At 50.9% G+C, this 141,568-nt stretch overlaps 3 protein-coding genes and 1 long non-coding RNA gene across 8 annotated transcripts; 2 read left to right on the top strand and 2 right to left on the bottom strand.

The window, feature by feature from the left end:
- Positions 1-39,897: 39,897 nt before the first annotated feature.
- On the bottom strand, positions 39,898-43,281 carry LOC100581338. Its single transcript, XR_001113714.2, has 2 exons — positions 43,135-43,281; positions 39,898-40,556 (listed from the first exon to the last, which is right to left on the bottom strand). It is a non-coding gene; the product is annotated as an uncharacterized LOC100581338 (long non-coding RNA).
- A 3,270-nt stretch (positions 43,282-46,551) lies between these two features.
- Positions 46,552-57,524, top strand: FAM181A (family with sequence similarity 181 member A). 3 transcript variants are annotated; one of them, XM_030802980.1, is made up of 3 exons: positions 46,552-46,652; positions 52,956-53,279; positions 56,129-57,524. In XM_030802980.1, the coding sequence occupies exons 2-3, from the start codon at positions 53,217-53,219 to the stop codon at positions 57,092-57,094; spliced, it is 1,029 nt and encodes a 342-aa protein (XP_030658840.1). In that variant the 5' UTR covers positions 46,552-46,652; positions 52,956-53,216; the 3' UTR covers positions 57,095-57,524. The 3 variants fall into 3 exon arrangements, with proteins under 3 accessions (XP_030658840.1, XP_030658841.1, XP_004093219.2); XM_030802981.1 differs by lacking the exons at positions 46,552-46,652; positions 52,956-53,279 and adding an exon at positions 55,183-55,384; XM_004093171.2 differs by lacking the exons at positions 46,552-46,652; positions 52,956-53,279 and adding an exon at positions 55,275-55,329.
- A 4,550-nt stretch (positions 57,525-62,074) lies between these two features.
- On the bottom strand, positions 62,075-117,685 carry ASB2 (ankyrin repeat and SOCS box containing 2). Of its 3 annotated transcripts, none has more exons than XM_030803417.1 (10): positions 117,511-117,685; positions 92,470-92,748; positions 84,728-84,832; positions 82,280-82,446; positions 81,308-81,463; positions 78,957-79,202; positions 75,309-75,480; positions 67,059-67,623; positions 65,646-65,799; positions 62,075-62,700 (listed from the first exon to the last, which is right to left on the bottom strand). In XM_030803417.1, exons 2-10 carry the CDS (start codon positions 92,673-92,675, stop codon positions 62,564-62,566), a joined length of 1,908 nt encoding a protein of 635 aa, XP_030659277.1. In that variant the 5' UTR covers positions 92,676-92,748; positions 117,511-117,685; the 3' UTR covers positions 62,075-62,563. The 3 variants fall into 3 exon arrangements, with proteins under 3 accessions (XP_030659277.1, XP_003260963.2, XP_030659278.1); XM_003260915.4 differs by lacking the exon at positions 117,511-117,685 and adding an exon at positions 104,673-105,028; XM_030803418.1 differs by lacking the exons at positions 84,728-84,832; positions 92,470-92,748; positions 117,511-117,685 and adding an exon at positions 83,391-83,456.
- On the top strand, positions 99,340-129,178 carry CCDC197 (coiled-coil domain containing 197). The gene is given in 13 exon segments (XM_030802276.1): positions 99,340-99,413; positions 99,753-99,825; positions 104,343-104,459; positions 111,885-112,069; positions 112,512-112,629; positions 116,458-116,504; positions 117,083-117,226; positions 118,566-118,646; positions 120,151-120,331; positions 122,244-122,317; positions 122,319-122,367; positions 123,937-124,053; positions 128,975-129,178. Coding segments are annotated over 13 exon segments (1,464 nt in total).
- Positions 129,179-141,568: the final 12,390 nt, after the last annotated feature.

The following is a 141,568-nucleotide window of genomic DNA, read 5'->3' as shown; positions in this document are numbered from 1 at the left end:
TCAGAAATTAAAATAAGACTTTGTCATTTCCAGAGATGTGAGATGACACTGGGGAAAGCAGGGTACCCTCAAAGGAGACCTAGGGCCCAGTTTTTTTTTAAAAAGGCAAGGGGCCTGTGTTGAACCACCTCTGCTGGTTCTAGCTGGTCATGGCAAAGAGGGAGCTGATGGAATGAGACAGGACTGGCACAAAAGAATACCACCAGGAGGGAGGTTTTGGCCCAAGTAGAAAATAACTTACTAACAACTAGAATTTCTAAAGATAGGCAGGCTGCCTTGGCTGGTAGTGAGTTTCCTGTCATTGGAACATGCAAGGTAGCTGAGTGGCCACCTGCCAGTGATGTTGTGGAAGGAATTCTTGCTCTAGGAGGGAGAATGAACTAAAAGGAGCCATTCTTCCTATACTCTCCCCAGGTGACCTCATCCAGTCCTGCATTAAAAACCTCTTCTATGTTCAAAACTCACCAATTAAAAACTCCAGCCCAGATCACTCCCCTTGGTTCTGGGACCTTGTCAGTTTCCTCTACTGTCTGTCCTGTACCTAGGAAATGCCTGGCACATAGGTGTTCAGTCAATGTTTTTGAACAATTGGGTGAACCTCGGCCCTCTCACTTTTCTCCTCCCTTGGTTTTGCACAATTACCACTTTGGGCAAGCAACTTCCCTTCTGTGAAAAATGGCCCTATGAATCTTACACCAGCTGTGCCAACTTCACCCTTCCTCACTACTTACTTCTACCCCACCCCTAGAACTACTAAGGACCTATGGTGGATAATCTGTGTTGCTTACCCTTGTTTAGTGCCCTGCCATGTTGCAGGTCTGTCACCCTCTCCCCAACCCTGTGAGTTTCTGGAGATAGAGTGTTGGGTATGTATTACTGCATACCTGACACTCTGCCCAAGCACTGGCATAGAGCATGTGCTCAGAACCTTAGTGTTGCAGCAGACTGTGGATTTCTCAGCTCTTATCTTAGGTGGAGCTTCCCCTCCCCATGCCTTCCACGAGTAGGGTATGTATTAATGAACTAACTCTTTCAATGCTAGGAAATCTATTTCACTTTAATGAAATCCAATTAGTGCCTCCACTGTGGAGCCCTGGGCTCTTTCAGACTAGAAGATGCTGAATGAGAGGATGCCTTTTCCTGTAACCCAGATGTGTCTTTCCCGCCTCCATCTCCCTTCCAGGAACAACACTGCCATTTTTCAGCTTCTTTTATCTCCAAATGTACATCTGTTTCCAACATTTCCCTGTCTCAGGATTCTTTGAGTGTTACTCTGCAGAATAACTTGAGGAGGGTATTCTTTCATTTTTCATCCACTTACTCATTCTCCTGTCCACCCACATATCCATTCACTCACCCTTCCTTCTGAACACTCATTCATTTACCCACCTGCTCTCCCAGAGACACATTCCCAGCTGGGTGCGGTGGCTCACGCCTGTAATCCCAGCACTTTGGGAGGCTGAGGAGGGAGGATCATGAGGTCAAGAGATCAAGACCATCCTGGCCAACATGGTGAAACCCAATCTCTACTAAAAATACAAAAATTGGCTAAATGTGGTGGCCTGCACCTGTAATTTCAGCTACTCAGGAGGCTGACGCAGGAGAATCCCTTGAACCTGGGAGGCAGAGATTGCAGTGAGCCAAGATCGTGCCACTGCACTCCAGCCTGGCAACAGAGCGACACTCTGTCTCAAAAAAAGAAAAAAAAGACACATTCCCCCAATCATCTCTTCACCCGTCAAACCACCCACCATCCATCCATCTCTTTATCTACTCATCCATCCATCAATCCATCTGTCCATTCATCCACTTATGCATGCATCCATCCATGCATCTCTCCTCCCATCCTTCCACCCATCCACTCATTCACTCCTGAACCCTTCCATCCATCTATCCATCATCCATCCAGCCATGCATCCATCCATCCATTCAGGCAAACACACCCAATAAACATTTCTTTGAGAACCTACTTTATGTGGAGTCCTCTGCCTGGGACTAAGGAAACTAATGAACAAGATTCAATTACTCCCCTGGAGAAGCTTCCAGTCTAATAAGGGAAAACTGACACACAGTGTGTGGTTAAGAGTATGAGCTCTTGCATTAGAAAAACCTGAGATAAAATACCACTTAGCAGCTCAAGATCATGGACAAATTGCTTTACTTCTTTGTGCCTCAGTTTTCTTACGGCAAGTTGTACTCAACTCATGAGTAATTGTTGTGATAATTAAATGGAATAATTCATGTAAAGTGTTTAACCCAAATCCTGGCATATATTAGGTGCTCCACAAGTGTTCAATAACATTGTTACTTATAATATTATTCATTACTTATGGTATTATAGTATTATTAATTCCCTCATATGCTAATTATGGGATTTGATTGCTTATGAATTTAATAATTAATTTACACCCTCAACAAATATTTGTTGAGTATCTACTGCATATCCTGTCCTGTGCTAAGCTCTGTGCTCTTTTGGAGATTAGAATCTTACTGTGCAGATGAGACACATACACTTGAAATAGCTCAATAGTAATGATAACCACAAGAATAACTATAATAATAATGACAGCTAATGTTTATTGAGAGCTGATGATATGCCAGGTACTGTTACAAATATTTTACATAGATGGACCGATTTCACGTTCATAACAATTTTGAGACAGCACTTATTATTTACCCAATTTTACAGATGAGAAAATCAGGACAAGGACAGGTTGGGTGTCTTACCCAGTGTCACAGAGCTGGTATGTGGACGAGTTGGGATCTGAATGACATTACCTAAGTTCAGCAAAACAGGGCTCAGTCAGAATGTCATAGTAATGTGCAGAGGGAGGTTTCTGCAGGCAAACTGCACGGAGAAGGTGAACACATGGAGAAATAACTTCCTCGCGGACAGGAGCATTTGATATACTCCTTCCCAGATGTGGGCTGTGGACAGGCTGCAACAGATTAATTGTTCCCAAGCCCGAGCCAGACCCACCAAATCAAAGCAATGAGGGAAGGACCCAGGAATCTGAATTCTAAGCATAAGCTACCATTTGTTAAAGTTTGAAAACCACCGCTCTAATGTTGAAAGTAGAGTCTCATCCCCAACTTCACCCCCACCTACTCCCTCTATGAAGTCAGGCATATCATTTAGCTTATCTGGAACTCAGTTTCCCTTATAGAAATTAGGGATAGTAGTATTTGCCTCTTGGCACTGTTATAAAAAATGAGCTTTAAAGTACAATAATTAAAAAAAAATGAGCTAATATGTGTACCAAGCTTAGCCCATGGCTGGATAGTGGCAGGAGAGAGAATACAATGCTTGGGTCTTGGGTGCAGGAGGTAACCTGCCTTTCATCAGGTGGAAGGAAGTGTCCTCTGCAGTGGTAGAAGGGGGGGGGTCAAGGGCAAGAACAGGTGCTTTCAGAGTCTGAGGATCCATGGTGGGCTTTGTGTTGAATTCACTGCGCTTACTTTGGTTTCCAGCCTTCAAGTAACTGCTGAAACTTAAGCACTCACACTTGTTCATCTGGGAGACTTACACAATGGCTTGGTTCTTGGGAATGTTCTTCCAGAACCACTGCTTGTGGTAAGTGGCAACGTGCACTTAGGGTCTCATGGGAGCTCACTGCTCACACCACCCTGGAACTTACCTGTCTTCTGTGGCTGATTCCCAGAGGCACCAGCTTGCCATGCATCTTCCTAGTGAGAACGAAAAATCCTAAGCCCTGCAACCAACTGAACGGACACCCTCTTGACCAAAAGTGATGCAGCACTAGCAAGCCCCAAAACTGGGGCTTAGCTCAGAAGGGTTCTTGGCTTCACCCAGGAAGGAACTCAGGGGGAGCCAGTGGTGTTAGACAACAACTTTTATTGAAGAGGCAGTGCACAGAGGTATTGCTCCTTGCAGAGCAGGGCTACCCCCGGGCAGTGTACCCAGAATCACAGCTAAGAGACAGTTCCCCAGTTATATTTACATGTGCTTTTAATTATATACAAATTACGGGGCAGATTATGCAAACATTTCTAGAAATAGGATGATAACTTCTGGGTCATCAGGTTGTTGCCATGGAAAGGGGCAGTAACTTCTGGATGTTACCATGGCAATGGTAAACTGACATGGCACATGAGTGGGCGTGGCTTATGAAAAGCTGCTTCTGACCCATCCCTGTTTTAGCTAGTCCTCAATTTGGTCCAGTGTCCAAGCCCCGCCTCCATAGTCGAGTCCTGCCTCCTGAGTTGAGTCCCACATTCTACCTCAAAAGGACCTCAGAGAAACCCTAAAAACTGAGCTCCTAGTCTTGACATGCCTCATTCTCTCCCACCCCTTTTGTGGCTTAGACACAACAACTGACCAGCATGAATGTTAACATAGAGACCAAAAGACTGACAGAATGGACCGTTGTGGCAATAAGATAACAAGTTATAAACCAGACCTAAGCCCATGCCAGGTGAGGGTTAGGTCATGAACCCCTACGGTCACAGAATAAACTATATTCCAATTGTCACAAGATTTCCCCCTTTTTTTCTTCAGCAGCTAAACAAGCACTGGCTTGAAATAAGCAATATGGAAGGAACGGCAGCACACCAACCAGCAGACACTGACTGAGCCAGTTCCACTAGGCTGAATTGCAGCTTTGATTAGACAAGAGACTGATTTGTCCTGATAAGAGACCAATGGACCAACCATGGACTCGTTCTGGTCAGTTTACAGAGGCTGTGCACCAAGTGCCTTCATGTCTCTGCTTTATCTTTTACACACAGCACTAATTTCAATGCATTTAAATGTTGCCTTCACCCCAAAGTGAACATAAGATGCATGTAACATGCATGCTTATTTGGTACACATGCATCAGAAGCCCCTTTGTGAATAGTCATAGCTCCTCCTATAACCTATTGAATATGTATATTTGGACAACACATTCAGCATAAATCCCTGTCTTATCCTTTTCTCCCTCGAAATGCCTGCCTTTGGGGCTCTACTGGATGCTGCACTTCCCAGTCTTCGAGATGACCAGCCTGCAGGATATAACCCTTTATAAGAAATAAAGTCCCTGGCCAGGTGCGGTGGCTAATACCTGTTATCCCAGCAGTTTAGGAGGCTGAGGTGGGAGGATCACTTGAGCCAGGAGTTTGAGATCAGCCTGGGCAACAAAGTGAGACCCTGTCTCTACAGAAAATCAAAAAATGAGCCAGGCATGGTGGTGCATGCCTGTGGTCCCAGCTACAAGGAAGGCTGAGGCAGGAGGATCACTTAAGCCCAAAAAGTCAAGGCTGCAGTGAGCTATGTTTGTGCCATTGCACTCCAGCCTGTGTGACAGAATAAGACCCCTCTCAAAAAGAAAGAAAGATGAAAGACAGAAAGGAGGGGAAAAGAAAGAAAGAAAGAAAGAGAGAAAGAAAGAGAAAGGAAGGAAGGAAGGAAGGAAGGAAGGAAGGAAGGAAGGAAGGAAGGAAGGAAGGGAGGGAGGGAAGATTTCTTTCTAACTTTAAACTTTGTGATTTTTCAGTTGACACCAGAAAAGCCTTTTCACTCCCTTGTGGCTTTGTAAATAGCAGGCAGTGGTGTTTTAGGATGCACCACCTGCTTTTGATGGGTGAGTGATGAGGTCTTTCTAGCAAAAGGGCTCTCTCTCTCTCTCTCTCTTATGATCAAGGGTCACTGTAACAGCTGATAGATGAAAATTTATCCATCTGTCGCCGTGAATGTCTCTGTGAATGAAGAGCTCGCTGATCTGCCAGCAACTCCTGGTAGCCTGTCATTGCCTTTTGACTGAGACTGGACGAGGGCAGCTTTTGGCAGGTGTCTGGCCAAGCAAGAGCACTCCATGGTGGCATTTGAAGCTTGAGTCCGTCTGAATTTTGTCAGGGAAGCAGAGCTGCTGTAAGCGATAGTGGCATACGGGGTATAATAGAGGAGGTGAGGCTTACTGAATGAGAGAGGAGTTGGGGGCTGGGGTTGGGGGCAGAAACAGCCATCGACCCCTGAGCCTGAAGGCTGAGCCTCAATCCCCAGCTCAGTGCAGTAACCAACTGTGGAGTACCCAGAGCTCAGGCACTTCTGGGAGGTGATTAGGTCATGAGGGCTCTGTCCTCATGAATGAGATTAGATGCCCTTATAAAAGGACTTGAAGGAAGGAGTTTGCCCCTCTTGTCCTTCTGCCTTCTGCCATGTGAGGACACAGCACCCCTCCCCTCTGGAGGATGCAGCTTCAAGGGGCTAACCTGGAAGCAGAGAGCAGCCTTCACCAGACAACAGAACCTGCCTGTGCCTTGATCTTGGACTTCCCAGCCTCCAGAACTGTGAGAAATAAACTTCTGTTCTTCATAAATGGCCCAGTCTCAGGTGTTTCATTACAGCAGCACAAAATGGGCTAAGACATCATCTCACAGTTCTGGAGGCCAGAAGCCTGAGATCCAGGTGTGGGCAGGGTTGCTTCCTTCTGAGGCTGTGAGGGAGCATCTGTGCCAGGCCCCTCTCTCAGCTTCTGGCCATCTTTTGCGTTCCTTAGCTTGTGGAAGCATCACCCTGATCTCCGCCTTCATCTTCACATGGCCGTGTGTGTGTGTGTGTGTGTGTGTGTGTGTGTGTGTGTATGTGTCCAAATGTCCTCTTTTTAAAAGGACATCAGTTATACTGAATTAAAGGCCCACTCTATTCCAATAGGATCTCATTTTTTAAATTTTGCTTTTTTAATTGATATGTACTATTTTACATAGTATAGGGGTTATCATTATATTTTATTTTATTGTAATTAGACCTCATCTTAACTAATTACATCTACAAGAACTCTATTCCCAAACAAGGTTACATTCTGGTATTAGGGGGTGGGATTATGAATTTTGGAGGGGACACAATTTAACCCGTAAAAGAAGGGGATTTGGGGAAACATCGTTCTTAGCCTTAAATGGGTGTAGTGGTGACAAGACGATGACGGACAACCCCAGAGCTGGCAGGGATGTCTCCCCACTGAAGCCTTCATTCGCTCCTGCACTCATTCATGGGATGTGTACTGAGCACCTACTATTTGTCAGGCTCTCTGTTTCATATTTGAGATGCAAAGGTGAGTTCGGCCTTTTCCCTTCAAGTGTCCTGGGGGTGAGCTGCCAAGTCAACCAATAAATTATAATTGGTGGCAGAGCATTTGTGGGCACACAGAGGGACAGCTTGCTTGGAGACCAGCGATGGAGTCCCTGAGGAGGGGCCTGGCAAAAGGAGCTGGAGCAGAGGGCACAGAGAAGGGAGGAAGGGCACTCCAGGTAGAGCCACTGCCCTGTCCTTGGATGGTACATCCTGCAGGCCAACTCCTGTGGAGGGCACAGGAGGTGGGGGGAGCAGAGGGCTCCAGAGTAGAGGGCAGACCTGGGTATGATCCCTGATCCCCAGTGCCCTGCAGAAGACGAGGTGGGAAGAGGGGACATTTACACATACACCCACCACCCTGGGCTGCTCCCCGCATCTCCACATTTTAAAGATAGGAAAGCTGAGAGAGGTGGCCAGCAAGTGCAGATGGCCAAGACGAGTCATTCATGCCTCTCTGGCTCAGCAGGGGTGGGGGTCAGTTATGCCAAAGCCCTATCTCCTTTCATAGTGTGGATATGTTCAGAGCTGGCCACCCTCTACTCTGGATCTACAAGCTCTGCCTAGGTGGCTCTCTTCTGCCACCCTGGGAGTCTCACCTTGGTCCCCAGCACCTGGCTCAGCATCTGGCCTAGCAAACTGTGGATGCTCAGAATTGGTGAAAACCATCAACAAGAACGCAGTTGCCTTAACCACGGCCTCACATCTTGCTGCTGTCATCAGGGAGTTCACATGACCGTGCTTGTGTTCGGCGGGCCTTCTCAAATATTTTTGAATCTCCAGCCCTCATATTTGTACAACTTAGAACAAATTTATAACTCCCATCTTAGTGTCTGGACAACAGGTAAGGCAGGGAGGAGGGGGTTCTCTCAATGCTGCAGACAAGGACATGAGTCGAGAAAGGAAAGTCCCTTGTCTGAGAACAGGCCTGCGGGACTCTCGGGGAGGCAGCCAGGGTCCTCTGCCCTGAAGCCACAGTGAGTGCTAGGGCCCAGGCAGGTGAGGTCAGGGCCCCATTGAGTGGGGTAGGCGTAGGGAGAAAGCTGTGTCACTGGATGGGTGGCCAGTGCATTGGGTTTTTCCATAAATGGTTTATTTGTAACAAAACCTCAGCCAGGGGCAGGAGGGGAAATGCACAGGGCAGGAAGGCTGAGACAGGAGCTCAAGAGAAAAATGCAGGAAGCCCAGACTCTGGAGGAAGCAGTGTGGATGCCCTGGGGCATGCAAAACTGTTGGGGCATAAGAGGTTTGGGCACAGGAGGTTTGCAGAGCTGTGGAGGACACAGGAGGGGTATACAGAGCTGAGGGGGGCACAGGAGGGGAGTTCAGAGCTGAGGGGGGCACAGGAGGGGTGTGTAGTGCTCAGGGGGGCATAGGAGGGGTATGCAGAGCTGAGAGGGGCACAGGAGGAGTGTGTGGAGCTGAGGGGGGCACAGGAGGAGGGTACGGAGCTGTGGGGGGCACAGGAGGGGTGTGTAGAGCTGATGGGGGCACAGGAGGGGCATACAGAGCTGAGGGGTACAGAAGGGTGCAGAGCTATGGGGGGTACAGGGAGGTGCAGAGCTGAGAGGGTTTCAAGAGAGGTGCAGAGCCAGTGGGGCACAGGGGTAGATGAACAGGGCAGCGTTAAAATGCAGAGCAGACAAGCCTCCTGCAATTGGACTGTGGGGAGGAGGAGGCCAGGGAGGCAGCGGGGATGACCCTGAGGTCTGTGTAGGGTGTAGGGTTTTATTGACTGCCTGGGGGCCTGCTGGCGGCAAGATCTGGAGGGTGAGTAGAGGGTTTCATTCCGGACATGTCACATTTGAGAGCCTGACACTTCACTTTGGAATTCTTCTCTGCTAACCCTCCTTTACTATCTGCCACCCTCCTTCTGTCACCCATGGACAAAGTGCAGACTCCTGGGGGTACCTGAGAAGATTTCCACACAGAGCCGGGCTACACGCGCTGTAGGACAGCTCGGGGTTGAAATGTACTAAGCAAGGGCCAGGGAGCCTCCTTACGGAAAGGAAACAAAACTATGAATAGAGAGTTGGATATGATTAAACCTCAAAGGAAGGACTCGACATGAGTGAGAGGCTGAAGTTTGAGCAGTGCCAGCCCGCTCTGCCCCCTCCCGAGGCTGGCAGGGTCACCACCACTGTTCTTGAGCCTTTTGCTCACCCTCCAGGCCTTTGCTTGGCCATTCCCTTGGTCTAGAACACCCTCCTCGTCTCTTCTTCCCTGACTTTTGTTTGCTCAGCCTTTAAGATTCCAGCCTGGATGTTGTCTCCCAGGGTACCTTCTCCTACTCTCAGGATGGTGGAAGCTCCTGATACGGTTTGACTGTGTCCCCACCCAAATTTCATCTTGAATTTTAACTCCTACAATTCCTACGTATCCTGGGAGGAACCTGGTTGGAGGTGATTGGATTATAGGGGCAGGTCTTTCCTGTGCTGTTCTCGTGATACTGAATGAGTCTCATGAGATCTAACGGTTTTAAAAATGGGAGTTCCCTGCACAAGCTCTCTCTTTGCCTGCTGCCATCCATGTAAGATGTGACTTGCTCCTCCTTACCTTCTGCCATGATTGTGAGGCCTCCCCAGCCATGTGGAACTGTAAGTCCAATTAAACCTCTTTCTTTTGTAAATTGCCCAGTCTTGGGTATGTCTTTATCAGCAGTGTGAAAACTGCTGATACTGTGACTAATAGAGCTCCCCTCTGGCCCCAAGTCTCACTTCCCTCCCAGCTCCTCTCACTGTTTTCCTGTGTGTCCTCTCTTCTTAAAAAGGGGAGGAGGGGGCTGCATTTCAGTAGCTCCCAAGCCCAGGGGTGGGGCCCCAACACTAGCAGATGATGCTTAATTCAGGTTGGTTGAGTGAGTGAGTTGGTCCTGCCCCTCACTCTCAGGGGATTTGTAGCAGCCAGCAGGGCTGCCCTCCCTGGTCAGTGAGGTGCAGGGCCTGGGGTGGCCTGAGCCTCAGGGACCAGCCACAGCTGCCAGTCCCTTCCCCTTGAGAGTGAGAGTCCACTGAGACTTTTCTTCCCGAGGTCAGGCTTGGGGACTTGGCAAAGTTGAATTGCTGTTATGGTGAGGGTAGAGGGTAGGAGCCTTTAGTGATCTGAGGGAGTAGCTGGGACTCTACTCAGAGCTCAGCAGGGCACAGAGCTAACCCAACAACGTAGATAGGGAGACCTGGTTCAAGCCATCTTCTGCCGTGTGACCTTGGGGAGGTCACTTAGCCTTCTCATCTGTACTTGCAGGGTAATGTGAACCACTGTCCTGCTGGGACAGTCCATGGATATGACAATACAAAGGCTCTTGGTGACTCACAAAGGTTTCTACAAATTCGAAAGCTAATTCAAGAGTTCATGCTTCAAGGCCAAGCATGACGGCTCATGCCTGTAATCCCAGCACTTTGGGAGGCTGAAGTGGGAGAACTGCTTGAGACCAGGAGTTCAAGACCAGCCTGGGCAACATAGCGAGACCCTATCTCTATAAAAGTAATTTTTGTTTTTCAAAAAGTTCATTTTCTAAAGGGTTTGGAAAAAAGGAACTTTTGACAGGCAAAAAAAAAAAAAAATGAACAAAGGATTCTACTAATATTTTAAAACTCATTTTAAAAATACGTCCTATGTAAAGAGAGAGAATTAGAGAGCTGCTTAATTTTTTAAAAGGGCTCCTACATAAGCAGTCTCATCCATCACCTTCCAGAGCCCTGGAGGGCTTAGTTATCCTTATTTTATAGATGAGGAAACTGAGGCTCAGAACTGCAATGTGACTTCCTCCAGCTTTAGATCCAGAGGTGGAGTCCAAGCCTGTTGGCTTGGATTCAGGTCTCATGGCATCCTTGTGGGTAGTGATGGAGAAAGGGGGAGTAACAATGGGGTACCACTCTGTTCTATCATGTTCTAACCTACAAATGAGGCAGGAGAATAGGGTCTGGACGGAGGGAACCCAAGGTCATTTCACGCTGACTTCCTAGAACTACATTGAAAGGAAAACCCTAACTTTCCACTCCTAAGTAATAGAAGGACCAGAGGCTACTCCATTTGCAAGCCCCAACCTTTTCTGCATGGCAGATGGAAAATTGAAAGTACCTCTGATTGGTTGCTTTTTGCAACCAATCAGACCTTTGCATAGGAGTGCAACTTTGTAACTTCACTTCAGCCTCTAATTAGTTGCAGACAGACTGATTGCGAGCCAAGTCTTCATTTGCATAGAAGTGCAACTTTGTAACTTCACTTTAGCCTCTGACTGGTGGCTTTCTGCAACCAATCAGATGTTTGCATGGGAGTATGACCTGTGGAACTTCACTGATTGTGGGGTCACCATTTCATTTATGTGAGGTGATCACCAAGTGGCCAATGGGGGACCTCTAGCGGGTATTTGGACGCAAGAAGATTCTGTATCTGGGGCTCTTGAGCCTCTGCTTGGCCCACTCCCTCCTTGTGGAATGTACTTTCACTTTAAATAAATCTCTGCTTTTTTGCTTCATTCTTTCCTTGCTTTTCTGTGCCTTTTGTCCGATTCTTTGGTCAAAACGCCAAGAACCTGGACAACTTGCAGTCAAGACCCTCTACCGGTAATACAAATGCCTACCAGGCTGTTTTGCTCAGTGCTGGGACAAGTGCCAGGGCCTGGGCCTGCCTGGTGGACGAAACGTATCCTTGCCCTCAACAGGCTCAGTCACAGGCAGACAGAGTGTGAGGAGACAGAAAGGAGAAAAGAAACTAAGGCCCCCAGGGGAAAGGCAGGAACCTGGGTGTCCTCAGGCTCACAGAGCCAGGGCCTGGCCCTAAAGGGCATTGGTACTTTCTAAGAAAGGAGCAGGAATGTCTATAGGTGACAATGGCTGGCACAGCAGGTGCACACATTTGGGCCCAGTCTATCTCAGGACACTCAGGTGGAAGGCAGAAGGGCAGCCCAGAATTCTTCCTTTCCTCATTAGGAAGTGTCTCCACTAAAATCTTCCCCATCCCTCAAAGCCCGCCAATGGTTCCTCCTATAATGGCACCAGATCAATCTGGTTCAACTTTGTGTAATGAAACAGTGAGTTGTTTTTAAATTGCCGTTGATCCCCAGGTTGAAGGTCACATAACCTGAGAATGTCCAGATGAACCAAGGGTGGAAGCTAAGTACTCCGGCCGAGGAATAGGACTGAATTAAGCAGCGGACACCACATGGCAGGATCCAGAATCCAGTGAGATCAAGCCCTCGTGTCACCCCATGGCAGGATCCAGTCATATCATTTCTCCCAGCTTCACCTTATCGCAAGATCCAATCAGATCATTCCTCACTACACTCTCACTATAAAAGCTCCCCCAACCACCGCCTTGAGGAGACAGATTTAAGCTTGACTCCCGTCTCCTTGCTTGGTAGCTTTATGTATTGGTCTGTTTTCATGCGGCTGATAAAGACATACCCAAGACTGGATAATTTATGAAGAAAAAGAGGTTTAACGGACTCACAGTTCCCCATGGCTGAGGAGGCCTCACAATCATGGTGCAAGGCGAAAGGCACATCTTACGTGGTGGCAGACAAGAAAGAATGACAACCAAGTGAAAGGGGGTTCCCCTTATAAAACCATCAGATCTCATGAGACTTATTCACTACCACCAGAACAGTATGGGGGAAACTGCCCCCATGATCTAGTGATTTCCCACTGGGTCCCTCCCACAACACATGGGAACCATGGGAGCTGTAATTGAAGTTGAGATTTGGGTGGGGACACAGCTATATCATATCACCTTGCAATCAACTTTTTTCTTTCCAAAAATCCAGTGCTTCAGTGTCGGTCTTTCCCTTGCACAAGGCAAACCAGACCATTTGTTGCTTGTTGACACTCCCCCATGCAGCATTCCCCAGGTTCCCTGCTGGCAAGACCCGCCCTTCTTCCAGTTCCTAGGGCAGACCATTTGTGCCTCGTAAGGCTTGAACTCCAGCCTGCATGGCATTGCCTCCCTACAGGTCTCTAAGCCAGTTCTGGAGGGAGGTTATCCGTGTGATTCAGCTCCTCCAGCTGCACCTCCGATTCTTTATTGGAGTGGACCTTTCTTGAGCTTCTATGTGGCACTTGACCAGCTGCTCTCCAAAGATCATCTTTAATGCCCAGAGCTCTGTCCCTTTTGCAGATGTGGTGATATTGTGCACCATTCAGATCCCAGGCTTTGAAATCAGAGTCCTGGGATAAGCCTTATCTCCAGGTGGATGGGCAAGGGCAGGTGGCCTTGCACTGGTCACAGAGCCTGAGTCTCCTCATCTTTGGTGGGGCAACATAAGTGCCCACTTCCTAGGCACTGTGAGGGCTGACATGAGGTGCCTGGCATACAGACCACAGGCCATCAGCAGTAACTATGACTGTTGTTGGGAACTGGGGCTCCGAGTAGGTGGTGATAAAGGCATATTCAGCGGATGGACTCATGACTCTGCAGATGTGTCCTAGCCTTGAGCAAACTTCTTGCAGCTGGAAGGAGGTGGGTGTCAGGGGAAACTTTTTCCTCCCTGAGAAAACTTGATGATGCTAATTGGAATTCAGATGGTGCTAAGCTGCTAGGCTTGGGGGAGGCAAGCACGAAGTCATCCGCCTTCTTGTTTAAAGTGAGTTGTAATTCTCCAGGGGATGAGAAACAAGGCGCTTCACTCCAGCAGGGAAACAAGCACGTGGGTTGGTGGAGCTGGGCCAGCTGAACACCCGCCTGCCTAATTGGTGTCCCTCAGCTAATCAATACCTGTGAGGGAGGTGGATAGGACTCTGGGGGTCCAGGAGTTGCTGCTGGGAGCCTGGCACAGTGCTGGGTCCCTGGGGAAAAACAGGAACCTCTGCTCTTGGGGCTGTGAGGAGGACACATGAACCAGCCCCCTCCAGCTCCAGTTCTATCAGAAAATGATCAGAGATGAACAGAATTCTGTCCAGAGGTGCCCTTCTCTCCCCAACAGTAAAGAATGAGGATCCTAGTAGCTAGTGCAATTTTGAAAATGCGTTTGGGCATGAGGCGTGTTGGGAAAAGGTTAACCACTTTGCAGTACAATATGGATGTGGGGGTAGTGAGTGAGGGGAGGCATGATCCTTCCGAAGAATGGGAAACAGTCTTTCCTCTAAAGGATTCAACTAAACTCAAGATCTGTCTTGGAACAGGAGGGCTTCCCTGGTGGGACCAGCCTTGCCTGGAGGGCCTCATTTGTATTCATGCCTGGCCTGGGCCCTCCAGCCACCCTCAGGAGCCTGCATGACACTGCAGGGGCCCATAGGCCAGGACCCTTCTGCTCATGGGATGCTGAGAGCAAGCCCCTGGGCCACCTGGGTTAGCAGAAGGAGAGTCGAGCAGCACCTGGTCAGGGTGGGCGCTCGACTCCAGGTGAGTCCGCCCTGCTAGGGGCCCCCCAGGCCAGGACAAATGTGGGGGTTCTGCACTGAAGGAGGCCTCTGCGATCTCAAAGCACAGAGCTCCCTCTCATGGCCCTGAAACTTCTAGGTATCTGTGGGAGACTTAGAAACATCTATTCCCACAGTCTGCCCATACTTGAGGTCCAAAGTCTCAGGGAAAGCCCAGGACAGCCCCCAGGGCTTCTGTGGCCCCTGCCCAAGACATATCCCATCTAGTTGCTTGTCCCTATTTCTGTGGTGAGGAAGGTCCTCTATGGGCAGGCCACTTGGTTCAGTTTGTGGCAACAGGTTTTGAGCACCTGATATATGCTAGACCCTTGGAGTGGACAAGGCTTGAGGTGACAAGAACCTCAGGTGCTGTGGGTAGAGCCCAGAGGAGGGAGGGGCCCTAATGCTGCCTGGGGTGGGGGCTGGAAGTACCCTCAGGATAAGGGCGGGCTTCTTCTTGCCCTTCAAAGTCAGGGTCCAGATTCCCAAGCCTCAGGAATCACTGGTGCCCAGCACAGACAGTGGATCTTGCTGAGAGGTCCCGTTCTGTGAAATGATCCAGTTACCTGTTCACCCACTACTTGGCTGCATCTGGGAGCTTGCTCAATGCAAACAAATAAAGCTCTGATTGGGGGAAATTCCAGCAGGATAGAAAGTCTCCGGCTGCTCTGCCCTTTCCTCACACTGTGACCTTGAGTCGATCCCTGGGCCTCAGTTTCCCCAAGACTGGTTTGAGAAAGTGAAACTAGCTGTGCCCAACTCAAGCCTTTCAAAAAAGTGCTTCTGGGCCAGGGCATTTTTGTCTCTTCCAGGCCCCTCAGGGGCTCATTTGCATTCTTGGAATAAAAATGTTGACTGTACTTCATGCCCAGCCGCACATTTAAATGCTTATGCAAGGTTTATTTTGGAGAAGCAACTCTCTGGAATGCTGGCAGGACGCGCCTCCGCCTCCCCTGGGAGAGGCAATCAGCCCCCAACTGAAGCAGGAGCTGAGGAGAGGCAGAGCCTCCTGGCCCCGGGGGAGGCGCCGTCCAATGAGAGCCTCACCCCAGGGGCTGTCGCGAGGCTGTTGGGGAATGTCTCATTTTTATATGTAAATAAATCATTTCCAGAGATTGCTCTGATAGCAGCAGGCTGCTGCTAAAATGTTTTAAGTGGGTCCTTTGCCACTGTAAACTTTGTTAAGGATTATTATCGAGTTTGGTTCTTTTTTTTTTTTTTTTTTTTCCTGTTGATTTCACTGAATCACCAACTCCTGGGACTCTAGCATGTCCTGCCATTGTACCCTGTTTGCATACTTCTGTGGACGGAGAGCTCACCTCCTCCAGGCTGCTCGTTCTGTGGTTGGATGCACCAGGGACTGCCAGAAACGGCTTCTTTCTGAGTGAGCTGGAATTGGAACTCTTCTCCTGTAGCTTTCCTTGCTGGATCATGAACCACACCTTGCTCTGGCCCCTCAGAACACACTTGTTCTCTCTTCTCTCTGCCACACTGTGTATCGGACCAGGACTTCCATCTCCTTTGCCAAAGTTTGCAACATCTTCCATCACCCGGCCCTGGCCCTTCTGCGTCCTCAGCTGCTCACACGCTTACTTACCATGCTCCAACCCATTGGCTGTTGTGTCCCTCAGGTATACCTAGCAGGGTTTCCCCTGGGGCCTCTGGCCGGATGCTCCTTCTCCAGGTTTCCTTCTCGGGGATCCCAGCTCAAATGTCACTTCTTTAGAGAGGCCCTCCCTGGGATCCTAGGTAAAGGGCCCCCCAACCTCATCCCTCTTGATCATCGTGTCTTATGTTCCTTCAGAGCCTATGAAACTATTTGCTTCTAATACAGCACAATATATTTACTGACTTACATGTTGCTGCCTGGATAATTAGAATGTAAGTGCCTTGAAGATGGGTCTTTTTCTTTGGATTAGTCTGTTCTCGCATTGCTGTGAAGAAATACCTGAGACTGCGTAATTTATAAAGAAAAGACGTTTAATTGACTCATGGTTCTGCAGGCTGTACAGGAAGCATGACGTTGGCATCTGCTTGGCTTCTGAGGAGGCCTCAGGAAGCATGGCTGGGAGCCAGAGGAAGAGAGAGGGGAGGTGCCACACACTTTAAAGCAACCAGATCTCTCGAGAGCTCTATCATGAAAACAGAACCAAAGGGGGAAATCCGCCCCCATGATCCAGTCACCTCCCAACAGGCCCCCCCTCCAACATTAGGAATTACAATTTGACATGAGATTTGGGTGGGGACACAGACCCAAACGGTATCAGCCTTGCTTCTTGCTGTAATCCCAGGACCAATAGATTCACATTCTAGGAATAGGGTGCCTAACTTCTCAGAGTCTCCTTGCCATGATTCTCTGCAAAATTCAGGTTCTTGTCCCTCATTCATGGCTTTCTCTCTGGACACTTCCCCTTAGTCCACATGTGCAGACTCTCTTAGCAGCAGAAGCTGTTTCTTAAACAAATTCTTACCCAGAGGACCAATATATAAAACAGCTAAAGGTGATATGGCTGAATGAGGGGAAGGAAAGAAAGGTCTCCTGAGCCCTCAGCCCCCTGGCTCTCAGTGTAGTCCCTGAGGCACCTGCAGAGATGTCTGTTTCCTGCCTGCCTGTGCTCATGGCCCCTTTGTCTAGTGACAGTGCCCGATTTTCCTCTGGGGACTCGGCCTCACCCATTCGTAGATGGGGACTTCATCCACTAGGCCCAACCAGTCTGCCAGTGCCACATCCTGGCCATAATGATTGATTCAGGAAGGGCCTGGGACCCAGGATGGTCCAAAGAGTCTGGCCTTGGAAACTGTCCTGGATGCACTGAAGGAGAAGCTTGCTGGACTGATTGGGCTTAAACCAGTATCTTTGTTTTTTGTACCTTATAACAGAATACTTGAAACTGGGTAATTTATTTTAAAAAAGGAATGTATTAGTTCATTTTCACACTGCTGATAAAGACATACCTGAGAGTGGGTAATTTATAAGGAAAGAGGTTTAAAGGATTCACAGTTCTGCATGGCTGGGGAGGCCTTATAATAATGGTGGAAGATGAAGAAGAGCAAACATGGCAGCTGGCAAAGAGAGAGCTTGTGCAGGGAAACTCCCATTTATAAAACCATCAGATCTTGTGAGACTTATTCACTATCTTGAGAATAACATGAGAAAGACCCATCCCATGATTCAATTACCTTCCGCCAGGTCCCTCCTACGACACATGGGAATTGTGGGAGCTACAATTCAAGATGAGATTTGGGTAGGGACACAGCCAAACCATATCATGGAATTTATTTCTAACAATTATGGAAGCTGAGAAGTCCCAGGTGGAGGGGCCACATCTGGTGAGGGCTTTCTTGCTGGTGGGGGCATCTTTGCAGAGTCCAAAGATGGTGCAGGGCATCACATGATCAGGGGGCTGCGCATGCTAGCTCAGGCCTCTCCTCATTTCTTTACAGAGCCACCAGTTCCACTCCTTCAATAACCCATTAATCCATGAATAGGTTAATCCATTCATCAAGGCAGAGACCTCAGGACCCAATCACCTCTAAAAGGCCCCAGTTCTCAATATTGTCACATTGGAGATCAAACTTCAACATGAGTTTTGGAGGGGACAAACTTTCAAGCCATTGCAGCCAGGATCTACACCCTCCTGAGAGCAAAGCCAAAACCAAGCACGGCAGACTCAAGAGATGGAGAGAAGGCAGGCAGTCCTGGTGTCATCGTCAGGACCCCTGGATCTGGCTGTATCCCAAATCCTGAACTTTACAGTGACCTGAGCCAAAAGTTGTGCCTACTTTGCTTAAGCCTGTTTGAGCTGGGATTTCTCTCACTTCTAACTGAAAGAATCCTTACTGTGACACTAAGGTACATAGAACATAGTTTGAAAGCCACTGCTGTATATCCTCCAAAAGTTGGGCAGAATGCATTTGATGCTTTTGTTTCTGCTAGTTTGTTTTCATAGATAATAATAACGATAATAGTAATTAAAACTTTCATTTCTTTAGTAAAAGATTTGATGAAAAGCTTTCATCAAATTTTCAACATAATACCACGAAAAATAACTCTACTTCTGTCCTGTAGTTGAGTAAACTGAAGGAAAGTGAGGTTGAGGGATGTGCCCAAAGTCACCATATTAATAAATACAGCAAGACTTTTCTGGAATTTATGACAAATATGATAGAAATAGATTAATATCTTAATTGCACAAATAACTTACATAAATTGCTAGACGAAACAAAATTTTAAAAAAACAAATACAAAGCAATCTCTCTGTAGATTAATGAGTAAGGAATATGAACAGAAAATTCAGAAAAGAAGTCATTCAAGAAGTAAATAATAAATGGAAAAAATTACTCACCAATAAACAAGAAATTCAAATTGAAAAAAAGATACTATTTTTCTCACTTTAAAAATGTGCAAAGATTAAAACAAACACCAAATGCTGGCCTGGATGCAGAACAATTGATACCCTTTCATAATATTGATAGTAATGTAAATTAATCCAATTCTTTTTTTTTTTTTTTTTGTAGAGATGTGGCCTTGCTATGTTGCCCAGGGGGGTCTTGAACTCCTGGTTTCAAGTGATCCTCCTGCCTTGGCCTCCCAAAGTGCTGGGATTACAGGCATCAGCCATCACACCCTGGCCAATACAATGCTTTTGAAAAGCTATTTGGCAAAAATATATTTAAAACAGGGGCTGGCAAACGTTTTCTGAAAATGGCCAGGTAAGTAAATATGTTCAGCTTATTGAACCATATTGCCTATGTGCAATACGTACTCAATCTGCTGTTGTGCCAAGAAACAGCCATAGGCAATGTGTAAGTGAATGAGTGTAGCTATGTTCCAAGAAAGCTTTATTTATAAAGCTTTATTTATTGCCCCAAAAGCCATGATTTGCCAACTCCTGGTTTTAACCATTAAATTATTATGAAAATGATGAGTATATTAAAAAAAAGTACCTACATGAAAGCACACTTAAGACATAAAGTTAAGTGAATAGCAGGTACCCAATTATATAAAATCATAACCATGCAATGAAAATCCCTAGGCACAGACAAATGTGAAAGAAAGAAAATATCTCTCTTTTTTTTTTTTTTTTTTTTTTTTTTTTTTGAGACAGAGTTTTGCTCTTGTTGCCCAGCCTGGAGTGCAAAGGCGCGATCTTGGCTCACCACAACTTCCGCCTCCCGGGTTCAAGTGATTGTCCTGCAAATGTATCGCAAAGAACTCCAGTGCCGTTCCCTGAAGGAGATAAAGATCCTCCAGAGGCCAGTTCATTCCAGAGGCACGGATGGCTGGTTCTTCTCTCCACCTAATTTAAAAAAATATATGTTCTTTCTTATGAAAAAAAGAATCTGTTTCTAGAGAATTCTATGAATGGTGAGTCACACTCTGGAGTGCCACTTCCACGAATGCTGAGTGATCAGTGGAGGTGGCTCACAGGCCAGGGCTCGCTGGAGCCACCCTCACTCCTGACACATTCCCTCATTTCCTGCTTCTTCCATTCACATCTGTCTTTGTCTCACTTAATTTTTGCCCAAAATCTTATCATCTTACAGATCTGAAGCTCTTTGAAATTCAGCTTCTATGAAGACTCTGTGAGCACCAAAGTGTTTAACCAAGGCCTTTACCTGGGAAAGAAAATCCGGACTCAGCCCTCTGCAGGCTGTTGAAGCTCAAGCCACCACCATGCCAACTTCCACAGTGATTCCACCAACACAGGTCAAGCACCGCCACCACCACGAGAAACACAATCCAGCAACTGTAACAAAACCCACAACAGCCAACACATCCCCACAGCTGCAAATACAACCCTAACCCTACAACCACAGCAGTGATCACAACTCCAGTGATTATCACAACAAACCCAATAACCACACCAACTCCAACAACCACAGCTACAGCTCCCAAAATAACCACAGACCACAGCAACCTGATGCAATTTTAACAACAACCGCAATCATAACCACAACAGCTCCAATAACCACTGCAACACCCACAGTAGCAGGCGTTTGTCGATCACGTCTTATGAGCCAGGTCCTGCACCAAGTGCTTGTCATATATTATCTCATGTAGCCTTCCAGCAGCCCCCAGGAGGTAGACAGATATATGTGCATGCTTTATTTATTTTTATTTTTATATTTTAAAGACAGACTTCTATGTTTCAGAAAAGTTTTAGATTTACAGAAAATTGAGGAGACAGTAGATGGAGTTCCTATAGGCCCCCTCCCTCCCACTCTCAGTTTTCCCTATTATTAACATCTTGCATTATTGGAGTACATTTGCTAAGATTGATGAAACCATCTTGATGCATTATTATTAACTAAAGTCCACAGTTTATGTGAGGGTACAGAATCTGGGGGCTTTGATGAATGCTTAATGGCATGTATCTGCATCACAGTAGCATACAGAATAGTTTCATTGCCCTGAAAATCCTGTGTTCCACCTATTCGTCCTTCCTCCCTTCTGTCACCCCCAAACTCCTGGCAACCACTAGCCTTGACAATATCTTTATAGTTTTGTCATATAGTTGGAATCACACAGTATGTAGCCTTTTCAGACTGGCTTATTCACAATGTAATATGCATTTAAGATCCCTCCATGTCTTTTCTTGGCTTGATAGCTCATTTTTTTAATTGCTGAATAATATTTGATTGTACAGATGTACCACACTTTATTCATTCACCTTTTGAAGTCTATCTTGATTGCCTCTAGTTTTGGGAAATTATGAATAAAGCTGCTATAAACATTTATGTGCAGGGTTTTGCATGGACATATTTTTACCTTATTTGGGTAAATACCTAAGAATACAATTGCTGGATCATGTGTTTCAGCTAAACATAAACAAAGATGATGTTTAGTTTTGCAAGAGACAACAAACAAAACTGTCTTCCAACGTGACTGTACCATTTTGCATTTCCACCAGAAATGAATGAGAGTTCCTGTTGCTCTGTTTTCTTGTCAGCATTTGGTTATGTCAATGTTCCAGATTTTGGCCATTCTAATAGTAGTGTCATTTCCTTGTTGTTTTAATTTTCAGTTTCCTGATGACATATGCTTATTTGCAATCTGTGTATCTTCTTTGGTGAGGTGTCTGTTCAGATCTTTTGCCCATCTTTTAATTGAGTTGTTTTCTTATTGTTGACTTTCAAGAGGTATTTGTATATTTTGCATATAAGTCCTTTATCCAATACGTGTTTTACAAATGTTTTCTCCCAATATGTAGCTTGTAATTTCATTCTCTTAATACTGTTTTTTGCAAATTAGAAAATTTTAATGAAGTTCAACATCAATTTTTTCTTTTGATGGGTTATGCTTTTGGTATTGTATCTAAAAACTCATCATCAAACCCAGTGTCACCTACGTTATCATCTAGAAGTTTTAGTGTTTTGTGTTTTACATTACGTGCACACTCCATTTTGAGTTACGCTTTTTTTTTTTTTTTTTGAGATGGAGTCTTGCTTTGTTGCTCAGGCTGGAGTGCAGTGGTATGATCTAGGCTCACTGCAACCTCTGCCTCCTGGGTTCAAGCAGCTCTCCTGCCTCAGCTTCCTGAGTAGCTGGGACCACAGGTACGTGCCACCACACCCAGCTATTTTTTCTTTTTTTTAATTTTTAGTAGAGATCGGGTTTCACCATGTTGGCGAGGCTGGTCTTGAACTCCTGATGATCTGCCCGCCTTGGCCTCCCAAAGTGCTGGGGTTACAGGCATGAACCACTGCACCCGGCCCATTTTGAGTAATTTTTTATGAGAGGTGTAAAATCAGAGTTAATTTTTATGAAAGGTGTGAAGTCATATCTAGATTAAATTTTGTTTGCATGTGGACGTCCAGTTGTTTCAGCACCATTTGTTGAAAAGATAATTCTTTCTTCACTGAATTGCTTTTGCTCCTTTGTCAAAGATCAGTTGACTATATTTACATGGGTCTACTACTGGGCTCTGTATTCATTCCACTGATCTGTTTGTCTATTCTTTCAACCAACACTACACTGCCTTGATAATTGTAGCTTTATAGTAAGTCTTAAAACAAGGTAGTGTCAGTTCTCTGACTTTGTTCTTCTTCAATATTGTGTTGGCTATTCTGGGTCTTTCCCTAAAACTTTAGATCCAGTTTGTTGATATCCAGAAAATAACTTGCTGAGATTTCTACTGGGATTGCATTGAATCTATAGATCAAGAAATGTACCTTTTAACGAATGAAAACACTAAGGCTCAGAGACGCAAATTGACTTGCCTAAGGTCAGCATAATTAACACCCGTATTTCCTTGATTCTAACACACACATTTTATGGTCTCTATAATGGAGGTACATCATACGGTTGATGCTGACAGGTGACAGTCATAACAAAGTTGTCATTGCCATGCATGCATATTAAAATTTGCAGAATGTGGGCAGTGGCTTTGCAAAGAAAATCCCAGAGACAAAAGTGGGGCAGCCCTTTAAGAAATGGTGCACCACCCATGCCCTTGATGGCCCAGAGCCAGTTCCATGTGGGCAAATGTGGACACCGACACCGTGGAAGCTAAACAGCTCAGAAGAGAAGGACTCTGGAGTATGGAGTTCTGGGAGCAACTGAGCTGATTTATTAGTTGATATCTCCCTCTTTGTGTATGCACAAAAGTGACAGAGGATTTTTTAAAACCCTCAAAATCCTAAATTGAAACAAGTTTAAAAAACAGCTCTTTTGCTAAATATAAAATAAAAATATAAAGTGATAGGAAGCCCTGTGTCATGGTTTACAGGTCTAGTTTGTGTCATCACTTAAGGCAGTGGTTTATTCTCCCTCACTTCCTGCCTGCTTCCCTCCCTCCCTCTGTCCCTCCTTTTCTCCCTTCCTTTCTTCCTTCCTTCCTTTCTTTCCAGGTTCTTGCTGTGTCACCCAAGCTGGAGTGCAGTGGCGTTGTGAACACGGCTCATGGCAGCCTCAACCTCCTTGACTCCAGTGATCTTCTGATCCTCCTGCCTCAGCCTCTTGTGTAGCTGGGACCACAGGCTCATGCCACCATGTCTGGCTAATATTTTTTTTTTTTTTTGTAGAGATGGGGGTCTCACTTTGTTGCTCAGGCTGGTCTCAAACCCCTGGGCTCAAGTGATCCTCCTGCATAGGCTTCCCCAAGTGCTGGGATTACAGATGTGAGCCACTGCACCTGGCCTGTTTAGTTTTTCTTAGTGAGACTTAAAATAACAGTGCATCTTAAACTTGATGTACAGTAAATGGCTGCATCAGTCAGCCTCCTGGGAGAAATCTCATGGCATACATGAGCGAGGTCATGAGTTTAAAAGGGGAATGTTTACAGAGGTGTGAGTAGGTTAAGGGAAGCCAACAAGGGATGGCGCAGTGTCACAGCGCTGGTGACATCCTGAAGGGCAAGGAGAAAGAGGGGTTACAAAACCTGGAGAGAGGCTGCAGGAAAGGGCAGGCTGTTAGGAGCTGCAGTCTTTGGTAGGAAAAGGTCCAGGGGAATAAATAGCCAACCTCAGTCTCAAGGTACCCTCTGATCTTGTGCCTACGTCTACTGTTGTGGGAACTCACTGGGAACCAGGGGTCAAGGAGTCCTTCGGTGGCGTCGGCAGAGACCAGAGAACAGCGTGGAGGGTCGGGGTGGGTCTAGGGGGAAAATGGAAACTGCCTGGGAGCACGGAGCCAGGATCCTGGTGTGCTGCTTCTATGCACCTAACCGTAGTACTGTGCGCTCAGGCCCTCGGGGAAAGGCAGCTGACCAGGTAGACAGGGCATCCTGAGCTCCACGCCTATTTGAGAAAGCCACTAGTTCTCCACAATCAGTGGACTCATGTGCCCCAATCCCATTCACGTGGCCAGGTCCAGCCTTTGGCAGCTGTTCCCGTCTCTCCCCCTCTCTCCTTAGCATGTGATTTACAATGTGGAACCCTGTGTGGGGAGAAATGAAATGTCTGCTACAGCCAAAACTTGGCTCCAGGAAGGCAGACATCAACTCACACACCCGATGACGGACAGCAGGACCTCGCGGTGCAGCGTGTTTACAGCTTACGAGGGTGAGTTGTGCATATTTCGAACTTGGCCCGGACGCCTACTTGCCCAATCAGCTTGTTGGGCGGTGTGTCTTCTGATTTAGAGCTCTGGATCTGCCAGTTTGATTTCTGAAGCTCACTCTTAGGTCTGCCAAGTCTGCAGCAGGTCTGGGCTCACAGGATCTGTGCACTGCAGAGCTAGGTCACCATTCTAGCCCCCCCGACCAGAACCTACAGATGAGGAGCTGAGACTGAGAAAGGGAAGGTGCTGGTCCCAGGTCACAGCACATGAGGGAGAACGAAACCCCTGGGGGCTGTGGTCTGTTGCCTGTGTTCAAGGCTCAGCTTGGCCTTAGGTCCTTAGGCAAAGGACCTAAATCTTGTCCTCAGTTTCCTGGTCTGCAAAGTGTGGGTGATAATAATACCTACCTCATAGGGTGGTTGTGAGACTCAAATCAGCTATAAGCCAGAGGGGTGGCGAGCAACTTCGAGCAGTACCTGGAGCTGGTTCACGTCCATGACCACAGTGAGCTAGCCCAGAGTACGCCCTCAGTGTTTGTTGAGTGACTTCATTAGTGTGAAGGGCTTCATGGACTGTCACGTGTGGAGGACACGCTACTGGTTATGTTAATTAGTGCTCTGTAACACAGCTGGGTCCCTTCAAAGCAATGAATCCCACCAACTCTGTCCACGGGCTGGAGGGCCTCCTTGATGAAGAATGTCCTGTCAGCTTTCCTTAGTGGCAAATCCAGACTTCCTACTCATGTGATTTGAGGGAGATAATGACGGTTTGAGCAAGAACCACCCAGCTGTCAGGTGCCATGGTGTGCAGCCGACCCACCCTGGACACTTAATGCCGGTCTGGTGGCCGAGGCAGTCAGGAAGCCCTGGGTCTCCAGAATCAGCCCCTGTAGGAATGAGGCCCCTGGGGCTTTGGGGAGGATGGGGTTTGGAGGAGCCCAGCAGCATCTCTGCTCTGCAGCACAGAGGCACAAGGAAAATTCTCAGCTCCCGGGGATGATCTGGGTGGAGCCCAGAAAGGCCACGTGGCCCTCCCGGTGCTGCTGCAATTTCCAGAGACAAATGATTCTGGCAATAAGAACTCGGAATTTGGACAAGGCCTCAGAATGGCTCGTCCTGGCCACTTTATGGAGAAAGAGACAGAGGCCCAGTGAGTAGAGGGGCTGGCCATATAACACCACAGGCCAGCCTAGAACTCAGGTCCTCCTGTTCTCCCCAGTCACATTCTGGGGAGAGGGTCCAGATTCCAGGAAGTAGGCACTCCAGATGCTGTCGTGGAGCAGGGAGGATGTTCTCAGCACAGAGGCTGCTCTGCAAGACTCCATCTAGTCTAAAGGGATGGCTGTGCCTCAAACAACGCAGTATGTAGCCTGTGCAACTGTACGCAGCAGCCCTAGTTGGAATCCACATAAAAGAGATGCGCCGACAGTTACAAGGGCATGTCCAGAAGTGACCCATATGCAGTAGAGATGTCCCCAGGTCCTTGTTAGCTGGCGTTTCCCTTAAGGAATGGGGATACTCCCCAGTTAGTCAACTTCAGAAAGTCCGTAGTGGAAGGGCCTTTGGAGGCCTCCTCCTCTGGACTCTTTACGACATAAATAAGGAAACTAGAGCTGAAAGAAGAGCAGGGACTTATCCACAATCACACACTGAGTTGGTCTCACTTTCTCTTCGCCAGCTCTGCTGAGGACCCCGCTATGACTCTGCACGTTTCCATGAGCTGGCTGTGGTCTCACTCACACTGGGGCTACCTGTCACCCCACACTCCTGGCCGCCTGTCCACCTCCGCACCCTCCTCTTCCATCCATTCTGCATGCCCTTGCTGAGGAAACGTCCCCAACACCAACATCCTAACATTTCTCCGGCTCCTCTTGCCAGTCCCTTCTCCTTCCTGCTGCTCCGGATTCCTCTTCTAAGGGCCGTCTGGAAGCTCCTCAGCCCTGCACAAGCCGTCAGAGCCTCTCACACCCTGATGCCTTTGCTGTCCTGCAGGCTTCCCCTCCCCCATTCCTCCTGGCACCCCAGCCCTTCCATCCAGCTTGGTCGCCATACGACCCGTGGCCATCTGCTCCTGATGTGAACCTGTGTCCCACAGATCCTGAATCCTGAACACCATAGTCACCTGGCATTGCCTTCCACTTCTACTCCCTCTTCCTCTGCCCCGGCCCCTGGGTTTCACCCAGGGGATAGTAATGGTCACTGTCTGGCCCCTGTGTCCCCAGTCCCTGCCTTTGTGGAGTTGAAAAGTCTTCAAAGACCCTCGTGGGTTTCTGTGTGAAATCCAAACCTCTGCGTGGCTTAAGAGGCTTGTTCAGGTCCAGGACCAGGTCCTGCTGAACTCTCCCACCCGTCACCCGTTGCTGCTCCCTTCTCTCCAGCTGTGCCCAAACGTGTGTCATTCTCATCAAGCGTTTCCAGGCTCTGTCCCTTCCACACTCTGCTCACATTTCCCGGAGCCCCTTCTCCTCTCCTTCACCTGCTCTTTACCCCTAAACACCCAGTTCAAATGCCCCCTTCTCCAAAAGGCATTCCCAAAACGCCCTGGGCAATTTTAATACCTGAAGCTCCAAGAATCTCAACCTTTTCCACTGTCCCAAGGCAGTCACAAGAGGACACATGTCCATGGGCTGGGCCCGGTTTTTGGCCCGGTTGCTCTAACTCCTCACCTAGAACATTCTAGGAAGCCTGTCGTGTAAGTAAGACTGACGTATGTATAGGAATAACCTGACATCCACTTTGATTTGTAGAGTGAATCATGGACATCAGTCTTTGAGCAGTGCCCAGGCTCACCTGCTTTGCTGGGAACCTCACAGTGGATTGCAGCCCCCAGGGGGTGCCATACCCCACTGTTCCACCACCACTTTCCAGGCAGGGTTGTAACTGATTGCATGTCGGCCTCCTGCTGGGCTGTTAGCCCTGGTGTGTGATGCATCCTGGTGATGTTCTTTCTGCTCATTTTGTGGAGGCAGCTGTGGTGGGGTGGGGATCACACTGGGCTAGGGCCAAGGGCTCCCCATGGCTTCTCCCTTCGGGATGGCAGAGGGAGGGAGAGGCCCGCTCAGGGACACACTCACTCTAGACCTTCTGTCTCTGACTCTGCAGGGATGGGCCCAGGGCTGTGCTTGTTAACAAGCTCACAGGGGGCTGGGCACGGTGGCTTACCCCTGTTATCTCAGCACCTTGGGAGTCCAAGGCAGGAGGATTGCTTGAATCTAGGAGTTCAAGACAAGCCTGGGCAACATAGGGAGATCCCATCTCTACAAAAAATGTAAAAACTAGCCGGGTGTGGTGGCGTGTGCCTGTGGTCCTAGCTACTCGGGAGGCTGAGGTGGGAGGATCACTTGAATCCCAGAGGTCAAGGCTGCAGTCAGCCATGATTTGCATTGCACCACTGTACTTCAGCCTGGGCAACAGAGTAAGATACTCTCTCAAAAAAAAAAAAAAAAAAAAGCAGGGGAGTTGGGATCTGGCATTCTGGCATTTGGGAACTTTTGGGTCGTCATTCCCACAGGGCTTCACATCCATCATTGCATAACTCTGCGGCAGAGCAAGTGGCTATGGATACACTTGTTCACAGGTAAGGGAGGCTCAGAGATGGGGGTCTTGCTAGAGGCAGCACAGTTAGGATATGTGGCATCTGAAAAGACACATCCGAGCCTCTTTCCCCAGTACCCCTGCGTTTCTGCTCCTGCACCCCTGAAATTTGCAGACCTGAATGTTCACTATTGCACGGACTAAATTTACAATGGGGAGCAGGCGGGGGAGGTGGGGAGCGGACTCTTGAGTTCTCTCCATTATGTTGCAGCCCCTGGAAGTTGAGCCGGACTGTTTGGTTTATGAAGCCAGAGTCGGCAAGGCCTGGGCCACCTGGTGGCTGCTCTGGGAACTGCAGGCAGGTACCCAGGAAGCCACAACAGGCCTGTTGTGGACCCCCAATCTGCACGGGAGGCAAAGACCACTCTGCTTGTTATGATGACTGAACAGCTGCACAGACTTTAGAAATCTAAAGTCTCTGAGTCCGGCCCCGCTGGGCTCCAGGCAAGTTGGGGCTCTTCTGGACCTGTTTCCCGTCTGCTGGTGAAGAGGCTGGATTAAGTCTCTGGGGAGCCTGCTTGGCTCTGAAAGTCTTCTATGGCATGAGTAGGGACAGCTGATGACAATTCAACAGAGCAAATTCTTGTCCAAGTCTGAGTTTCAGGATTCGGGAAGGGGTCCTACACACCTTGAGCTTGGAAATGTACTACCCCATTTCCTGGGGAAAGAAAAAGGATGGGCTGAAATGAGCCCAGTTCTCCTCGGACTCTCGTGCTTGCCAGGCGTTCTTCAAAGATGTTCAAATGAAAGTATAATTGAAAAATGAGGCAGTAACTCTGGGAGAAGGGGTGGCAGGCCCAGGGCTGCTGACTTAATCAAGCCGCCTAATGTCATTACCTCTGTGTTAATACCGGGTGCGGCGGCGGCGGCAGGGAGGGAGCCCTTCGCTGTGGCTCGGACACTTTCCAGCTGACGGGGCTTTTCTTCTTCTGCTGTTTTTCACTGCAAACAATGCCTTTCTCCATTCCAGAGAATTCCCTGGAGTGAGGTAAACATACAGGTGCAAATGGACTTTTTCTTCTTCTTTCTGAAACTCTTGAGCAGGAAAAAGAGCTGGAGGGCTGTATCCTTTGGACAAGGGACGGCCTGTGCTCAGCAAAGTCCCAGAGACCAGCCCTTTCCCCTCCCAGGCTGGGAGACAGGAGACCCGGAGCTCACCTCCGGGAGGCGCCTCTTTCTCTTTCTCCTCTTTCTCTCCAAAGCTCTCTTGTCCCCTTCCTTCTCCTCAATCATCCCCTCCTCTCCCTTCCCCTCCTTTTTACCAAAAACCCACTGGACAGTGGTACCATCCAGACCAGAAAAGCAAAGGCTGCAGGGCTGCTCTGGGCTCTGCCCTCCCCCAAATGCTGGGGTCCTCTGGGCTCCAGCCCGGCCTTTGCCTCCTTTTCATTTTGGGAAATTTGACAAATACGGAAAAATCCTAAAAGGAAAATGATGACACCCCATGTCTCCACTGCTCTGAATTAACCACTGAATTAACCACTGTTAATATGAGACATTAATATGTACTCATATGTGGCATTTTCACTTCTAGACATTTTTTAAGGAAAAAGCACTCTCCTCTTTATTATTAAACAGGATATGTGCACATTTTAAGGAAGTCAAATGATCAGGAAAGTAAAGGGAACCAACCACTGTCACCGATTCCCACCACCCAGAATTTCCACTGCTGTTTTGGTGTCTTTGCTGGTAGTCATTTTGCTATGTGCAAATTAAAGAAATGAGACAAATAGCATATATGTCTATTCTCTTTAAAAAATTAGAATTTTACAACACAATTAGAATCCCCTTTGTCCACCCACTTTATTCTCGTGAGCCCAGGGAAACCGCTGCTCTCAGGCCGTGGCTGCCCTTGGAGCCCATTGTAAGCACCTTTATACACAATTATGAATCCAGAGAAAACACGAGGCGTCATTTTGTGCTTTGTTTCTATCATGCTGACCCTATCATTTTCAACTTGCTTTGTCCTCTTAATCTGTTCTGAGCTCTATTTTCACTGCTCCCTACATACTGAATTCTCCCACTCTCCTCCCTTCCCCCTCCCCTCCTCATCGGGGCTCCCTCCTCTCTTGTCCTTCCCTCATGGCCCTGGGTGGAGAACATGGCTGCTGCCAACCGAGGCCCACCTCTGAGCTGCTCCGCCTCCCAGCTGCTCCGCCTCCCAGCTGCTCCGCCTCAGGCCTGTGTTCTCCTTTGGTGCTTATCTGCTTCTGGTATCATATTATGAGCCAATTATCTGTTCTTCTCTTGGGGTTACAATCACTGCCTCTTTGTTCTTGGTACCTAGCCCAGTGGTGCTCATTAAATGTTTATTAATGAATGTGGATTAAGCCACTTTAATTGAGCTGCTGTCAAACCTGGTTTTGCCTGCATACCTCCAGGGACAAGTGGCTCACTACCTAGATTCAGGTAGCAGCAGTGGGCTATCCAGCTGTGGCAGGCGGGGATCTCTCGCAAGGGTCTGCTGCCAGCTTGGCACATGTACTGTGGGGTGGAGAGGGCAGGTACACTGGAGTGAGACTTGTGTAGGGGGTTGAATTGTGTCCCCTAGAAAGATAAGCTGAAGCCCTAACGCCAGTACTGTGAATGTGACTACTTGAAAATAAATGCAGTGAAGTTTAGGTGAGGTCATAGAAGATTAGGGTGGGCCTTACATTCTTTACAAGAGAAAGGAAAGAAATTTGGATACAAAGACACAGACTATGCCTGGATGCAGGCAGAGAGTGGAGTCACTGCAGCTCTAAGCCAAGGAAGGCAGAAAACTGCTGGCAACCATCAGAGCCTAGGAGAGAGGCAAGGAAAAATTTTCCTCTAGAGCCTCCAGAGAGAGCTTGGCCCTGCCCACACCTTGATTTTGGTCTTCTGGCTTTCAAAACTGAGAGAGAATAAATTTGTCATACCTGGTTATGGCGGGCCTAGGAAACAAATTCAGCTTGTTATGCCACAAAAACTAACTGATGCAGCCACTGATGGGTTACCTGCGACCTGACCGGGGCCAATGAGACTGTGCAGGACTGCCAGCTGCTCCCCAAAAGCCACTTCCTCTCCTTCCTGAGCAGATGGCCAAGCTCAGCATGGCCATGTGACTGGGGCCAACTTAATTGTGTAGGAGGTGGAGGGGCTGCAGCTGGAAAGAAGTGGGCAAGTCACCTGTCTGTTTTTCTTTTCCCTTCCACAGGCTGGATGCATGTGCCATGGCCTAGGGCAGGAGCAGCAAACCAGGGCCTGCAGGACAAGTGTGGCCTGTGGTCCTGTTTTTGCCCAACCCACAAGTTAAGAACGGTTATTTCGGGTTATTTCGTTTTGTTTGTTTTTTGAAATGTAGTTTCACTGTTTTGCACAGGCTGGAGTGAAGTGGCGAGATCTTGGCTCACTGCAACCTCCGCTCCCTGGGTTCAAGCGATACTCCTGCCTCAGCCTCCCAAGTAGCTGGGATTCAGGTGCCCACCACCACGTCCAGCTAATTTTTGTATTTTTAGTAGAGACAGAGTTTCACTATGTTGGCCAGGCTGGTCTCAAACTCCTAACCTCGGGCGATCCACCCACCTCGGCCTTCCAAAGTGCTGGGATTACAGCGTGAGCCACCACACCTGGCCAAGAACGGTTTTTACACTTTAAAAGTATTGTGAAAGAAGAAGGAAGGAAGGAGGGAGGGAGGGAGGAAGGAAGAAAAGAAGGAAGGAGGGAGGGAGGGAGGGAAGGAAGGAAGGGAGGGAGGAGAAAGAAAGAAGGAAAGAAAGAGAAAGAAAGAAAGAAGGAAAGAAAGAGAAAGAAAGAAAAAGGAGAAAGAAAGGAAGAAAGAAGAAAGAAAAAGAAAAAGAAAGAGAAAGAAAGAAAGAAAGAAAGAAAGAAGAAAGAAAGAAAGGAAGGAAGGAAGAAGACAGAGTATGTGACAGAGACCCTCAAAGCCTAAAATGTTGACTCTCTGGCCCTTTCCAGGAGAAGTCTGCAGACTCCTGCCCTAGGGGACGGTGAACTACAAGATGGAATGAGTCAGGTCCTTGAGCAACCACATGGAGAAATGACCAGGAAGGCCCACCACAGATATTACATGACAGCGAAATGCAGTGTTATACTCTGAGCTGTTACAACAGAATTTGAGGTCTATTTGTCATTGCAACTTAGCCTTGCCTAACTGGTACAGAGACAAGGTAAGATTTTCACTTAGACTTCTGGGAAAGAGATTATTTTTGCCACCTACATCTACACCCTGAAACCAGGCGGGCACAAAACTGGTTCCCCACCCCGCTACAAGTGAATCCTGGGACGTAAGCCTGCAGAGGGAAGGCATGTGGAAGAATTAGAGAGCAACCTGATTCCGATGACGTTGTTTGAACCCTGGAGCCAGCTGTACCTGCAGCTGACCCTACCTTCTCAGCTTACAAGAGCCACTGACTTCTCTCTTTTCCGTAAGACAGTTTGAAACTGTTTCTGTTACATTCAAACAAAAATATTCCTAACCTAGTTTGGTATTAGGAGAGCAATAACTTTAAATCTGCTATCATCCATTCAGAAAAAGAATACATCATTCACAGACTTTGGTGTTTTAAGGGCTAGCACTTATTCGTACAATGAATGAGATAAGATGAGACACATCTCCTAACAAATAGAAATTCACAGGGTGTGCTTAAGGCTATGGCTTGGCACAGCTGCTCTGGAACCACAACACTGACTTCAGGAGCAGGAGATGAGAGTCGGAGATACCACTTAAGAGTCTGTCTTTATGCAGCTGATGAAAGTGACAAGCTCATTCACAGCCTAATGTGGCCTGATGGCTAAAATAAATGAAGGGGGAAAAGCAAGCGTGGAGCTGTGGTCAGACGGAGTGTGCCCCCATTTGTGTACAAACAAGCGTCCTGAAGATGGAGGCGTCAGGGAATGTCTATACCACTGCTTAGAGCTACCCATCTTTGGAAGGAGACACCAGGAACTGGAAACAGTGGCTGCTTCCAGGAGGGTCCCTGGAGGCTGGGGCCGGGGAGGGAGTGAGACTCTTTTTACTATCCGTTCTTTTGTATCTTGACAGAATGGAGCTGGGGCAAATGCATGTTGTGACTCTCCCCTGCCATGGGGGCAGATGGAGGCCCCAGAGGCAACAGGAGGCCCAGGGTTTGGGATCCGAGACTTGTGTTTCACTAATGACCATGAATGACCGCCCAGCAATGAACCAGCTCGGGCCGCCTCTCAGGCATCTCAGCTCATGGACAAGTCCCACTGCTGGGGTCAGAGAGGCCAGGGCTTCTCACTAAGTCAGACACGACCCAGAAAGACCAAAATGTCCTTGATCAAGAAGCTGAAAATAGTTGCTGTGACTCATCACACATGATGGACATGTCCTGCAGCACCAGCAGGGCCTCTGGGATGTGTCCCCAGCTCCTGCATGGCCCCTGTTCAGGAGGCTAAGGAGCGACAGGGGGCAGAGCCAGAGGACGGGCTGTCCTGCGCCTTCACCTCGGGGCTGCCCTGGGCGTCCGTCCCCCAGGCGGGAGCTCCTCCTTGGGCGCTGTTGTAGAAGAGGTGCCGCCGTCCTCCGCAGGGGAGGCAGCTGCCCGTGCCCTCTCAGTTTCTTGCATCTTTTGGAGACAGAGGCTGAGCTGCTGTGTGCCCCGTTCAGTCCACTTGTGAGACAGGCTCCGGTGCTGAGGCTCAGCCTTTTGAGAACAGGAGGCCTGGCTCTTTGGAAGTGGTGGGGGTGAGGAGTTCAGACTGACAGATGAATGCTGGGTTCCTTACAGACCATAACACGGCCACAAGAAAAGGCTGAACAATGTCCAGGCCAGGCCGTGTGCAGAAGCAGGGTTCATAAGGAGGGAGGGTGGGGCCTTCATGCCTGCCTCAGCTCCCCTTCCACATGAGGGTCCCTGGGGGCTGTGTCCCCCACAGGCATTTCCCTCAGTCTCCACTAGGTCCTCTTCCACCTGGAACTGCTGCTTGCCCCATCTCACAGCCCACCAGCTCAATCCCCCCTCACTGAGCCGGGCCTCGCTTCTCTGCCCAGGGTATGGAAGAGACTAACAAAGTCTCTCCAAGGATGACCCATTCCTTTGCCTACCCTCGACCTCAAAATCCTCTGCAGGCTTGAGCATGAAAAGCCATCACCATCCTCACTCCCTGGGACTAGCCCCCCATCCCTGCCTGCTCCTCTGGCAGGAGGACCTCGGGAGAACCAACTTCCCCAGGCCCACCCCATCAGGATGTCAGGTGGGACTGGGCCAGCTGACCTCAGGAGTGACTAGCTGACACTCCACTGCCCACCTTCTACTCCCACCACATTAAGTACCAGGGCACATAGTAGGTGCTCAGTTTGAGCTACTGTTAATAAACTACTGGTTGACATCAACTGAGTGCTTACTGAGGACGGAACCACCGTGTGGCCTTCTGCGTGGGCCACAGTGAGCGGACCTCTGAGCTTTGAGCCAAGCCCAAGCCCTGCAAAGTACCCAGGAGGACGGGCTCTATCCCACTGTCTGGGCGACCCTGGACCAGGCCTCCGTCTCTGCACCACAATCTCCCATCTGGAAAACAATGCATCAGGAGGATTTTCCTAAGATGCACAGTCATGAAAAGGCATTCTTTAGCCACTGCTGCGGTACTGACCTGTCCCACACCTGAGTCTGCACCTGAGCGTTTGCTAGGGAAAGGCTCTCCATCCTGAGTCCACGAGAATCTGGGTGCTGGCTGTCTCTGATTGTCAAGCTCCTCTCCCGAAACGGCAACTCCCTCCGTCTGCCCGAAACATGTACAAACACATTGCGGTCCCAAGGTGAAGCTGGGCCATCTTAACTTGCTGTTCACTTAACTTGCTTCTCAAGGGGGCCTGAGGGTGGCGATGACATCAGGGCAGGGCTTGTGATCTTAGGGCCACTGTAGGAAGAGGCATTCCCAGCTTCTAGGGAGGGAGAGGGAGGAGGGGACTATTATAGAATGGTGAAAAGCCAGAGGGAAGCCCTCGGGGCTGTGGGAGCCCCGAGGGGTTCATCAATCCTGGACTGGGGGGTGGTCTAGAGTGTTTTCTGGAGTGAGCAATACTTAGACTGGGTCTTGAAGGATGAGTAGGAGTTTGCCAGAAAAGAAGTAGGGGTATAGCTGTAGGTGGAGGGCATGACACTTACAAAGGTGGAAAAATGGAGGACAGTGTGGGGACTCCGGGGACCTAGGGTGGACTCTCTGGCCACGTATGTCTGTCCCTGCTTTCTGGACAACTTCAGAGAACTGGCATATGGGCTGGGAGTGGGGGTGGAGGAGGGAGGTGAAGCTGGAGGCGCCAGGAGCACCATCTTTCTTCTCTTCCCAGGGTTGGTCCCCCTGCCCCCACCTGCAGACCAGCCCCATACTAGGCCTGAGGCCCAAAGGTCCACCTTGCTCAGGAATCTGTCTGCCATAATGAAGGAGCTGCTACTCCCTCCCCTAACACCATCTCCTTCTGCTGCCTCAGTTCCATGCTCTGCCCCATCTCGCCAGATTCCTGCGGCAACCCTGCACTGGTTCCCAGCTTCAACCAAACCCCACCCTCCACATGGCTCTGGACAACCTTCTTCGTGGCATCCTTCACTTGTGAAGAGCCCCTCAAGGAGGCGACATCACCTTCAGGATGTGATGGACGCACTCACAGGCAGGAGGGGAGGCAGGTGGGACCAGACTCTAATGCTCCAGGAGACAGGGACAGTTCAAGTCAAGGGCACCTAGGACCTCCGTGACGCTGGATCCCAGGCTGTGGCTGCACCTGACCCCACAGCAGCGTCAGCTAAGCTTGATCCCACCCTGCTCCTGAGGCTGCTTCTCCACTTGATTGCTGGACACAGGGGGCTCTCCTGGTTCCACTTCTTATTCTCTTTCACTTCCTCCTCCACATGCAAACGTTGTCTGCAGCAGGAATGAGGCCCGGCCCTTTCTTGTCCCTCATCTCCGGGGCAATCTTCTAACAGTGGAGGAAGGCTTAGCCTAACTGACTCCATTTTGCCTCTGCCCTCATAGTAAAACCTTCTAGGTATAACTTATGCAACCCGTGACCCATGGGTCCCATGCGGCCTAGGAGGCTTTGAACGCAGCCCAACACAAGTTCATAAACTTTCTTAAAACATTATTAGATTTTTTTTTGCGATCTTTTTAAAGATCATCAGCTATCATTTGTGTTCGTGTGTTTTATGTGTGGCCCAAGACAATTCTTCTTCTTTCAATGTGGCTCAGGGAAGCCAAAAGATTGGACACCCCTACTTGAGGTTAAAAACTTCTGCTGGCAGGGCGCGGTGGCTCACACCTGTAATCCCAGCACTTTGTGAGGCTGAGGCAGGCAGATCACAAGGTCAGGAGATTGAGACCTTCCTGGCTAACAAGATGAAGCCCCGTCTCTACCAAAAAAATACAAAAAATTAGCCAGGCTTGGTGGCGGGCGCCTGTTGTAGTCCCAGCTACTCGGGAAGCTGAGGCAGGAGAATGGCGTGAACCCAGGAGGCGGAGCTTGCAGTGAGTGGAGATCACGCCACTGCATGCCAGCCTGGGCGACTCAGTCTCAAAAAAAAAAAAAAGCTTCTGCTTAGCTTTGCATGTAGGCTAGCTAATTACTTGCAGTTCAACTTTAAGAAAATAATGATAACAGCCCCTTTCTCAAAACTCAAAAACAGCCCCTTTCTCAAAACTCCTCTCTCAAAAACACGAGGAGATAAGGACGTGTACACATGAGGAACAGTATTTCGTTGAAGATTTATAGGAACACTGTGCCCTGACCTACTTCATCGGAACGGAAGTCAACTGACCAAGAAAAAAGATGTTTCACAACCTCCTCCGACCCTTGCTCACACCCGCATGGCTGTGGTCGTTGGTCACTTCTTGACCTCAACTCCCTCCTCTTCCCTTCTTGGCATTAAAGGGAGCCTGAAGTCCCTATTAACTTAAGAAGCTTCTTTAGGACACTAGTCCACCATCTTCTTGGTTTGCTGGCTCTCCGAGTGAAGTTGCTTTCTCTACCCCAACACTTTGTCTCTCAACTTACTGGACTTACTGGCTGTTGGGCGATGACTGGTATGAGCTTGGACTCAGCTAGACTCTCATCCTGGCCTTAGATGCCTACCCACTGCGGACTCCCACTCCTGACCTCTCTCCGAGGATCCAAACTCAAATTTCTTTTTCTTTTCTGTTTATTTATTTATTTATTTTATTTATTTTTTGAGACAGAGTCCTGCTCTGTCACCCAGGCTGGAGTGCAGTGGTGCGATCTTGGCTCACTGCAACCTCTGCCTCCCAGGTTCAAGCAATCCTCCCACCTCAGCCTCCCAAGTAGCTGGGATTATAGGCATGCGCCATCACGCCCAGCTAATTTTTGTATATTTTATAGAGACAGAGTTTTGCCCAGGCTGGTCTCAAACTCCTGAGCTCAAGCTATCCTCCCACCTCAGCCTCCCAAAGTGCTGGGATGACAGGTGTGAGCCGCAGCACCTGGCCCGCACTCAGGTTTGTAACTGCCTTCATGACCCTGCACGTGCACTGCTAATCGGCACCTCTGATTTCTGGTGACCAGGACGGAACTTTGGATTTCCTCCCCGAAGCTGGCTTCTCCCACAGCCACCGTTTCCTCAGAAAACAGCCCTTCTGTTTACCTAGTGGCTCGGGTCAAAATCGAGGGGTGACCTTTGATTTCTCCCTCTCTTGAAAGCCCCACACTCACCCTTGTCCAGGGAGCTCTGCCTGTAAGGGCCTCACCCTCATGCCAAGCTCCCACTTGACATTCAGGTCTCAGCTGAAGTGTCCCCAGGGGCCTCCCCGACCTGTCCATGGCCCTGTTGAATCCTCTGCATGGGGCCCATCGCTGCCGGAAGCTCTGTTTGCTTAGTGTCTGTGCCTCCCCCACAGTGGAATGATCTGGGGCCTTCCTGGGGTCCTGCCACGTCCCCGCCTCCAGGAGAAGACCCGGCACTGAGCAGGTCTCCAGGTGGGTTTGCTGGGGAGCAGGTGGAGGGTCCGGGAGTCCTCAGGACTGGGAAGGGGACACTGCTTTGGAGGAGCAGGGAAAAGCGCTCAGGCAGAGAGAATGAGGGTAGGCAGTGGAGGGGACCGGTGGGAGAGGCCCCATGCCAGACCCCCGGGCTGAAGCTGCTGCAGCCCTCAGAGCACCCTCTTGGAATGCTGTCTTCTACGCCTTTGCTTTCACTGTGGCCACAAGCCTCCTGTGCCACCACACACTCACATTCTGATTGAAGCCCCTCTTCACCGTCTCGGAAAGCAGCACTGCTGATGACCTCTCTGCACGTGTGGACTGGCTAAAGTCCTTTGCCACGCCTCCTCATGCTGCATCTTAATCATCTGTGTCTCGGTCTCACTCGCTCTTGGGTGCATCCTCCCTGGGGTCCTGAGAGCCCAGCTTCCCCACCCATGTCAACATGAAACCATTGACCAGCTCCTCCCCAGGGGGGCTCCAGACTCTGCAGTTGGAAGAGGCAGAAGTGCCCTCTGCTGGCCACTGGCTGGCTCCCTGCACCCCAGAGCAACAATCAGGAGTTGAGAGATGAGAAGCCAAGCTCAGCCCTTGTCCCTAACTCTTCTCGTCCTCCCCAACCCCACCCATCACCCGCCCTGTGTTCCCCCAAGTGCATGTCTCCCCTCCTGGAGCCCTCCTCTTCAAATCTTCCCTCTTGTTCTTCCACTGATTCATCCACACCCAATCTACACCCCATCTACACCCCCATCATCTTTTTTTTTTTTTTTTTTGAGACGGAGTCTCGCTCTGTCACCCAGGCTGGAGTGCAGTGGCACAATCTCGGCTCACTGCAAGCTCCACCTCCCGGGTTCACGCCATTCTCCTGCTTCAGCCTCTCCGAGTAGCTGGGACTACAGGCGCCCGCCACTATGCCCGGCTAATTTTTTGTATTTTTAGTAGAGACGGGGTTTCACCGTGTTCGCCAGGATGGTCTCAATCTCCTGACCTTGTGATCCGCCCGCCTCGGCCTCCCAAAGTGCTGGGATTACAAGCGTGAGCCACCGCGCCGGCTAATTTTTGTATTTTTTAGTAGAGACGGGGTTTCACCGTGGTCTCGATCTCCTGACCTCGTGATCCACCCGCCTCAGCCTCCCAAAGTGCTGGGATTACAAGCGTGAGCCACCGCGCCCAGCCCATCATCTGTAAGACTCAAGTTAGTGTCACTTCCTCCAGGAAGCCTCCCCTTATTTCATCCAGGGGAACTGGCCTCGCCTGCCTTCTACTCTTGCTGTCCTTACGAGGACACTTCTCACAGTTTCTACCACTGCACAGTCCTCATCTGTCCATCTGCCTCTCCTTGCAGGCGACTGCCCTCCCTGGGGATGGGGACAATGGCCCTGATGTCCTCAACACCCACCGTAGAGCTGTGCAGGGCAGAGGCTCACATGGAAAATGTTCGCTGAATGAAGTCAACTGACTTCAGAGGTTCTGAGCAGGACTGTTCTGAGGTGGGTGCCCTGGAGCAAAATCCAATACACATATTGGGGAACAAAAACAACATACATAAACATGTGCTCATTAAGAAACATTTCAAACAACAGAAAAGTTTACAAACTAAAAAATGAAACCCTTTTCAATTGTTTCCCAGCCTACAACCTTTCATACATCACTGCTATTCTCAGCGTGGGGTGTGTTCATCCCAAACGTTCCCAAGCATTCCCTTTGACTTATTTTACCTTTCTTCTTTTTTGTTTTTAACATAAATGGGGTCCTACAGTACATATAATTGTATCCCTTTTTTTCATGAAAAGGTCCATCTTGAGGTCCTTCTAAGTCAGCAACTTAGAAGGTTTATGTCATTCTTTTTAGTGGCTGCAAAGCACACCGTACCCAAGTTCTGCCACAGTGTCTAAATCCGAGGCTTGTCAATTACATCTCAGTAAAACTGGGGACAAATGCTAGCTGTTTGGTTTTTTGATTTGGTGGCTTTTTATTTTACTGTTTTTTGCAGTTGCAAACAACATTTCTGCAAACATCTTCATGCCCGACTCTTTGTGTCCACGTGCACATATTTCTCTAGAATTGACTCTTAGGAGTGGAAATGTTGAGTCTGAGAGTGTATCTATTTCACATTCTAATGATACTAGCAAACTCCCTCCAAAAATGGACGCCAATTGACACTCACATCAACAATGCATATGTGTCTCTTTTTTTCCACATTCTTGACAGCATTGGGTGTTATTAGACTGTAAAATTTTTTTGACACATCTAATCATCTCAACCTTCAAATCCGGCTTAACTCTGATTAAAGTGGGTATTTCGAGAAGCCCTCAGAGAACAGAGCTTTGGAAAGGGTGCATGGTAGAGAGATGCGTCTCTAGCCTCCCAGAGTAGCAGCTGGTAGCTCCACTTCCTTTTCCTTGTCCAGGGAAGGAAAGTCTCTCCCAAAACTCTTGGTCCTGGAGTCACAGCCCAAGCCCCTCGGTAGTTCCCTCAGGAGCAGAGGGTCTCCTGGGTCAACCAGAATCCCCACTGAGGTGGATTTGCTTCTGGCAACATCTCCAGTCTGAATGTGATCCCAGGCAATACTTAAGGAAGCAGCTCCCTCCTGTTCTCTGAAAAATGCTGTCTGCAAGGGAGAATATGCATTTGGGAGGACTGGAGAATTACAAACTCGGTTATGCACAGTGAGCCCAGGAGAATATGAAACAAAGTGTATGTCCTGCAAGAACCACAGGTTTCGGAGATGTTAAGAGTGGCCTGCTGGGCCCACAGAGGGGGCTGCTGGAGCATGAGAGGGGCTCACCTCTTATTCCGCTCCCTCCCCCCCAACCCTAGACTAGAAGGAATCTATTTGGAGAATGACACTTGGAAAGAGCTTGCCACTTGTGTTGCCTAAAAAGATATAGAGAAAGGAGCAACGGGGCATTTCCAACATTCAAACAGTGTCACATTCATCCCAGATTCCGAGGTCCTCCTGGTCAGCACATGGGGGGTGCGGGGGCAGATGGCCCACAGACACCTGGGATTGTGTTTGCAGACCTTAATCTCCTAAGAGCCCAGGGATGGCCTCCAGGCCTTGCTGGCTTGCCTGCCTTCCTGTTTTTATCCTAATAGGCCTTATACAAAGACTTCAAAATGACTCATGGAAAAAGCCAAATGAGGGAAGAGGGCTGGAGTCAGCCACCAAGTGGAGGACCGTGGGAGGCCCACAGGAATGCTCATCAGTGACCCAGGAACCTGTGTGGTCTCAAAAATGCATCTGCAGGAAGGTCAGGACAGGGAAAGTGGGTGCTGGGGACACAGAATGAATGCTTATTGGAGAACGTCCCGGGAAAGAGAAAAACAGCGGTGCTAAAATACATCCCCGAGATGGGCATGGTATTTAATTTCCAACCTGCTTCCATTTCTATGTACTCAGACATTCTGTCCTCCTATGAGGAAGGCAGAGTGGGTTTTATTATTCCTATTTACCGATGCCCAGAGAAGGGGTGTCCTCTCAGGTAGCACCCCTGACCCAGAGGCAAGGGTCCTCCTCCCAGTTTCTTAGGAACTTGTGGGCCTTATTTGCCTGGCCAACTATTTTGCATCCTTTACGGCTCAAATCTGCCGCCAGAGCTGTCCCCAAGGCCTCTACTATCAGTGCTTCTGCTTGTGTCCAACTAATACTCCGAGCCATGTCCTGTCATTGTGTGCTGTAACTCTGTCATCTTCTGGCTACACAGTAGGTAAACTCCTCTCCCACCTCCTCCACCTCCCCTGGCCTGGCCTCTCCCACCCAGCGTGGCTGAGCAGAAGTGTGTGAAATAGCTGGATGGGAGTGTCAGTAGATGCTAAGGGACAACTGGACATGTCACTGCAAGCCTGAAGCCAAAGTAAGCCGGGGTGCCTCAAATGTGCACCACCTGCCTGGCAAAACCACCGTGGGGTTCTGAGGATCCCAGTTCTACTCAGGAAAAGGAGAAAGACAATACTGGGATCCAGGTGGAGGGTGGAGGTAGAGAAGGAAAAGGAGCCGGAGTCTGGAATGCCTCAGAGGTGCTGGCACAGGGAGGGAAGGGGCAGGGCAGGGGCTACTGGCCTAGGCGCCTTCGAGAACGGATGGAAAGGGTTCTTTCACTGGAAGCACGGAGGCCCCGAGCAATTCCAAAGGCTCCCTCTCGTGGCCATTTGAGGCCAAAGCTGAGTGTTCAGAGATGAATCCTGCATTTTCCTCTCTTAGCCAAGGGTGCAGAAAATGGGTTCAGAAGAGAGAGGAGGAGAACTGGTCTTGGAGTCCGGATTCATGTCCTGACCATGCCACTAATTCACCAGGTTGCTTTGGGCAAACCACTCCACCTCTCAGCCTCAGTTTCCTCATCTGGTTAATGAAGTGGTCTACCTGGCACCATGCTCACGACTGTAGTCCCAAAGCTTTTCAGGCCAAGGCAGAAGGATCATTTGAGACCAGGAGGTTGAGACCAACCTAGGCAACATATCAAGATCCTGTCTCTACAAAAAAAAAAAAATGTTTATGTAATCCCAGCACTTTGGGAGGCCGAGGTGGGTGGATCACGAGGTCAGGAGTTTGAGACCAGCCCGGCCAATATGGTGAAACCTCATCTCTACAATACAAAAAAAAAAAAATTAGCCAGGTGTGGTTGCACGTGCCTGTAGTCCCAGCTACTTAGGAGGCTGAGGCATGAGAATCACTTGAACCCGGGAGGCGGAGGTTGCAGTGAGCCAAGATCATGCCACTGCACTCCAGCCTGGGCAACAGAGTGAGACTCCATCTCAAAAAAAAAAAAAGTTTAGAATTAGCCAGCATGGTGGGGCACACCTGTAATCCCCACTACTCAGGAGATGAGGTGGGAGAATTGCCTGAGCCCAAGAGTTCAAGGTTACAGTGAGTCATGATCACGCCACAGCACTCCGACCTGGGTAACAGACCAAGACACTGTCTAAAAACAACAAACTAAGAGGGTTGGATGAGATGAATGGCTCTCACAAATGAGAGTGCTGAGATAAACACTCTGCACATGTTACTTTAGCCTCTTCCAATGACATGGCAGGACTTTGGCTTTGGGATGATAGTGACATTGATAAGTTGTTTCTGTGCTTGGCTCTGTAGCACAGGCCAGCTCTGGGCTGAGCACTCCACATGTGATGGCAGGTAGGTGCCACATACAGAGGAAGAGGCTGAGGGTCAGAGAGGTTACATGACTTACCCTTGGCCACCCAGCTGATGAGTGGCAGAACTGGGACCTGAAGCCAGGTTTATGGCTCCAGAGCTCCCCACTCTCCTTGCCCACGGTGTTTCTTACGGTTTCTAAGGTCCTTTTCATCTCCAACTATCTGTGATTCGAGGTGTCTGAGGAAGAAAAGAGATTCACAGGAGAGACTAGGGTCTTGGCAGATAGATAAGATAGGAACCAAAGAGACAGTTGACAGGATAGTCAGGCCTAGAGCAACCTCATAGACAAAAAGTATGGTCTTTACAGGAGAAGAAATTATGACCACTACTCAATTAGCCATCAAAACTATGTTTTCTGGGCCACCAAGGAGCACAAGAAAGGGCCCCATTGTCTGAAAACATGTTGAACTAAAATATCATCAGACTTTTTAAATAAACTTTGCAACTGCCCATACCAAGCTTGCTGCCTCTGAGCAGCCTGGAAGTTCTCGAATATCCATCCATTTATCCATCTGTCCAACCATCCATCTATCCACACATCCATTTATCCACCCACCCATCTCCCCATGCCTCCATCCATCCACCCATCCATTCAATTGCCCACCTATCTACTTATCCATCCAACCTGTCCATTCAGTCATCCACTTCCCCATCCATCCATCCACCCACCCACCTCCCCATCTTTCCATCCATCCATCCATCCATCCATCTACCCATCCATCCAACCCTGAAGCCAAAGTAAGCGAGGGTGCCCTTCACTTTCTCAGTCAAGAAATTACAGGCTTGACAAGATCCTTGACTTGGTCCTGTTCAGGGCTTGTCCAGGGACCCTCACCCTGGGGATGTTGCTACAGACCCAACTCTAAGGTCCACTGAACACACCTGAACTTACATCCACTGCCATGCTTCTTGCTCTGGGGAGGATTGGCTGAGATCTGTTGAAACATCAGCAAGAGTTCTCACCCTGGGAGTGGTCTGCAGCCCTCCAGCCCAAGTCTTCCCAGTCTTCTCCTTTATCCATATGCTTGTTACCAGTGGAGGGTCTTGACTACAAGTCATCCAGGTTCTTGACATTTTGAACAAAGAATTGGACAAAATGCACAAACAAAACAACGAAAGAATGAAGCAATGATTTACTGAAATGAAAGTACACAGTGGGAGCATACTTGAGCAAGTGGCTCAAGAGCACTGGCTGCAAATCTTCTAGGGTTTCTGTACCCTCTAGAGGTTTCCCATTGGTTACATAGAGTTACACCCTATGTAAATAAAGACTTGGCCCATGACCAGTCTGATTGTTGGCAGGAGGTGACCGATCAGAGGTACTTTACATTTTACTTGTGCAACACAGTGGGAAAACGGGTAGGGTTTGCAAAGGGAGCAGCCTCTAATCCTTGTTACTTGGGTGTGGAAAGATGGTGTTTTCCTTTTGATTCAGCTCTAGGAAGTCCGTGTGAATTGCTGTAGGGTCCCTGCCTCCAGACCCTATGCTCCTGCCTCACGCTCTTCCTCCCAGTCTCCCCTCCACCCCAGACCAGCATAGCTAAAACAACCCCTACTCATCCTTTAGCCTGCTGGAAGAGACCCCAGCCCGGGAGCTGGGCACTGTTTCCACCAAGCTTATCAGATGAGAAGTGTGAGGCCCATACAGATGAAACCACTGCTCAGATGAGCGACGCAGGAACGAAATGCAATCGTCTGACTCCTAAGGTGTGTGAGTGACCTCTGTGGGTGACAAACATGCTTCAAGGGGTTTGCCATGTGCTAGGCACTGGAATGCCATCCAAGGGGCCAACGTTGGTCTAGGAGAGCTCACCTCAGTGCTAGGGTGGAGGTAAGGGGGCCGCAGTGCTCACAGCAGTAACTCTTCATAGTCCCAGCACGCCCCACCAGGACTGAGTCAGGGAGCGCAGGAACGGAACGCAGAGGCAGGTGAAAATGGCCCTTTTGCTGATGATGCAAATGCCCCTTTCCTGAGAGATGACGGCATATTCAGAGAATTTTGAAAAAGTCTGTTATGGGCTAGATTGGGGCTACAGACAGAGTTGTGATCAGAGGCCAGGAACTAAATGATAGATGCCAATGAAGAGTCTTCTATTACTCAAGTAGGACAGGTGCTCCAGGTGGCTGCGGTGGGGGCTGGGAATCTGTAAGGCAAGAGGGCACAATGCCCACCCCTGACCCCACCTTCCCCTAAGGGCACTGTAGACACCGGCTGAGCCCAAACCCCAGCTCCTCTGCCACTAGGGGAGAGTTCTATCTCCCTGGTCCTAGTTTCTGAATCTGTCAAATGGGAAGAACAATACCCATCTTGGGTTTTATTGACTCGTTGGTTTATTTGTTTAGTGAGGATTACATGAGATGGCAAATGTCTAACTCCTGGGGCATTGCAGTATTCAATGCGAGTTAGACCCCTGCCCCATCACTTTTCCCTTGGAAACCCCCATCCCAGGAGGCAAGGGATCCTCTCTGATGATGAAGGTGTGCTGTAACATAGCTGAGGGACAGTGTGGCCAGAAGGGTGGGAGTCAGGCACTGAGGATGCACTTGCTGTTTACAGATTGTTTTACGACTGGCTGTTGGAGCTCCTAAAATGGCTCAGGAGCCAACCAACCATTTTACTCTATGTTCTGGTTTGTTCATTCATTCATTCATTCATTCAGTCAGTCATTAAGCATGTATTACGTGCCTACTGCATGCAAAAATACATGGGGGATTCAACCTTTCTACTTAACCTTATCTCACCTCACTCCCCGCAGCAACCTCTCCTCCCCAGTGCACTGAGCTTCTCACTGTCTCCACTCTCCAAAATGCCTCACGCTCTCTGTCTCGGTGCCTTGACTCAAGCTATGGCTGTTGCCATCACTGCTGCCTCTCACCCCTGAAACAAAGCAGCATGTTAGAAAGATTCGGGTTCAGAGTCAGGAGACAAGGATTCGAATCTTGGCTCTGCCTCTCACTGGCTGTTAAGTTCTTTAGTCTACCTGGGCCCCAGTTTCCACATCTGCCAGATGGAAATGACTTTAGGATCTATCACAGAAGGTTGTTGTGAGAATAAATACAACAAGATGTGTAAGATATCTATCATGGCTAAGTCAGTGCCCGGCCTGGAGTTGAAACTTAGTAACAAATGTCTGTTGAATGGACCTGATGAATTCTGGCCTGGGAGGTGGGAAACTTGAATCTTGGTCACAGGAATATGTGCTTGAATAAGTCACTGCTTTTCTCAAGGGGCTCCAATCCCTTGATTAAAATGTCAGGGTTGGATCACCAGAATGCCAAGTATTGACATCCCTGGCTTCCCATCCTGTGATTCTGACCTGGATCCAGGGACACTTGGCACACAGCCGGCTTCGTCTCCATCCTCCCTCAGGGAAGACATCGCTAGTAGATCAGAGAGTTCCGTCTGCTGAGCCCTTGGAATCTCTCCACAGGGCACCTGCCAGTCATTGCCAATCAAACCCGAGGTGACAGTTGAGATCAAACAGACTTTTCATTCCTGGTGGGTGCCTGGGTGAGTGACGAGGCCTATCAGTGCTGGAGGACACAGTCAAGGTGATGGGTGTGTGGGGGTGCGGGAGCGTGCAGAGCAGGGGCGCGAATGTGGTGCGGTGGTCCATTTGGGATGCCCCGCAGGGCACAGACATCACTACCACATCACTTTTGTCCCACTAGCCCTTCTTTACGGCTTCACCTGGGCAGCCATTATATCCAACCCAGGGCAGAGGCGAAGGCAAGGGAAGGGCACCGACTATGAACCAGGTTATTGATGTGTTTGTTGAGTTTTCATGGCTGATGCCTTAATCCTCATTATCAACCCTGCCAGGGAACTGCCCTTAGCTCCACTTCAAGGGTGAGGAATAGGAGGCTCAGAGCTTACTGATCATGATGATTAATCATAAAATCACAGTTATTGGGTAGCACTCCAGCTTCACCCCTTTTGGCTGTAGGGTCTTGAGCAAGTCACTTAGTCAACCTGTGCCTCAGTGTCCTCATTTGTAGAGCAGGCATAATAGCAATATCCACCTCATTATGAAGGAGTTAATACAGAGGAAGTTTTTGAGACATTATTAGCATTTAATAAGAGGTCAGTAAACTATTTTCAAGGCTGTTGGCATGGATTTCATATTCATTTTGCTATCCCCAGCACCTCAGAGAATGTCCTGTACATAGTAGGTGTTCATTAAATGCTTTAGAACCACTTGTTGAACATTATCAACTCCCCAGAAAAGTCCCACATAGATCTTCTTGATGCTGAGAAAGTCTCACATAAGTCTTTCTTGTTGCCAAAGAGGACATCTCAAAGAAAATAACAAAAAATATACTGAGCCAAACAAAAACGCAAGCACAACATATCAAAATTTGTGAGATGTGGCCAAAGCAGCATTGAGAGGAAATTTTATAGCACTAAGAGGCCCACATTAGAAAACAAGAAAGATCTCAATCAATGATCAAAGCCATGCCCTCAGAAAAAGAAAAGTGAAATAAGCCCAAAGCAAGAAGAAGAAAGGAAGTAATAATGATAAAAGCAGAAGTCAATGACATTGAAAACAGAAAAAGAAATAAAAATAAAAAATAAAAAAGAGCTGGTTCTTTAAACAGATCAATAAAATTAACAAGCTTCTAGCAAGACTGACCAAAAGAGAGAAGACATAGATTATGATATCAGAAGTGAAATGCAGTCAGGTGTGGTGGCTCACACCTGTAATCCCAGCACTTTGGGAGGCCAAGACGGGAGGATAGCTTGAGCTCAGAGGTTTGAGACCAGCCTGGGGAAAAATAGTGAGACCTCCTCTCTACAAAAAATTTTTAAAAATTCGCTGGATGTGTTGGCATGAACCTGTAGTCTCAGCTACTCGGGATGCTGAGGTGGGAGGATTGCTTGAGTCCAGGAGGTCAAGACACTGCAGTGTGCCACAATTGTGCCACTGCACTGCAGTGATAGAGAAAGACCTTGTCTCAAAAAAAGAAGAAAGAAAGAAAGAGAGAGAGGAAGGAAGGAAGGAAGGAAGGAAGGAAGGAAGAAAGGGAGGGAGGGAGGGAGGAAAATACAGAAAGGCAGGCTAAAATAGTAAATGTTATGATGTTTTATCTTAGCATAATACAAATTGTAAATAGGCTAAAGAAAAAAACACATGATCATATAAATTGATGCAAAAAATTCATTTGGCAAAATTTAACATCCATTCATGACAAGAACTCCCAGAAAATTAGGAATAGAAGAAAGTATCCTCAACTTGATAAAGAGGATCTACAAAATTCCCACAGCTACATCATATCCCACGGTGAAAGACCAAAAGCTTTTCCCCTGAAATCAGGAACAAGACACAGACGTCTGTTTGCACCACTCTTCTTCAACTCTTTGCCTGAACCCCATCCCTCTTGAGACTCCACATGGTGAAGATGGGCTGAGCTCTCCTCTTTTCCTGGGGCTTGAGTCCTCAGACTCACCAGCTCTAACCCCCCTCATTCATATCCCTTTCAAGAATGCACAGGGGAGTGCAAGTGGGCTTACCTGATTTTAAGATGTTGAATCTGCTCTGATTTATACTAGGAAAAAACAAATCATTTGCCAAATATAAGTAGCACCGACTTGTGGCACGCTATCATATAGCACCATATCACATGACAGCACCATATCAATATCCATGTGTGCAGCATAGAGGTCAAGAATTGATGATGTAATTCAACCAGGAAACTGAGGCCCAGAGAGGGTGAGTGACTACCTCAAGATCACGCAGCCAGGTAGGGGAAGAGTTCAAAGATCTCATCTCCAAAGCCAGTCTCCCTTTCATGGTACAATAATATGGTTGAAAGCACTTCCAATGTGGGACTTGATCACACTGACAGTGGTCTCTGTCACTGGAGGTGGACTGCAGCCAGGGGTGCTGGGGCTGGCTGAGCCGGGCTGTGACTACTCTGGGGCAATACAAGGTCTCTGCCTCCTCTGAGGGCACAGCCACACTAGGCAACTTCACCAGCGCAGGAAGCCCTCGGCCTGGCAGCCAAAGGGGTTGGCTTTGACCTGGTGCCTCCTGTTCCCAGGAAGCAAGAAGCATGTCCACTCTGATTACGGCTGACAGCCTGCCGCGGGCTGGTCTTTGATAGAAATACTGCCGTTATGTAAGAGGTTACATAAATCATCTTGTGATGTCTGCATCGCACGTCCACAGAGGCGCTGCTGGGCCACTCTGTCCTCTGCGTGGCCTTCGTTATGTTCCCCGAGCTGGCATGGTCGGTCGGGCCTAACTCTCCAGGGCAGGGGTGGCTGGCTGGGAAGAGTCTGCAGCCCTGGGCTAGGAAGGCCCCTGGGAGGGAGACGGGGCCCTCACATTGGTTCACAGTTGTAGGTGGGAGCAGTATCTTAGGATCACTCCCACCCTAGCTTTGTCATTTACTGCCCATGGGACCTTCAGCAAGTTTCCTAGTCCAATTTGTGCCTCAACTTCCTCATCCATTAAAGAGAGTAATAATGGCAACTGGGAAGAACGAATGACAATATATGACACATATTTCCATCAAGTAGGGCTTTATACTCATATGATGAGGTGTGAGAACGAGCACAGGGCGGCCGGCAGAGCAGAGCTCCCTCCCAGGTGCTTCTCCTACCTGGCTCTGCCTGGCTCTGCCTCGGATGAATCTCTGCCCCTCTCTGGGCCTCTCTGTCTTCATCTCTAAAATGAGAAGTCAGCCCACCTTTTGGAACTGAATTTTCTGTAGAGGTGTGAAAATGTAAAATCTTCTTTAACATTTATTTTTGGCCATTTAAAACATTACCAAATATGTACCAACAAACAAATAACATTTAAATGCATTTTAACTCACAAGGTGACACGCTAGGCTGCCGACTGGTGAACTTGGGCAGTCAGGTTAACTCCTCTGGGGACCAGGTAATAGTTTCTCCAGGGACTCCTTTTATTTGATGACCATCCTAAGATCATAAGAGAAGCTTTTTTAGGCCGGGCGTGGTGGCTGAAAGCTGTAATCCCAGCACTTTGGGAGGCTGAGGCAGGCGGATCACCTGAGGTCAGGAGTTTGAGACCAGCCCGGCCAACATGGTGAAACCCTGTCTCTACTAAAAATACAAAAATTAGCCAGGGGTGGTGGCACGTGTCTGTAATCCCAGCTACTCAGGAGGCTGAGGCAGGAGAATCACTTGAACCTGGGAGGCAGAGGTTGCAGTGAGCCGAGATCGCACCATTGCACTAGAGCCTGGGTGACAGAGTGAGACTCTATCTCAAAAAATAAATAAATTAAAATATAAACTTTAAAAAAAGTTGACATCTCAACTGCTTCTCTCTATAAACTGAGATTTTGTAAATGTTCTGCAACCAAAACAAAGTATGGCTGATGGCTGATGTGAGACCATAATCCATATCTCCTGATTTCAGAGTTTTATATCATCAGAACAGACTCCTTGTTCTAATGCATTGTTTGCAAATAAGTAGAAGGTATGCATTTGAGCATGGAAAATAACTTTGTACTCATAGCCCATGGTTGTCATGGTTTTACATGTTGAATCTTTTCATTTTCTTTTTGAGATGAAGTCTCCCTCTTGTCCCCCAGGCTGGAGTCCAATGGCACAGTCTCAGCTCACTGCAACCTCTGCCTCCCGGGTTCAAGCGATTCTCCTGCCTCAGCCTCCCGAGTAGCTGGGATTACAGGCGCCTGCCACTGCGCCTAGCTAATTTTTGTATTTTTAGTAGAGACGGGGTTTCACCATGTTGGCCGGGGTGGTCTCGAACTCCTGACCTCCGGTGATCCATCTGCCTCGGCCTTCCAAAGTGCTGGGATTACAGGCATGAGCCACCGTGCCCGGCTGAATCTCCACATATTTTTTAATGGGCATCTCTGCTTCAAAGCAATTTGAAAACCCACTGCCCCAGATGAGCTCCTCGGGTCCCTAAGGCTTGGCCTGTGCATGCCCTGCCAGATGCCTCTTCTCACTTGCAGCTCCAGTCTACACATGTGCTGGCTGAATCCTAGAAGTAGATGATGTCTGTCGACATCCAGAGGTTCTGGAGGGGTGGTTCCCAGGAGATTGCTGGGGAGTTGTTCTGCTTCACTGATGAGTGGGCAGGAGACAGCTGTTTACTCATCAAGATAAAGCAGGGAATGCCACCTCCACACCCTCTGGTCCCTGCACACAGTAGGTGTTGAATGGAGTTGATGCAAAGCTGGGAGTCCCTGCGGCAGGGTCAGAACAGTGGACTGTCAGGAAACCAAGGCAGCAACAACTGGTTGGGAAGGGGCCGTCAGTGGCCCAGCTTATCCAAGTTCAGGGCAGTTGAAGCCAGCACAGCTCACGTGCCTTTAACAGAGCTTTACAGAACTCAGGCTCTGGTGCTGGGCGATGCAGTCGGGAAGAAGCCCTTCCAGCTTTCATGTGCCATAGTCCTGTAGGATCATAGACAATTCGTTGTCATGTAAGCCACAGCAACCACAAGCATCCTTCACTCAGGCCTGCTGTGTGCTGAGTCCATTCAAGTCACAGGAGATACAGAGAGAAACCTGTGGACGACCTGCCTTCCCTTCTGGAGCTCATCTGGATGGGGCAAACAATAAACAGACAAAATTTAAAAAAAATAAGACGGCTGGGCGCGGTGGCTCACGCCTGTAATCCCAGCACTTTGGGAGGCCGAGGCGGGTGGATCGCAAGGTCAGGAGATCGAGACCATGGTGAAACCCCGTCTCTACTAAAAAAGTACAAAAAATAAGCTGGGCGCGGTGGCGGGCGCCTGTAGTCCCAGCTACTCCGGAGGCTGAGGCAGGAGAATGGCGTGAACCTGGGAGGCGGAGCTTGCAGTGAGCCGAGATTGCGCCACTGCACTCCAGCCTGGGCAACAGAGCAAGACTCCGTCTCAAAAAAAAAGACAGGAAGCAGCTGTTTACGGTTCACAGGTAAAAGCCTGCTCAGTGGAATGGGCAAAGTATTTAATTCATAAAACATTTAGTAAGAAGCTACTCTGTCAGATTACAAAGGGCCTTCTGCGTTTAGCTAAGGAGGTTAGACTTCATCTTTGACTCTAGGAACACAGGGATGGGAGGGGGCATTATTAACAATGCTAGGAGTTGGTGGAAGGCATCCCGGAGGAGGGGATGTTTGAGCTGGGCCTTGAAGAATGGCTGAGAGGACAGGGTTGGCTGAGTTGGGCCCAAGAATCAGGTTTGAGGCTTCTGTGGGTGTGTCACCAACTGTAAATGGGAAAAATAATCCCCTCTCTGCCCAGACCCAGGACAATAATGAGAGAACACTGGGGGAGCCTTATGACTCGTATGATTACTGCTGTCTTTCCACCTGCCTATATGGCCAATCAGAAAAACACAGAGGAGCCTTCCTTTGTGTGGGTCAGAGGCACCCAGAGGCCTGGCCTCAAGCCACAGTTGCCTCCTCTCCTCGCTCCTGACTTCCCAAAGCTGCAGCTCCCGTATTCCTGAGTCGGGAAGGTCTAACGTTGGGCTAGAAGAGTGGAACCCAGGACGCATGGAGCAAATCTGGTCTTCTTGGCCGGCAGCGCTTAGGCAGCGTCTGGTGCTCACAGGAGCTCCAGGAGGCAGTGTGGCCAGGCAGATCCAACTCAGCCTTTGGACACAGACGGGCCTGGCTTCAAGTTCAAGCTCTGCTGGTTAACAGCTATGAAGCCTTGGGAAAGCAACTCAACCTCACTTCATTTGTCAGGGCAACCACAACACTACCCTCACTGAGCTGCCCCGAGGGTCAGGTGAGGTCTTCATGGGGTTGTGGAATACGGCTCTTGGCACATGCTGGGTGTCCGCAAAGAATCCATTTTCTTCCACTTTTCTCTCCCCTTCCTTTCTCTCTTCCCTCTTTTCTTCCTTCCCTCTTTCCTCAAAAAGTGTTTGGTGGAAGAAGAGCCCACATTAAGAGCTTTGGAAAGACCTTCGCAAGACACCGACTCACCTCCCACAGAGTCCACGGGCCTGGTGGGGGGGCTTATTACTGGCTAAGAAAGGAAAGACAGCTTCATGAGCAGGCAGTGCAGAATGGGCCGGCAGGGCTGCAGGTGCCGTGGGATCTCAAGGAAGCTGGGAGCTGAGCTGAGTGGCTCTAAAATGTCTTGACGCCCTTGGAAGAGAGAAGATCTTCTGGAGAGAGCAATGATGCGGCCCACACTAAGCACAGAAGACCCGGGGAGAAAAGGGCAGAGCACAGCAAAGCAGGTGGTTACATGGTCAGGTGCCGGCTGCCGGAGAGGTTCAAACTCTTGGCTGTGCACACCAGCCTCGTGCAGCAGGCAGCAGGGAGCTGGCCCTGGTGGCCATGGGCCCTCGGGGCGCCCTCTTCAGCCACGTGTGCCAGATGTTTTGGAGCAGAAAGGATGTTTCCTGCCTGTACCAGTCGAGGGGCTGGGACGTGCTGCAGAAACACATAGCCCTCAAATCTCTGGCACTTAAAATGATGATGGTTTGGCTCTCACCCATGCAAAGGCTGCCGCAGGCAGGAGCAACTCTCCAGGGCACGTAGTGGCCGACAATCTAGGATACATCAGTCCAGTGGCACTTCTATCTCGGTCCACACTTCCCCGACCCCGCAGCAGGGTAGGGGCATGGAGAATACACTGCTGGCTTTCAAGGCCTAAATTGAGTCACAGCTTGTCAGCACTGGGCCATCTCCTCCAAACCCTTCATTTTGCCTATAGGGACCCTCAGGCCGGGGGTAGGGGAGACGGCTTGGAGTCAGGCCACAGCAGCTGTCTATTGGCCAGTGGGAAGGAGCGGGGCCATCACTCCTGGATGGAGGCCCTGGCCCTGCCCTGCCAATGCCCCCAATCTGGGTAGGGAGACTCCAGAGAGGAGTCCTGCAACCTAAGATGCCAAATCTTAGGTTGTAGTACGGAGGTGTGTGTTGGCGCGTAGACCACCAGCCATCTGGCTGGTGAGGGAGACGGGAGGAGAAGGCAGTAGAAGGGGAAGAGGAAAGGAAGGGGAAGGAGAGGAGGAGGGAAGAGGAGGTTGAGCCTGGGCAGAAAAATGATGAGGCGTGAAAGGGGCCCGTGAGCTGGGCTGGCACGGAGGCACGACCATTAGCATTTCCCAGGCAGCCGCCCTCGCCTTCAGCCTCACCTTCCCTCTGGCCAGTTGGTGGGCAGGGCCAACAGCGGCTCTGGGCTCCCTTGCTCGCTCAGAGCGGCCCTGCTTGCAGCCCCGCCGGCGTTGGCACGGTGACAGTAGCCAAGTGTGCAAACTTGTGCCATTGTCCGCAGGCCAGGGGGAGCCATGGAAACTGGCTAATATGACACAGGAAAATGTTTGCTGATGGCAATTCTATGGGCTTTGTCCACCTCTTTCTCCATCATGACGACTCGATTTAAGTCCCTAACTGTTTGACTACAAATGCAAGGGGACCGTGCAACGCCAACCTTTTGTCCGGCTGCGCTGAATGGGCAATTCAGGCTTTGTGCAGCTCAATTGAGGAAGCAAACATAAAGACAAGATTCCTGAGAGCTCCAGCTCCCTTCCCATGGATATCCCAGCACCTCGTTAGAGAGTCCTTCCTCGGCCACCTTTTCCGACAGGCATCAGCGCACCTCCCGACCTTGAAGGCCCTCCATCCCTGATCCCTGGGGGATCCTGGCAGGGAGGGAGGGTGGTGGGGGTGGCGGGGGTGGGGGAGGGAGAGAAAGAGAGACAGAGAGACAGGAGAAGAGAGAGTGAGAGTGAGAGAGCCACTCAACACTCAAGGACAGCGGGAAAAGCAGCCCGCCCCGGCTTACCCCGTCCGATTGTCTGTCCGCACTGGAGCATGGCAGCTGTAGGCCTGGAGTCTTTGGGGGAGGTTTGCAAGCCTGTCTCCACTAGGCCCAGCCCCTTCTCGATCCTGGACATTTTAAGCACACACACACACACACACACACACACACACACACACACACCCCACCCCCTTGAGAAACCAGGGAACCGAGGTCAAGGGGAGGAGGGGCGTGGAGGCCGAGGAGAGTGGGGCTGAAGGGTAGAAATTTACCGGGAAATGATTGCATTTGGGAGCTGTCTTTTTTGTGATGGTCCCCATGGTGACAATTTGTGACGGCAAAGAATGTGGGAACGGGGCGCCGCCGCCTGATTGGGATGCTTTGTATCTGGAGAGGCGCTGCTGATTGGCCTGAGGGGCCCCCCAGCTCCGGGGAGTTGTCCTCCATTCAGCCCACTCAAGGGTTGCACAACTGCTTCCAGCCGGACGGAGCTCGGCCGGCTGCGCCGGGGCCTGTCCCAGGTCTGCAGTGGGGAACCTGCCGGGCCACGTTGGTGGGGCCCGGGCCGCACCTTCGGTCAGTGTGGAGGCCCCGTGGCTCTGGCCCGACTGGGTGGCGGGTGTGGGGGCAGGCTGGGGCCTGAGGGAGGGGCGAGGTGCCGTGGGTGGCGGGCGAGGAGGCATGAAATTGCTGCAGATGCTTCTTCGGGGGAGTCCCTGCTGCCCGCAGCCTGAGATCAGCCCGAAAGGCAGGTCTCGATTAAGTGCCAGACAGGGGTCCTGCCTGGTCCTGCGTGAGAGCTGGGGGTGGAGCGTGGGGACTGAGGAGGGGGGCTGGTGCCCCTCGTGCTGGGGGCAGGAGTGGTGGGAGGCGGAGGCTACCACCAGGGAGGAAGGGGGCTTGGCCTTGCTTTAAAGAGGAGCAGTTGCCTCAGCTCAGAGAATAAACACCTCGCTGGCAAGTTGCACACGTTGGCAGCGTGGTGTGTGCGAGATGGGGCAGGCTGGGAGTGTGTGCCGGCCCCAGCAATGCCACCTGTAGCTGGGTCACCCTGGGCGAGTTGCTTGACCTTTCTGAGCCTTGGCTGCAAGAAGGGGCACCAGACCCAAGCAGGCTGGGCGAGGCTCTGCTGGCGCCTGCTGCGTCCCAGGTGTACAGGAAGTGCTCAGCCACTTGCACCCACATCCCTCTACCCAGGACTCTGTTCAGGGCTGAGAGGTGCTGGGGTGCGGACACTGTTTGTAGACAGGTGCTGTGGTCTTTTGGGAGGGTTGGGTGTGGTTGCTCAGAGAGACTCCGATGGCCTGTTTTGTCCCCCAGGTCAGCTCGGTGCCCTTCCTTGGAGCTGCCGGCCACCAGCAGAGCCTACCCTCTTCATGGAAAGCCTCGTGCAGTGGTCCCCTGGTGATGGCATCCGACAGTGATGTGAAGATGCTGCTGAACTTCGTGAACCTGGCGTCCAGCGACATCAAGGCAGCCCTGGATAAGTCCGCACCCTGCCGCCGCTCCGTCGACCATCGCAAGTACCTGCAGAAGCAGCTCAAGCGCTTCTCCCAGAAGTATTCCCGGCTCCCGCGGGGTCTTCCGGGCAGAGCTGCTGAGCCCTACCTGAAAAGGGGGTCTGAGGACCGGCCCGGGAGGCTGCTCCTGGATTTGGGCCCCGATTCCAGCCCCGGCGGGGGTGGGGGCTGCAAGGAGAAGGCGCTGAGGAACCCCTACAGGGAGGAATGTCTTGCTAAGGAGCAGCTCCCACAGGGGCAGCATCCAGAAGCTGCCCAGCCTGGCCAGGTGCCCATGAGGAAAAGACAGCTTCCCGCTTCCTTCTGGGAAGAGCCGAGGCCCACCCACAGCTACCATGTGGGGCTGGAGGGGGGACTGGGCCCCAGGGAGGGACCTCCCTATGAGGGTAAGAAAAATTGCAAGGGCTTGGAGCCCCTGGGGCCTGAGACTACCCCGGTGCCCATGTCTCCAAGGGTCCTGGCGGAAAAGGAGCCGCTCAAGATGCCTGGGGTCTCCTTGGTGGGCCGAGTCAATGCCTGGAGTTGCTGCCCCTTCCAGTACCATGGACAGCCCATCTACCCGGGCCCTCTGGGAGCCCTGCCTCAGAGTCCTGTCCCCAGCCTGGGCCTTTGGAGGAAGAGCCCAGCCTTTCCCGGGGAGCTGGCGCACCTCTGCAAGGATGCGGGCGGCCTGGGGCAGAAGGTGTGCAGGCCTGTGGTGCTGAAACCCATCCCCACAAAGCCGGCTGTGCCCCCACCCATCTTCAATGTCTTTGGCTACCTCTAGCTGGGCCGAAAGGGCCTCAGCCCCCACCTCTGGCCTGCAGGAGTGTCGAGGTCCCTGAGGCGCTCTCCTGTGAGGAGGTGGCCGGGCCACAGTGTGGCCTCTTCCGCTTTTGTGCGTATGGGAGTGGAGGGCAGGATTGGGGCGGGGCTCCTCAGGCAGTCACCCTTCAGGCTTGCAGCCTTGGAGGCTGGGGGGCTGGACCTGGTTGGCCCTTCCCCAAGCAGGCCAGGGCCCAGCAGCTTGTCCCACTGTCCCTGTGCAGACCATGGGTGCTGGGATGTTGCCCTTCCTTGCAGTCACCCCAGAAGCCAGAGTGACGCATCTGTTCACCTGCCACCCACTCTGTGAGCCAATCTCAGTTGTTGTTCTTGTTCTTCTTGTTCTTTGTAAATATTGAGAAAGTTAAAATAATAAAGACATTTCTTTTGGAGTTTCCATATCTTGGGTGTCATGAAGTTGAATGAGCCCCACCCAGGCTGAGGGCTGCTGGCAGAGGTGGCTGGTTTCAGAGAGGCCAGGAGTGGTTGAAACCTCTGAGATATCTGGGAATGGGCGCTGGGGGCCAAGAGCTTGGTTCAAAGGAAGGAGGGTGAGGAGGGGAGGAGAGGAGCCACTAGGGAAGGACATGCTGGCGTGGACCCCCCAGGGGGTCCAGCGTGCTCTGGAGAATAGGCGCTGGAACCAGGGGAGGTGGGGCTGCAGTCCCAGCACTGCCCTGTGCTGTGGGGCGGGACGCTTCCTCTGGGGGGTCTCCTCACCCCACCTGCAGGACAATGAGATGAGAATGGGTCTCTCTGCAGTGCCTTCTGCTCTGTGTACAGCCTCAGGGCAACCTCTGTGCCAAGGTGGTTGTGCCCAACTCTAGTCAGAGGGAAAATCAGGCCAAACAGGAGTTTGGTCCCTGTGGACAAAACAGGTGGTTTGACCAAATTGTCCCTATTGTAAACGTGGTCTTGGAATCTATGTCCATGGGAAAAATAAATCAATTTAAAAAATAATAGCGAATTCCCCTAAACCTCGTTCTCTCTGGCACATACCAAAGGATCCTCTCTAGCCAATTCAGACTCCAGGTTACCTGCTGATGGGTCTCTCCCCGGGCCTGGCACATACCAGGTGACCCATCAATGGAATGACGAGGCCTCTCTGCCTCTGACAGTGCAGAGGGGAGCATCGGTGGCAGGAAGTGGACCTGGATTTTGCCGTTAGTGTCTTACTAGCAAAGCTACCTGAGGGGCCTCCACCTGCACACAGGCCCAGGTTTTCTCTGCTGCTGTGGACGTGGCTCCGTGGCTGAGAGAGGGTGGACCTGCTGGCCTGCCGAGCTGCTTATTTTATCAGAACAGTTTCCTCAACTAAGAAGGGTGCAGTAGGCCAGTCCTGGCTGGGGACTATGGTGCTGTCATCAGCAGCATGACGCTGGCCAAGTTAATCCTCACTCTGTGCCTCAGTCTCCTCATCTGTACAATGGGGGACTAGGAAACAGGTGCAATTACCTCTTCCGCACCCCGGGCAGGTGTTGGCTGGTTGCAGGCTGCCTTCTTTGGAGCCCACACATGGCCTCTGATTCTTCCTAATACAGGATGCAGGATAGATGGTCACCAAGGGCCCCTCCTACTTGCCTTGTTTTACTCCAGGATTCTCCTGGCCTGGGGAGTCCCCTGGAGGGGCAGCCCCAGCCCAGGAAGCCAGTCAGTGGTTTCTGTCCAGTGGCCTCTGAAGACTTTAGAGCCACAGAAACAGGCATGGCCTGGGCAGAGCTGTTCAGAGTCATTATCTGGCCCATGGGATGGGGACGGTCCTCAACCTAGACCCTCAGCCTCAGACTGCTCTGGTCTTCAAGAGCAGCAAGGGGCTGGGGGGTGGGGTACCCTCCTCTGCTCTCTGTGTGGCATCACACAGGCCCTCTGGATCCATGTGGATGAGCCTTAGCTCCCTGCAAACTGCATAGCAGCGGTTTAAATGCCTGCATCCTAGCCTGCCATCTATCAGCTGTGCAATCTTGGGAAAGTTACTTAACCTCTCTGTGCTGAAATTCCCTCATTTGAAGAATGTGATTGATAACAGACCTGCTGTATAGGTTGTTGTGAGGCCAATGTGAGTGTCTGGCCCACTGCGCTACCCAGATGCTCAGAAGCTTCACCAACCACAAGTCGCCTCTTGTAGTTATCTGGTGGTGTCTGTAGGTCCTGTCACGCTGACATTTTAATACTGTTTATGGGCTGTGCTGCCCAGGGGATGATGTGCCTGGACCACCCAACCAACCGCACCTACTAGAGGAGGACCGGAGCTCCAGAGGCACGTCTTAGTCTTAGACTAAGATATCTTAGTCTTTGGGGAGAAAGCTCTGGTCTCTCTGATAAGACTGGCCTGTCCCTGCTTACAGCCCCTGGGGGTACCTGATGATCCATTCATTCAAAAGTTGGGAAGCAGAAACCTCTACTAAGACATGGCCTGACAGAAGCCCCTGGCAACATGATGCCCCCACGTGGAAGCGAGGTAGGCAGAAAACATGCATTTAGGAAAGCTTTGGTATTAAAAATCAGTTTTAAATCCCACTGCAGTAACAACAGCAGATACTCCCCTAGCCACAAAGTGAACGGCGCTGGTTCAAAGTAAAACCCAGAGCCAGTCCAGGCACACCCCTCCCACCCCTTCACCATCCCCGACACCCACCACTGGGTCAAGCAGGCTCCTGTTCACGAAGGGGAATCTCTGCCAGACTTTCAGGGCTGTGTCTGCGATGCCGTGAGACGTCCCTGAAGCTGCAAACCTCTTGGGGCTGGGTAGGTGCGGCTGCGGGAGGGGCCCACTTCTGCAGAGGGAGGTGGCTGTAAAGTGCTCTACACAGGAGTGATGGTCAAAATACATAATGAATGGTACAATGTGAGCACTGACCAACTGGAACCAACTCACCGGAGCAGTCCCAGGCCAGAAATGAACAACCCCTTAGCTGCTGGGTTGTGGGGAGATGGGGACAGGGACCTACAGAGGCCAAGGCTGGGCATGGCAAGTGCAGGGAGGGGTCCTGAGCAGTGCTTGACTAAGTGGCATGGGCGCATGTACATTAATATTCTAAGAACCCAAATGTAGCACTGGTGCGTCCCAGGCCAGGAGGTACCACATCCTGCAAATGGCAGCTATAGAGAAAACAGTGGCCAAACACCTCCCCGACACCTCCCACTCACCCCGTCAGCCTCACCTCCCCCAGGGTGGCACCTCCCTCAGACCGGCACACTGCCTTGCCCGCTGCCTGGGTCTCTGGGCTGGGAGATCTGTGGCTGCTGCTATGGGACTGTTTGGGACATAATGTGGCCCATGAGATGCTGTAGGTTAAGAGTCTGCCCAATACGCATCTCAGTCCACACACACCAAACAACCCACACACTGGCCCTGCGTGCCTCATTCCATCACCACCTGCCACCCCTCGGGTCAGTTCGACCAGCAGTCACCCGAGATGCAAATGCCCTCCCTTTGGCTTCCGGGTGAGCAAAGGCGTTCTTCCATCAGAGTCTCCCCTGGGAGCTGAACCCTCCTTGGCAATTTACCCTCTGGGCTCTCAGGGTTGAGCATTCCCAGTGGGGGAGAGTGCAGGCTTCCTTTGGGGCTTTCTTAGAATCCCTGCAGGTTCTGCCTGGTGTACAGCAAGGCCGCATGGGACTGTGGCCCAACACTGTTGAGCTGGAACCCCAGGGACTTGCTGTGTGTGCCCACGCAAGTCCCTTCCCCTCTCTGGGCCAGTTTCTCATTTGTACCACGAAGGAGCGGGCAAGACCTGGTTGAGCCCCCTTTGACCTTTCAAAGTGGCCAGAAAGTGCTGCTTGGAAGACTTTTTCTCTGGGAGTTACTGATTCCATAGAAGCCCAGTGTGTCTTTAGCCGGGCAGGGTGTCATGCCCCTGTAGTCCCAGCTACTTGGGAGGCTGAGGTGGCAGGATCACCTGAGCTCAGGAGGCGGAGGTTGCAATGAGCCGAGATCATGCCACTGTATGCCAGCCTGGGCAGCAAAGTGAGACTCTGCCTTGAAAAAAAAAAAAAAAAGAAAAGAAACCCAGCGTGTCAGAGCCGGCAGGTGGCCATCATGTCTCACCATACAGATGGCGAAACTGAGGCCCCAGAGATGTAAGCCAACGGCAGAGCTGAGCCTGGAACCAGTGCTCCCCTCCAGCAATCTAGCTGCTTACTTTCCAAGGGCCAGAATCCACCTCTGACCTTGATTAAGACTCTACTAGATCCTGGGGCTGGCCTGGTACAGTCTCTCGGCCAGATGGCCCGCTCTGGTGTTGCTGCAGAGTAGCCTGGACTTAGCGGCTTCACTCACACTTGTAAAGGGAGTGCCGATGGGTTACTGTAGCTTCCATGGAAATAGGGCATGCTACCTCTCAGCCCTCAGGGACTGGAGAGACCCCCAGAGTGCCACATGGTGGCGAGCCCTAGCTCTGCCCTGCACCACCTGAAAACAGGATGACAGTTCCTGCTCTGCTCACCCCACAGGGCCGCATGAAGACAGAGGGAGGCACGCAGGGGCCAGAGCTCTGTGCACTCTCAGGCTTGGTGCCTTTGCAAGGGCTGACCATGGCCATCACTCTAGCACTGTTGCTCACAGTGGCCGGTATTTAATTTTTTTTTCCTAATTTCTCAACAACCAGCAAAACAGCGGTGAGCAGCGTGTGAAAACAGAGTGCCAGGAAACGTGTAAGACAACCCCGGGTGTCGGGAGACATGTGGGCCCTGAGACTGTGATGGAGCGCCTGTTTCCATGGTGATTGAATCAGGAGAGGAAAACCCATTGGGCCATCATCCGGTCTTGCCTGGGGAGTGAAGGACACAGCCTCTCGGGCCTTTCAGGAGCCCAAACAAAGGTGACACGTTCAGGGGTCCTTGTGCCCCATCCCCACATCTGCCCCGCTCCCGCTACTGCCAGGAGCAAGGCTGAGGACCTCAGGCTTCAGGGAGTCTGATGAGAGGGACTTCACTGGGCAGGTGTCATGTGTGTAACATTTATTATATTAATACTTAACAAAGCCCTCCAAGACCCAGGCTCCCCCTACCCCCTACCTTGGGCCACGTCTTCATCTTAGTCTTTGGGGAGAAAGCTCTGAAGTCAAGTGGTGAGTTTTCCAGAGCAAGCGGAGGGGCACAGGGAAGGCTCTGAGCCCACCTTCCCCAGAATACCTCAAGCTCTGCCCTGGCCCCAGGAATGGAGGTTTCTGCCATTCCTGAAGGTAGAGAAGGTCTAGGATCTGTCATCAGTTTGTAAACAAATGATTCTTCTCCTTGACACATTCTGTTCTCTGCTCTGGCCAAAGCTCTGGCCCTGAGACCCAGTGAGATCCTGGTGGCTGTCCAGGCTGAGAGGGAGGCAGCCTGCAGCCTCGTCTGTCACCAGGTCCCCTTGGAGTTGGGGACACCGACGTCCTGAGACTTAGTAAGAAGAGTCTGTGGGGCTACTGCTCTCTCCCTGTGGCCCCAGTTACTGGGTGCTCTCGTATTTCAGGTATCTAATCAGCCTGCCTGGGAGCGGCAAGGTGTCTAGGAGTTTTATACGGTATTTCCCAATGGCCTTTCGAACCCGCAGCCGGCAAAGGTGAGCCAGAGGTCTTGGAGGTTCTGAAAAAAGGAGGGAAAGACACAGGCTGATTTGTCATTTGCAACAAGCAAAGGGATTGCATCTGTGACCCCAGCCTATGGGAGATGCCCAGCTGATATGGCTGGGTAAGAGAGGGGGTGCCTGCTGCTGGTCACCCCAGTCCCTGCCAACTAAAGAGACCCAGCAAGGCACCTTCCCATTGTTCACCCCTCATTGATCTGCACAGCCCACGCAGGTGACAGTGTGGTTAGCACACCCATTTCACAGGTGCGGAAACTGAGGCTTAGCAAGGTTCTGAGCCTTGCCCAGGATCCCTCCGGGGACTAGTGGTGGTGTCTCCCTCCTCTTGAGCCTCTTCCTCTTCACACACAACCTGGGCCCCCAAACACAGCCTTAGCAATGGGGTCAGAGGCTTTGACCTCTTAAGTGCCCCTACACGTGGAATTCAACTCGGAGCTCCCGGTGGTGCTGAGAGGCCAGGGTAAGGGGGCAGAGACTGGCAGCTCCCCTCGGGCCCCAGAATCCCACCTGGTTGCCTCCCCCAGGAGCCACGTAGTGGAGTTTTCTGAGCTGGGGAGTGGAGAGAGGTAAGAGCAGGGATGAATGCATCCAGTAATGGAGTAATTTATTTCAATCCTGAGCAAAGGGTCAGACACAAAGAAAGGGCTTGTAGAATCACAGAATGTCATTCATTCATTCATTCATTCATTCATTCATTCATTCATTCACCAGGCAAATGCTGAGGCCCTCTGCTGCACCTGGCTCTCTGGTTGGGCCAGATATGTAGAGGTGCCTGCCCAGAGGCTCTAGGGGAGGCTTCCACAAGAGACGGTGCCCTCTGAGTGAGGTCCTGAGGGGTGGGGGCAGTAATTTCCAGGTAAGGAAGGGAGACGGGCATTCTAAGCAGGGAAAACAGTGAGTGGCAAGGCAAGGAAGTCATGCAAGCCTGGGGCTGGAGGGGCAGGTGGGATGTGGAACAAGGGCGGAAGGCCAGGCGGCTGCAGCATTGCCTAGCGAAGCATCCACACACCCATCACTGTTTCTGACACTTCCACTGCCCTCTGAGTTCACTGCCTTCTGAGCTCAGATTTTTCTACTACATAGTACCCCAAAGAGCAGGGAAGCATCATTCCTGTTGTCCAGGCATCTTGCCTGGTTAGTTCCTATTTCTATCTCCTAAATGCTGTGGTCTGGATAAAAAATAATGTGGTTACCTTGTACATAGAAGGTCTTGAATATATATTAATTTAATGGCTGAATTGGAATAATTAATTATAGGCATTGAGGCCAGTTAGGACACTTTTTTAATAGTCCAGAAAATAGATGGGGAAACCCTTAGGTAACAAGCTTAGAACATAACCTCCCCTCTGGGAAACTCAGCACAGGCTGCTGGTGAGCAGAGGACACGGAACCATGAGGGCTGGGCTGGCCAATCCATGGGCTCTGGGTGGTTCCTTCCCAGAATAAGGATGTCAGCGTTGCAGCATTAAACCAACAAGCTCGTGGGGACCGTCTTGCAGGTGGAAAGTAGGCTTTAAAGTAACCCGAATAGATATTGGTTAAGAACGATTGGTTTTACTGGCTAACAAATGTGTACTGCACACTAAGGTCTCTGCAGGGATTTCCCTGGGGCATGGTTTAGTTGTGGGGGACCACCCTTCTCTAAGGAAGGCAGGAGAAGGTGACAGAATGGGTGGGACTGATACCTAGGCATAGCCTGCTCCACCCTCTAGTGGCCAAGGATCGTGGTGACAGCAACCAACTATTCATTAGTTCCCTGAAGGTTTATCATGCATCTAGAGTTAAGCCCTGAGTGAACGGGCAAGTTGATGCCTCCCTCCTCCATCACTGCCCCAGAAACTTTATCAAAGGCTTCAATTCAAGTGGCTTCTAGGCACCTGTGCCAATGAAAAATCCTACAGCACATTTGGGTTCACAGGGGTGTGGGGATCAAGGAGGAATGTGGTGAGTCAGAGTTGGGGCACAGGGGTGGGCCCCCCGAGGCTGCACAGTCCCACCTGGGGACAGGAGCAGTAGCCAGTAGCGGTGGAATGACAATGACCTGCTGCAGGTCAGCCTCCTTGTAAACACTTGGCCAGGGCAGGACTGTGCCCTCAGAGCCAGAGAAAGCCCTGGGGTAGCTGGAATGCCACTGCACAGATACCCATTTCTGTCACCTGTGGCATCCTGTTTGCCCAGGTGAGCTCCAAAAATGCCTAAGAGGGATTCTGGCTTCCTCAGCCTGACTTAGCCAGGCAGCCCCATCTACTCTGCACACATCAGAGGGACAGTGGCCGAACTCCACTTCACTGTGCCTGGCACAATTCAGGCGGGTCGAGCTGAAAGGGGCTGGACAATGAGCCTGCCCAGGCCCCTCTGTTCAGGTGGGGAGAGGCCTCACCCAGCAAGGCTGGCTCCAGGGTTCAGGGGCCCGTCTCCCACACCAGGGTGTTCTGTGCACCAACAGCCTTGGTGTCACCTGGGAGCCTGTTGAAACGCAGACTCCCCAGCCCCGCCCCAGACCTGTGGAATCCGAAGCTGCATTTTTAACAGGACACCCAGGTGCTTCATGTGCACTTTAGTCTGAGACATCCTAGACCATCATCCTCCCCTCTCCCCTCCTACAATGCCTCTTGGTGGCCCCAAATCATTCACAACCTACCCTGAAGGTCCCGGTACCCCTCAGGGAGCCGAAGCTGTTTAAAACATCATGGAAAGATGTAGCGGAGAGACTCTGGGGTTGGTCAAACCTGGGTTTTAATCCAAGCTCTGCCACTAACTGTGACTTTGGCTCAGGTGGCACAACTCTCTGAGAGGCAGATTCCTCATGTTTCATCCGAGGAGTTACAGAGCCTGGCAAGGAGCAGGTGCTCACAGGGTTAGGAACAGTCACATTCCCTAAGGCCTGGGACTCTGAGTCAGGTAGGGAGATCTGCCAGCCTTGGCAGCAGCAGCAAGTCCCTACCTGCCTTCTCCTTGATGACAGCCCAGTCCTCAAAGCTGTCAATGTGCTCCTTCAGCCGCGAGCAGAGCTGCACGTTGCCCACGTAGTCCAGGAGGACATCGATGATGGGCCCTGCCCAGCGGCTCACCTCTGGGGCAGATACGAACTCACAGAACTGAAAGAGAACACGCCGGGACCAAGAAGTGAGTTCATCCCACCTGCAGGAGCCTGCGGCCAGGGAGGGCGGCAGATGTGTCCAAAAACAGCCACTGTACACACCCAGGCTAGGATCCCCTGAACCATGTCCCCTCAACACAGGCTTCTGCTGCCCAAAGTGGAATATGGGCAACTTGAGCAAGTCACATCACCTCTGAGCCTCAATTTCCCTATCTTTAAAATAGGTATATGAAACCAACTCCAAAGGGATTTAACATGTGAATTAGGTAATAGGAACATAAACTTTGCACACAGTAGGCAGCCATGAATGATCGCCATTAACTATTAAAATAATGATCTCCAGGAGAGGAGTGTGTCTAACTTCCTTTTAAGTTCTGACTTTTTTTCCACCCCCTTTTTTTTTTTTTTGAGATGGAGTCTGGCTCTGTGGCCCAGGCTGGAGTGCAGTGGTGCGATCTCGGCTCACTGCAAGCTCCGCCTCCTGGGTTCATGTCATTCTCCTGCCTTAGCCTCCCAAGTAGCTGGGACTACAGGCGCCCGCCACCACACCCGCTAATTTTTTTGTATTTTTAGTAAACATGGGTTTTCACTGTGTTAGCCAGGATGGTCTCGATATACTGACCTCGTGGTCCGCCCGCCTCGGCCTCCCAAAGTGTTGGGATTACAGGCGTGAGCCACGGCGCCCGGGCAAGTTCTGATTTTTAAAGTAACAACATGGATGTGTCCTGCCTCTGGGTCGCTGGCTTTCTGCTTCTGACCTGACCCTACACCAGCCTGCTCTTGACATCCCTTTCCGGATCGTGCTTATTTCACATCGCATTCCAGGTGTAGGTTTGCTGGAGGTGACAAGCCTCTTAGTTTGGCAGAGTTCTCCGCTCCATTATCGGTTCCTTAAATTCCCCAACGCAGTGGACCACAATAAGGATTTCACTATTCCAGTGCACCACTAAGTTCTGCGGCCTCTTAAGTGTGCTAACCACCTGTCCGGCTGCCTCCAAAGTGTGCTAACTCCTAGTTCCCTCCAAGGCTCCCTCCAAAGCGCCCTAAGCGCCAACCTACGCTACCCAGGACGCAGGTTAACCACCCTGCTCTGCTGCCTCCAAAGCTGTCCACACTTCCCCCGAAGGGTGTTAATCACTAGTCCACGCTGCTCCCAAGGAGCGCGAACCACCCTGCCCCGCCCACCGCCCGTGCGCGCGCGCGTCCCCGGGCCACACCCAAAAGGCATGCTCCCCACCGCCAGCGCGCGCCGCCCACCTGCACCACGCTGGGCTCCTTGTCGGCTGCGGGCGCGTCGTTGAACCTGCTGGAGGGCTGCGGGGCCGGCGGGTGCGGGCCGTTGCCGTAGAGGCATGAGAAGCAGGGCTCGCCGTCGCAGCCCAGGTCCATGAGGAACTTGAGCAGCGACAGGCACTTCATGGCGAACATGATGGTGGCGGGGAAGGCGGTGGGGTGCGTGGCGATATAGGCGTCGATGTTCGCGCCGTGGTCCAGCAGCAGCTGCATTGTGCGCAGGCAGCCGTGGCGGATGGCCACGAGCAAGGGGCTAATGACGTCGCGGTTCGGGTCGGCGCCGTGTTCCAACAGCAGCTCGGTGGCGTACACGTTGTTGTTGACCACCGCGAAGTACAGCGCGGAGCTGCGCCGGTCTTCGTAGAGTCGCGCGCGCTCCGGCGCCAGCGGCGTGTTCACGTCGAAGCGCGCGCTCAGCAGCGCCTCCAGCACCGCGTCGTGGTTGCGCTCCGCCGCCAGGTGCAGCGGACTGACGCCGCTACGGCGTATGCGCGTGCGGCTGGTCACCGGCAGCAGCATCTGCACGATCCTGCCGGGTCGAAGGGCGGGCGCGGGTGAGGGGAGGGTCGGGGTGGGGCCGGGTGGGGCCGACCCCGCCAGCCGGAGCGCTGCGGCGCCAGGCTCGGCTGCTCGCCCTGACCGCGGGCTGCCACGCGGATCCCACCGGCAGGGGGCGCCGCGGGTCAACCATTCTCACCCCATTGGGGAGGGTGGGTTGGCTGCCGTCCCCGCTTTACAGATAAGGAAACTGAGGCTCAGAGAGCTTCAGCCACCCTCCCAAAGTCACATAGCCAGTAAGGGGCAGAGCTGGGCTTCATACCCAGAACCCTTGGCCTCCGAAGTCTGAGTTCTTTAAAACCTCAGCCAGACTGCACTAGGGTTTCAAGAAGCTCCCACTGATTTATTTCAGGCTAAGCGCTGTTGCCCATTGCCAGCTCAGTTATCTGGAGGAATTGACTGGAAGGCCTCCAAACCAATGAATGCCCAACCTCCTCCCTGCAGGAGGCAGTAGAGCCTAGTGGCGAAGTTTGGAGCCAGACCCTGCTCTGTCTGGGGGAGGACGGACAGGGACAGCCAGAGCCCGGAGCCCACCGTGTGCCAGGAGGCTCCTAAAGGCTTTACAAGTGCTATTGGGTTTCATCTTTACAATAACCCCTAAAGCAAGGCTCATCATTCCCATTTTGCAGATGAGAAGATTCAAGGCTCTGAGAGATTAAGGGGCTTGACCAGTCATACAATCAGAATAGGGGAACCAGGGTGTGTGCCCTCCTCCGACGCCAGGGCTGAGCTGTCCCTATCTTGCTATCCTGGGACCCCCGTGGAGCCATGAGATCCTGAGGACAAAAGGGGACAAATGTGTTTGGCCCCAACTAATTTGGCCCCAACTACTACTGCCCCAGGCCCCAACCAGCCCACTGTGACCATGAGGTCACTTAACACTCCTCTCCTGTCAGTCTCAACGCTTTCTCCCCTGAAGGCTGACGCTAGCTTCTCCCAGTCTCTCTGCCTCACCTTCTGGGTGTGGAGAATTTGGTCAGCCACTGCGGAAGCCTGAGCTCCCTGCAACCAGCAGTTCCTCTCTTCCCTAAAACACGAGCACTGATCTCAGCACTTTACCTCTATTAATCTATTAAATCCTCCCAGTAGCCCTTTGAAGTGAGTACTATAATATCCTCATTTCAGAGATGAGGAGACAGAAGCCCAGAGAAGGTATGTGACTCCTCCAACGGTACACAGCCAGTAAGTGATGGAGCCAGGATTTTAACCCAGGCAGTCTGACCCCAAAGCTACACTCTGAACAACTCCCTTACCTCTTGTGTAGCAGTCAGGGTGACAGTTAATATATCCCGGGGTTTTGCAGTCTTCACAATGTGTTAACTTGCCTGCTCGTTTTACCTTCACTGCAGCCCCGGGTGGGAGTGGCCGGAGCAGGCCTGTGGCCTTCTTTTTAACAGATGTGGCTCAGAGAGCTGAAGTGACTAATCAGGGGTCATGAGACAACTCTGGGGGCTCAACCCCAGGACTCCTGACCCCTTCTCTTGGCTCTCTTCTCCTAGAGCCCTGCCACCTGCAGGAACAAGCTCCTGCCACCGGTATGATTCCAGACCCTAATCCGTCCAATCCCTGCTGACCGGTGACCTCACAGCCTCCTGTGGGACTCCAAGGAGGTGGCCATTGCAGAGGGTGGGGTGGGGTGGGGGGGAAGGGGAGAGAAGCAGGTGCTACCAGGCCCATTCCCACGCCTCTGTCCTCCTGGCACGCAGGCTTCCTGGAAATCTGATGCCAGCGACCTCCTGCTGGGATCTCAGTGGAAAGTATTATTATTGTTAGTGATGCTGTGTTTGGCTAAAATCTGACTCTAAGACCTCAAAAGGAAATTCACACACCCAGGGGGGCTAATTGCCTCCTAATTTCTATTTGTGTAGGCACAGGAGGCCTGACTTTGCTCTGCAGAGGTGCTGGTCAAAGGCAGGCCTGGGCCTCACCCTGGATGGCGGCCACGGCCAACAAATGCTCTGCTAACAGCTGTAACGTGCCCAAGCACGGGAATGAACAGCGAGAGGGGCTGCCCTGGGGCTGCTGGCCAGATGGGGCTGATATCTCTGGCAGGTCACAGCTGGTCTCCTGCAATTCTCCACGAACCAAGGGGAAGTGGCAGAAATGTGGGAACTTGAGCATTGTCTCAGTAATGTGGTGAATCATCTTTTGTGACAGGACTCTGCCAATCAGAAAGTGAATGTGTAATGCCAGACAGGCTCTGGAGATCAGTGTGTCCAGCTCTCCCATTTTACAGAAAGTAAAACTGAAGCCCAGGCTTGGGGTGGGGAACAGAGTGAGGTTGGACAGAAGGTGGGTGGTGCACAAGAGCAAAATACAGGTCTCTGGATGCCCAGGGCCAGGCCTTCTATGATGCCCCTCTCCTCCCAACTATGGGAGCGGCCATGTTGGTAGCCCTACTGCACATCATCACTCCTCTTCCCAGCCCATTTTGTGGGGCAGAGGACAGGAGGACAGGGGGGTGACGCCTCCAAACAGTCTGACTCTTCCCACTTCTCCCACAGGCACGTTTTGGGATCTCAGAGTACAGTTGCTCAAGTGGCACCTTATGAAGAGAAGCAAAGGTGACTATTGCCTGATAGAGCCATAGGTGTCTGGAAGGATGGCTCCCTACCCCTTCCTTGTCCCCTCCCCAATGCAGAGGCCACAACTACCAGCTTAGTTTTGCCTGTCTAGGCCCTGAGACCAGAGCAGATCCAGCTCAGGGTCATTCCAGGAAGACCCAGTGCAGCAGTGTCGCAGGTGCTGAGCTGTCTCTGACCTTGGACGTCATTCCGAATCACTGGGCTCCTGTCTTGTTCCTAGGACCCACCAGTATCTGGAGCCTGTCATCCTTGCCCCAGGCCCGGGCTCCCACTCCAGGATTCTAGTTTCCTCAAAGCAGCAGCTTGGTCATACCACCTGGCCCTGGCTCTGATGTCCGTCCTGAATCTACCCCAACAGCAAGGGAATGGGCAGAGAGCTATGAGCCAACACAAGCTGTCCTTAGCTATAGAGGGGCCCAGCATGGGCAGTGGGGAAACCGGGAGGCTCAGAGTCAGGGGTACATGGGTTACACACCAGCTCTGCCTTTTAGCACTGGGCCAGCGCAGGCATGTCACTTAACCTCTCTGAACCACACCTAAAGCAGAGGGGTAATTAATTGTAATAATAGTGATGATGATGACGATGATGATAGCAGCTATAGCTACCCTTTATTGAGCTCCAGTGGGTTGCTGTGAGCACTTTACCCCTTACCTTCCTAAGTCATAATTGTGCTAATATTGCTGAGCACTTACTGTGTGCCAGGTACCATTTAAAATGGTCCTCACATTTGTTTACTTAATTTAATCCTAGCATGACCCTGGGAGCTAAGAACTTAATCTCATTTACTCATTTACTCATAAACAATCCAGCAAAGTAGGACTGCTTACAATCCCAGGTCCAAGTTACAAAGCACAATGTAATAATCTTTCACCAAGGCTCCTTCTGAGTATAAAATGAGATTTTACGCATGAATCTGATTGGCTTGTAGTTGGCAGTGAATAAACAGTGCCCTTGGTGTCTTGACCACCACGATGACTGCAGCCTACTGGCCCTGCTACCCTAAACACAGAGGCATTCTGGATCGCCACATCACTGTGGTTTGACCTTTGTCAGTGTTCAGTGTAAATTTGGATGGAGGGCCAGGCGCGGTAGCTCACACCTGTAATCCCAGCACTTTGGGAGGCTGAGGCATGTGGGTCACTTGAGCCCAGGAGTTCGAGACCAGCCTGGGCAGCATGATGAAACCCCATCTCTACTAAAATACAAAAATTAGCCAGGCATGGTGGTGGACACCTGTAATCCCAACTACTTGGGAGGCTGAGGGAGAATCACTTGAACCCAGGAGGCAGAGGTTGCAGTGAGCCAAGATGGTGCCACTGCACTCCAGCCTGGGTGACAGAGACGCGGTCTCAAAAACCATCAAACAAACAACAACAACAACAAAAACACTGACTGGAGGATTGACATGGGAACCATTTGCCCACAGATGGCTCCATTGCCAACACTTCTGAGCTTCACTGTGCCACCCTGACTTGTTTTCTATGAAGTCTTGAGCTCTGAGCCTCAGTTTCTCTTTTAACTAATGGGGATATTAACTTGCTTGTCAATGTGCTTGATAAACTGCTTTTTAATTTAATGTATTAAGTGTTCTCTATTTTGCCATATTCCAGGAAGAATTTCAAGTGGCTTGCAAAGATTGATAAAATACAGCAAAAATATTATATGTTGGAACTAAGAGAGAAGGAATATTTAAAAACCAGGGAGTCAGAAGTAAGGCCCAGAACCCAAGTCTGTGTTTTCTGTTGGCCGCAGAAAAGGCTCGAAGATCCTGATTCTCTACCCAGGCTGCACAGTAAAATCTCCTGGGCAGCTCTTAGACACCTTGAAGCCTCAGCCACAGCCCAGACCAGCGGCAGTGCCATCCTGTCAGGTGGGGCCCAGGCATCAGGGTTTCTGGTGCAGCCAAGGTTGGACACTACTGTTTTGGGTGCTATTCTTGGGGCATCTGCTCTGGGCTAACTCACACAGTTTCTTAATACGTCTATCTTTGGTGTTGATCTTTGATTTCATGAGGTGGCTTTGCTAAACTGGAAATGAACAACCGGAAACTGTGTGTCTTGGAGGTGACTGCGACATCGGGACTTTAGGGCTCCTTTCTCAGCACACTCGCATGTCACCCCCTGCGGTTAAGTGTGCTGACGAGAAGACAGCATCTGGCAAACAGCCCTCGGCCCCTGGTGCTGCCTTCCATGCCTGGGACGGACGGCCAGGGTGTGTTGGCAGGTGGCAGAATGCGGAATGCCTATGGAATGTCACATCAAATCCCCGAGCAGAGGGCCTTTAATGCTGTATGCCCAGGGAGGGAGTGATGAGCTCGGGGCTTGCTGGCCATGGGCCCTGCCTGGTGGCAGAAGCTGCTGGCAACCAGGCCTTAACCCTTTGTTGGGTAGCCCTGAAAAGTGGCCCAGGCCCTCTGAGCCTTGGGGGACAGAGGGAAATGGGGCCCGGGAATGGAGGTTGACTAACCAGGGAATTTGCCCTGGGAATCCACATGAATCCAAGGTAGGTGAGTTTAGGGGAACATCAGCCACATATACAGTGTTCCAGGCAGGACGTGCCTTGTTCTCTGATCATCCCCAAGGCCACCTAATGCCCCTTCAGCCTCTCCTCCAGCTGGGGCCGGACTGCCAACACCTCTGGGTTCACTTGAAGGCGGCCCAGATGAAGGTCCCAGCCCTGCTGCTATCTCGAAAATCACTTCCGTATCTGACCTTGGCTTCCTTCTCTCTAAAACCAGGGCCTGAATTAGATCAATGGTCCCTGCAGCTATGGACAGGCTGTATCTGATTTGCTCAGGGAGCTTTTCAAAGAGACAGTGGGGCTCCTTCTCTCCTGGAGATTCTGGTTCACTGGATCTGATATGGCATTTTAAAAATAGCCCAGAGGGACATGGATATGCAGGCTAGAATTGGGGGGCAGTGGGCCAGGAGATTTCCAAAGTGCACCCATTTCCTGTGTGTTCACTCTGGATCTCTTTGGGGTCAGGCTCAAAGTAAACTGTGTTTGCCCAACTCTGACTGATGCCCGATGATTTGTGGAACTCAAGAGAAAGGAGCCATCTTGTCCATGCCCACTGCCCAGCTTGAGCTGCTGTCTGAACCGCTCAATCATGGAACGCACTCTCCCTCAGTAAGAGTGGGTGACCATAGGACGCCTGAGCACACACTGGGTGCAGGCGCTCTGCTAGGTGCTTTTTTCCATTCTATATCCGCGCATATCCATTTTACTGGTCCTCCGACAATCCCATGAGGTGGGTGTAACCATTTCCCGTTTTATAAATGAGGAAAATGAGGCTCAGCAAGGTTAAGCAACTTTCCCAATGGCCTCAGCAGGGATTCACACCCAGATCTGTCAGCCTCGTGGACAGCTGTGCTGCCCAGAAAAGGCCGAATCTCCTCTGTGTATGTACTGGGGGGTGTGGGGAGTGGGGAGGGCATCTTTGGTTGGTCTTGGTGCAGGCAACCTGCACAGAAGGGGCTGGAGCTTTAACGGTCGGCTCTGAAGGTGAGTCTTCATTTCAGTCTTTGGAATGTCACTTTGACCCCATTTCCCTCTGCCTTAGTGAAGACAACAAACGTGCCCCAACACACACAGTCTGTGCTTCTCACTCTCCTGCCTGTCTGGAAGACTGGGGTGTGTTTCCCCAAGTGTCATCGGGGTACATGAGATGGGATTTTAAGTGAAGTGTTTTTAAAATTGATGGTAAATGGATAACATACTAGTGTGATAAATGTTTCCTCTTCAAAATAAATTCATTGTAAGTAAAAACATTATTTAAAGGAAAAAATACTAAACAATGAGAGTATAGATATTTAAAATCAGGAAGAAAATCTGTGAATGGACAAAGTTTGGGAAGCACTTGTCCAGCAAAAAGGGTCAGGTGCTGGGGTTTAAGTCCTAGCCCTGGGGACGGGGCTTTCAAGGGGCAAGTCTCCTGACTACCAGAGTCTTCGTTTCCTGTCCTGTGAAATGAAAATCCGGGTTGACCCGCATACCCACAGCACAGTGTGAGGCCCACATGGGAGGCAGATGAGTCACACTCTGGAAATGACCAAGCCCTGTCCATCCTTCAAGGGCAGCTGGAGCTCCACCTCTGTGGCCCAGGCTTCCCCATGTAGCAGTGCTGCTGGGAATGTTTAAAAACTGGCTCAAGCAGGGGCAGAGAAGGGGGAAAGGACTCTGGTTTGTAGCATTTGCCTATTTCCATGCTGTAAATATTCCCCCATTGCCAATTTTAAGCTATCAATGTGAGGTCAGCAAACACGGAGTTGGGAAGAGGTGTGCAGTCGGTTCATGAGAACTGGCACGAGCTGGCTCTAGCACACCTCTGCATCTAGCCCTGGCTCGTCTCTCTCCACAGGAGCCATGCAGCTCTTCCGCATGCTCTTTCATGATGTCATGGATTCACATGTCTGTGCCTCTTCCCTTCCTCCAGATTGCTCCTTGGGAACTTAAGCCTCTCTCTTCTCGCTCAGAGTATCTAGCACATAGTAATTGCTCAATAACTGCTAGTTCTTATCATTGGTGCTGTTTGTGTTATTGTAGGTTTTCCTTGCATGCTTGCTAATTGCCTGGGAGGTTATCCTTGCATTCCTGTACTCCCAGAAATATTCATTAGTTCAGACTCATATCTGCCCCCCGGATAGAATTCCTGTAGATGTGACCTTTGGAGCAGGTGAGTACCTGCCGCCTATTAGCTGTGTGACCTTGGGCAAGCCACTCAACCTCCTGTGTCTTAGCTTCCTCATCTAAACAGCAGAGATAATAATATCCATCTCAATGAACTGTTAAGCAGATTAAATAAGTTTCTGATGTGAAGTACTGGTAAGTGCTGCGTAAGGGTTTGCTGTTATTATTGCAGTTGCTGTTGTTATAGGCACTCACTCCATGCTTGCTAACTGCTAAGGGGTTTCCCTGCTTTCCATGGGAAAGGTGATGTCCATTCTGACCTCTCCTGGGCCTCCCTAATCCTGTGGGTGGGACATTCAGGGCAGGCCCACCCCTCCAATCCCCTACTCCCAGTGTGGGCCTCGGGAGAGCTGCCTGGGTGCTGGCGGAGCCTGGGCTGACCTGTAGTTGCCCTTCTTGGAGGCGATGTGCAGTGGGAGCAAGCCGTCCTTGTTGGTCTTGTTGGCGTCGGCACCCTGTGACAGCAGAAACTCCACCACCTCCTCATGCTCGTTCTTGCAGGCCTCGTAGAGGGCAGATGCGCTGTCGCTGGCCTGCGTGTTGATGTCAGCACCTGGGGAGGGAGAAGAGATCAGCAAGTGGCCAAGTGACCGGGAAGTTGCTGTCCTCAATGTAACGCCACCGCGTGGTGGGCCTGCTGTGCTAACCACGGTAGTGCACGGGACCTTTAACAAGGACCCTTAGGAAGAAGGAGTCTACCTGGGGCCACCCCCAGCTTCTTTCAACAACATCAAGACCCAGGGGCCTGGCCAGGTGTGGTGGCTCACGCCTATAATCCCAGCACTTTGGGAGGCCAAGGCAGGCGGATCACCTGAGGTCAGGAGTTCGAGACCAGCCTGGCCAACATGGTGAAACGCTGTCTTTACTAAAAATACAAAACTTAGCTGGGCATGGTGGTGGGGGCCTGTAATCCCAGCTACTCGGGAGGCTGAGGCAGGAGAATTGCTTAAACCCGCGAGGCGGAGGTTGCAGTGAGCCGAGACTGTGCCATTGCACTCCAGCCTGGGCAACAAGAGTGAAACTCTGTCTGGAAAAAAAAAAAAAAAAAAAAAAAAAGACCCAGGGGCCTGCCAGCTCAAACAGAGGCCTCTGAGAGGATACAAGCAGCCATGATGATGCTGGCGTTTCCTGAGCACCTACTACATGCTGAGCATCGTGCTTTCCACAGGCTATATCTGAATTCACAGTGGGTGGTCATCCTGTGAGGTCAGTACTGCTCTTATCTCCAGATTACAGATGGGGGCAGTGAAGCACAGAACACCTAGATCACTTGCCTCAGACCACCCAGCTCGTAAAGATGGAGCCAAACTTGAACCCAGATGGTCTGATGGCAGAGGCGGTGGTGGATGTTCTGATGGTAGAGGCCATGCTCTTAACCCTCACTCCATGTAAGAGGGCCTGGGCTCTGCCCCGAGAGAGGCCTCACAGGTCTAGGAGAGCACAGAGCCTCTAATAAAGGAAAACCCCAATAATGTTATTAATTGCAATTTGCTATTAATATTGCTATTATTATTGCTAATGTTGCCACACTATTAATATTGATCGTTATTGCTATCAATAACTTCTAGCTCTTATCATTAGTGCTCCTTGTGCTTGGTATTCCCTGCATGCTTGCTAATTGCTAATTCTCTGCCTTTCACTTCAAGGAATAAGAGAATTACTTTCCGTCTCCTCCCAAGAAAATACTAGGCCAGGTGCATGGCTCATACTTGTAATCCCAGCACTTTGGAAGGCCAAGGGGGGCAGATCACTTGAGCTCAGGAGTTCAAGACTAGCCTGGGTAACCTAATGAGACTCTGTTTTCTACACCTACTGAGTAGCCCCTGGCCGGGCATGGTGGCGCATGCCTGTAGTTCCAGCTACTTGGAAGGCTGAGGTGCGAGGATTACTTGAGCCCAGGAGGTTGACCTAGGCTGCAGTGAGCCGGAATCACACCACTGCACTCTAGCCTGGGCAACAAAGTGAGACCCTGTCCCCAAAACAAAAACAAAACAAACAAAACCCAGAAAACATTAATCCATGCTGCTAGGAGGAGGAATCAGGCCTGGTGACAATCTGCCTTCGGCTCAATCGTTTACACCTGCTTCATCTCCTGGTTGGGGGGTGAGGGAGAGAACTGATGTGCACACAGCTTTCTCTGCAGAAAGAGAGTTCAGCAGTCCTTCCTTGTTCTAGAAGGACATAGAACTAAGATGCTGGAAGATGTCAGTGGGGCTAAAATCAAAAGCATCTGCTAACCACAGGTCATCTCTCTAAGCATATTGCTGATCTCAGGATTTCTGGTAATTTCTTATTTTTGATGATGGTGTGACCAGTTTCTTATCTAGTGGAAAGAGCACAGGCTTTGGCGACAGATGAGAATCAGTTGAGACATCTGTTTCATGGCTCACGAGCTCTGCAGTCTCAGAAAGCCTTTAGGAGCCTCAGTTTTCTCATCTGTTGATGAGGGATAATAGTACCTACCCCTCGGGGTTACTGCAGGGAGTAAACAAAATAATGTAAGCACATCTCTCAGCGCAGTGCCTGCCACAGGGAAGCTGCTCAGCAAATGCCAGTTGCTCAGGATGGAAGGAGCTGGGCAGAGGGCTTCGTTCTGCCTCTGGCCTGAGGGAGAGCCAGTGAGCCGCCCTAACCCTCTGTCGGGCTCTCAGAGGCAGGTGCCCTGGAGAGCTGGACCCCACCAGCAAAGCCGCTTGCTCACACAGGAAAAATATTTGGGTTGGAAAATGGACTCAGCCCACAAAGTGAACACACCCTGACTCAGAGTGTCGGTGGGAGACCTGGACAGATGTTTGGAGTTAGCGAGGTCACCCTTGCCCGCTGAGCATGCTGTCCTTCACCAGGACCCCCGGCCTGGGCTCCCAGGACCCTGCCTGTGCTCCTTTGTTCTTACGCTGGGCAGTCCAGATTTGTTCCTGGCTGCAGGGAAGGGCCTGCGCCTGTGTTCCCGACTGCTCAGGCATGGATGCTTACCTGGGCAGAGTCCTGTGCTGCTGACTCTCACAGGGTAGGGTGGCTGGCAGAGCACAAAGCATGTGCAGTTTGGAGTCAGATGGCAGTGAGTGGGTCAGCATCCAGGCTTGAACTGTGACCAATTAGTTAACCTCTCTGAACCTCAGTCTCTTCATCTATAAAATGGGACGAGCATACTACCTACCACATGGGGCTATGGGGAAAGCTCCATTGCCCCAATCTGTGTTCACATTTAGCAAGTCTTCAACAGATTACTACAGTTCAGCCTCAGCGTCTGGATTACCTCTGGCTTCTCTGTTGCTAGAGAGAGAGGGTTACTTCCCGTGGAGAGAGAAAAGAAATCAAAGGCGTTCTTGGGGAAGATCAGGATATAATGTTCTGAAACCAAAAGCAAGTCTGCCATGTCTCGGGGTCTTCTGCTACTGGGCCATCATAATGCAGGCCATATTGTGTTATTTGCTCCCGTTAAGATATTTCACAGGCAAAGAGGGCAAAGACCTGAGTTCAAGTCCCAGCTCTGCCACTGATTTGCTGTGTGACCTTGGACAAATCACTTTCCCATCCTGGTCCTTGAGTTCATCACCCATAAAAGGGGGAGGTGATCTAAATGTTGCTTGAGGTTCCTTCTGGCCCTGAAGTGTGATGTGGTGGAAAGAGAAGCGGTTGGGGTATCAGGAGACCAAGAGTCTAGCTAGTTCTACAACTAATTTGCTATAGGACTACAGATAAGTCACTTCCTCTCTCTGTGCCTCAGACTGCTCGTTTGTAAAATGAAAATGTTGGACTAGATTATAAATGGCAAATAGGTGGTTCGTGGGCCACACCCCCCACATTTGTGCTAATGGTAGATGTCACTAGTGGATCCCGACGCTCTTTCCACTGAGCCTGGACACAGCCTCAGCATCTTTCTCAACACAGCACTCTAGGAGGAAAATCTCACTCCATCAGTGTGCCCACAAGATGACCCCTAACTTGCCTTCCCTTAGAGCTGACCTCTGACATCCTTCTTGTGTGCCCTTTGGGGACTCCATGACCTAGGGACCCTTAGCCACTCACCGTACTTGGCTAAGAACCTCAAGGCCTCCAACTGTCCACTCTGGGCGGCCACGAACAAGGGGGTGATGCCGTAGGCATTCTTGGATTCCACCTTGGCTCCTCCGCTCACCAGGATCTGCATGACCTCCAGGTCATTGCGAGACACAGACTCGTGCAGAGCGGTCCAGCCACGGTTGCAACGGTGGTTGGTGTCTGCGTTGTGCTGCACCAGAATCTTCACCGCCTCTGCGTTCTTGCGCTCGCAGGCTGTGCTCAGGGGGAAGCAGGGATGGTCAGCAGGGCCTGGCGGGAACTGGCCAGCAGAGACTGCATTCATTCGCCTGTCCATTCACTCATCCACTCATTCAGCTTTCCAGTGCATGTGTGTTAAGTTCCAATCCCTGCATTGAACCTGGGATAGATGACTAAAAGCAATACTGATACTAACATTAGCAAGAATGCCTGCTGATTCATATGTATAGTACTGGTTCTATGCCAGGCTCTCTGTTCTAAGCACATTTTACAGGATTAACTAATTTAATCCTTCCAAATCCCCTTAAAGGATGCAGTGATGTTATCCCCTTTCACAGATAAGGTGAAGCACAGAGAGGGTAAGTGACTTGCCCAAAGTCACACAGATACTAAGTGGCAGAACTGGAATTCAAACCCAGGTAGTCAGGCTGAAGGTCTCTGTCCTCCGGGATGTCCCAGGATGTCCCTATCATTTCCCCTTCCAATGGTACCTGCTTCAGTCCTCCACATTACCAAGGCTGGGAGAATCTTTCTAGATGAGGAGTGGACGGTGTCATAATCCTGCTGAACTTCCCCCTGCTCCAGCAAAGGCTATAATTTAGTTCAGGGTAAAATGCACGTTGTGAGTACAGCTCTGCAAGTCTTTCTTGACCTGCTCTAACCTCCTTTATAAGCCTCATCTCTCTCTAGACCCCAAATGTGCCCTTGGCGCTGGCCCCAGAGTTCTCACCAGGAGCTGCAGGTGGTATTGGAGACACCTGGGCACTTGTCCAAATTAACCAGCCCTGGAAGCTTCTCTGTGTCCATGTCAGTGGGAGGAGGAGTGAGGAATGGGTCAGGGAGACTGGCAGCAGGGGGAGGAGGGCTGCCTGTGTACTGTTTCAAACAGGACCATAGGCCAAGCCTGCTACCTCTCTAAGCCTTGATTTTCTCACCTGTAAAATGGAGAGAATAAAACCTTCTTGAGCGGATGCTATGGGAGTGAGAGAGTGTGTAAGGCATGAGCATGGTGCTTGGCACATAGTAGGTGTGCTTGCAAGACCAGGGCCAAGCTCTGGCTGTGGGCTGCCCAGCTTCCTAAGCACTCCCTTTGGACAGCTGAGGTTCCAGGTGAGAGCCATGGTGCCCTGGCAGGCACGGATTCCAGGGAAGACACTTCCACAGTGTGTCTGCAGTGGATCCAGTGACCTACTACTCAGTTCCTGCTACCCAAGCTGTTCCAAGCACTGGATAGCCGACACGTGGGAAATCAGGGATATCTGTAATTTTTCCAAGTACAAAGGCCTGATCATTTTTGTAAGACCCCAGATGATTGCTTCAGCATGTAGGCACGGACAGGATGCTTTGGAATGTAGTGTTTGAGTGCAGTGTGACATCCACCTCCCTGAGTTTAAACCACTGGGGTACCCCTTGCTAGCTGTGTGATCCTGGGCAACCCATTTAATGTCTTGGTGCCTTAGGTCCTCATCTGTGAAAGGGGATACCAGCAGTGCCTACCTCATGTGTACATGGACATGAGGGGTCCATAAGAGAACAGTGCCTGGCACATACTCAACACTCAATCAATGCTAGCTATTGTGATTATTTAGATTTTGACTCTGGGCACTGCTGGGGAAGCCAACAAATGTCCGTGGATGATGTACTGAGTAAGCCAGGAGGCCTTGCTTCTCTTAAACAAATGTCCCAGAGGTACATGCTGTCGCATACCTTCATGCCTTTGCCTGTGCGGTTCCCACCGCTTGGCCAGCAGGTGATTCCTCCTCTGCGGTTCAGCTCAGGCGCCCCTCCTCTGGGTGCCCCTCCCCCATGCTCCCACAGTGCCCCCTGCCAAGCTCTTTACTGCTGTCTGTGTGTGGGTGCCTACAGGGCTGGGAGGGTGCACAGGTTGGACTATAGCTTTTCAGCTGCAAGCCCTCAGTGTCCCTCAGCGTCCTGGCCCATGGGAGGCAGTTGGAAAATGTTGGTAAAATACATGCAGGAATGAATGATTCAGTTACAGAAATTGCGCATTTGAGCGGGGCCACGTTGGGGTTATGCACTTATGGGAGCAGCATTCCCTGTTGCCCACCCAGCTTCTGGATTCTTCCTCAGGAACGCTCACTCCGGGGCGGGGACCTCACCTTTGTAGAGCGGTGTCTCTCGGGATTTGTTGGAGATGTCCGGCTCCGCCCCTGCTTGGAGCAGTGACAGGAGACAGTCCAGGTGGCCCCTGCACGTTGCCAAGTAAACGGCTGTTTCCTCCTGCAGGGTGCGCTGGTCGATGGTCCCTGGGTACGCTAGGGAGGGCCCACCGGGAAATTCATGTAGGAGGAAGATACTCGGCCCCACGACACAGAGGCTTTCCCGATTGCCTCCCAGAACAATGTATGACATCCTCTGAAATTTACCAACTACAGACTGCATTCATCTGGCCCTTTCACAAGGCCATTTTAGCTTCCTAGTCGTACAAGTCCAAGCTCAGATGCCACATCCTCTGAGAAGCCTTCCCTAACAGAGCCCCTCCCTCTTCAAATACTCTTGTCCTTCCGTGGAAATCACACCAGCCATTGCTGGAAACCCACTGTTATGTGCTGTGGTTTCTTGGAGTGTGGGGGGCCGTGTGGGGTCTGTGCTGCTTCAGGGCAGAGGTGACACCTGCCTGCAGGAGTTGCCCTTCTGAACCTGGCTCAGTAGGAAGACAGGGCCCAGAGAGGAGGCATGGATGTCCCGCAGCCCCACAGCAGGTGGGGGACAGCCTTGGCCAGGCACAGGCACAGCTGCAGTATTTTTCACACCAAATCAGCCCCCGGGACATTCTGGAACAAGTTGGCAGCGGCTCTTCTAAAAGTCAGCCCTCCCTCATTCCTTTTCTAGGAATTAGGCTTTCCTGTCCTCGGAGGCCTGGAGAGGTGGCAGCAGGGGGTGTCTGTCGGGGGGTGGGGACAACTCATTTCCCCTCTCCTAACTCCGTGACTAACCGACAAACGAAGGTGACAGCCTTGCCTGCCCTTCTCACCAAGATGGTTGTGGGCAAAGCACATGAAGCCCCAGGAGCGGCAGCCCTTCCCCCAGTCCCTTTCCCACCTCTTGCCACTGTCAGAGCCGACCCTCACCTCGCTGCAGGACCTTCAGGCAGCCCAGCTGGCCATAGTATGCGGCCTCGTGCAGCGGCAGCCAGCCCTCCTTGTTGGGCTCTGCGAGATTCTTCCCTTCCTTGATCATGGTCTTCAAGGCCTCTTCATCGCCATCCTTGATGGCCTTTATCAAGGGGTCCACAGGCCTGTGAGAGCAAGGAGTGGGTCAGTCCTCAAGGTCAGACGAAGGCCAGGCCAGGGGGCCTCTCTCCCAGGGAGTGCTGGCAGTGGGGTCACTCCGTCCTCGTCCCCACTGGTTCTAGGATGAGCACTCAGCCCCCTGCAGCCCAGTGGCTGCAAGAGGATTGGGGGACCCCTCCATCCCTGTGGCTTTCCATGGCTGCCGTGAATGTTATACCAAGACCAATTCTACCAAGAGGATTCAGGCACACGATGCCAGCCTCCTAGGGGAGTGGCTAACCACCCACATGTGAGGCACTTGTGATAATTAAATGCTTTCCCTGAGTATAGCACTCTAGCGTTTACCAGGCATGCCCACCTCGGGGGCCCCTCTTAACCCTGAGCATCTTTCTGGGGTCTTCCAACTCCTCTCCTTGCCCCATTGCTTATTCCTATTCCCAGTACATCCAGCTGCAGAACAAAATATGTACTGTAAGGATTAATAAATTTGAAGCCTTCACAATTTGAAACTTCTGAATGTCAAAAAGATTTGAGGGCTAAAGTGAAGCTTTTCCTTGCTTGGCTTGTTAAAAGTCCCTTTGTTCATTCATTGCTTCCTTCCTTTCTTCATTCATTCACTGACCTCCCTACCCCATCCTTGGAGAGTCCCTGAGAACCACGATGGCTATGGCTGTCAGATCCACTTTTGGGGAGGGTTCTGCATCAATAGTCCCATTTCCCAGATGGAGAAGGTGAGGCTGGAGGCAGGCCTCATTCCCAGGACACCTACGCCATGTTGGGCTAGGACGGGCTCTGGAGGGTCTCTGCCACCAGACCCTGCACTCTCGCAGCCACTTCCTCCAGCGTGAGCAGCACTTCCTCCTGACTCTCAGGCTCTCTGGTTATTAATAGCATCAGAGCACAGACGCCGGTGAAGCAACAGACCCAGCAAGGACAGTGGGAAACTGACCAGATAAGTCCTGAAGTCCCCATTAGCACCGTCACTGCCACCTTGACGAGTTCCACTTAGGAGTAGCCAGAGCAGCCCCTGCCAGCATCAGGAAAAGCCCAGTGGGGGTATGTGCCCCCCTTTTCCTGGAGTGTCTCCAAAGGGACCCCAGCTGAAGTGGAAGGGAGGAGGGCTGGCTTTTCTTGTGGCCTTGGCGAGCAGGGCGCGGTGCAGTGTCATGAGAACACTTTCAGGACCTGCCGCCCAGCTTGGGTCTCTCCAGCTGTGATGCAAGGACCCTGGAGCTCTCAGCCCACACATTCACAGCTTCGCCGTGACCTCAGACAAAGTCCCTGCCCTGTGGGTGGGGGGAGGGTGCTGGGGGTGTCAGGCCATCAGAGTAGTAAGCTGGACGGGACCCTAGAGGTCACGTTGCCCTCTCCAGCCGTGTCCTGCAGAGAAGGGAGACGCAGAGGGGACAGCGACTCTCAGGCAATCATGCAGGAGGTGGCAGTAGCTGAGACCAGCACTGGGTCTCCCTTTTCCAGATTGTCAACCACTCCACACACCCACCACACCAGGGAAGTGGAGGGCGGCAGGATTTGAAAAAGGCTGGGAAGGAGAAAGAAAATATTGGCCAATTGCCTCCTCTCTTCTCTACAACGTAACTGAGTGAGGAAATGCAGTTCCAGTGATAGGTCCCTCTTTTGCTTTTGGCTGCTTCCGGGGTCACTATTCCAGGGGTGCAGAGAGGGGAGGGAGGCAGAATTATTTTCTAAGGAACCCGTTAGCCCTGCCCCCTGGTGCCAGGCAAACAGAACCCCTGCAGCTTAGATTACTTCTGGATTTTAGCACCTGGCACTTCACAAATAAGGGCAACAAAACAAAACAAAGGCTGTGGGTGTGGGCATTTTGGATGTACCCAGAGTGATGGCATGGGAGAAAGTGAGACTGAGACAAACAGAAGGGTGCAGCCAACTCATCAAGTTCAACTCCAAGCTCTCCTGGGCCTCTGGGGTTCTAAGGCCAGCTCCCCAATTTCCCTCGTGCTGGGTCCCCAGTTTCAGAGCCCCATGGGGCTCCTCCAGCACTCGGGTCCCATGCTGGAGGCATCTGAGGGGGGATCACCAGCATGCCTGGCTGGCAGTTCCTTGAGGACTGAAGTCTGTGGCCACCAAGCCCAGCTCAGCAGGAGCAGTGGGGCCGCAGGGGGACACCCCTAGAAGGAGCTGGCCTGGCAGGTGCTCCATAGTGCCCTCTGCCCTCCTGGGGGCTGTGGGCCTGCTTCCCACCCTCCCTGCCATCCCAGTTAGGGGAGTGAACTTGGATGGTCCTGGGGCCAGACAGGAGTCACTTACCCCAGCTGGGAGGTCTTGAACAAGCTGCTGCTGTATTTCTGCATGACCCCTTGGAACAAGCCCACTGGGGCCCGGGCCGGCGAGCTCTCAGGAGGTGCGGTGGACCTGGAGGGTGCAGAGCAGGAGTGAAAGAGGGAAAAGTATTCTGCATAGGAGAAGCGGGTCATGGCTTCAGGCAGGAACGAGGATGGAGGGAGAGCCAGGGAGAGACTGACTGACAGACAGACACAGGGCTCTGAACCAAAGCAGATGGCCGGGTCCTCTCTGTGTGCTGGACACAGCTGCTGTGTCTCCGGATTATTTTTGGCCCTTGGAGGAAGCCCTGGGAGATTTAAATGACCATATAAGACAACAATGAGGTTAACCTCACCCCACCCCCCAGTCCCCCTCCCCAGCCAACCATGAGAGAGGCAGATAGGAAGCAAGGTGACATTCTTCAGGCAGGAGGATGTGAGCCGTGGTCGGCAGGTTGGCAGGTCCCAGGATGAAAGGGGCTCAGGCTCACCGCTGGCCAGGCAGATCCCTGCAGGGCTGGATGGGAGATTCATGGCAAAGCAGAGGATAGGGGAGCAAAGCTGAGAAGCCAAGCTGTACCTGTGCCCCCCACGCCCACCTGCCAGCTCCTCATTAGGGGATCTTGTCCCAGGGGTAGGAGCAGACACTAGAGTAACCTCTATAGCATTATTATAGGATGCATGAGGAAGGGCATCGGAACCAGGGCTGCAGTCAGACAGACACAGGTTCACATCCGGGCTCTGGCACTCCCTGGCTGTGTGACGTGAGACTGGTTGACCCTTTCTGTGCCTTAGTCCTCCCTCCTGCAAGGTGGCATGAAAACAGCCTGTGTTCGAGGGCCGGTGAGGCCTGAGTAAGTGAATGGTATGAGGAGCTTAGTGGAGAGTGAGGCACAGAGGGTGTTCCACATGTGCTAACTATTCATTGTATCATCATTTTGCCTCTCTAGGCCTCAGTTTTCCCGCCCCACCAGGCTCTTGTGAGGGTGGAAGAGCTGGAAGGAGGTGGGATGGCGGCTCCACAAATCTGAGTTGGCCTGGGGTTGTCGTGAGAACAGGGTATGTGGCCCCTACTGACACCACCCCCAGTAGGTCAGGCCTGGCGTTCTCGATACCCCAGTGGCCCTGGCCTTTCACCACACTCTTCTGGGGGGGATTAGGGAGGACTCTGCTACCAGTGACTCACACCCTGTGGGGCATGGAGTAATTATGACCCTGAGAAGCACCCACACTCTTTCTGGCCAGGCCAGAGCCTACAGATTCTGTGGGTACACCCCGGCAAGGCCAGGGCGTGGTAGAGAGGAGCGAGGGTAGCAGGAGGAGGAGAACCTGCTCACCCCTCTGCTTCACCCTCTCAGGGCTGGCTGCAGGCCTGGCTGCCTTCCTCATCCTCGCCGCTGTCCCTCCCTCCCACCTTCCTTCTCCCATCCCCTGCTCCTGGCCTTCTACTGACCCGCACTGGGGTGGGCAGGACACCGCCTGCATGTGTCCTCATTTATCCGCATCCATCAACCGTAGATGGGAGTGGCTTTTACAGATGAGGACACGGAGGCTGTGACAGGGGATGTAACTGTGCAGGGTCACCTGCAGCGGGACAGCAAGTGGAGCAGAGGTTTAGACCACCACTGTCTGCCCAGCTTCTGATGCCACCCTGTCCTCTGAAGGCCTGGCCTCTTCCTGCCTTTTCATCCTTTCTCCAGCTCTCCGACCTCCACGCTGACTGTCCCTGCCACTTTGAACAAACCCCATCCCCTCTCTGTGCCTCAGTTTCATTATCTGCAAAATGGAGAAGTGGGACCAGGACCAGACTGGGGATGTCCTCACTGCTTCTGTAGCTGTGGAGACACAGTGTCCCACAGATCCCAGAGCCAGGGCCCCTCTTCAGCCCTAACAGCTGCTGGGTTCGGTGTCCTCTGCATTAGTGCCTGGTCCTGAGAAGAAGAGACAGCCGGGAAGGTGGAGGCAGCCTGGGGCCAGGCTCACCTCAGCTGTCTCCAGCCCTGTCGTCTTGATGAGGCCCTGAGCTTCCACCTCCCAGGATCCTCGGGTCACGGCCACCCTCATGCTTAGTGCGTGTGTGGCCTCCAATTACCTGCCATTGTTAGAATGTTTTTAGCAGGATGATAAAGCATTGGGACAAAGCCCACTGCACCATCCTAAATGAGGACCCGTCTGTGCATAGTAATAGCAGCAGTAATGGTGGCCGGGATGTTGAGGTTGATGGAGGTAGAGGGAGATGGTGATGATGACAGTTTCTAACAACTGTGCAGGGCAAATGTTCACAAAGGCATGCCGAGCCTCTCCTCATTTCCATTCTCCTGCCACCATTGATGGAAGCAGCGGGTGTGCTGTTCCCATTTTGCAGACGAGGAAACCAACAGACTGAGTTCCATTCAACAAAGATTTCGTAGCTCTGGCTCGGTCCCAGAGCCACTCTGGGTGGCGAAGCAGCTCATTAAGATATATCTTTTTGTGGATCCTGAGGATGTTTGGAAGCCAGCAGGGAGGGAGACAAGGCCACACACAGCCACAGAGTCACAGAGGACGGGCTGAGATCGGGGCAGAAGGGCTCATTCTGGGAGCACTGAGATCAGGGTGCGTCCACTGGCTTTGGGGCTGGCGACTGGGCAAGGCAACCGCTCAGAGTTACTGAGTCGTGAGTCTCAGGGCTGGCTGGGGAGCCAGGGCCCCTGGCTGGGTTTCGTGCTCTTGCCGATCAAGGCTGGAGGCCCCATTTCCCCTCGGGCCCCAAGCAGGGGAATTCCCAACAGAGCAAACCTCCTGGGCTGAGTCATCAGAGGCAAGAAGAGCCTGGCCTCGACAGGATGTGGGTGTAGGTCATGCCCTGAAAGAGCACCAGGTAGGGCCTCTGTCTTTTGTGTGTCACTGGGCAGGTTCTGGGGTGGAGAGTGTGTCACCGTCACCTGACCCTGGAGTCCAGCTTGTCATGAATTCAGGCACGGTCAGGCTCAGTGAAGGCAGAGAATGGGCTGGGAGGACAGTGCTCCTAGTCGCTCGGTGAGTCAATGGATAGCTGCTCTGTCTGAGTTAGTAAGAAGCCCAGGTCAGCCCCAGGGAGGCAGTGATTGGGCTGGGCCTGGCTGAAGGCAGGGGGCAAGTAGGCACCTTAATAGAAGAGGGAGCTAACAAAATCGAGATTCCACCCCACGCCCACCACCATGCCACGAGTCCACCCCACGCCCGCCACTGTGCCATGAGTCTACCCCACGCCCACCCCATGCCACAAGTCCACCCCACGCCTGCCACTGTGCCATGAGAGTCCACCCCATGCCTGCCATTGTGCCAGGCCCTCTGTTCTCTCACCAGAGCCTCACGGCAACCTACATCAGCCCAGATATCAAGAACATGATGCCCAGCACACAGTAGGTGCTTGATAAATTTAAGTAAATAAAACAAAACAAACAAAAGTCTTTGAAGGATTAAAACGCCATATGGCAATCTTGGTACTGTGTGTCTGTGGGCCAAGATCTCATACCCCTGGAGAGCCTGTCCCCTGCCCTCTCGGGTAGAGAGAAGAGCTCATAGCGTGTAACTAACCCCCACCCTGGTTCCTGCACAGTCTGTGGAATCGGCCTCCCACCCATGAGGTTTCTGTTTTTCCCTCACCCACCAGCCAGTCCATCCTTTCTGGGGTGACCAGAGAAGAATCACATGTGGAGGAGAACATGAATTCCAAGCTGCTGTGACTCTGCCTTCCCGTCCATAGCTGTGACTCATTGAGCACTTGTTATAACAGGCATATTGCACCAAGCATCCCATTTAATTCCCCAGTCCACTTGGTGAAGGAGATGTAATTGGCTTCCTTTGCAAATGAGAGAACTGAGGCTCAAAGAGGCTTGCCTCCTCTAGTCTGCTTGATGAACTCCTATTCATCCTGCAAAGCCTACTTCCTTGACTAAGTGAATTGACCTTTTCTAGTGTCCCTCTGTAACTGAGCAAGCTGTGCTCTCCCTGCTGTGTCATCAGGTAGTTCTGGGCCTTCACCCTCATTAGACTGTGATCTTAGGGAGAGCAGGGCCCAGCCCTGATTCACAACCTGGCATATCATAAGTGCACAGTAAGTGTGGGTCGCTTGATTTGACTTGTTTGAAACTGTGCACACAACAGCCTCAGCCAGTTCCTGCTTCATGTTTTCCTCCTTTGTCTTCTCGGAAATGTATCTTAAATAAAATGCAGTTTAAAGATTATGAAGACCCAGCCTCCTGGACTCACTCTGGCTGGACCATTCATGGAAACCTTGGGCTCTGCACTTCATGGGTTCATGGACCCCACTTCTCCATGGAACAGGAAGCTAGGTCTGCCTCTTTGGAGTCCCTTAGGGGACCAAAGCTTGGCAAATGATCCTCATTTGATCCTCATCAAATTCTGTCCCTTACACTGAGGTGGGACAGAAGCAAATTGGGAAATGGTTTTCAACAGAATTCTGTTTTCTTTGGGATACTGATCTTTCATTTCTAAGATCCCGATGACTCAGTGGACTCCATTTGGGTCACAATATAATAATGATCAATTACATTGCTAGAGCTTTTTATTGGTTTCAAACGTATTTATTTGTTTAAAAACATTTATAAGGTAGCTACAATGATCCAGGCTCTAAGCTGGGCACTGGAGATAAAAAATAAATAAATAAATAAACAATATCAGCTCAGCTCTCTGTCCCCAAGGAGGTCACAGTCTAGTTGGGAACACTCTCAGGAAGGCGTCCCAGGAAGACCCAAGAAGCTTGTCTGTGAAGCAGAGGCCGTCATGAGGTTGGTGCTGGAGCACTCAGACAGGGCCAAGGAGGTCAATACGAGCTGCAAGATGTGGGAAGGCTCCAACACCCACCTCATCTTACTTGCTTTTCATAGGAATACTGCAAGGGGAGCACAGCACGTTTTCGTTGTTGCTGTTATAAAGATGAGGCCACTGGGGCTCAGATAGGGTTAGCAACCCACCTAAGGTTGCACAGCCAGTAAGTGTAGAGGAAGAATTTGAATCTCCAGACCTACTTCTCTTTCCACTCTGCTGCCTTTTCATCTATTCGTTTATTCCCCCATTCACTCATTCACAGATAACCATGTGGTGCCTGCCACAGGTCAGACACAGAGCTTCACTGGAAGCATAGGTTAATGGCAGAAGCAGACAAATAAATAAGAATTGCAAGTCAAGGTCAAGGCCACAAAGGAAACAGCCATGAGAACAAGTAAGAGGTGAAAAACCAGTTGGCCTGGGAGAGTGGTCAGGGCAGGACTGGCTGAGGAGGTGATGCTTAATCTCAGACCTGAAGATGAGAAGAAGCTGCCATGTGGATTTTCTGGGGACAAGGGTGACATCCTATTGCTAAACTTGCTGTGGATTTATTTGGACAGATAAAAGTGAACAAGGACTGTCTTGGGTCCTGCACCCACTGTAATGCGTGTCTGGGTGTGAGGGCACAAGTGCGTGTGTGCCGTGTGAATTTGGGGACCCTGGGCCTCTGTGAGTGGGAGACAGACGTAATGAGGTCAAAACCTCACCTCAAGGTGGGGTAGTGGAAGGAAACAGAGGCCTTCACAGCATCGGCAGAGCCTGGTGAAGTGTCTGAACTTCAGAGCGGGACAGACTTTGGTTCCATGCCTGGCCCTGCTGTGGGCATGTTTTGTCATCTGTAAAATGGGCACAGAAGCATCCACTTTGGGTGGCTTTTGTAAACATTAAGTGAATTAATGTGCGGCAGGCACATGGGAGGTGCTCAATGTGCATTTGTGGGGAGGAGAATTGCATTAAACATTCTATCTAAGGGCATTTTCTTCCCAGCAGGGCCCAAGCCCAGCCTCCTTCCAGAGGCGCAGAACGGAACCTAGGAGGTTTCAGGTCACTCCTAGAGTAAGAAGATGCAGGTTGACCCTCCTTTGCTATATTGCTTGTGGGGCTGGACCTCAGATGAGGGCTGCTTGACCTGGGGGAAATGGTCTCAGTTCTCCAGGAGAGCTTTTTCCGCAGGAAGCTGAATAAATGTTCATGGCCCACTGTGGGCCTCCATTTCCTTACCCACCAGATGAAGGCACAGTCAGGGTCTGGAGGCCGAGGGCCCATTTCGTTCTAATGTTTCCAAGCATCCCTGGGACTCCTGAGGGGGCTCCTATGGTGGGGAGAAGGCTGCAGACACCTGGGGGGACGTGCTGGCTTCATGCAGCAGGCCCTGTCTTCAGAGGAAGGATGCCCTATCTCTCTGACCCCCTCCTGAGAAAGAGGAACTTGTGGCCTGTCTTCCGCTGAACCAGCCAGAACAGGAACCAGGGCCACCTTGAGCACGAGGCAAGATGAACCCAGTCCTTGGCTTCAGGTTTCTGTTTTTCAGATTGGGTTTCAGAATGGAACGTCCTCGGGGGCAGCTTAGTAACCTGGAGTCTTCGTACTCTTTCCAGCTGCCCAAAGTAGCTGCCTGCCTTCCCCTTTAAAAGGGGCTCCTCAGCTCTGGGCCTCTGCCCTGCCAGCCTGACAGAGATGGTCCAGCCTCGGCAAGGGCAAAGTCACTTAGGGGACAGGGCTGAGATGCGCCATCACCCACCTTCATCCCCTGTCAACTGTGACTGCACATCGGAAAAAGTCTGTTTATTGTTGTTGTTATTTGAGAAGGAAGCTGAGGTTTTGAGAGGTTAAGCAACTTGCCTGAGGTCACGCAGGGAGCCAGCTGGCTGCTGTACACAATGAGATTTGTGGCCCATGCCTCAAAGTAACACCAACACAATTGTCACAGCAATTCCCATGCCCTGCCATTCATGCCCAAACACCCTTGACCTTGGCTGGGGGCGGGGGTGAGGAGCAAAAGCAATTTTATGGCTTATATAGGTCTTTTCCAAATGCATTCTAAGATCGATCACCACTCTGCTTAATCACCTCTCTAGCTCCCACCTCCTACAAAGAAGGTGTCTTCTACATCTGCACCATCTGATAAGGTCGTCACTGGCCACATGTGGCTAGGGAGTGCTTGAAACATGGCTGGTCTGAATCAAGATGCGCTGTGAGTGTAAAATACACACTGGATTTCAAAGAATTGATGGGCAAAAAGAAATGGTAACAATCCCATTCATAATTTTATATTGATGGAAATATAAATCTATTGGAAATGGTGATATTTCAGATGTGAGCTATCAATGAAAATTAATTTCACCTGTTTCTCTTTACTTTTTTGGCTGTTGGAACCTTTAAAATTGCATCCGTGCGTTGCAGTTGTGGCTGGTGTCATATTTGGATGGCGCTGCTTTAGAAAGTCCTGTGACTGAGAGGATGAAGTGGGGCTGAGAGTGGGGGGCTAGAAGAAGGAGACAGGATGGCCCTGCTGGGCAGACATCCCTTGCTTACCAGACATGTTTTTCAAGGGAGGCTGCATTGTAAGATAGGGAGCCAGGCAGCTCCGATCTCTGCAGCATTATCTACTGGCTATGTGACCTCAGGCCTCTTTTTCAGCCCTGAACTTCAGCTTCCTTTTTAAATGGGTCTGTAACCCAGAGCCCGCTGAGAGGGTCCTTAAGTGGATGAAAGGAGGCAGAGTGTGTATAGCACCCACTGCAGTACCTGGCACAGCCAGAGCTCAGTAAGTTCAGATAACAAATGTAAATGGGAAAGGTGTGAAAGGCAACCTAGAGACCAAGATACCTTGGTTTTGGATTAACAACATTAGGGATCTACAGTCTGTGGATGTCCTGGATGGCCCACTTCCCTCATCAGCCTCGCCTTGCTCACCTGGTCCATGGGTAGAAATGGGCCGGTTGGCGGTTGGTACATGCAGACGCGGTGGCCTCAGCAGTGGTTGGGCCCCTTGTCTTGTCCGCTAGGCTCTGCTCGATGGCCATCTGCACCAGTTCATCCTCACTCAGGCTGCTGTACAGGCTGTACTCCTCCTGCCCAATGGTACACTGGCTGCCCCGAGTGCTGATCTGCGTTGCCATCCTCCTCCACCTCTCACCCTGGCCTCCAGAACAGACACCCAGTGGGGAGGAGGGAACAGCAAATCAGAAAACCCTGTGAGGAAACCAAAACCATCCTGGTCATGAACAGTTTTGCAGCATAGCTATGTTTACCCTCAGGGAAGGGTGTGCATTTCACTGACAATAACACATTCATTCTAAATTCATTCATTGGTCACATGACCCACCTAACCACCTGTCCATCTATATATCCATCCATCCATCCACTCATCTATTCATTTACCCACCAGCCCATCTCACCATCCATCCATTTATTCATCCTCCCATACATCCATCTACCCACCGATCTATATGTTATCTACCTTCCCAAAAAATCCATCCATCCCTCTATACATATATTCAACTATCCAACCACCCACTCAACCGCCCTCCATCTATCCTCCTATCCATCCATCTGTCTACTCATCTGACCATTTATCTGTCTATTCTCTCATCACTACTCATCATTCATCTATCCATTCATCTTTCTGTCCATCCAACCATCCATCCATCTGTCCTCCCATCCCTCCATTATGCTATCTGTCCACCCAGCCATCCATTTATTCATGCATCATCACATCCACCCACCATACATCCATCTATCCAACCATCCACTCATCCATTGTTTATTTTTCCATTCCAGATAACCTATCTATCCCTGTATTTATGCATACATTAACTAAAAGGTCACTTGTTGAGCACCCACTCTGTGTCAGGCACTCTTCTAAGCACGGAGGATACAACGATGACTCCAACAGACAAAAATCCTTGCCCTCATGGAGCTTACACAGGATTGCATACCAGTTACCAAGAGCATAGATCCTGGCATTTCTCCATTTCTTTGCACTGTGACAGGCCTGAGAATACCAGAGATGAATCAGACACAGACCCATTACTTGAAATCACATGATCTAGTTAAAATCAGTCATTAAAATAACGTCCCGTGTCAATTCCAGTGACTCTTTTCTTAAAAATGCCTCAAAGAGTAATAGACTCCAGTTGGGTGCCAATGCTTTAAGAATATGAAATGGAATCAGCTAAGCTTGATTTTCATTCTGGCTGGCTGACTCACACTGTGTGGGTCAATGGTTCTTGGTCCTGGCTGAACATTGAATCACATGGCCTTCTAAAAAATACCCCGAATACCAGTGCATTACTTTGATTTGTTCAGCAAATATTCACTCCCTTTCCCTAAAGGCAGATCTTTCCCCACCCTTCCCTGTTGATATGGGTCTCAATATGCATGACTTGCCCTGGCCTGTGAGTGCTGATGGACATGCGTCAAGGAGATGCATGACAAGTATGTACACTGGGGTTTGCCCTTGCTCTTCTGTCATCACCAAGAGAAGAGCTTCCCGCTGGAGCTTGCTGCCCCTCAGCCTAGGCCCCAGAGAGAACCCACATGGTCACCTGAGCCCAACCTCCTCAGATGAGCCTTCTCCTTCTTCAAGGCCCAGGGCAAGTGCCCCTCTTCTGGGAAGCCTACCCAGATCCTTCTGGGAAGAGGAACTTCACCTGAGCTGTGGTCAGTAGTTCATGGGTGGACTTGACCCTGGATCCTCTTTCCAAGGCCAGCACCTTATATGAGGAGGTCAAAGTTCACTGCATGGCTGGCCAAACAGCTCCATTTTCATACGGTGTGGCAGATTCTGTGGATGGTCCCTTCAACAGCCATTTCCCCCATCTTTCCTGATAGCAGAACCTGGCTTTGTCTAGGCAACAGGGTGCCCTGTCCCATGGATGAGTCATGACTGCTTCAAGCCAGGTGGGACAATCTCACCGCCTCAGCTGGTGACAAGCCCAGGGGTGGGACTGTAGCCTAGTTTTATCCAAAAAGTTATAACAGAAAATCTGCTGGGGTGGTCCTATGGAAGACTTTCCTTTCTACTAAAAGAGAGAGTAGTGAACAAAATGACTCCTTTCCCCAACCTCTGCTTAGTGCTTGGAGGACTTGATGCTTGGAGTGGCAGCAGCCATCTTGTGACCATGAGGGGGACAGTGAATGACAGGTTGATACAATGGGTTTGGCATAATGAATAATAGTTTTTCTGGGTCCTTCATTATGTTGCAAAACCGCTGAACCAATGCTGGGTCCGCCCGCCCCATCCTGCTTGTTAGGTCCTGAAGATCCTTGTGGTTTAGCCAATGTTATTTGGGTTTTCTCTTATAGGCAGTCAAAATCATCTTAACAGATGGCTCTCAGGCCTGGCTGAGAGTCTTGAAAACATATCAAGGACCTGGTTCGGCCCCGGATCAATGAACTCCAAGCCTCAGGGCTGGGACCCAGGGAATGCAATGCTGGAGGCTTCTCTGGTGATGTTAGTGTGTGGCCAGGGTTGAGAACCACTGTTCAATGAGATTAATATGTCAGATGGCCAGTCTGTGGTCCACACTAGGGGAGGGGAAGGGTCATGACCTCACAATCATTTTTTGCCTGATGCTTGGAGTGCTGTTATTTACAGCAGTAGCAGCAGTTTTACTTATTGTGAAAGGAGCCCAGGACAGGGAACTGAGGGACTTTGGTTTCTGTCCCAAGTCAGCCATGAGCACCCCTCTTCTCTCTTGTGTCCTCAGTTTTTCCATCTGTTAAATGGCAGGGTAGACTAGAGCCTGTCCTCTGGCCCTCTGGTACTGGCAGGAGGTACCTGTGCAGCTGGGTGGAGCCCCCATCTCCAGCTGGCCCAGGCCTGGCTTCCCACCCCTTCGCTGCTTCTCTGTGGCTGGGGTCCCTGCCAGGTCTGAGTTGGCCCAGGTCTGCCTTCAGAGGGGCGGGGAAGGGGCTCTGCCCAGTGAGGTGTGACACCCTCCTCTTCTCTAGAGCTGGTTTGGCTTTACATACCCCAGCGCCTGGTGCAAGGTAGGGGCTCAGTGCACATGGTGCTAAACTAGCAGAAAGTGCTGGTGCCCAGGACCTGGTCTGGCATCCTGGTGCAACCATCTAAAGGTGTCTGCTCAAAGCCAGGGCACAAGGGGGAAGAGCACTGCACTAAGAGTCATAGGCTGAGCTATAATTGCCATGCTAATGCCAAAGGGCTTTGTGACCTCAGCTAAGTCCCTGTCCCACTCTGGGCCTCAGTTTTCTCATTGCAAAAGGAGGATTTGGGGCTGGAAGGTTTCCACAGATTTTTCAGTTCTGAAGAGTCTGCAACTCAGCGAGACGTTTGGTTTGGCTCTGTGCTATTAAACCTCAAACTCTCTGTCCCTGGAGATCCCCTATGGCCACGTTGACAAAAAGAGCTTAGTATTGGCCATGGGGGAACAGAAAACCTTGGGGAAGTGGAGGGATCTTGAGTCTGCAGGTCAGGACCCCTAAGTCTACTTTCAGTTCTGCAACTTACTAGCTATATGACCTGGGGCGGGTCACTTCCCCTTTTCTGGGCCTCAGTTCCATTATCAATAAAAATGGGAAGGACACAAGCTACTTCGCTACGCTGTAGAAGCATACGTGAGCTAAGATGTGTAGGCAGTTTGTAAGGGGTAACATGATTATTTAATGGGGACCCCTCATCATCTCCAGGCAGCTGCTGGCCCTGCAGCCTGGTATGGGCCAGAGACTCATAGCACGTGGCTGCAGTGGCCCTTCCTGACCATGTGCCTTCCTGGAGGCGAAGGCAGCTAGGTAATGGTCACCCAGAATCACCAATCCTGCATCTAATTCCAGACTCACCAGGCCCTTCCCAAGCCTCTCCCATGGGTTGACACCACTCAGAGACTTTACATTGGCCAATTATCCATGTCATTACCCTCACACAGCCCTGGAAGGTAGGAAGCTTTTTCACTGAATTAACTTAATTCCTCTACAGCCCCTCTCCTTCCAAAAGGACCTTGATGCTCCTACGTTAATGGTTCCATTTTACAGATGAGGCAGGTAAGGTTTAGATGGAGAGGGGAAGGGTTTATAGGAGGACAGACAGCTGGAAAGCTGGGATTCGACGCCTGATCTTCCAACCTCAAATCCAATGCTCCTTCTGGCAATTCCAGGAACACTGACCCAAGCAACTGACACACACGTGGGTTTGGAGCAGACCTGTCCTCATCCAGCTGCAGTCAGCTATCCTCCCAGCTGCCCAGCACCCCCTGGCCTATATCTGTGCCCTGGGCACCACACCAGCCTCTTTGCCTGCTGCATGGAAGGTACATGCAGAGGGAGGAGAAGGGCTTAACCTTGACAGGACCTTGAGAAGGTCTACTCCTTGGACTACCTGCTATAGGCCTGTCTCCCTAGAAAGTCCAGAAACTTCTGAGGAGCAGGACTGTGTCACACTCGTAACCCCAGGACCTAACCCAAGGCTGGGTACACAAAAGGTATTTAATAAATGCTAGATGGACAGGTGAATGAATGATAGGACCACAACAGTGCTCAAACCCTTAGAAGCACAGCTGTTATGGAGTTTACTTGAGAGAGAGGGCCTCTGCCTTTGAGGAGGCAAATTTCCTACCCCACTGTGGACCCACATATCTCTTGCTTTTCCCACTGAGGTCCCCAGCCTTCAAGGGTTCTTGGGTAAGTTACCCACCTTTATGGGTAAAGTGGATAAAATGCATAAAATGGAGATATTAGCAAGTGTTATTATGGGGTTGGTGGTAGAGTCAAAAGGGCTCATGTGTGTACAGGCTCAGCTGTGGGTCTGGCTGTTAGTAAGTGTGCAATGAGTCTGGCTATGGGTCTGGGTGTTAGTAAGTGTGCAACGCATAGGCCGCTTCAGGGCAGGAAACTCCCCGTCCCTGAACTGATGCAATCGTAGGCTGGTGACAACTGTCAGGGATACTATGGCAGCGTCTCCTGGGGGACAGGTGGTGCTGCTCAGCCCTAGCACGAGGGGGAAGTTATGAAGCAGCGTGTGGAGCCAGCTTGACTGAGTTCACATCCCAGCTTTTCTGGTTGTTAGTCGGGAGAGCCTCTGGAATAGTGGTTTCTCTATCTGTAAAATGGACATGGTCAGAGCACCTATTTCTTGGGAGAGGGCATTGATTTGGGTGATGCCTTGCCCCTCTTTGGACCTCAGTTTCCCTTTGTCATGAAGATGCTGCCCAGCTTGATTTCTGAGACCTCTGCCTGGGGGTTGGGCGGCCTTCTGGGCCTAAGTCTTGGAGGGAGGCCAGCAGCCTCAAGGGACACTCTGGGAGGCTGATTGGAATCAAAAATAGCCCTTTCCCAAGGAAAGCAGGAGTCTAATAGGCCTTGCCCAGCCATCAGGGAGGCTTCCTGGTAGAGGGAGGGGCCAGTCCAAGGCCAGGGTGGAGCAGGGGAGGCCTGGCCCCCCAGGGCCTTCAGGAGTGCCTCTCCTGCCCTCTTTGCAGAACCCCAGACATTGGTTCTTGAGGAGCCCCACCTTTCCCCAGGTGACATCTGTAAAGTGGCTGTGACAGGGTTACTTAGGTTAATCCATGTAAATTACTCAGGCAAATCCACTCAGAGCAGTACCTGGTTCATTCAGAGCCGGTGCTCTTCTAAGTTGGGCCTTAGTCTCCACATCTGTGAAATGGGAAAAGAGACACGGACCCTGGCAGGGCTATAGTGACGAAAAAATCACATTTAAAAAGTGGTCCTTTTCCTCCTAGTACCTTCCTCTCTCTACCAACCCAGGTTTGCAGACAGCCAGGGTCTTCCCGGGAACTGGCGGTGGATGGGGTGGGTCTATGTGGTTGTTTGAGGGGCTGGGGTGGCAGGTGGTCACTCTCCAGATGTCTTAGCAGAAAACTGGGGGCTAGAGGAGACACAGCTGGGAAGGTGGGGCCAAGAGGGAGGCTGGCAGCCATCCTCCACCACACCAAGCTCCACCAGAGGCTTGGGTCATGCCAGGGACTTGGGTCAGGTGTGTGAGGCTGCACAAGCCACTTGGCATCCTTGGCTGTGTTTGTGGATGGAGCTGCTCGTCAGCCTACCCTGCCCTGAAGGTGACCTTCCAGAAACAGCTCCAGCATCTCCTCTACCAGGAAGCCTCCCTGATGGCTGAGAGTCCTCTGCTGCCTCCAAGGGCCCCCTTCACATTCTACTGCTTGGACTGCCTGCTATGGGCCTGTCTCTCTAGAAAGTCTAGAAACTTCTGAGGAGCAGGACTATGTCGCACTCATGTTGTAACCCCAGGAACTAACCCAAAGCCAGGTACACAATAGGTATCGAATAAATACGGGACGGACGGGTGAATGAACGATGGGATCATGACAGTGCTTCAAACCCTTGGAAGCACAGCTGTTATGGAGAAGTTTACTGCACAGTGGTAGATGGTGGCATGGCCCCAGTGCCCCACTGCCCACACTCAGCCCTAGTTCTGCCACCTCCTGGCCCTGTGATGTGGAGCAGGTTAGTCGGTGCCTCACTTGACTCATCTATAAAATGAAGAAAAGGGCATCCGGCCTATGGAGGTGTTGTCAGGTGAAATGAGGTGACAGGTATAAATGTGGAGCACCTGGCACACAGCCGGTGGCCCCTAAAAATCTGCTCGTGTTATTCCACAGGTCCCCAGATGCTGCGATTCTCAGCCATGACCCCAGAAAGTGGGTGAAACAGCCTAAACCTGTTCCGGCTGGGAGGATACCACCTGAAACTCGTGCCCAGCTGGCAGTTTTCTAGGAGGCTCCATCCAAGGGATTTGAATTCCCACAAGCTCTCCTCCATTTAACAAGATTGAGAGTGAAAGTGAAAATGAGCCCCAAGCCCAGCCTTCGCGTGACAGCTGTGGTCGAAAGCTGCCGCTGTGACTGTCAGCTCCCCGGGCTGTGCGCAGAGCCTGCCGGGTGGTCCCAAGGGTCAATCATGGGGCTGGAGCTTGGGGAGGAAGGGGATCTCCACGCCCTCCCCTGAAGCCAGCCTGGGTGCAGGATGGATTCTGCCCCCTTCTTTCAAATTCCCCACTCTCCAGGAACCCTCCTGTCCCCCTGCCCTCTCTGCTCACATCATCTGCTGCCCTAGACTTTGGAAGCTTGAATTTCTGCATGAGGTGACTGCCAACAAATGACAAGAGCGGCCATTTCGTGAGCACATAATTCATTTAACAGTGCTGGACACAGAGCAAGTGCGGCTGAGTATTTTGGTCAGGGTTCACTTGTACCTTTTAGGTTTAGCTCTTATGCAAAGCCTGCGGTTCAGATCCACGTGTCACTCTCAGGTCACTACGTCTCACTGCAGCAGGTATGGGGAGAATCTTAACCATAAAGCCTTCCCTTGCAGGGAAGTTCTCTCTCATATTTGTCTTTAGTTTGAACCACATAATAAATCTATAAAGGTATTATAGTTCCTAGTCTATAGATGAGGAAACTGAGGCACACTGAAGGAGAAGGTGACAAGGAAGAGATTAGAGGTTACATCTGATTTTACACCAACTATTCATCCCACACAATGAATAGCAACCACCGGATGTTTTTCAAGATTTAAGTGAAGGCCAGAATCAAACTGAAGACGATGTGTGTGTGTGTGTGTGTGTGTGTGTGTGTGTGTGTGTGTTCATATTCAAAAACACTACATACATGCTACATGTATTATATATTATATAATATACACACATAATATATATAATATATAAGTATATAATATATAATTATATATTTTTATATTAATAATATAATATGTTATATATGACTATATACATAATATATATAATATACACACATATACATACTCTCTATAAATCTACTCCAAAAGCTTCAAGGTCTCCCAAATCTCGCATGGCCCTTAGCTGAGGCAACCCTAAAACCTGGCTGCTTGGGCTAGCCTGGGGACACACGAGAAGTCGGGAATTAAGCGGGCTGTTCCTTGGCACGCAGGGCACTTGACCTCCTTCCTTGCAATGCTCTCTCCTTCTGCCTAAACTTACCTTTCTGATCTGCCTTTCCCCCCAGGATCCAGGGTGGTCCTAGGAGACCCAAGGAAACGCTTCCAGCTGGGGTGCTCGGGGGTGTAGGACACTGTTCTCTCCCCTTCCCGGGTCCTATTGTTTTAAAACCTAATCCATAAAAATTAAGCTGGTGCCTGTGGGTCCTTGTCCTGTCTCCATCCAAGCCACTTTCACAGGTTGCCTCATTTTACTTTTTCAGTGCTAGGGAGAAGAGTGGTCTTCCTACGGTGCGGATGAGGAGACTAAGGCCTGGAATGTGTGTGGTACAGAGGTTGAGACCACGTCAGCCTGCCCCATCTTCATCAGGCCCTCTGACACAACATTAAGGGCATGGCAAGGAGTCAGTTGCTCTGTGACCCTAAACCTCATCCCTCTGGAGGTTTCATCTCTGCTCTGGCTAAGAAATGATCTGACCTTGGTAAGGAAGAGGGAATGGAATCCCAGCCACCTTGCCCTTGACCCCTATGAGTGGCCAAGTCATAACCAGGGTGGGCCTTTGGCCATGGGGGCAGTGCTCTCAAGCCTCTGGCTGCCCTGGGGCCTGGTGTCTAAGGCCTGACAGCTGCTAGGAGTTTGAGTCTTTGCTCAGACCCACACCATCAGCTAAGGAAAACACCCACAAAGGCCAAGCTTCCAGTTTACTCCCGGCCACCACCGCCACTGGCTGCGTCATCTCAGACCTTTTGATGCTGATTTCAAGCTCCCGGCTTTCAGGTGCCAGGGACTTGGGGCTTCCAAGGCTGGGCTGGGGCTGCTGGAGGTGACTCAAGAGGTGTGCTCAAGGCTGCAAGCCCCAGCTGACTCCACGAGACAGGGCTCTTCTCTCTGTATGGAGTGGGGGTGTGACTGCCCCTACATCACCCTACAGGAGGTGACAACCAGGGATTTGAACCTGTCCAAAGCTGGCTGTGCTCCCACGCCAGCAGACGCTCTGTGCCCATTGTATAGAGGAGGAGACTGAGGCTCCATCTGAAATGGAGCGCCTCTTGCTGACCCAAATCTGGGTGAATCTCTCCCCAATAGTCTAAGACCCTAACGAAAAGTCTTGGTAATTTATTTACTTACTGATGTACATTGAGGATGCCACTCCAAAAAGAGAGCAAGAATGATGGTGAGAGGGAGAAAGGAAAGAAGGAAAAACATAGGAGAAACCTCCCTGTGGAAGGTTTTTTTAATGTGGAAAGTGCCCTGTTGCAACGATGAGCATCCATTCTGCACAGGCCCAAATGCCCACTACCTGCGGCAGTGCCCGCACCAACAGCTAAGGAAAGCACCCACAAAGGCCAAGTTTCCAGTTTCCTTCTTTGGGTCCCCGAGCTATTGATCTCCAGGCCCGTGGGTCACCTTCTTCTCCACCTCCTGAGTGAAGGGCCCTTCTGCTGCCTCCTGGCCCTGCCAGAGGCTGGCCCCTCCCTGCATCTGTGTGGCTCAGACACTCACAGCTCAGGACACAGGATTCCAGGCCCCTGACCCATATTCTGCCTAGGCTTTACCAATGCCAGCCTCTGCCATCTGTGCCAATGACCGGAGGTGGGGGCGACAGTGGTGGACGGGGCTCGTCAGTCCACCTCTGAGCCTCCCCAACACCCCTGTCCTAGTGCAGCCCGCCTAGCCCTGTTCTGTCCTTTGGGCACCCAAAGACTGCAGACCCTCACCTTGGTTCCTTAGTGGCAGAACACATAGGGGGTTCCGGAGGCCCTAACCCCAGGCAGCAGAGTGGGAAGGCTCGGGCAGGGCAGGGGGAACCCTCCATAGCCCCCTCCTCACCTGCAGGGCTGGCTGGAAATCTTTTGAGCTAGATCTCACCCAAATCGGCAAGGTTCTTTTTCCTTTTTTTTATCCTCTCTCCTCTGAGTTCCCCGACCTCACCTTTATTTAAATCTTTCTCTTCTCTTTTCTCTGCTTTCCTCTCTCCTTTTTTACTCCTCTATGTCCCGTTCTTTTAAAAAAACAGGTAGTTTAGGAATTTCAATTTACTTTTATTTCAGCACCACCTCCCCAAAAACATTCCTCTCAACCACAAAGCTCTTAATAACTCCATTTATATTCCTGGGCGTTAATTATTCCAAACGATGGTGCTAAGGAAAGAGAACCACAGACACAAGCCACTCCTGTGACAGCCGCCTCCTGTGGGCAGCCTGATCCTCTGCAGTGCAGAAATGGAAGGACACTGGGCGGGCCCAAAGATATTTTTGTGCCTCCTTTGGGAAGACTCTTTGGATGTAGCCTGTCCACAATATACGGGCACCTTATGATGCCTTGACTGTGCCAGAGACATTTCCCCTGGGTGCACGATGGTCCCGTTTACCACTGCCACAGCACCTCGAGAGGCCACAGCACACTGTGGCTTTGAATGTGGACCTTGCAGACCAAGAGGTCAGATTCCTGACTCCAACACTTGCAGCCGTCCAGCCTTAAGCAAGACCTTTAAGCTCTCACAACCTGTTTCCAGACCTGAAAATGGGAGTAACGATCACCTGTAACTCATGGTGGCCTTGACCGAAGTCAATGAGAGAAATCTGCACACAAGCTTGGGCCAGTGCTCAACGAAGGCTTGCTGGTATGGCCTGTGTTGTTGTTCACTGTAAGGTCACCATGGGTGGGTTATACAGCGTCCCCCACCCCCACCGCCACAAGGCACTCATGACCCAGCCTGTTTGTGCAAGAACAGATGATGCAAACCAGCATGGCGCCCAGTGGAGCCGCTGCCAGCTTCTTGGGGCCGCTATGCAGCACATGGGCCTGCCACCAGCTGTCAGGACCCGTCCACCTGTTTTGGAAGTGCCTCAAGCATCTGCCACTGGCTGCCTCATGGTGCTTCTGCCCAGGCAGAGGTCAGGGCTGTGGTGGGGGTGCTGGCCCCAGCTGGTTCTACCTGTGCCCCTCTGAGTCCCCTCAAGCCCTCGCCTCACCAAACAAGTTTATCTTCGGAAGAGCACTCCTGTGCTGTGCAGGGGCTCAGCTACTGCCCTACTTCAGGCCTTCCTCATTTACTTGCCGTCCCTAGGAGTCACCAGCCTCCTTGACTCCTCATTCCAGTCCATACCCCTGGCTTCCCGAAGAGCCGCCGAAGCCAAATCTCACATCCTCCAAGGCGAATGGGCCACTGAAATGAAAATGATTCTCCACCTAGAGGCACCAGAAACCAAGTCATGTTTCTGGGCCTCCAACTCTGGGGCCTGAGATGTGAACACACGGGTGGGAGTGTAGGTGCCTGGCCATGTCCCGTCACATCCCAGATGCTCAATGCGTGTGGCTATTTGTGTGCTGTCCTCTGCTCAGAAACTCTCAGAAAGTGTTGCAACTTCTTGCTTGGCCTGGAAGGATCTGCCTCTCCCTCTGTCCTCCCCTTCCAGCCCCACCCCCATTTTTCACGTGCAAGACCCCTTGCCAGAGCCACATTTCACTTTCCACCATCACCCCAGGTCCCTTGACTTCCCCGCCTTTGCCCAAGCTGCTCCTCCACCTGGAGGTCTCTGGTTCCACCCTGAGGCATCCCACCTATCCTTTCAAAGGCCATGGCCTCCTTAAATGTGTCATGCATACGCGTGTGCACACACACGCATGGCATTCTTGCGTCCCCTGCATTCCACAGCTTTGTTAGGTCTCACATAAATAACATTCCTCCATTTCCTCTCCTAATTCCCAAACAGTTGAAAACAGAGCCCACGGCACCTTGGTTGCTGTGATCTCCCACAATACCGTGCATGCCTGGGCACTCTGCAACAGTTAATTAAATTAACTCCCACTCATGAAAACCTCTATCTGTGCGCCTGACCTGAAAGCATTTCTGAAAGTCATTTGTCTGACACAGATATTGCCCAAGACCTACGGACCCAACAATAGCATCATTGATAAGTCCTTTTGCATTTCCATTTTTAGAAGTGCACAGCAGAGTGATATTCTGAGCAAGAGTCCACCAGAAGAATGGGTAAGTACATGCAAATTGCTGAGTCTCTTGTTTATTGGATCCAAAATGAAAGCCACCAGCATGCTGTATAACTCAAGAAAATACGAGAGAGAGGGAAAAGCAACATCGCAGTTTGACTACAAGAGGTTTCCAGTAAGTACTGCAGCCAAAAATCCCCGCCAGCCAAACAATCTTTTGCAAGATCTGTATAAGAAAGTTGAAAGCATGCATTACCTGTTAGGCTCTGAAACAAGGGTACAATTCAGGGGTAATACAAAGGATTTTCTTGAGAGTGTCTTAATTCAGAACATGTTCCCCGAGTTTTCCTTCTGCCCTGGCCCCAAGCTTCTGGCTGCTCTGCCAGGCAGTTCTGAAACGCTCTCCTTTGAAGCAGGGAGTTTATTTTGGGGCCACCGCATGACCAACGTTGACAAGCCAAACTATAAGATGTTATGCATCTCAGATTTCCTGTTTGGAGGTTGCACTGAGGAAGCTGGGATCCTGCCTTCCGTTCCTCCGGGTGCATCGAATACAGACTCTCACTTCAGAGAGGATCCCGGAGCTTTGGCCCTCACGTGATGTCATCATTTGTGATCCTTGACATGGAGGCCATATATGGGTATGTTTCTGGAACTACCCAGGAGGGAGCCAGACAGGAGAGAGATGCAGTGGGTCAGAGACAGAGGCAGGGAATGAAGATGAGGAGATGCAGAGTTGGGAGACAGAGTGAGGAGCAAGGGAGGAGGAAGAAAGGGGGGAGAGGAGAAGAAAAGGCAACAAAGGAGGGAAGGCAAGACAGCAGGAAGGAAGAGGATGGAGTGAAAGAGAAGGGAAGAGGGGACAGAAGAGATGAAGGAGTTGGTGTAAAAGGGCTTTGGAGAAATCAAGGTTTGGTGCTGAGCTTGTGGCAGCATTTGGGGATAGCAGGTGTCTGGATACTGTGGGGTGGGGCTGGGGATACAAAGAGCCAGGGTACAACTGAGCCAACAAACAAACACAGAGGCATGCGGGCAAGCCCTGGGCAGAGATACACAGCAGAAGAGAGCCCTTCCTCCTGGTCTAGGGAAGAACGTCCCATTTCTGGAATAGATCGAATGTCAAAGACAACACACACACAGTCACACGCACTGAGCATCCGGGATGTGACAGGACATGGCCAAGCACCTATGCTCCCACCCATGTGTTCACATCTCATGCCTCAGAATTGGGGGTCCAGAAACATGAATTGGTCTGTTCCTCTAAGGGGAGAATCATTTTTGTTTCAGTGGCCCATTCCCCTTGGAGGATGTGGGATTTATGACAGCCACAGCATGATTTCTCACCGATTCAAACTCAGGAAACCTCAGGATGCCTTTACACACACTTTGAATATTCCACAAGGAAATACATCTCAGTATACCAGGTGCCATGGGGTTGGGTCAAGGTTCTGGATGTCTGACTGGTGGTAAAAATGGGAGGGACACCAGCAGTCCCCAGACGGTCCCCCAGCTTCCCTGGTACCTGCCAAATTGCTCATCACCTCAGCTGGGACAGTCTTCCCAGGCCACTGTGGCTGGATGGCCCCTCAAAGTTAGCTCAAGTTCAGCCCCTTCCAGACCCATGTGCTACGGAGGGAGTGCAGGAGAAGGACAGACAAGGGGCTGTCAGATTCTTTTTACTTTTTGGAGACTTTCCTCCCCAGTAGGACGTTCCAGTGGCCTCTGTGGGACAGCTCCCCGAGGCTGGGCTGCTTTCCTGGTCTCCTTGCTGGAGGCAAAACACAGGTTCCTCAACTTCCTGCCCACCACCTGCCCCTCACCAATCCGACCTGGAAGGTGGGCCATGGTCAGGCAAGGCCCTTCCTAGGTTGCCCTCTGCCTCATCCTCTCAGTCCAGACAAAGCTCTTGTGGTCAACAGAGCTAGAGAAACTCAGACTCCAGATCCCGAGTATTATGCCTGGACTCAGGTTTAGAAAATCAAGACCCAAGTTGTGGATAAGAGTCACAGAGAACAGAAAATGCACTTGGGGGTGGGGGTTGAGAGCAGAAGATGGGGGCTTGCTGGACACACTTTGATTGCAACATGAAGGCATCATCTTGCCACACTCACAACAACCTTCCAAGCATCACCCCATGTGACAGATGAGGAAACCGAGGCTCAGACAGGTTGGGTGGTTTGTCTACGATGCCACAATTTGTAAGTGATGGCTTAGCTTACCTGACCCAGTTATGTCTGACATAAAGACCACTGCTTTTAGCCATAGCTGTATCTCCTACAACCCAAATGTTGGAGCAGAACAAGGAACCCCACAAGGCAGGATGGAAAAATTCCCGAAGGTCTAGGTTGCTGATAGTGGTTCCTTTGGGAAGAAGCTGCTAGAAGAGTGCCCTGGATACATACTGTCCTGTAGACCAGCAGACAACATGTCCTCTGGATGAGGACTTCTGCTCCCCTGTCCCCATACCAAGGAATCCAGCGTCACTGTGTCCTCTTCTCCTCTGGGCTCCTCCCGTGCTCATAATTCACCAGCAGTGGGGTTTTAGCCAGGGCTGTCAATTCAAGCATGAAGGACCTTTGCCGGGGTGCATCACATAGGGATGAAAACCTCGCCTAGCCCATTCACATTCTTTTCCTCATCTGAGATGTAGGGCAGCTGTCAGGTGGACAGGCTGGGTGTGTTATCCCCAGTGTCCAGATAAGGAGACCAAGTATGCCACGGGGGCTGAGCCAAGGCCCTGCCTCCTTCACTGGGTCACGTCCCCACCCGAGCCTTTCCACAGAAGGGGCCAAACCACAGGCCACCGAGAGGTATCAGAAAAGTGACCACAATCGAGGACCCCAAAGCCCACTCTTAAATGAGAGAATAGGGTTTATTGTCTTACTCAACCACGACCAAGCCTTTCCCCACGTTTATTGCCCGTCCAAGTCCCTGGTAAATCCGAGCTCTAACCAAAAGTACATGTGGCTTTCCCAAAGTGATGAAGTTGGAAGAAAATCTGTGGGGAAACAGCAGAGTGTTTATCAAATTAAAATGAAATACAGGGGAACAGTCACAATATGCTAAGTGGGAAAGACGAAGTTTCCCTCTTTTGTACAAGTGTGCATAGAAAAATATCTAGAAGGAAATGCCACATGTTAATAAGTCACCTCTGTGTTTTCAAAATTTTCAGCAATTACAGTGTGGAAAAAAATGGCAACATTATTTAGGTAATTGATTGGATTTGAGTTTCTGGTTGGGCAGTAGGGCCCAGCTCTTACCAAGATGGACCATCGTTCACAAGGGTGTCCTCCTAGAGTCTATTTCAATAATTCCCTCTGTGACTGTCCACAGGCCAATCCTGTCTTTGTCTTGAGTTTTGTGGACACTTACTGGCAGCAGCAAGCTTCCTAAGACCGGGATGAGTTGAGGGCCAGGGGAAAGAAAGATATTCATCAACTTACATTGGTATTAGGTTGGTGCAAACATAATTAATTAATTAATTAAAAAGCAATTCATTACGTTTGCACCAACATAATAGCTTATATCCAAGGTGGCTGCCATCTATTCCTTCCCTTCACATGTATGCATGCATGCATGCCTGTGCATGGGCACGCACACACGCACACACACACACACACACACACCAAACTCCATCCAAGATGTGAGTCTATTCCTCCCTCCTCTTGAACTTTGGGTGGTCTAGTGATTGATTTAACAATAGAATACAGTGGAAATGATGTCCTGAGACTTCCGAGGCTATAGGTCATGAGATGCTTTGTAGCTGCCATGTTGTGAGGAAGTCCAAGCAAGCAACACCCAAGGCCCCTGGAGCATCCAGCACCAGGCAGAGGGGTGAAGATGCCCTCCTGGAGGTGGATCCTCCACCTGCAGCTGCCACAGCTAACGCCATGTGGAGCAGAGACAAACCACCCACAACTTCCTGACCCATAAACCACAAGCTATGATAAAATGGTTGTTTCGTGCCACTGGGGATTGAGGTAGTTTGATATGTAGTAATAATCAACCCAGACACTCACCAAATATTCACTGTGGTCTCAGCTGCACGCTCCTCACCTCTCGTGTGCTACCCGTGAACTTTTTTCTGACTTTCCACTTGTCTTTGTTTCCATTTAAAAAAAGAAAAACAGATTCAAACTAAATTTTTTACCTCACTCTTTACAAAAGAATGTAGTCCCAAGTCACTTCCCAGTTCTTGGGTTTATCGGACCAGAAGCTCCTTCTGGCTGAGATTCTGTCTTACAGGGGAATTGTAGTCCCTTTAACTGGAGGGACTCTTGGCTATCCTGGTGCTCAGAGCCCTCATTTACTAGTTCAGGCCCCAAGAGGTTCTGTGCCTTCTCTGAGATCACCCAGCAATTTGGGGGCAGAATAATTCACACATTGAAAACCATGCCAGTGGGAACCATGCCCCATGGGATCAGACGTTGATGTCCTAAAGCACAGACACTCTCCTGACAAAGGCAGGGACAGCGTTCAAGCATCTGACTCAAGCCTGTGGAGGGCAGGGAGTGTGACCCAGCGGAAAGAGAACTGTGCTGGGATCTGGCCCTAGCTGCTCGTTAGAATCATATTACACTTACCTATGCCTGCCCCACCCCAGAGATTCTGATTTACATCATCTGTGTCGAGGCCCAAACAGGACTGATTTTTAAAAACGTTTTATTAAAGTTCAATACACCCACAAAAAAGTGCAACTTTCACAAATGTACAGCCCAATGCATTTTCACAGACGACACACCCAACATCTGAATATTACAAGCACCTCAAGAGCACCCACCACCCACCACCTCCTGCCAGGGGTGACCACTCTCCTGACTGCTAGCAGGACAGGTTCCTTTGAACTTCATGTGAATGAAATCATTGCGTCTCCTTTCATTTAACAACACATTGCGAGACCTGCCCATATTGTTTCATGGAGTTGTAGATTGTTATTTTAATTGCTGTGTAGTATTTCATGCTATGAATATATCACAGTTTATTCATTCTACTGTTGATGGACATCTGGGTGGTTCCCAGTTTTGGGCGATGATGAAGAGTGTAGATATGAACATTCTAGTACATGTCTTTTGGTAAATATTCATACTCCTTTCTCTTGGGTATACACCTAGGATGGGGATCACTGGGTCAGAGTTTAGGCCTTTCAACTTGAGTGAAACTGTCACATGGCTTTCCAAAGTTGCGTCAGTTTGCACTCCTATCAGCCATGCATAAGAGTTCCGGTCACTCCATATCCTTACCAACAATTGGTAGATTCCATTTTTTTTTTTTTTTTTTTTTTGAGACGGAGTCCTGCTCTATTGCCCAGGCTGAAGTGCAGTGGTGAGATCTCGGCTCACTGCAACCTCCACCTTCTGGGTTCAAGCGATTCTCTTGCCTCAGTCTCTCAAGTAGCTAGGATTACAGGTGCCCACCACCATGCCCAGCTAATTTTTTTTGTATTTTTAGTAGAGACTGAGGTTTCACCATGTTGGCCAGGCTGGTATTGAACTCCTGACCTCAGGTGATCTGCCCACCTCAGCCTCCCAAAGTGCTGGGATTACAGGCATGAACCACCACGCCCAACCTCCATCTTTTTCATATTATCTATTGTGATGGGCATCCGTGGCATCTTGTTGCAGTTTTCATCTGCACGCCCCTGATGACAAATTACAGTGAGCATTTGAGCAGCCCTGGCCTCAGTGATCTCTGGAGCCTTTCCGGGGTCCCTAACTTTGCACAAGGCCCACAGGCCACCCTGGGAACAGCTCTCCAGGGAGGGTTTTTGTAAGGAAACAAAGGGAATAGAAGGGGAATAAAAATGCAGAGGCAGAAACTATGCAACTGATCAATCTGCAAGGGAGTGGGAAGAAGAATGTGGCCACCACAGGAAAGCCCCAGGACTCACACCTGGCACCAAGGTGGGTTTCACTCTCCCAAGCCTAAATAGAACCTGCCCTCCCTTACTCTACCCCCTCACCTGGCATTGTCCTCCCTGCTGACCTATTCTATATTTATCTCCCATATGTGTGTTGCCTGTTTCTCCCATCTAGAATACTTTGTCCTTCTGTTCACTGCTGTGTGTCAGTGCCTACAGCAGTGCCTGGCACATAAGAGATGCTCATTCCATAACTGTTGGACATATGTGCCCACACTCAAGCCCACGGCCCCTGAGGCAGAATTGGGAAGGGCCTTGGTTCTGCCTGCCAGCCCGAGTCTGGCCAGTGGCTACAAAGACACACACACACACTTTAGGTCTCTCCCTTCCAGACATCCCTCTCTGCTTATGTCAGCCTGAATACCCAGGAATAAAGGGGTGCGTGTATGTATTGGAGAGGCCGTTTGCAGGGCCCCATACCTAGTCGGGTCTAGGGGGAACCAAGACCAGCACATGTTTCTATGACAGTGACACCTCTTCCAGAAGGAGGGAAGGAGAGTGGAGGAGGAAGAGCCAGCCAAGAGCCCCCAGGAGCTGAGCTGTGAGTCAGTGCCGAGTCCTGGGCGGACTCCAACCCAGCAATGGAACATCATCCGCTAAAATAAGCACCCCTGTGGTCCTGGCGTCCTGGCTCCCAGCCCTGGCTGCCTCTTGCTATCAGTTTATTTTGGTTTCAAGTAACCAAGCTGCAGATGGACAGACAAGAGTCTGATCCTCACCCTGGGCAGTGTTCTGAAGGGGGATGGGCAGAGGGCAGACAGCAGGGCATGGGGGAGGCCAGACAAAGGCCCCAAGTCCTGGGAGGGAGGAAGGAGCACCCATGGAAGGGGAGGAGAGGATCTGGGGAAAGAGTGAGACGTCCTCTCTTCCTTCTTCAAAATGGGCCTTTGCCCTGGAGCAATCAGGAACCAGCTCCCAGCTTACCTCCCAGCTCAGAGGGCCAAGCCAGGTCCCAGGGAGAGAGGACAGTGTTCCCCATTTATCGAGAGCGGAGCAAGGGCAGAAGCCACATGCCTCGGATGGGAGAGAAGGGGCAGGGCAGCCTCCCAGCCTATGGCACTCTACACACAGGGGGACACCCACTAAGGTGAGGATCCATTATCCAGCAATGTCCCCTAGGGACCGGTGAAGGGCTGCCTGCAGTTGGCTCAGGGTGGCACTGGAAGCCTCCCCTCCTGTGTCTCCTGCTGTGCCCAGGCCCCACCAGGCCTAACCCTGGCCCTATTCTCTCCAACACCCACATGCATGTAGTGGGGGCACCAGTGGGATCTCGTAAGTGTGTCACCCAAGTTAGCAGATCTGAGGAGCAAAGTCCATTGCGGGACACTGGGCTGTTTGCAGCTGGCTGCGGGTTTCTCCTTCAGGCAAGAGTAGCCAAGACAGAAGAGTGGGACAGAAAGAATGGGCAGAGCTATGACCTCAGCCTTCCTCGCAAGCCCCTGCTGTGAACCCCAACCCCTCCTACAAATCTCCAGCCATCCTTGACTGGTAAGCTATCTGATTTAACCACTATCCCTGCCCTGATTTAGCCACTCCCCCTGCCCATTCCAGCCCTTGGTAAGGACCCCTCCACAGCAGAAGCCCTGGCCTGTGAAGCCCAGGACTGTCTCTCATGAATACCTTGCCCCTGGTGGGAGTGCCTACCTGGTCCTGGGCTTCCCACTTGGGAGTGCGCTTGGCGAGCCCCGTGCAGACGGTGTCTTCCTTATTGAAGATGCCACCCATGTGCAATCCAAGTTAGCACCGCCCCATCTAGTTTCTAGCCGGGCACTGGCGTCAGGTGATCCCAGTCCTTTCCTTGAATGCTGTGGGCCCCCAGCTACAGCCCTGCACCTCTCTGGATTCAGCTTCCTCTTCTGAAACTGGGGGAGTGATGACTCTCTCCCGTGGTTGTTAGGGGGATTGAATGAGATCCCGGGACTCAGCAGTAGATACCCACTAATCATACCTCTTCCTCCACACCTGCCGTCTCCAGGCCTTGAGCTGCACTTGCCTGGAGGCCACTGGCTCTATTGTCTAGCCAAGTCACTTGGCCCCCTCCAGGGCTCAATCTCATCCTGCCTGAATCACCCTTGGGAACTCAGGGACAAAATTAAACCCTGAGTGGCCCACAGGCCCAAGTTAGCTGCTGGGAACAGGTTTTCCATGAGCTGGAGCTCTCTGGTGCCCTTTGGCTAGGGGGAAAGGCCTCTCCCACATGAGGCTAGAGTGCAGCAGCCCAGCCTCCTTCGCTGGGGATGCGCTGTGGCTGGGTCGGACCCTACACATCCCGCTGGATGCAACAGCTCTGGGTCATGTGGGCAGAGCTGAGGTCAGACCAGTCTCCTCCAGCACTAACTGTGATTGGCAGTTGGGAAGGAGGGTGCCTCGTGGACACAGTCCCTGGCTCGGCCATTCTGGAGCCTGAGCTCGCAGGGAGCAAAACGATTCACCTGCTCCAGACAGGCAGCTGTTACCCATTTGGCACCTGTGGTGGGAGCGGTGCCTCCAGCTGGAGGGTAACTGCTGTCAGCTTCACTTTTCACCCTTGGCCTTGCTCCCCAGGTGTACTAGTCTAGTCTTATGCTTCTGTGAAGGAATACCCAAGACTGGGTAATTTATAAAGGAAAGAGGTTTAATTGACTCACAGTTCCGTATGGCTGGGGAGACCTCAGGAAACTTACAATCATGATGGAAGGTGAAGGAGAAGCAAAGACCCTCTTCACGTGACGGCAGGAGAGAGAATGAATGCCCAGCGAAGAAAGAAGCCCTTTATAAAACAATCAGATCTCGTGAGAACTAGCTCACTATCATGAGAACAGGACAGAGGAAGCCACTTCATGACTGAATTATCTCCACCCCGTCCCTCCCATGACACGTGGGGATTATGGGAACTACAATTCAAGATGAGAGTTGGGTGGGGACACAGCCAAACCATATCACCAGGGAATCCCAAGTGAGTAGTGATGAGCATCGCAGAGGTGTCAGCCAGACCCTTGGTGAGGAAGGCGGGCATTCTGGGTGGGAGGCAGGGCTAAGATGCAGGGTTGGGTCAAGGGTCCTGATGACCTGAGGCTGGGCCACCTCTCCTTTTCCCTGCAGGTAGGAAGGGATGGGGCAGGGAATGCCCATTTACCAGCCCTCTCCTGGGATCTGGGCACTCACACGGCCATCCTGCGAGGGAGGCTTTATCATCCTGATGTTATGGATGAGGAGCTGAGACCCTCATGGGACTTGCCTGAACTCAGAGACGGTGGGATCTCCAGCCACACAGCCTCCGTCCTGCAGAGGACTGAAAGATCAGAACAGCCAGGAATGTCAGATCTGGGAGCTCCTTGCAGTTCATGTTCCAACATCCTTTTCCTGAGGAAAGGGGAAGCGAGTCTGGAGAATAAGAGGGGCTTGTCAGGCCTTTGTAGGAGCCATGACTTCCAGAAACCCACGGAGTGCTTTTCCATAGCTTCCTCCCATGATAATCTCATCATGCCATAGATCTTCAACCCAGGTTGTGGGGCACATTGGCAGGAACCTCACCACACTGGAGAAGGATGAGCCCAGACGGCAGGCTGGACTTCCTCATGGGCACATTCAAGATGCCTGCTACCCCCCGGAGACTCCCAGAAATGCCTAGGGGTGAGGAGGGTGTGGTTTGCAATGGATCCCAAGCCCCAGGAAGGAGCCAGGGGCTTCAAGCCCGGGCAACTCGGGTGTCAATGTCATTGTGCCTCATTGTTCCCAACCACAGGAGGTCAGGCTGGGGGCCACTCCCAGCACAGACTTGCTGGTAATGTGACTGCCCCAGATCCCTCTTCCGAACCCAGTGGCTAAGAGCCTAGACTCTGAAGTCATCTGCCAGCTCAACCACTTGCTAGCTGTGTGACCATGGAAAGTCTATTTAACTTCTCTGCCTTGGCTTCCTGATATACATTGCAGGGAGGAGGAGAATAATATTATCCATAGCTCACAGGAAGTTTGCAAAGATTAAATTATATGACATAGTACCCCCCAAGCATTCTGTGTATCCATATATGTATATATAGTATACATATACACTCATATATATACAATATGTGTATATATTAATACAATATATACATAATATATATCATATATAATTTATATATAGTATTAATATATTCATATATCCATATATGTATGTTCATATTCATATATGTATGTATCCCTTAGAATAAAGACTTACAAATGTTAGAGGTTGTTATTAGCTTAAACTTGCTGACAGAGACAGAGGGGATGGTGGTTGGCTGGAAACACTGGTTCTTAACTGGGGACAATTCCTGAAGACATTTTGGGTTGCCACAACTTGGGGGAAAGGGGAGGATGCTCTTGGTATCTAGTGGGCAGAGGCCAGGGATGCTGCTAAACATCCTACAATGCACCAGGCAGGACCCATGCCTGCCCGCCCCCCGCCCCATAGAATTAGGGCCCAAATGTCCACAGTGCCATGGGGAGGAAGCCTGGCTGAAGAGCAGGGTCCGTGGAAAGTGGCTCTAAGGGAGTAGAACAGGGCCTGGGCCAAGCTGACAAAGGGGTAGGTTTGGATTTCGGGAATAGCTGCCTCCAGGAGAACTGAGTGGATTTCCAACGCCTTGTGACTGTTATATAATGGGATGATTCACTGAATGGGGCTCGTAAACCCACTCTGAAGGCCACCAGCAGGGGGACACGTGGCTGTGGTTTGAGCAGCACAGAAAGAACAGCCATAGTGACCATGTGCAGGTTGGGGTCCTCCTTTAAGCAGGAAAGGGGAGCCCTAGGCAGGTCTCAGCCCTGCTTCTAGCTGGTGCATTCACACACACACACACACACACACACACACACACAGATGGTGCTTAGCTGACAGCACACCACACACAAATAGTTTACATTCTTTAAGTGAAGAGGTGGATTTAACCCACCAGTTAGTATGACAGTGGGCAAATGAACTAGTCTTTTTTTGAGACAGAGTCTTGCTCTGTTGCCCAGGCTGGAGTGCAGTGGTGCGATCTTGGCTCAATGCAACCTCTGCCTCCCAGGTTCAAGCGATTCTCCTGCCTCAGCCTCCTGAGTATCTGGGATGACAGGCATCTGCCACCACACCCAGCTAATTTTTGTATTTTCAGTAGAGACGGGATTTCACCATCTTGGCCAGGCTGGTCTCGAACACCTGACCTCAGGTAATCTGCCTGCCTCAGCCTCCCCCAAAGTGCTGAGATTACAGGCATGAGCCACCGCACCCAGCCAAACTAGTCTTATAAAAATATTAAGTACTTACCTGTTGAGGTCTCCTGTTTTCTACAAATACAACACTCCATCTCTTTCTTGGTGCACATGTGTGCAGGTGTGTGTGTGGATGCCCCAGTGTGCACGTATGAGCACATGTGTGATGTGCAAACTAACAACTCTACAGGCATGTGAGGCACCTCACACGTTGGAAAGGACTTGAGCCTAACCACCAGTGTGCTGCTCTTCACCCTTCTGGAAAGTTCTGACCCTATGCAAACCTTTCCCCTCTCCAGAGCCCTGAGAAATTGAGGAAGGGAGTGCACGATGGAGCTCTTAGGAATACAGGCCCTTCCACACTCTGAGTGCCTCTGAAACCAGATGAGCAACTGGAAGTTGCTGCATCCACCAATCTTTTTTCTCTGAGAATAAAAATTCTAATAATAAGTCAGTTGGAATTTAAATCAAGCATACCTAAATATTTTCAAAAACAGAAATAAAAAATGGGATAATTATTTTGGAAGAGTTTGTGAATCCTGGGATGCAACCGCCTGTCCCACATCATTTCAAAATAATTGGTTGTTGGATAAAATTCAGCCTCTGGGCATGGTGGCTCACACCTACAATCCCAGCACTTTGGGAGGCCAAGGCAGGCGGAGTTTGAGACCAGCCTGAGCAACTTGGTGAAACTCCATCTCTACAAAACATACAAAAATTAGCCAGGCATGGTGGTGTGCACCCATAGTCCCAGCTACTCAGGAGGCTGAGGTGGGAGGATCACTTGAGCCCAGGAGGCGGAGGTTGCAGTGAGCTGAAATTGTGCCTCTGCACCCCAGCCTGGGCAACAGAGCGAGACCCTGTCTCAAAAAAAAAAAAAAAGAATTCATTTAACATACATGTTTGCTGCCAACCTTTGTGCACACAGGTACTCTCATACACAGTCGTGCACATGCACGGTCTTGTACGCAGCCGGTAAGGTGACCTTCCAGGAAGCTCAGGGCCCCCTGGTATGAGCTGACACCGGGTGAGGAAGGTGAGGGCATGAAAAGAAAGGGCGTTTGATACTGATATTTCTCATGGTCCAAAGTGGCCATCTCCACTTCACAGCTAAGGAGATGGAAGCACAGAGACTTGAAAACATATTTCTAGGTTCAGTCCATTAATGCAGGGTCCAGATTTCTTTCTCTCTTTCCTTGCCCTTTCTCCCTTACTTCCCACTTTTCCTGGTGCCACCGAAACCAGCCACATCCCCTCCAAACTGCACTGTCATAGCTCCTGGCCTGGCCCCTGAAGAGCATGTGACCTGGGCAGTCACATCAACAGCCAGGGCTGTGCCCTGAGGGTGGATACACTGCAGCCCACAGGGCACTGCCAGCCCCGGGCTCGTGGGACAAGTGCTGACTGGATGCTAGTTCAGGGCCTGCCCGTGGCCCTCCTGGTGTTCCAGCTGGCCTCTCTGTCTTTGCCCTGCCCTCAGGGCCTCTGGCTTTATATTTAACAGCACTGCCTGGCCCAGTGGGATCAAATGTCTGCCATGCCACACATCCCAGGAAAGGACTGCAGAGGCCTTCAGATGATCTCCAGGCTGCAGTATCCAGAGGTGTGGTTTCTGACCCAAATGCCTGTCCAACCCGAGAGCTGCTGCATCGCCTTTTGGGAAAGGCTGGCCTGGAGAGAATCAAAGCAGGCTATAGGTGACTGCATTTTGCCAGATCTTTTTGGTAGGGCCTCTGCGGCCTGCGTGGTCAGCCCCAGGCGACCTGCGCAGCCTCCTCTCCCTCATGGCTCTGCCGCTGCCCCACCGTCTGCCCATCTGTGTCTGGCCTGTTGAACCCTTTAGGGCTCGGAATGCCCTCTCCCTTGGGTCATGTGGGCCCTGGGAGCGGCTGGCGTGGGGTTGGTGTGGGCGCTGGGCCAGCAGCCTGGCTCCCTCCGTCTTCCCTCCACTCTCTGGAGGCGGGCAGCCCCAGGGCCTCACCTGTGACGCAGGAGTCAGGAGTGCAGCAGCTTCCTCACGGGCAGGAGTGAGGCTTCAAAGAGGTAACACTCCAGCAAGTCCGTGACAGGGGCTGCAGGAGGCGAGTGCCCAGTAAGTGGAGCTATTATTATTTTTATCCTCAAGGCACAAATTAAATGCCATGAGCCCTGCTAAGTGCCAGAAGCAGTGTCAGCTCCTGGAATATACACTTCCTACCCACAGGAGGTACAGCCTTAGGGAGGACAGAGGCGGAGGGAGGTGGGAAGGAGGGAGTGGGGGAGGGGAGGGGCCAGGGAGAAACAGTAGTGGGATGGGGGCATCTGGAAGGAGGAGTGAGAGGAGGGGTGGGGCCAGAGAGGAGAAGAGGGGATGAAAGGAGGGGATGGGAGGAAGGGGGTGGAAGGAGGGGATGGAAGGAGGGGATGGGAGGAAAGGATGGAGGAGGGGATGGGAGGAGGAAATGGGAGGAAAGGATGGAAGGAGGGGAAGGGAGGAGCAGATGGGAGGAGGGAAAGGAGGGCATGGGAGAGAGGACAAGAGAGGGGATGAGAGAGGAGATGGGAAGAGTAGATGGGAGGAGCAGATGGGAGGAGAGGATGGGAGGAGGAGATGGGAGGAGGGGATGGGAGAAGGGATGGGAGGAGGGCATCACCCCTGCTGTAGACGGGCAACCTGGGCATAGAGAGGTGAAGCAGCTGGCCCCACATCACCAGCTAATAGGGGCTGGCCTGTCTCCCGAGGTGGGAGGCACCTCCAGGGGACGCACTGTAGACTCTGGCCAGAAAGGCTCAGCCTTCACTCTCCCCCAGATGCCTTCTTTGCTGCCTGGGAGATGCTGCTATGGGCATTTATTTGACCTGCTTGTGGCTCAGTTTGCTCAGCAGTGAAATGAAGGTGGAGAGACCCCTAAGTCTATGGCCAACTGATAAAGTGGTATGTGGCCGGCCCAGTGCGGGTCCAAGCAGGAGATCACAGAGGGTGGCCCAGGTTCATTCACAGGGGGTCCTGCGTGACCTGGGAGCCTCCAGGCCATGTTCCTGCATCTGGCTCTACAGGCAGAAGAAGCTCAAGAGAGAAGTCGAGAAGCACAAGCGTTTTGAAGACTATCTGATTAAGGTCCTTGAGAAAATCCCGGAGGATACGTACACAGCTTCCTCGGAAAGCCCTTTCTCTCCACAGCTGCCTACTGGCTGCAGGACTGCGACACGGTGTGTGGCCTCGTGGAGCCATAAGCTGCTCATCTACAGGATGGGAATCCACAAAGGCCAACCCCACAGTGGTGGGGAAGGGCGCAGGCAGCCAAGTCCGACTGCTTGGTCCCAACTCCAGCTGCACTGTCGCTAACAGTGTGGCCTCTGGCAAGCTCTCAGGGCCTTGATTTTCTTATCTGTACAATGGGAACAGCAATCACTATGTGGACTAGATGAAGTCATCCTTTATAAGCACAGCACAGGGCCCCTCATTTAGCTAGTACCTGGTAAACGTTGGCCATTATTATTATTATTTTCTTTGTCTTTGGTTTTGTGTTTTCGTTTCACTATTATTAACTAAGAGTATAAGGACATCTGAGATGAGGTTTTGTGTGTTGTTTTATGAGTACTGGAAACTCATTAGAAAAGGGAAGGGGAGTCACACATATTTATTGTTATCATTATTATTTCAACACCATCAACAATAATTATTACCATTTATTAAATATGTGCCCTGTGCTAAGCTCTTTAGCAAATCTTTTTTACCTCTCCTATGAGCTTTGCACGACTGTGTTACTCAGGCTCAGAGAGGGTAACGAACTTGCCCAGGGTCGCCCAGTCAGGAAGTGGTGGCGCTGGGCTCAGACTCTGGTCCGTCTGACTTCATAGCCACTGTACTAAGTGCTAGAATGAGAGGAGCTATGGAAACTCCAAAAACTCTGCCTTGGAGATCAGAGAAGGCTTCATGGAGGAGGTGACCTCTCATGGGGCTCAAATGGGTGCAGCAAAGGAGAATGACCCTGCAGGCAGAGGGAGGGACCCAAATGTAGGCAAGAGCCACAGGGCTGCGAGGTGGGTTTGGGGGTGGTGAGCTCCGGGCTGCTGGGAGATGTGGCTGGGAGGCTGGGGATATATACTGAGTACTGAGCCAAGGAGGAGTCAGGGCTGCAGGTCAAGCATGGGGCTTGCAGCAGATCCAGCACCCAGTGCTGCTCGTGGTTTGGGACCTTCCTAATTCAGCAATTCTGCCCTGTTCAACCCATCCAAAATGCAAAACCACCAGGACTTGGCACTTGCTCGCTCAGGACAGGAACAATTCCTATCCCCTTCTCAGGCTGCCCTAAGCAGCAACGTCTCCTTGAGGGCAGTCTCCTCCCTCGCCCGGTAGTCTTCATCCAGAATCCCTGTCTTAGTCTCTGGCTGAAATTTCCAAGGTTGAGGATTCCCTTGAAGTGGAGGAGGCAGGGGAGCGGGGGCGGGGGGCGGCGGTTGCGGGTGTAGATGGCAAGCCCGGAGAACTGCGGGACCATCCTACTGTCTGGGGTCATCCTACTGTCATAGACGGTCTGGCACCTCTCAATTGTGTGGCCCCAGCCGGAATTTCTGGCCACTCTGTTGGCACGGAGCACTGCAGGGGCACCCACCCATCCCGTCATGGCGCTGTCTCCATAGGCTGCACGGGATGGGAGGAGCCGGAGTAGGTGCTGGTGGATGCCATGGTGAAGCACTACGGGAAGCTCTTCACAGCCAGCCAGGACACACAGAAGCGCCTCGAGGCCTTCTCCCAGATGAGCCAGGCCGTCCGCCGGAGCCTGGAGGCTCTAGAGGAGGACCACAGGGCTCTCATGCCGGTAACAGCTGCCTGAAGTCTGTTCCATTCCCCGTGGCCCAGGGAGCTGGGGGCGTGGGGCCCCCTTTCTTGCACAGCCCTGGGGAAGGCCTCGAGGGAGCAGCAGCGTAATGCTGGGGGGCCCTGGGTGGGGCTGTCGCTCCTGAGCCGCCTTCCATATCCCCTTCCTCTCTCTGCTGCCTGAGGCTCAGCTCGTGCCTAAACGTTGTTCTGCGTGGTAGAAAAGCCATGTGTCCTGGATGCAGAGGGACTGGAGCTCAGCTCCCAGCTAAGCCACTGACTAGCTGTGTGACTAGTTTGTATCCTCTCTGAGCCTCAGTTTCTGCATCTGTCAAGTGGGGGCAGCACACTCTAGTTGCTAGGGTCCTTGCGAGGCACCAAACACAGACTGCCTCAAAGTAAGTGCCAGAGACGTCATTTCCCTTCCCTTCCTTTGTGGTTATCTCATAATAAATAGGACTTCCGCTGGGAGGGATGGGCACTCCAGGTGGAAGAGCCTGCCCTGACAAAGGCGTGGCATCATGAAGATTCATGCTGCCACTGGGATCGGGGACTTCAGGATCCCAGAGGAAGGATGACCAGCCGGTTGGTTCACTGCAAAGGGTTGCTGCGTAGTTTTGGAGAGAGCATCTGCCCCCTAGTGGCAGCGCTGCAAGCCTGCACCACGTTGTACCATTTCTTTGGAGAATGGAATTCATGGATGGGCTGGGCACTGCGTGAAGCACTTTACATGCTTTATCTCACTTAAATCTCACGCCAGCACCTCCAGGTAGGTGCTACTATTCCAAGGGCTGGGACTAGGGAAAGGCAAGTCCAGCCATGCTATTCTTCCCATTTTCGGGGGGAGGAAAGTAAGCCTCAGAGAAGCAGGGCCACGGGGGTATGTCCTGTGTCTTTCTCTCTCTCTCTCTCTCTCTCTCTCTCTCTCTCTCTCTCTCTCTCTCTCTTTCTTTTCCTCTCTCTCTCACTCCCTCTCTCTCTTTCTTTCTTTCATTTTTATGGGAGACAGGGTCTCACTCTGTCGCCTAGGCTGGAGTGCAGTGGTGTGATCTCGGCTTACTGCAGCCTCCGCCTCCCAGACTCAAGCGATTCTCCTGCCTCTGCCTCCTGAGTAGCTGGGATTAAAGGCATGTGCCACCACACCCGGCCTGTTCTGTATCTTTCAAATTCCTATCCCACAGGGCCTGGCTGGGGGCATGTATTAGTTCCTTCTCATGCTGCTAATAAAGAAACACCTGAGACTGGGTAATTTATAAAGAAAAAGATGGCCGGGCATGGTGGCTCACGCCTGTAATCTCAGCACTTTGGGAGGTTGAGGCAGGCAGATCACTTGAGGTCAGGAGTTCAAGACCAGCCTGGCCAACATGGTGAAACCCTATCTCTACCAAAAATACAAAAATTAGCCAGGCATGGTGGTGTGCGCCTATAATCCCAGCTAATCAGGAGGTTGAAGCAGAAGAATCACTTGAACCCTGGAGGCGGAGGTCGCAGTGAGTCAAGATTGCTCCACTGCACTCCAGCCTGGGCAAAAAGAGTGAGACTGTCTCAAAAAAAAAAAATATATATATATAAAGAAAAAGAGGTTTAATGGACTCACAGTTCTACATGGCTGGGGTGGCCTGACAATCATGGTGGAAGGTGGAGGAGCAAAGGCACATCTTACATGGTGGCAGGCAAGAGAACTTGTGTAGGGGAACTCCCCTTTATAAAATCATCAGGAACTGGGGCTCAGGTAAACTCCATCAGCCTGGACACGCCCTTTTCTGCATCTTTGGTGCCTTGAATGGCCCCAGCCACCCAGAAATACTCCTTCCTCCTATCCTGTCATTGCACAGACCACCCTGGGGACTCAGACCAGGGCACATGCCCTGGAGGGTTTGTTGTACCAATATGGCCCATTCCCTCTGCCCCAGAGCCTCAAGATCCGGCTGTGTCAGCAGCAGAAGAAGTGTTACCGCAAGCAGGAGCAGTGGTGGCAGCTGAAGCATCACTTACCAGAAGGACATCTTTGACACACACACCACCAGCAGCTATAATGTGAGTCCAGTCTTTCAGCCTGGGGGTGGGGTTGGGGTGGGGAAGGGGAAGCTGATGCCTCCATCATCAATCCCAAAACACACAGACACATACGCACGCAGACACACACACACAGAGCCAGACACATAGACACACAGGCACACACACAGCCAGACACACACAGACAGAGACATATTCACAGCCAGACACATAGACACACAGACACAACCAGACATATAGACAGACCCAGCCAGACACATACACACAAATGCAGACACAGCCAGACACACACAGACACACAGAAACACAGACACAGCCAGACACACACACAGACACAAACACAGACAAACACACAGACATGCAAACACACGCACAGCCACACAGACACATACACACACAGACACACGCAGAGACATACATAGAGACAGACACACACAGACAGACCCACACCACTTACTTCTCCTTGGTGACAGTTTGCTTTCAAAGGGCCTCTCTTTGAGGGGTCAGATGTTACTTTCCAGATGGGAAAACTGAGGCCACAGATATTTCAGGACAGAGCTCTGCCAAGAACCAGAGCCGGGATCCACCGGCCCAGTCCCAGGGCTTGGTGTTGTGCCGAGCTCTTAGTCCTTGTATAATGTTTGTGGTTAATAATAAGATAATGGCGTTTAAGTGAGTGGTTGTTATGTACTGTCTTCAGTAACCCTGGTGTCTCTCTGATCATTCCAGGCAGTGCTTAGCACAGAGTCTGACCTGGAGTAGGTGTTCTTAAATATTGGTGAATTTTACCCACACTCATTTTACAAATGAGAAAAATGAGGCTCAGAAAGAATAAGTCATGGCCAAAGTCCATGGCCATGAATTCCAGGGATTCCAGAATTCAGCTCTTGCACTGCCCCTTACTGGCCTTGGGAGTGTGGTCTGGTCACCCCTGGACCCCAGTTCCTCACCATAAACGGAGGCAACAGTCTATGTTCTGGCTTCAGGGACTGTGGGAGGACACTCAGGACCATGGCTTGGGAACAGGGCTGCGCTGGGCACACCTTTCCTGCACAGGATGAGATCATGCAGTGAGGGTGAGCCCTGCTCAGGTCCAGACTGACTGGGCCTCGAGGGATCTGAGTTTGGAAGACGAGGCTTGGGGGCTATTGGCTGCTGACCTCCAGCCAGGGCAAGGGGCTTAGAGAGGGAGCTGGGTGGGTCACAGTCTACAGAGCCCCTTTGAGGTCTGTCTCTCTAAGCTGCTGCAGCAGACCAGGATCCTGGAGGTCTGAAGTCCTGGGCCCCACTCCATGCTCCTTCCCAGTCCTCTGCTTCTAACGAGGTGTGGACCCCGATGCCTCCAGCCAGGAAGCCCTGCTGAAAGGAGTTAGTCCAACCTCCCTCTTTGCAGGGGAGGACGCTCAGGCTCTGAAGTGGGGAGGAACTCAACCAACGCCCGCAGGAGAGGAATACAGACCATGATGAGAAGGACACTCCCAGTGTCCCAGCTCTGTCCATGACACTTCGCTGGCCAGAGTGAGCCAGGGCAGGGGCAGGGGATGCTGGGAGAGAGCCTGAGCCGCCTCCTCCTCCTTCTCTTTCCTGCAGGATCAGCTGCTCAGCTATATGCAAATGACCATCACCAACATGGCCCGGCAGTGCTGCCCCTCTGCCCATGGCGTGCCCAGGAGCATGGATCTCTTCTCCAAGCTCGATCTGATTAAGGTAAGGACAGACAGATGGCCACGGGGCTCCCGACTGCCCCAGGCAAGACTCCAACTTGAGCTAGTCCTGTTCCTTAGCTCAGGCTGCATCTGTGTTTAGCCCCTAATCAGCTCTTCTTTCCATAGCTACATGGGTGCCTGGTGCAGTAAGGTCCTAAGGTCTCTATTAGTCTACAAACTTGAGCACCCACTAGGTGAAGGGTCAGTGTAGAGGGTGCATAGAGGAACTTCCCACCTGGTCTTCATATGTAGCTCCACACATTGTGTGTGACACATCACACACAGGCACACGCACACACACAGTATGCACCCATCAATATCCACGTGTGCTTTCTGCACACCAACACACGAGACATACACAGACACACCTGCAAACAAGCAAACATGGACTTGCACACACGAAGATGCAAACAGGTATGATCACACTTTTACACATATGAGCACGCTGGCAGCGGGCATTTCAGTGACTGAGGGAGCCTCTTGCACAGGGTCCTCACCTTAAACTTCACACTATCAGTCCACGGGACTTCTTTCCTCATCGCCGCCATCAGTCAGGATGCTGTTACTGCAGTAACAGAAAACATGATCAGATTGGCTTTGACAACAGAGCATGTCTTTTTAAAATAATAACTTTATTGAGATATAATTCACATACCATAACATTTAGCCCTTACAATTATGGACTTTCGTGTTTTCAGTATAGTCAAAATTGCACAGTTATTACCCCTCTCTAATTCCAGAACATTTCATCACCCCCAAAAAGATACATTTTGCGTCTGGCTGCTTTCATTTAGCATAATGTTTTCAAGGTTCATCCATGTCCTAGCACGAATCAGTGCTTTATTTTTATGGCTGAATACTCCATGGTATGGGCATATTTACATGGATTGAACTTTTGTTTATCCATTCATCAGTTGACGGACATCTGGATTGTTTACATTCCTTAGGTATTATGAATATTGCTGCTATGAACATTTGTGTACAAATTTTTATGCAGAGATATGTTTTCACTTCTCTTTGATACATACCTACGAGTGCAATTTCTGGGTCATCTGTTAACTCTATGTTTAATATTCGAAGAACTGCCAAACTCTTTTCCAAAGTGGCTGCACCATTTACCATCCCCATGATCAATGTACGAGGCTTCCAATTTCTCCACATCCTTGCCAACATTTGCTATTGTTAACCTTTTCTAATTTAGCCCTCCTAATGGGTGTGAAGTGGCATCTCATTGTGGTTTGGATTTGCGCTTCTCTGATGACTAATGATGTTGAGTATCTTTTCATGTGCTTATTGGCCATGTGTATCTCTCCTTTGGAGAAATGTCTATTCAAATTCTTTGCCCATTAAAAAATTTGATTATTAGTATTTTTTTTTTTGAGACAGAGTCTCACTCTGTTGCCCAAGCTGGAGTGCAGTGGCACATCTTGCTCGGCTCACTGCAACCTCCACCTCCCAGGTTCAAGCAATTCTCCTGCCTCAGCCTCCCGAGTAGCTGGGACTACAGGCATGCACCACCACACCCGGCTAAGTTTTGTATTTTTATTAGAGACGGGGTTTCACCATGTTGGCCAGGCTGGTCTCAAACTTCTGACCTCAAGTGATCCACCCGCCTCGGCCTCCCAAAGTGCTGAGATTATAGGCATGAGCCACCGTGCCCGGCCTATTTGTCCTTTTTTAGTTGAGTTGTAGGAATTCTTTTTGCGTTCTGGATACAGGTCCCTTATCAAATATATGATTGCAAATATTTTCTATCTTGCATGTTATCTTTTTACTATCTTTTTGGTGTCCTTTGAAGTACAGAAGTTTTGAATTTTGATGGAATCCAATTTGTTTGTTTGTTTTTTTGCTTGTTTGAGACAGGGTCTCAGTCTATCACCCAGGCTGGAATGCAGTGGTGCCATCTTGGCTCACTGGAACCTCCGCCTCCTGGGTTCAAGCGATTCTCCTGACTCAGCCTCCCCAGTAGCTGGGACTACAGACATGCACTACACCCCTGGCTAATTTTTGTATTTTTTGGTAGAGACACGGTTTCACCATGTTGGCAGGCTGGTCTTGAACTCCTGACCTCAAGTCATCCACCTGCCTCAGCCTCCCAAAGTGCTAAGATTACAGGTGTGAGCCACCGCATCCGGCCGAGAACCCAATAGTTTTACTTTGGGTATGTGTATGTACTTGTCCTTTAGGTGTCATATCTAAACAGCCATTGCCTAATCCAGGGTCATGAAGATTTACACCTGTTTCTTGTGAGAAGTTCATAGTTTTTGCCCTACTGTTTAGGTCTGTAATTCATTTTCAGTAGATTTTTTAATATAATGTAAAGTAGGGGTCCAATTTCATTATTTTGCATGAGGACATTCAGTTGTCCTGATACCATTTGTTTAAAAAGTTCTATTTTTCCCCTTTGAATTTTCTCAGTACCCTTGTCAAAAATCAATTGACCATAATATGAAAGTTTATTTCTGGATTCTCGATTCTATTCCATTCATCTCTATGCCTGTTTTTATGCCAGTACCATACTGTCTTGATTACTGTGGCTTTGTAATAAATATTAAAATTTAGAAGTGTGAGTCTTCCAACTTTGTTCTTTTCTGAGGTCATTTGGTTCCTCTACCAGGGCATATCTTGTGTCGTGAGTGGAAGTTTGGTGCCTGCGTGGGTTTCAGGCATGGTGTTGTGTCCGGAATTGGTGGGTTCTTGCTCTCACTGACTTCAAGAATGAAGCCGCGGACCCTCGCGGTGAGTGTTACAGTTCTTAAAGGCGGTGTGTCTGGAGTTTGCTCCTTCTGACGTTCAGATGTGTTTGGAGTTTCTTCCTTCTGGTGGGTTTGTGGTCTCGCTGGCTCAGGAGTGAAGCTGCGGACCTTCACGGTGAGTGTTACAGCTCATAAAGGCAGCGTGGACCCAAAGAGCGAGCAGTAGCAAGATTTATTGCAAAGAGCAAAAGAAGAAAGCTTCCACACTATGGAAGGGGACCCCAGCGCATTGCCACTGCTGGCCCGGGCAGCCTGCTTTTATTCTCTTATCTGGCCCCACCCACATCCTGTTGATTGGTCCGTTTTACAGAGAATTGATCGGTCCGTTTTGACAGCGTGCTGATTGGTGTATTTACAATCCCTGAGCTAGACCCAAAAGTTCTCCACGTCCCCACTAGATTAGCTGGATACAGAGTGTGGACACAAAGGTTCTCCAAGTCCCCACCAGAGTAGCTAGATACAGAGTGCTGATTGGTGCATTCGCAAACCCTGAGCTAGACACAGGGTGCTGATTGGTGTGTTTACAAACCTTGAGCTAGATACAGAGTGCCGATTGGTGTATTTACAATCCCTTAGCTAGACATAAAGGTTCTCCAAGTCCCCACCAGACTCAGGAGCCCAGTTGGCTTCACCCAGTGGATCCTGTACCGGGGCCGCAGGTGGAGCTGCCTGCCAGTTCCGCGTCGTGCGCCCGCACTCCTCAGCCCTTGGTTGGTTGATGGGACTGGGCGCCGTGGAGCAGCGGGCGGTGCTCGTTGGGGAGGCTCTGGCCATGCAGGAGCCCACGGGGGAGGTGGGGGAGGCTCAGGCATGGCAGGCTGCAGGTCACGAGCCCTGCCCCATGGGGAGGCAGTTAAGGCCCGGCGAGAAATCGAGCACAGCAGCTGCTGGCCCAGGTGCTAAGCCCCTCACTGCCTGGGGCTGGCGGGGCCCGCTGGCGGCTCTGAGTGTGGGCCCGCCGAGCCCACGCCCACCCGGAACTTGCGCTGGCCTGCAAGGGCTGAGTGCAGACCCGCTTCCCGTCCGCACCTTTCCCTCCACACCTCCCCGCAAGCTGAGGGAGCCCGCTCTGGCCTTGGCCAGCCCAGAAAGGGGCTCCCACAGTGCAGCGGCGGGCTGAAGAGCTCCTCAAGCGCGGCCAGAGTGGGTGCCAAGGCCAAGGAGGCACCGAGAGCGAGCGAGGTCTGCGAGGGCTGCCAGCACGCTGTCACCTCTCAGTGTGATCCTAGGCTCAGCGGCATCATCAAAGACCCATCCTTTCCATAATCTCCTGTCTTCCACCTTTAGCACTGACTTCATCCTAAGTCAGAACTGGCTTACCTCATTTGAGGCAGGTTCAGTGCAGATAATCCAAACACAGGATACTTAGCTCCCCAGGAACACTGAGGGGCAGGTCTCTTCCCTAGTGTCCAGTGCAACAGTCAGCAGTGAGCAAGCCTGTGGCTCAGTTAAGAAGGACTTCTCCAGGAACCTCACAGGCAGTATCGAGGCTGCTGCATGGCACAACTCAGTGGGCACCATTCAGTTGAAGTCCGTGTAATTGGCATCCCTAGTTATATACAGCTTGGTACTTATTCATATTCCAAAGAAATGAGATTTCTGAGTAAGGACACATTTGTCTAAATAGTCACAGTGTATTAATTTCCTCTTCTTCCCAAGAAAAAGAAGAAATTATGTGGTGATGTCACAGGGTCCCAAGCAACAATCAGATTGGGCCTCTGGATTGACATCTGTCAGTCACTCAGCCAACATGAATTGAGCCACCTGAATATGCTCAGCATTCTGCTAGGCAACAGGAGATGGAGGCTCATCTGGTCCTTAAGAAACGAATGCTCTTCAGAGAGGGAGGCTGGGGACAGTCAGGGTGGGCTTCTTGGAGGAGGCAGTGAGAAGAGGCAGGCAACCACATTCAGTAAGTCACACCAGGATCTGGACTCCTAGTCATCCAGCTCTGTCACTCCTGGTTGTGCCACATCAGACAAGTCACTTAACCTCTCTGAGCCTCCGTTTGCTTATTTGCCCAGTGGCGTTGATACCACATTCTTTGCAGGGCGCTTGTGAGAGTTAAAGGAGAAATAGGTCAGCCTTTGATGATGCTTTGGTACCTAGGAAGCAGCGTCCAAAGGCCAAAACACTGTTAGGTGAGAGATTTATTTTCCCTCCCAGGAGTTCATGTTGGACAAAATGGAGACTGTAAGACTGATCGCACTGCTCACGGAACCCAAAGTGTGCTGGTCATGGGACAGCTTCAGGGACCAGTGGCTCAGAGGACACCCCAAACCCTTCAGAAAATGTTCAAGGAGCCGGGTTTCCACCCCCAGGACACCCTGTCCCAGCCCCCATGCTTCAGAGTGCTCCAGCCTGTACTGACCAGCCTGCGCCTTGCAGGCCCTGTGGCATCCCGACCTCTCCTTACCTGCCTGCCTCCTTTTCTTGCTACTAACACCTCTAAGCCAGCGGGAGAGAGTCTGGGGGCATTGAGGGGGTGGTCAGGGTCCTGGGCTTAGCTGGGGTTGGGGGTGCTGCTCCCCATCCTGGGGGATTGGCAGTGATCCAGGTAAGGCCTGCCTGGATCAGGGAGAGAGAGGCAGGTTCCCGAGTTGGGGGCAGCAGCCAGGCTGGAAGACCCTGGGCCGAAGACTCCCTCCTGGGAGCCGGGGCTGTGTCTCTCACTTTCATGGTGGGTTCCTGAGACTGAGGAGCTTTGGACGGATGCTTGGCTGTTGGGAATGTCCCAGTCACAGGGCACTTTAAAGAGCCACCAGGGGCTCACGCTTGTAATCCCAGCACTTTGGGAGGCTGAGGCGGGCGGATCACGAGGTCAGGAGATCAAGACCACGGTGAAACCCTGTCTCTACTAAAAATACAAAAAATTAGCCAGGCGTGGTGGCGGGCGCCTGTAGTCCCAGCTACTCGGAGAGGCTGAGGCAGGAGAATGGCGTGAACCCGGGAGGCGGAGCTTGCAGTGAGCCGAGATTGCGCCACTGCACTCCAGCCTGGGCGACAGAGCGAGACTCTGTCTCAAAAAAAAAAAAAAAAAAAAAAGAGCCACCAGGGCCATGGGATCCATGGGAGTTCACCTTGCCCACAGCAGTCTGCAGAGCTAATGGGAGTGCTGAATGTGTAGGGGGCATCTCATCACTGGCTTCCAGAAGTTGAGTACCAGGTTGGTACCTTCTGCCAATCCTGCAGGTGTCTGAGCTGCCTGGAATGGTTGGTACTCTCAGGGAGACCTTGGCAAGGCAAGACCCCTCTCTGGGCTGGTTTTTCTACCTGTAAAATTGGGAGAGAGTGCCAGACATGGTGGCTCACACCTATAATCCCAAGCACCTTGGGAGGCAGAGGCAGGAGGATCACTTGAGCACTGGAGTTTGAGACCAGCTTGGGCAACACAGGGAGATCCTGTCTCTATAAAAAATAAAACAATTAGCCAGGCATGGTGGCACACACCTGTGATTCCAGCTACTTAGGAGGCTGAGGTGGGAGGATCACTTGAGCCTGGGAGGTTAAGGCTGCAGTGAGCCGTGGTTGTGCCACTGCACTCCAGTGTGGGTGACAGAGTGAGACCCCGTCTTTAAAAAAAAAAGGGGGTGGTGGTGAGAGGATGTTTAAGCCCCCCACTCCAGTCTGACATTCTAGGTCAAGTTTGGAAAAGCCAGGTCTGCATAGAAGGCACTTGCTTGCTTTCATTGTACCACTGGGGTAAAATCATTCTAGCAACCACCACAGCCCCCAAAATAATTCCGCTCTAGAGGTCAGCTGCTGTTAATTTATCTAGGTAAAGGCAGAAAGTTAAGAGCAGCTGCTGAGCTGTGAACAGTGGTGAGTCAGCACATGAACTTTCAAAAGGGAGTTTTAGAAAAGATGCTGACTATCAGCCAAGAACCTCGAAAGCCCGCTTGACTCCAGGTGCTGCTGGGAGAGGATGGGGGATAAGTCAGGCTTGGCCAGGGAGTTAAATAGGAAAGATACATGGAAGAAGGAAGGCTGATTGTGGCCAGGTTTTAAGAGTAGTGTAGTTATATTTTGGGGTGTTTTTTTATTTGTTTGTTTGTTGTCATTGTTTTTGAGACTGAGCCTTGCTCCGTGACCCAGGCTAGAGTGTAGTGGCACAACCTCTGCTCACTGCAACCTCCACCTCCCAGGTTCAAGTGATTCTCCTGCCTCAGCCTCCCAAGTAGCTGGGACTACAGGTGCGTGCCACCATGCCTGGCTAATTTTTATATTTTTAGTAGAGATGGGGTTTCACCATGTTGGCCAGGCTGGTCTCGAACTCCTGACCTCAGCTGATCCACCCACCTCGACCTCCCAAAGTGCTGGGATTATAGGTGTGAGCCACCGTGCCCTTCGAGTAGTGTAGTTTTTAAAAGGAGAGCCAGGAGGGAGCCGCTGTTTCGAGTTTCTTATCTCATAGACCTTCAGAGGAAAGAGGGCACCTCAGGTAGGGCTTGAGTGGGATTTCAGAAGGAAGAGGCTGCACTAAAGAAAAGGGACAGAAACGCCAGAGTAGGGACTTGCATTTCGGCTGGAGCATGCAGAACCCCCCGAGCAGTCTGAGAAGGTGGGCTGGGGGACCACATTTGGGACGTGGAGCCCCAAATGCCAGGCTGAGGTTTAGACTCCATCAAGGGCGGTGCAAGGGGAGCCTCACACACTCATGCCTCTGTTCTCTGTCTTTCCCACTCTTTCCAAAGCAAGCTAAAGTATCCCATTAATCTTCTCCAGTGCAGAGGATTAAGCTGGTGGTTCTCAGGTTTGAACACGCATCAGGAGGGCCTGTATCAATGCAGAGTGTGGACCCACCTCCAGAGCTTCCAGGCCCTAGAATCTGCATTTCTAACAAGTACCCAGATGTGGCAGATGCTGCTGGGCCTGGGGTTACATTTTGAAAACCACTGCTTTAGAGTAATGGCAAATCCTACATGCTGAAGCCAGGTACTGCCCCACCGTGACCACCAACTCCCCCTGCCTGGACTTCGGAATTCCCTCTGCACGATGGGGCTGGACCGAGCATTCCAGGAGGGCTGCCCTAATCCTGTCTGACCTCCCGGGAGGTGCTGGAGAGAGCACCACCTTCTATGCCCAGGGTGCAGTTCTCTGGCTTGTTGGCTGTGCCTTCGAGGGATGTATGTCGTTCTGTCCCCTGTCACCTGCCTGCTGTGCACCTGTCGTGCTTGATCTAGCTCAGACATTTTGTCACACTGCTTGGGGAGGAGGGTGATTGGAACAGTTGCTTGGCGTAGCAATGGCCTGGCCACCAATCGACATTTGCAGCCAGCATCTGGGTACCTTGGGAGCTCCCAGCCTCCCCTGGGCAGGGCTGGGGCCATGAATCGGACACAGGGCATTGCGCTTAATGGCGCGGCTACCTCAGGCTGCTGGTAAGTACCAGAATGCTGTTTCTCCTTTCTCGGCTTTTTGCCTTGCAGGAAAGCTCACTCCCCCATGACCCTGCACCTTCAAAGCACTTTTCTCATAGGTTCTATATTAGCTGGAGAAAAACCTTCAAGGGCATTTGGAGAAAAAATAGAAAGCACTAGTTCAGGTACCTTATGAAATGTCATTTCATTTGACCTTCCAACTGGACCATGGGATTCCAAGACACCAACAGTCCCCGGGCTTGGACATTTTGAGCCCAAGAGCTCATTACCTGCCAATGAATCCCAGCTTTAAGCAATTTCAAGCATAAGAAAATTATTCCCACAGACCATCCTGGAAGAATTGGATTATTGCCAAATGGCTGGTGCTGGGGAAGTTGGCTCTTGGGAGGGGGGAATTGGATTGTGTTTTTTTTTTTTCAAATTGTGTCCTATCATTCTTTTGAGCAGTGGTTTTCAAACTTTAGTGTTCACTGAAACCACAAGTGAGACTTGCTAAAATATGGAGAGAACTGCAGCTTCCTCTTAGAGGCTCTATTTCTAGGGTGAGGCCCAGAAATCTGGATTTTTAGCAATCTCCCCAGGTGATTCCAACACAGAGAGCTCTCCAATCATAGGCAGAGAAACACTGGGCATCTGAATGTCTCTTTCTTTCCTTCCTTTTCCTCTTCCTCTCTCCTCCCTTCCCTTCCCTTCCCCTCCCTTCCCCTCCCCTCCCCTTCCTCTCCCCTCCCTTCCCTTCCCTTCCCCTCCCCTCCTCTTCCTCTCCCCTCCCTTCCCTCCCCTTCCCTTACCTTCCTCTCCTCTCCCCTCCCCTTCCTCTCGCCTTCTTCTCCTCTCCTCTCCCCTCCCCTTCCTCTCACCTTCTTCTTCCCTCCCCTCCCCTCCCCTTCCCTTCCCCTCCCCTCTTTCTTTCTCTCTTTTTCTTTCTTTCAACAGAGGCTACTCTGTAGCCCAGGATGTAGTGCAGTGGTGTAATCTCAGCTCACTGCAACCTCCTCTTCCTGGGTTCCAGCAAGTCTCTTGCCTCAGCCTCCTGAGTAGCTGGGATTATAAGCACCTGCTACCATGCCTGGCTAATTGTTGTGTTTTTAGTAGAGACAGGGTTTCACCATGTTGGTCAGGCTGGTCTTGAACTCCTGACCTCAAGTGATCTGCTCACCTCGGCCTCCCAAAGTGCTGCTATTACAGGTGTGAGCCACCATGCCCAGTCGTGAATGTCAAAGAGAAGAAAACTTGGTCCATATTCACCTGGTCTTCAATAGGGAAGGACTTTGAAAGCATGGAAATGACAGGAGTAACACCCAAAAACAATCTGACCACATAAAAGTTACAAATACGCCCGGCGCAGTGGCTCACACCTGTAATCCCAGCACTTTGGAAGGCCGAGGCAGGTGGATCACCTGAGGTCAGGAGATCGAGACCAGCCTGGCCAACATGGCGAAACCCTGTCTCTACTAAAAATACAAAAAAATTAGTCAGGCATGGTGGCAGGCACCTGTAATCCCAGCTACTCAGAAGGCTGAGGCAGGAGAATCACTTGAACCCAGGAGGCGGAGGTTGCAGTGAGCTGAGATTGCACCACTGCACTCCAGCCTGGGTGACAGAGTGAGACTCTGTCTCAAAAAAAAAAAAAAAAAAATTACAAATACATCTACTTCAGAGCACATCAAAATATCAAAAGACAATAAGCTGGGGGGAAATGGTGAGGAATTTGGGAAAGGATCAATGTTTTTGATATTTAAAGAGCTCTTATAAAGTAAAAAAAAAAAAAAATTGACACCAGTTGCTCATATTCAGCAAACCATGAAATACAATGGCCTATAAACATAAAAATATTTCAACCATACAATTATTGCCTATCAAAATAAAGCAACAGACAAATGCTTTTAAGATAGGCTCACTGTAGAATTGTTTGTATAAATTCTCTGGAAAACAATTTGCTAAGAGGTCTTGAGAGGCTTAAAAAATGTTTATGTCCTTCAGCTCAGTATGGTCAGCCCTCTGTATACACAGATTCCACATCTTTGGATTCAACCAACCGCAGATCAAAAATATTCCAGATTCAACCAACCCCAGATCAAAAATATTCAGAAAAAAATCCCATCTTTACTAAAAATATACAAAAATTTATCTGAGCATGGTGGCGTGTGCCTGTAATCCCAGCTACTTGGGAGGCTGAGGCAGGAGAATCGCTCATGAGGGAGGAAGAGGTTGCAGTGAGCTGAGCTAGTGGGCAACAAGAGTGAGCCAACAAGATGGCTCACGCCTGTAATCCCAGCACTTTGGGAGGCCCAGGAGGGCGAATCACCTGAGGTCAGGAGTTCGAGACCAGCCAGTCCAACATGGCGAAGCCCCATCTCTACTAAAAGTACAAAAATTAGCTGGGCATGGCGGTGCGCACCTGTTATCCCAGCTACTCGGGAGGCTGAGACAGGAGACTTGCTTGAACCCAGGGGGCAGAGGTTGCGGTGAGCCGAGATGGCACTACTGCACTCCAGCCTGGACAACAGAGCAAGACTTTGTCTCAAAAAAAAAAAAAATTCAGGAAAAAAAGAAAAACATTAAAAATTAAAATTACAGCAATTAAAAATAACATAAAATTTTAAAAATAGGGTACAACAACTATACAGCATCATAGTATTAGGTATTAGAAGTAATCTAGAGATGATTTAAAGTATATGAGGGGATGTGCATAAAATTCTGCACAATTTTATATCAGGGACTTGAGTATCTGAGGATTTTGATATGTGTTGGGGGAGTCCTGAAACCGATCCCCCACAGACACTGAGGGACAACTGAAATTCCAGCTCAGGAACTTCCGTCAATAGCACCGAGCTATTATTTGGTTGAAAGTGATAGAAAGCACAACTCAGTTTAGGAGACAAATGAAACACATTGGTTTCTGAAACTGAAAAGAGCAGGGATTCTTGCTGGAGGCACAGTTAATCAGGAGTACAATGTTAGCAGAATCCAGTCTCTTCGTTTCTGAGTTTGATCGCCCAGGTCTTGGCTTTATTCTCAGGCTCAGTGTAAACAAGATGCTTCCAGCACCTTCAGGATTGCCAGCACCCTCTGAAGCAGAAGTCAGAGAAGAGAGAATGCCTCTTCCTAGCTACTCCTTGACCAGTCCCAGGATTCACTCTGATTAGATCACCTTGGGTCATGCACCTCTTTTTAGACAACCACTAATTAGCCAGGACTAGGCACTGTGTCATTCCTGAACTAATCTCTGTAATGAAGGGGATTCCGTACTCTGGATGGCCAGGCCTGGGCCCAATTTTTGAGATTTAGTGAGATGGAATAACTTTCGTAGCTAGAGGCCATTCCCCGGGAGCCAGTGATGGATGCCACATGAACTACATGGACTCAAAGTAGGTGAGGGGCGGTTCCCCCAAAGGGAAATCAGGACACTGACTCACTGAATTCAGAGGGAGGTTGGACTTGGTACTGGGCAAACAGAAGCAAGAAATGCCCATGACAGATGCCAACAGAGTTTCTGCACAAAGATGTTCATTACATTGTTATTTATAGTAGCCCCAACTGGAAAACCCTAAGTATCCTAGAAGAAGAGATTAATGAATTATGCCAAAACATGTTATGATTCTGCAGCCATTCATATATTTTCAAAAATATTTAATGTTAGAAAAATATATATATTTTTATATATATTTTATAAAAATTTATAAAAATTTTTATATATATTATATAAAAATAGCTTTATACAGGGTATAAAGCTAAGTGAAAACAAAAACCAAGAAGGAGTTTTCAAAAGGTAGAATAGAAACTCAATTTAGTAAAAATTATACATATATAAGAGTAGAAGGAAATCTACTAAAACAATGTTCCAAGCAGGAGGATCAAGACCCTTGGGGATAGCAGCAAATATTAGACCCACCTAGTGTAGTAGACGAAATGATCAGCCCCAGTAGTGTACATCCACACTCTTGCCAGGGCCTCCTGGCGGACAGAATAGTCATCCCCATCTCTTGACTTGGGTTGGCTGTGTGCTTTGGCCAATAAAATATCAGTGGATTATGACACGGAGGCTTAAAACATAATTGTGCAGTGCACTTGTCACCCGTGAGCTCGCCCATGAACAGAACCTGCCTCAGGGAGCCCCCCTCGTTCCAGGAGGATGAGAGTCATGTGGAGCAGACATGGACCCAACCTGCAGCTGGGATGTTCCTAAATCAGTCAATCCTCAGCCAACCCACAGACTCATGAGCGAGAGACAAATGCTGCTTCTACCTGTAAGCCAGGGCAAGTTTGAGGTTGCTTGTTACACAGCATGATAGCAATAGCTGCCTGATACACCTGCACACTTGTTCAAATTCTGTGTTTTCTCCAACCTAAGCATCACCCCCTTGTGGGAAACCAGGCCATCCAAGGGCACGGATCCTGTGTCAGGAATGCTGGCATGCATAAAAGTGGAGAAGAGCTCTGCCATGTTAACAGTGGTTATCTCCAGATTGTAGGATTTTTTTATTTTCTTCTTTATACTTTTGTGTATTTCCCAAAGTTTCTGTGATTAACATGTTTTTTATAACCAGAAAGAAATACTGTATTAAAAAATTAGAAACCAACTCTTCTTGGCACCTCACCGATCCTCACCTCCAGATTGTAGGATTTTTTTATTTTCTTCTTTATACTTTTGTGTATTTTCTAAAGTTTCTGTGATTGACATGTTTTTATAACCAGAAAGAAATACTGTATTAAAAAATTAGAAACCAACTCTTCTTGGCACCTCACCGATCCTCACCCTTGGTGTCCCCAAGAACAAGAGGAATTGTCAAATCCTTCACCCACATAACTGTCTTCAGGTCTCTGGAGAAAGGTACTCGGCGCCCCACATACTGGGTTTTCTCAAACTTCATTAACTCTGGCTCTTGTATGAGCACCTGCCCCTGACACCGCCACCACTGGCTCCTGCTCTCTGAAGGGTCCCCTTTGGTCTCTAACCTTAAATCTTGGCGTCCCAACCTGAGTCCTATTCTCCAGGTAAGGAGGCTGGCCAGACAGGGATTACAGGAAATATTTTGGAGAGGCTTCCTTGCCATGGCCTCAGCTGAAAAGGTGCTGGGCATTCCAGCCCCACTCCCACCCCCTTCACTGGGGGCCAGATGCCCGGCCCAACCCTGCTCTTGGCTCAGGAGCAGCCAGGCCACTTGGGAGGCCCGTGCTCCAAGGCTGTAAGTGCCAGTCTGGCCAAAGGCACTCCATGGGAACGTCTCAAACATCTCCAAACCCGGGGGTTCCCCCATTTCCCTTGACTGGAGTCTCCAGAAGGTGCTGGCACTGTTGCCGTGCCCTTTGCTGCCAAAACTTGCTCACCCCTCACTGGTGGCTGCTGGACTTTCTGTAGGACTCAGTCATGCATGGGATGCTGAATTCACAGATCCAAGAGAGGGAGTCTCAGGTCCCCACCTGCTCTCCAGCACCGTGAACAGTGCACACGCTGAGGGCAGGAGCCCTGTGTCCTTTGTCTCCAACTGGGGGGCTGGCACAAAGCAGGTGGCATTCGGTGTTGAAGGAACAGGTGTGTGTGTGCATGAACAAGGGAGTTAGGTTCCTCGCAGAGTACCAGAATGCCGCTTACTGGCCACCTGAGTGCGTCCCTGACTTGTCCCCGCAATCTGTGAGCCAGCAAGTTTTTCCTAATCCCCTTTTATAGGAGGAAACTGCAGCTCAGTGTGAAAATGTGCCTTGTCCGAGGTTACACAGACAGTCAGTGGTTGAGCCTGGACATGAATTCAAGTGCATTGGGCTCCAAATTGAACCACTGTCACTGTCACAGGACAGTTCAGTAGTAAAGGAACTGTAAGAACAGGAGCTAACGTGTGGGATGCTTGCTGGATGCTAAGCTCATTACAGCTTAGGCAGCTTTCCCTGCAGGAGTGTTTATCCCATTGTACAGATGAGGCCCAGATAGGTTAAAGGCTTTCCCAAGGTCACACAGCCATCATGTCTGTCTCCTTTCAGAGTTAGAGCTCTCAGCCACTATAGGCTGAAGGGAGCATGATAGTGAATCGTGATCTAGAGGCAGATTTGACGGCTCGAGTGCAAATGGAAGACAGCCCATAGACAGAATCGAGGGATGAGTGTGTTATTGTGTATCCCTGCCCAGGTGTGGTCTGAGGACCACATCGTGAGCATCCCCTGAGAGCTTGTGAGAAAGGCCGAATCTGCATTCACGTGAGGTCCCCAGGCGGTCCGTGTGAGCAGTAAAGGTTGCAAGCTCTGGTCTGATTTGCTCTGAGGTGGGTCTGAGTCTAGCATTGCCTTCTGGGGAGAAAGTGACTCTTGTGGACAGCTGGCATCATCCAGGGCTTCTGCTGCAGGGGCTGTGACCCAAGAGACATGAGGCCCCCAGCCAGCCAAACTTCGACCCCCACCTTGCACTGGTGTGGACACACACTGAAGCTGCAGGACACAGGGCGGGATAAGCCCCAGTCCTGAGTGTGCTTTTGGGGAGTTTCCTTCTGCCCTGATGGTCGTTTTCCCATCCCTCTCTTCCCTGGCCACTTCCTGTCTCACCTCCTCCAGGAAGCCTTGCCAGTTGCCCCTGCCCTAGGCAGAGACAGCAGAGCTTTCCCTGGGCTTCCAGCCTCTCCCACAGGCTCCCGAGAGCACCTGCCTGGTTACAGTCATCACTTAGTTGTTTACACTCTTCTCTCCCCCACTGGAAGGAGAAGTTCTCAAGAGGAAAAGCTTTGCCTTAACCACATACCCAGAACCCTGTGCGAAGCCCAGTCCAGAACAGGCCCTCGGTAAATCTGTGCTGGACATCCTTATGTCCTCAGAACAAATGATGAATGAATGAAATTCTCAAGCACAGGAGTGAATCTCTAAGTGAACATTTTAAGGAAGGTGTAGAAGTCAAAAGTGAGGGATATTTAAGGGGGGGCAGAAGAATATGAGCTACAACTTGGTCTTCAGGATCAACTACGTCCTGTGCACAGGGCACCACACCACCTCCCGGGATGAGCTGCCTCTCTAGCACCCATTGGAGGAGCCCTGCGAAGCCGGCCAAGTGCCCATGAGTTTTCCAGGGGAATTACTGGGGGAAGAGTTCCCTCGCCCAGCCTCCACAGCATCATAAATCACAGGAATTCTGTCACCAGTCATCCCGGGCTGCTGCCAAGGAATATGGAGGGAGAAGACTCATGAGCCAAGCCGAGGGTGGCATCTGTCTCCTGGGAGCCAGCAGGACTTGTCCTGGGCTGAGTGCAGCCAAACAGGCCCATGGGGCCCTTTCAAGTCCCTCAGACCCCCTGGCCCTACTGACCTTTAACATGGAATTGGGATGGGAAGGGCTAGAAAAACCGGATGGGCACCCTGGGGCAGTGTGTTTGTGTGTGCGTGTGCTTGTATTTAAATTACTGTCTGTTCCTAGATTATTCACGGTGGCTGGATAGATTATCACCAATTCTAGAGAATGGATTTGGGAAGATTTGACTAAAAATAAGATCTCATGATAGCTATAAAATTGGCTGATGAGGGGGTGACGTCGAGAGCTCTCTAACTTTCTTTTCTTTTACATAGAGCAGTGTAGCACATCATTGAAAGGATTTCAAGGCTGGGCGCGGTGGCTCACGCCTGTAATCCCAGCACTTTGGGAGGCCGAGGCGGGCGGGTCACCAGTGCAGGAGATCGAGACCATCCTGGCTAACACAGTGAAACCCCGTCTCTACTAAAAAAAATACAAAAAATTAGCCGGGTGTGGTGGCGGGCGCCTGTAGTCCCGGCTACTGCGGAGGCCAAGGCAGAAGAATGGCGTGAACCCGGGAGGTGGAGCTTCCAGTGAGCTGAGATCGCGCCACTGCACTCCAGCCTGGGAAACAGAGCGAGACTCCGTCTCAAAAAAAACAAAAAAATTTAAAAAAAAATTTCAAAAAGTTGATATAAGACCTCTAACAATTTAAATTTTACTGTCACATCCTGCACTGGATACAGTGTGAGGGGTCCTCCATAATTATTTGTTTCTGCATGATTGATTTCAATTTTTCTATTTCCTATGAGCACCCATAAGAAATTATGTTAGGCAAGATGCTGCTATCTAGAAGACGAACAAACTTTAATTTTCTTCCAGCAAATGCTATAAAGGTGAGAATTGTGAGAGTCGAAAAGCCAGTTTGAGAGGAACAAGTGGTCAGCCTGTGAAAGGCAGGTGCTTTCAAGGGCAACCAACACTGATGCCTGGGCTCAGAGGGAGACAGTAATTAGCTCAAGGTCACACAGCAAACAGGCAGCAGAACCCAAGTCTGGCTGACCTTAAGGCTGGGATGCTTTTCCTGATCAAAGCTTCTCAAACTTTCCCCCCAACATCCCTAACAGCAAAGGAGAGTGAACCCGGACCTGCAGGGCACTGGCGCGGAGGCTGGAGGGGAAGCACAGGATTTCTTTGCAGTTTCATCAGAAAATTCTATATAAGTGAATTTGCATTCTATTTCATAATGTGTTGCTCTAGTACAAAAATTATGTTTTGTCCTTGTAACAATCTCACAGTAAAATAAATTATCCAGGAAGCTGCACTTCAAGTCCCGCCTGGCAGAGCTCGGAGACCCGGGACCTCTACGGAGTAGCTGCCCTCACCCCACACAAGCCTCCACTGTCTGTAAACACAGGCTCCTGTTTCAAGAAGTTTTTACCAACCACTCCAAGCCCAAGTTTTTCTGAGCTTTGCTCTCCAGGGGCCTGGAGCATTTCTAGAAATCACGAAGCTTCGAACTTTTCCATTTTTTATGTCCTGGGAGACGTTATTTGGGGAATTCCCTCAGGCACTACGCTCTGCTCCGTCTAATAGAGGCTGCGCTGCGCTGGTGTCCAGTTGCCCCATCCAGCCAGCCAGGCAGGCCCCCACTCTCCTGCAGCTCCACATCCAGCCCACCACCAAGCCCTGTCCTTGTCCGCTCCTGCTCTTGGACCCTTTTCCACTTTTCCCCATCTCTGTGCCCCACCTGGACTTGACCACACCCATCTCTTCCCTGGACCACTACAGCAGCCATCTTCCTGGTTTTCTGCTTCCACTCTTGCCCTCTCAAACCCATTCTCCTCCCAGCAGCCCCAGCAATTCCTCAAAGAAACAAATTCGGTCATGCCCACCCTCTCTCTTGCCCCTTCCATGGCTCCCTATTGCCCACATGTCAATCCATTTTCCAATGCCTACAAAGCCTGCATGGCCTTGGCCACCCCTTCAGCCTGATATGCAGCACTCACTTTCCCCCTTTATTCCTGTGCCCCAGCCAGACTGGCTCCTCCCAGTTGCTAGAATTCACCAGGCTCCTTTTCAGGAGGTTCACTGATGCTGTCCTAGCCAACTGTACTGTTGTCCCTTTAGCCCTTGCCTACTCCCACTCATTTATTCAGGGCATTTTTCCTG

Source organism: Nomascus leucogenys, chromosome 22a, assembly GCF_006542625.1.
Source record: "Nomascus leucogenys isolate Asia chromosome 22a, Asia_NLE_v1, whole genome shotgun sequence".
Lineage (NCBI taxonomy): Eukaryota > Metazoa > Chordata > Mammalia > Primates > Hylobatidae > Nomascus > Nomascus leucogenys.
Note: the sequence above shows the minus strand (reverse complement) of the source record. Positions and strands in the feature narration are given on the sequence as shown.

Coding starts and splice junctions, on each gene's coding strand:
- FAM181A (XM_030802980.1), top strand. CDS start 53,217: ATGATGCGGCCCACACTAAGCACAGAAGACCCGGGGAGAAAAGGGCAG. Junction 53,280..56,128: donor GGCAGAGCACAGCAAAGCAG/GTGGTTACATGG, acceptor TTTGTCCCCCAG/GTCAGCTCGGTGCCCTTCCT.
- ASB2 (XM_030803417.1), bottom strand. CDS start 92,675: ATGGCAACGCAGATCAGCACTCGGGGCAGCCAGTGTACCATTGGGCAG. Junction 81,464..82,279: donor CCTGAAGGTCCTGCAGCGAG/GTGAGGGTCGGC, acceptor GGCCCTCCCTAG/CGTACCCAGGGACCATCGAC. Junction 67,624..75,308: donor TCCAAGAAGGGCAACTACAG/GTCAGCCCAGGC, acceptor TCGACCCGGCAG/GATCGTGCAGATGCTGCTGC.